Here is a 144,179-nt window from a genome sequence, read left to right on the forward strand (position 1 = left end):
TTGACAAGAAATGTACTCACTAAAAAAAGAAAAAGCCAGAAGTGACGCTGTGGCTCAAGTGGTAGAGCGCTAGCTGAAGAGCTGAGGGACAGCGCCCAGCCCAGAGTTCAGGCCCCACGACTGGACTAAAAAAAAAGAAAAAAGAAATGAACTCACTATCTTGCCCATGTAATTATAACCCCTCTGTATGGTATTTTCACAATAATAAAAATAAATAAATAAATATTTCAAAAAAATGCAAGACGGGGCTGGGAAGTTGGCTCAGTGGTAGAGCACTTTCCTTGCATGCCTGAGGCCCTGGGTTCGATTCCTCAGCACCACATAAGCAAAAAGAAAAAAGCCGGAAGTGGCGCTGTGGCTCAAGTGGTAGAGTGCTAGCCTTGAGCTGAGGAGCTGAGGGACAGCACCCAGGCCCAGAGTTCAGGCCCCACGACCGGACCAAAAAAAAAAAAAAAAAATGCAAGACACAATAAATAAAAAAAATTGTTGTTAGTATCCCAAGAGCGGAATATGCTGTGGACGGATTGATTCCCAGAAGGGGCTATCAAAGACCTGAAATTGCCTTTTTTTTTTTTTTTGTCGGTCGTGGGGCTTGAACTCTGGGCCTGGGCGCTGTCCCTCAGCTCTTCAGCTCAAGGCGAGCGCTCTACCACTTGAGCTACAGCGCCACTTCCGGTTTTCTGGTGGTTTATTGGAGATAGGAGTCTCACGGTCTCTCCTGCCCGGGCTGGCTTTGAACCTCAATCCTCAGATCTCAGCCTCCTGAGTAGCTAGGATTACAGGCGTGAGCCACCAGCGCCCGGCTGCCTTTTTTTTTTTCTTTTTCTATTTTTTTTTGTTGGTGGTGGGGCTTGAACTCTGGGCTTGGGCGCTGTCCCTGTGCTCTTCAGCTCAAGGCGAGGGCTCTACCACTTGAGCCACAGTGCCACTTCTGGTTTTCTAGTGGTTTATTGGAGATAAGAGTCTCACAGACTTTCCTGCCTGGGCTGACTTTGAACCGAGATCCTCAGATCTCAGCCTCCTGAGTAGCTAGGATTCCAGGCATGAGTGCCCAGCTTTGAAATTGCCTTTTCTGTCTGGGATTGGAGATATAGCATGGTACCTGACTCCCGGCATCCTGGAGGAAGGGGAGTAAGACTTTTCCTGCTTTACGATCGATCGATCACCGTAAGGAGGATGTAGCAGAGATATTTAAAGCTACCAAAGCCAACAATTGACTAACAATTACTTGCCAGAGGTTTTCTTTTGGTTGGTTGTGGGCTTGAACTCTGGGCCTGGGTGCTGTCCCTCAGTTCTTTAGTTCAAGGCTAGCGCTCTACCACTTGAGCCACCTTCTGGCTTTTTCTGCTTATGCGGTGCTGAGAAATCGAATCCGGGGCGGCATCCATGCAAAGCAAGTACTCTACCACTGAGCAACCTTGCTGGCCCCTGTAACATTTTTTTTTTATAAGTTTGAGTTTTGTATACTGCTCTAGCAAATTAGTCAAACTAAAGGTGTCTAGGAAACTCTGACTTATATAATTAGAAGCACAGGTGAAAAATAACCTGCATCAGAAGTGGCTGCAGTCAGAATCATCCTAGAAGATGCTCTCCAGACACCTGCAGCTGTGACACTGCTGGCTTGATATAGGGGGAGTGGACCATTCTGGGCTTCCCCCACTCCCTCACCCCCCATGCTTAGTGAGAATGTTTGTTGAGGGCAAGTATGGGAGAAGCAGTACTGTAGCTAGATAGTCAAATCCCGTAAAATGGCTTAAAACAAGTGGAAATGTCTACCTCAGACACCAGCCACAGGAATCTTTCCAGAACTGAGGCCTCTCATACTGTTCTGGCAACGTATAGCAAAGATCTGGCAGATACACATGGGTGTGAGCAAATCATTTCACGGGTGGTGTCCTTTCTGATTGAGCCCCCATCTGTTATCAGGCAGGCCCTTGCTGTAACTATTGAGATTTTTTTATCTGGCTCTACCCTACGGAGCAAGGCAGAGCTCCCTGACTCTCCCTCCCTCCTTCTTTCATTTCCTCCCTTCTTTTCTTTCTCTGTTCTTCCTTTTTTTCCATTTTGAACTGCTAAGAACGGAGCCCAGGGCTTTGTGCAAGTGCTCTATCACAGAGCTATACCTACAGCCCTTTGAAACAGTTCTCTTGGTTTCTTCTTTTTGGCACATGCATGTAAACTAGATCATCTTCTTCCCTGAAGTTATCTATTAAGACTCACATACAGCCGGGCACCATGTGGCTCACACTTGTAATCCTAGCTACTAAAAAGAGGATCTGAAGATTGAGATTCTAAGCCAAGCTGGGCAGGAAAGTCTATGAGGGTTCTTATCTCCAATGAACTACCAAAAAGCCAGAAGTGGAAATGTGCCAGCCTTGAGGAAAAACTAGGCAAAAGTACCAGGCCCTGAGTTCAAGCCCCAATACTGGCCAAAAAAAAAAGACTCAGGTAGAATTCTCTTACTTCATCTTTATAAATTTTATGTATTGCAAGTTTCCAAATATAGGCAACCCTTCTTTCACTCTTTTTAATTATCAGTGCCATACTTACATCATTACAAAGAGAGCTTTAAAAAAAGTTTACTGGAAGCAAGATCCTGGTTGCTCATACTGTAATTCTAGCTACTCAGGAAGCTGAGATTTGATAATCTTGATTCCAAGTTAGCTCAGACAGGAAAGTGTAAATGATCAAAAAAGCCAGAAATGGAGCTGTGGCTCAAGTAGTTGAGCACTGGCTTGAGCAAACAAAGCTCAGGGACAGTACGCAGGTCCTGAGTTGAAGCCCCAGGACTGATGTACGCACACAGGTGTACACATTTGTACACACGCTCATGTGCGCGCGCGCACACACACGCACACGCACACACACACACACACACACACACGCACACGCACTTTACTAGACAGCTGGGCTAATTAGGCCTTTTAGCAGAAAAGCATCCTGAAAAAGTAGTCTGCAGCCTGTCTTTCACGAAAGTCTTATTCTAAGCCTCCAAATAAGATTTGCTTTTATGGCTGGGAATGTGGCTTAGTGGTAGAGTACTTGCCTAGCTTGCATGAAGCCCTGGGTTTGATTCCTCAGTACCACATATACAGAAAAAGCAGGAAGTGGTGCTGTGGTTCAAGTGGTAGAGCGCTAGCCTTGAGCAAAAGAAGCTCAGGAACCATGCCCAGGCCCTGAGTTCAAGCCCCAGAACTGGAACAAAAAATGTTTTTCTAACAAATCTTAAAAGGCATTTTCAGTAGGGCACCAGTGGCCATGCCTGAAATCCTAGTTATTCAGGAGGCTGAGATCTGATGATTGTAGGTTGAAGCCAGTTCAGTCAGGGAAGTCCATGAGAATCTTAATTTCAGTTAACCACCAACAAAACTGTAAGTTGAGGTGTAATACAGGTAGTAGAGTGCCAGTCTTGAGCAGAACCTAAGGGAGTAAGCCTTGACTCTGAGTTCAGGCTCCAGTACTGGTACACACACATGCAAAGCCATTTAAAAAAAGTTGTACAAGCCATTCTAAGGAGTAGCTCGGTCCCCACAGCAGGTGAGGGTACAACTTTGCTGAATTATAATACCAAAATTTCTACCCAAGTAAGAGCTAAAGCCTCATTTCTAGAACACGGAAGTAAGGAGCATGCTGTGAGATTCCACAGGACCAACGATAACTTGCCTTCACAGTAGAGTCACAGGCCTGTTATTCTTGTGGTCTTCAGAACTTTTTGACATGGTTCCTTGTTTGCTGCAAATTTTTCTCTGTGTACTATTATTGTTGCTCTGTTTTGATTTAATTCCCACCAAGATATGGACCCATTGAATTAGATGATGCTCTAAGCTATCCATCAGAAGATGAGAAGTCACTGAAAATGAAGACTCAATAATGTGTGGGGGGGGGATGGGGGGGGGAAATCCTGACCCACATGGATGAGAGGACATTCTGGGCATTGGTGAACACAGCAATGAGAACAAAGAGAGTTTTGTAAAGTCAAAGTACTAGAATCTCAAAGTGACTGCTGTTTTATATGTAAGAGGAAGAATCGTCTGGAATGGAAGAAAGTTGTGAAAACTTGCTTTCTGTTGCTATGACAAATACCTGAGGGAAACCACTTAAAAGGAGGGTTTATTTTGGCTCTATTGCTTCTAGCTTTATGGTAAGGCAGAGAATCATGGAGGGGTGCATGTGCATGTGGTGGAATAAAACTGGCTCAACTCATGGTAGAAAGGAAGTAGAGACCAACAGAGAGAAAAGGACAGTAATAGGATACAATCCTTCAAAGGTCCACACCCAGTGTCTTACTTCCTCCAATCCTACTTTCCACCATCTCATAATAATGCCATCATAATATGAATCCATCAAGGGATGAATCCATTGGTGAGTTCAGAGTCTTCAGGATCAGCTCAATTCCCAACAGCCCAGCTAGCAGTCAAGACTCACCATATAAGCCTATAGGGGACATTTCATATTCAAACCAGAACAAAAGGTGAAGAATGTCCTCCTTCCTTTCATAAGTAGAATCAGCTGGGCGCTGGTGGCTCATATCTGTAATCCTAGCTACTCATGAAGCTAAGATCTGAGTTCAAAGTTAGCCTGGGCAGAAGAGTCTGTGAGACTCTAATCTCCAATAAACTACTCAGAAAAAGCTGGAAATGGGGCTGGGAAGGTAGCTCAGTGGTAGAGTGTTTACCTCGCATGCATGAGAGTGCTTGCTTCCCAAACCTGGGTTTGGTTCCTCAGCACTACATAAACAGAAAAAAAAGCCAGAAGTGGCACTGTGGCTCAGGTGGTGGAGTGCTAGCCTTAGCTAAAGAGCTAAGGGATAGCGCCCAGGCCCAGAGTTCAAGTTCCATAACTGACCAAAAAAAGAAAAAAGAAAAAGCTGCAAGTGATGCTGTGGTTCAAGTGACAGCACACTAGCCTTGAGTACAGAGTCTGATGGACAGTGCCCAGGCCCTGAGTTCAAGCCCCAGGACTGGCAAAAAAAAAACAAACAAACCACAAGTGGAGTTGTGGCTCAAATGGTAGAGTATCAGCCTTGAATGAAAAAGTTAAAGGAACAGTGCCCAGGCCTGAGTTGAGGCTACTGTGGCAGGCAAAAAAACCAAACCAAAACAACAAAACCAAAAAATAACCCCAAACCAAATTGTAACTCAAATTGATCATAAACCTAAAGGCACAATGCCAAACTAGAAAATGTCTAGAAGATAAAAAAAAATAGAAAAATGACATGGTCTTGGGTTTGGAGATTATTTCTTTCAGGATTTGATAAGAACGATCTGTGAAAGAATTACTTGGGACTTCGTTTCTCTAAGTAACAAGCATGCACTGAGAAATCAGTGGATGGAGGAGCCACACAAGGGAGCATGCACATCTAGTCCACAGTTTGGACACACAGGGCCATGGAAACAGGCCCAGGCCCCTGCCATGAACACCAGCCTACTCAGCAGACCAGCTTTCCACTGGACTCCAGGAAGGGAGAAGGAATGAGCCCCTGGGTCCATCTAGACATCTCTCATCAACTTAAGTCTAGAAATACAAATCTCCAATATTGTTATTTTCATTTTATTGCTGCTTGTTGGTTGAAATCAATTGGGTCTATTTTATTTGAAAGGTACTGATTGATATACTGAATAAAATCATAAAAGTCATAATTGTTATAGCTATTACTATTTGATTATATTTGACATGAGAGAGAAAAGTTGAACATACAATTTCATTGGATTCAGCCTTGATTATTCCGTAGAACTCTGCTAAGAGGAGAAGCGGTGACTAAGGGCTCAATTCCCAGGAGCTGCTTCGTGGCTGAGTCCCAGTCTTTACCTAGTTCAAGTCGTTGGCAGATAGATGGATACTGTCCTTCTGTTCTTCTAACCCATTCATTTGCTTTCTTTATTTTCTCAACAGCCCAGGGGATATTCCTAGATTAATTAAAAAAAAGTTTCCATGAGGTAAGCCAAGTTTAGGGAGACAAACAGCATATATTTTTCTCTCATATGCTGAAAATACATGGGGACATAATAAATTATACAGGACTCTAGGCATAAACACAAAGTGAGACCAAGGGAGGATACTCTTAGGAGTGGATCACAAAGGTACAATGCCTATGTTCATTATATAAAATAATATTTATCAAAATGAACTCCAGGAAATGGAAACAAGAAGTTGTTCTTCTTTGTTGCTGTTTTCATTTTCTTTTCCTTTTGTCATATTTGTTTGTTTATCTGTCTTTGGGGAGGTAAGGAGAGCACAGAATTAGAGGAACAATGGATGATCAAATGCAGCAGTAGCACTTACTAGATACTATGTTGAAAATTGAACTATAAAACTTATGGATGGGGATGGGAGGGAAGGAGTGACATTGTCCAAAAAGAAATGTACTCTTTACCTGACTCATGTACCTGTAACCCCTTTGTACAGCATCTTTATAATAACAATAAGAAAGTTTCAATTGATTTTTCAGGATGTAGTATTTTTGTACAGGACCTGGGCACTGTCCCTCAGCTTTTCCTGCTCAAGATTGGCAACCTACCGCTTGAGCCACAGTTCCACTTCCAGTTTTTTGTTGGTTACCCTAGCTTCAAACTGTCATCCTCAATTCTTAGCCTCCTGAGTAGCTAGGATATAGGCACAAGCCACAGGTGCTCAGCTTGAGTTTTATTTTACAAAATGAGGCCTGTTTCTCACTTTCTTCTACTGTACCTGGATTTCTCAACTTGGTTAGTTGCTTGCAGAACTCAGGGTCATCCATGAAACTTGCACATAGTAATTATGCCAAGTAAATCAGCACAACTTCTTAGGAAAATGTATACATTTACTAGTAAGTTTCTGCACAAAGCAGCATCAAAATTTTAAGACCCAGAAAAGACTGCAATCTGTCATTTAAGGTAGCTATTACCTCACCTGTTTTGTCATCTGCTGGATACTGTTAGTGAACAAGAGGCAGCATATACCAGAGGTTTTAGGAAAAATCCTATGGGCTGGGCCCTGGTGATTCATGCCTGGAATCCTAGCTACTCAGGAGGCTGACACCTGAAAGACTGTGGCTTAAAGCCTATCTGGGGGCTAGGAAGGTGGCTCAGCGGTAGACTGCTTGCCTCACATGCATGAGGCCCTGGGTTCGAGTCCTCAGCACCACATAAACAGAAAAAGCCAGAAGTAGCGCTGTGGCCCAAGTGGTAGAGTGCTAGCTTTGAGCTGAAGAGCTGAGAGACAGCGCCGAGGCCCAGTGTTCAAGCCCTACAACTGACCCAAAAAAAAAAAAAGCAGGAAAGTTTCTTAAACTCCATCTCTATTTAGCCAAAAGCCAAGTAGTAGAGAACCAGCTGTGTGCAAGCAAGGTAAACAAGCTTGACGTCCTGAATGTAAATATTGGCAAAAAAGGAAAAAGAAAAATCCTATGGGCAAAATTCTGAAAATCCTTTCTATCTTCTTGGTTGTTTTCCTTGAAAGGGGAATGGCCATCAGTCAGTGAGGTGACAGTTCAAATCCTCACATGCCTGTGTGACTTAGACTGGGTAGCATTCATTGCATACTGAAATGTTCCCTCAGTTACGGTCATAATATGAGGCCAGATTGGTTTGTTCTGGTGATTTACAAAACTCACTGATTAACATGATGAACAGTCCCTGGCATTTGGTAAATGTTAGCAAATATCATAAGGAGATGAATATACTAGATAAGGAGTGTGAGCTAAGCATAGTGGCTCATGCCTGTAATCTCAACTACTCAGGAGGTGAAGGCTATAGAAATCACCACTTCAAGGCCAGCTTAGGCAAACTTAGCAGCAAAATCTATCTTTAAACAAACAGAGGCTGGGAATGTGTCTCAGTGGTAGAGTGCTTGCCTAGCATGCATAAAGCCCTGGGTTCAAGTCCTCAGCACCACATAAGCAGAAAAAGCTGCAAGTGGCACTGTGGCTCAAGTGGTAGAGTGCTAGCCTTTGCCCAGGCCCTGAGTTCAAGCTCCAGGATTGGCAAAACAAAAAACAAAAAAAGCAAAAACAAACAAATGGGCAAATGCTATAGTGGTAGAGCACTTGCTTGGTTAGCATGCCTGAAGTCCTGAGTGACACAAATATTGTATGCCTAAAGTAGTTAGCAGTTGGATGTTTTCCAAAGATTATTAATTTACTTCTTAGAGTTACTAAAAGTTACAAAGCTAGTTTAAGTATTTTGATTATTCAGTGTGTCCACCTTTATTTTGGGTGACATCAACTTTTCTTTCTAGTTTTATAATATGTATTTTGTATATCATATATTTTGATATAACATTATACATATTTATACATATGTACATACACATATAGTGTGTGTGTGTGTGTGTGTGTGTGTGTGTGTGTGTGTGTGCTGGTACTGGGACTTAACCTCAGGGCCCAAGTGCTATCCCTTAACTTTTCTTGCTTGAGGCTATCATTCCACCACTTTGCCAGACAACGGTACTAAAAATTCACATAAGATGTATGGGGAGTATGGCTTATATTAGTGTATGTGCTTAGCATGCATAAGATCTTGTGTTTGATTCCCAGCATTAGTAAAAAATAAAAATAAAAACCACACAAAGCTATTAGGGAACATTTATTTTATTTTATTTTTTGTCGGTCGTAGGGCTTGAACTCTGGGCTTGGGTGCTGTCCCTGCACTCTTCAGCTCAAGGCCAGCACTCTACCGCTTGAGCCACAGTGCCACTTCTGGTTTTCTAGTGGTTTATTGGAGATAAGAGTCTCACAGACTTTCCTGCTTGGGCTGGCTTTAAACCATGATCCTCAGATCTCAGCCTCCTGAGTAGCTAGGATTACAGGCGTGAGCCACCGGTGCCCAGCTTTAGGGAACATTTAATTTCTCCAAATGTTCTAGGGTGTTTTGCTGCTGCTGTTGTTACATTCCATTTTCTAAGGGTGCACCTAAATGTTAAAATGGTAAAATGTGGGCATTATGTGTTATTTTATGATCTTTCACAAAGCTTCACATTTTTTTGTCTCCTCACAGTATTAACTATTGAACTTGACCTCTAAATGCTGATACTACGAGTGTAAACCACCATGTTTGGCCTGCTAGTTTTATTGATGAGTTTATATCGGTTGGGAACGTGGCTAACTGGTAGAGTGCTTTTCTAGCATGCACGAAGCTCTGGGTTTGATTCCTCAGTACCACATAAACAGATAAAGCTGGAAGTGGTGCTGTGACTCAAGTGATATAGAGCTAAAGAAGCCCAGGGACAATGCCCAGGCCTTCAGGTCAAGCCCTATGACTGGCAAAAAAAATATGTGTTTATGTGTACATGCGTGTGTATGCAGTGCTAGGTACTGAGCTCTAGGCTCTGCACATGTTAGACAAGTGCTTTACCGCTGAGTTCCAGACATCGAGTATGTGGGTTTCCACCAACATTCTTGTGCTAGGACCTGCAGTTGTTGGGAACAGGCCTGATATTCTAAAGGCATCTGGGATCAACCCCTTCTAGTAAAGAATACCAAACAGCAGTCCAGAGAGCAAGTATAAGCTGTACATAAATTCTCTGAGATGACTCCCATGAAGCCAGAGGCAAAAATCTCAGCTTACATACCAAGGTACAAAGATTTTTTTTGTACTTCAAAGTAGCAATACACATAAAACAATTCAATATAGATTCTTGTAAGGCTTATTTTAAGAAATAACTAAAAAGTTGGGCCCCCGTGGCTCATACCTGTAATCCTAGCTACTCAGGAGGCTGAAATCTGAGGATCATGGTTCAACGCCAGCTCGGGCAGGAAAGTCCGTGAGACTCTTATACCAATAAACCACTAGAAAACCGGAAGTGGCACTGTGGCTCAAGTGGTAGAGCCCTAGCCTTGGGCTGAAGAGCCCAGAGATAGCGCCCAAGCCCAGAGTTCAAGCACCACGACCGGAAAAAAAAAAAAAAAAAAAAAAGCTAAAAATATGAGTTGCTAATTACTATAGTTAAAGTCACCTGGAAATGGAAGCTTCATCCAGTTTCATCAATGATTTGAAGGCTATTTCCTTTTTTTCCAGTCTGGTTCGAATAAACTGTAGTACCAGCAATGTGGCAATCAGATGCAGGAGACATTCTCTTCCTTTTGTACCTAAAAATAAAAACCGCTTTTATTTCTGTTAGAAATTCCACATCTCAAATTGTGTCTATGTATAAAAGTCCCATTAAAGAATTATACAAATGTTGTCAGGTGCTGGTGGCTTATGCCTATAATCCTAGCTACTCAAGAGGCTGACATCTGAGTATTGAGGTTTAAAGCCAGCCTGGCAGGAAAGTCTGTAAGACTCTTATTTCAAATTAACCACCAAAAAGCTGGAAGCAGAAGTGTAGCACAAGTAGTAGAGTACCAGCCTTGAGTAAAAAAGCTAAGGAACAATGTCCAGTTCCTAAGATCAAGCCCCAGTATTGGCACACGTGTGTGTGTGCACATGTACACACGCACGCACACACACACACACACACACACACACACACACACACACAAATACAAAATCAGGTATAACACTATGTTGAAAAATGAACAATACAACTCGTGGCTGGGGCTGGGAGGGAAAAACTGAGAAAGCCAGGCCCTGGTGTTGTATGCCTATAATCCTAGCTCTTCAGGATGCCTAGATCTGAGGATCTTGTTTTGAAGCCAGCTTGGGCAGGAAAGTCCATGAGACTTATGTCTCCAATTAACCATGAGAAAGCTGAAAGTGGTGCTGTGGATTAAAGTAGTAGGGTGCTAGCCTTGAACAAAAAGTGCAGGGACAGTGTCCAGGCCCTGAGTTTAAGCCCGAAGACCAACAAAACGAAACTGGGGGGCAGGCACCATGGAGGCGCCATGCCCTTTGCCATGGAGGAGTCTGGGGGGCAGAGAGCCAGTACTAGATGCTAAGTCCAAAGCCACTAGCCAGCTTATAGATTTTCAATGGAAACTCGGTATGGCTGTGAGCTCGGACAGCTGTAGATCACTTAAGTATCCTTATGTTGTAGTAATGCTAAAAGTGGCAGATCATTCTGGCCAAGTAAAGAACAAGTCCTTTGAAATGACAATTCCTCAGTTTCAGAATTTTTACAGACAGTTCAAGGAAATTACTGCTGTTATTGAAACTGTGTGAAACTCAGTTGATACAGTCCTATCATCATTTGAAAATTATGGACTCAACTTTCTGCAAAAGAACTACCTAAGGACCAAATGATAGTTATCAATGAAAATATTACTTTCCACTTTTTAAATAATAAAAAATATGATAAACAGGAAAAAAAACAAAACTGGAAAAGAACAAGGGAAGGTATGACGTTGTCCAAAAAGAAGTATACTCATTTCCTGATTTATGGAACTGTAACCCCTCCATGTATCATCTTTAGAACAACAATAACAATAAAAAGCCAGCTGTAAGGATGCAAACCTGAAATCTCAGCATTTGGGAGAATAGGGAAAGAGGAGTCAGAGTTGCGGGCCTGTCTGGGATACATAGCAAGATTCTTTCTCAAAAAATGAACTAAATCAATAGGTAAATACATTCAAAAGAAGAAAGAACTAAAAATAAAACCCCCCAAAAAACCACAAGAAAAACAACAAAAACCCAGATAAAGACAGGTGGTACAAGACTAGGGTATGGCTCAGTGATAGAGTGCTTGCATAAAAATATAAAACAAGTCAATATACAAATGATCTGAATATACATTTCTCAGAGAAAGATCTAAAAAGGGTCATCAGATATATGAACAAGATGCTCAGTATCACTAATCATCAGGGAAATGCAAGTCTGGGAAGGAAGCAGAAATCTTACTTTCTATTGGTTGCGGATAGACATTGGTGGTACATCAATACAGAGAATAGTTTATACACTGTGTATAAACCAAAGAAAGGAAGTCAGTATAGTGGCTGGGAATGTGGCTTAGCGATAGAGAGCTTGCCAACCATGCATGAAACCCTGGGGTCGATTCCTCAGCACCACATAAAAAAGCCAGAAGTGGTGCTGTGGCTCAAGTGGTAGAATGCTAGCCTTGAGCAAAAGAAGCTCAAGGACAGTGCGCAGGCCTTTAGTTCAAGCCCCAGGACTGGCAAAAAAAGAAAAAAGAAAAAGAAAAAAAGAAAACGAAGAAGGAAGTCAGTATGCCAGAGATATCTGCACTTCTAATTTCACTTATAGCACTATTTGTCATGAGGATACTGAAACAATGCAAGCAAAATTTTAAATTGACAGTGTGCCCATTTCAAATTTCTCAAAATGCTCTCCTGTGTCCACCTGGGAGTTGTTGTTGCTTTTCGTTATTTGGTCGGTCATGGGGCTTGAACTCTGGGCCTGTGTACTGTCCCTCATCTCTTCAGCTCAAGGCGAACACTCTATCACTTGATCCACAGAGCCACTTCCAGTTTTCTGGTGGTAAATTGGAGATAAGAGTCTCACAGACTTTCCTGCCTGGGCTGGCTTTGAACTGTGATCCTCAGATCTCAGCTTCCTAAGTAGCTAGGATTACAGGCATGAGATATCAACATCCATCCTCCTGGAAGTTTTATAGTTTTAGGTTTAGATCTATGATCCATCTCAAATTAATTTTCTTTTTGCAATGCTGAGAATCAAACCTTGGGTACCACTAATTTTATGTGTGTGGTGCTAGGAATTCAAATTTCTTTCTTTCTGTCAGTACTGGGGCTTGAATTCCGGGTCTGGGCACTGTCCTTTAGTTGTTGTTTTTGTTCTTTTTCCAGTCCTGAGGCTTGAACTCTGGGCCTGGGCTCTGTCCCTGAGCCTCTCTGTGCTCAAGGCTAGTGCTCTACCACTTGAGCCACATTGCCACTTCTGGCTTTTTCTGTTTATATGGTACTAAGGAATCAGACCCAGGGCTTCATGCATGCTAGGGAAGCACTATACTACTAAGCTACACTCTCAGCCCCTTTAGCTTTTTTGCTCAAGGCTTGCACTCTACCACTTAAGGCACAGCTCCACTTCCAGCTCTTTGGTGATTAATTGGAGATGAGCATCTGGACTTTTCTCCCTGGGCTGACTTTGAACTGTGATCCTCAGCTTTCAGCCTCTTGAATGGATAGGATTATAGGCATGAGCCACCAGTGCTGGACTCAGTTTTTAAGTTTGGTATCAAGTAAGGATTGAGAATCATTTTTCTTCCATGTTGAAGTCCAATTGTATCAGCTATCAATTGCCAGTCTGCCTAATCTAGAATATGAAAACACTGATATTTAGAGGCACGGCTGGGAAGGTGGCTCAGTGGTAGAGTGCTTGCCCTGGGTTCGATTCCTCAGCACCACATATGCAGAAAAAGCCACAAGTGGCGCTGTGGCTCAAGTGGTAGAGCACTAGCCTTGAGCTGAAGAGCTGAGGGACAGCACCCAGGCCCAGAGTTCAGACCCCACAACTGGCAAAAAAAAAAAAAAAAAGAAAAAAGAAAAAAAATAGAGGCAATGGCAGGTAGATACTGCTGTTCTATGTATCTATAGAAACTGATGGCTTGTAGCTTTTAAAAAAAATTGTAATTGTAGGGCTGGGAGGTGGCTCAGTGGTAGAGTGCTTTGCCTTGCATACATGAGGCCCTGACTTTTATTCCTTAGCACCACATAAGCAGAAGAAGATGGGAGTGGTGCTATGGCTCAACTGGTAGAGTACTAGCCTTGAGCTGAAGAGCTGAGGGACAGTGCCCAGGCCGAGTTCAGGCGCCATGACCGACAAAAAAAAAAAAGTTAAAAAGCTATTGTAAAGTTGATGTACAGAGAGGTTACAGCTACATAAGGCAGGTAATGAGTATATTTCTTTTAGAACAAGTGTCATCTCTTCCCTCATTTTCTCCCAGTTTTTCCCTCCTGGTCCCCCTCCTCCATAATTTGTACAGTTCACTTTCAATATAGTGTCCAGTGAGTATCACTGCTGCATTTATTCACCCTTGTGGTTCTTTAAGAAAATCTCTAATTAGGTGCCGGTGGCTCACATCTATAAGCCGAGAGACTGAGATCTGGGGATTGAAGTTCAAAGCCATCTTTGGCAACTTAGTGAGACACTATCTCAAAATAAAGTAAAAAAGGATTGAGAGCATTAGCTTAGTATTAGAGTGCTTGCCCAGCATGTGTGACACCCTGGGTTAAATATGTAGTACTTAAAGTAGAGCCAGTCACTGGTGGCCCATATGTGTAATCCTAGCTACTCAAGAGGCTGAGATTTAGGGACTGAGGTTCAAAGCCACCTTGGGCAGGCAAATTCTTGAGACTCTTATCTCTAGCTAACTAGCACAAAGCCAGAAGTTTAATGCCACTGGTGCCTGGCCCATTTCTGGTCTTTTGCTTAATTGGAGATAAGAATCTTAAGGAGTTTCCTATGAGGGCTGATTTTGAACTGAGATCTTCAGATCTCAGACACCTGAGTAGGTAAGACTGCAGGTCTGAACTACCACCATCTGCTTGGGTTAAGGTTTAAAAGCCACACTGGAAGGTGACAGGCTCTATGCACAGTGTAACTTCCCTGATAACCATTATTATCTGTGATGTGGGTAGGGAAGTAATCTCTGGTTGTGTTCAGCTAAGATTTGGGGTTTCTTTTCTATAATAGTACCACATATACTAATAAATTTGTACTTTACCCTACCTAATAAATAAGATAACAAACAAGTCTCCTATTTTCTTCAATGTTCACAATATAATCCTATTTATATATAACTTCCACAAATATTAGATGAATATACTAGTTTTAAATAATTTATTAAAATTAAGGCCATACCTTTAAATGAAAACATTGACTTACCTAGAGATTGAATTCCTTTTTCTTCAAGATAGTTGTGTAATATATTTGTATTAAGATTTAATATAAGTCCTAGTTCTGGTGTGAGTTTCCAATAACCATCCTATGAAGTTAAGAAAACAAATTTCAGTCATTAAATAAGAATTTCACTCTAGAGAAGTAATGTGATGTTATATAATACAAAATATTAAGTTCAGATATATATATTACAATTCAGTTCATTAAGTTTCCGATTTTTGGTACTGGAATTTGATAGTAGAATGGAGGCATAGGCTCTATACTTGAGCCACATGACCAGGCCTAGATTTCTGAAATTTTTATTATGATAACATTAAAGCTCTTCATTTGTGGAAATTGGATTTTTTTTGTTTTTGTCGGTTGTGGGGCTTGAATTTGGCCTGGGCGCTGTCCCTCAGCTCTTCAGCTCCGGGCAAGCGTTCTACCATTTGAGCTTCAGTGCCACTTCCGGTTTTCTTGTGTTTAATTGGAGATAAGAGTCTCATGGACTTTCCTGCCTGGGCTGGCTTTGAACTGTGATCTTCAGCTCTCAGCCTCTTGAGTAGCTAGGATTACAAGTGTGAGCCACTCCCACCTGGCTGGAATTTTTTTAAAAAATTTGTTATTATTAAGGTGTTATACAGAGGGGTTACTGTTTTGGAATTTCTTAAATTCTATGGACCTTAGCTACCTGGCTCCATTTATAAAAAGTCTGGAGTGAGGTTCCCAAATAGCATTTTAAATATACACTATGAGCTTCTTCTTTCTTCTCTGTCTCCTTCTTGTTTTTGCCAGTCCTGAGGCTTGAATTTAGGGCCTGGGCACTGTCCCTGAGCTTCATTTGCTCAAGGCTAACACTACCACTTGAGCCATAGTGCTACTTCTGGCCTTTTCTGTTTATGTGGTATTGAGGAATCGAACTCAGGGCTTCATGCATGCTAGGCAAGCACTAAACCACTAAGGCACATTCCAAGCCCAACTATGAGCTTCTTTTAGTAGTGCTTTGAACCAATGTTTGTGCTGGTACTGGGGCTTGAACTCAGGACCTTACTTTAACTTTTTCTCTTAAGTCTGGCACTCCACTACTTGAATCACATCTCTATTTCTGGTTGTTGCTGGTTAACTGTTGCTGGTTTCTCAGATTTGTTTGCCCAGGCTGGTTTCAAACTGCAATCTTCAGTCTTTTAGCCTTATAGGCATGGTCCACTGGCATGCAACCATGATTCTGTTTCTTTTTTTTTTTTTTTTTTGTCAGTTGTGGGGCCTGGACTTTAGGCTGGGCTCTGTCCCTCAGCTCTTCAGTTCAAGGCTAGCATTCTACCACCTGAGCCACAGCGCCACTTCTGACTTTTTCTGCTTATGTGGTTCTGAGGAATGGAACCCAGGGCCTCATGTATGAAAAGCAAGCACTCTACCACTAAGCCACCTTCCCTGCCTGATTCTGTTTCTTAAAAATACTTTTTTGAAGTATGATAAACTTATTAAAAGCTACAGCATTTAATATAATATGATGAATTTGGGGTTCATACCCATGAAACTACCAATTTGGGAAATTGTTGCTATTGCTTTTTCTTTTTTTGTGTGTGTGCCAGTCCTGGGGCTTGAACTCAGGACCTGGGTACTGTTCCTGAGCTTTTGTGCTCAAGCACTCTACCATTTTGAGCTACAGCTCCATTTCCAGCTTTTTGGTAGCTAATTAGAGATAAGTCTCTCGCAGATTTTCCTGTTCCAGTTGGTTTTTAATTTTGATCTTCAGATCTCAAACTCTGAGTAGCTAGGATTACAGGTATGTGCCACTGGCACCTGGTTTGTTTTCTTTTATGGAAAGAGGTAATCCTATTTTAATACAAGAGGTATTCGTATTTTTATTTGGCTTTTTGGCTATGCTAGGGACAGAACCCAGAGCCTTGAATATGCTAGACATGTACTCAATCTATCTTAGCCTTCTCTTAGAAAAAAAATTTTTTTTTCTTTTTTTTTTTTTTGGGTCCGGTCATGGGGCCTGAACTCTGGGCCTGGGCGCTGTCCCTCAGCTCTTCAGCTCAAGGCTAGCGCTCTACCACTTGAGCCACAATGCCACTTCCAGCTTTTTTCTTTTTGCTTATGTGGTGCTGAGGAATCGAACCCAGGGCCTCATGCATGTAAGGCAAGCACTCTACCACTGAGCCACCTTCCCAGCCCCTCTTAGAAAAATTTTAAATGTAGCCAAATCCTAGCTACTCAGTGTAAGGTCCGCTCCTGGATGGCTAGTAGACCCCACCCTCCTCGCAGCAAAGTCTCCACCCATTACCTGCGTTACCTAGGCAACTGGGACACCTGGAAGAGGTCACATCTGCATCTGCTGAGGTCACATCTGAATTTGATGTGGCCACAACTTTCCCCGCCCATACCGTACATAAGGCCTAGCCCAGGCTCAGACGCTCTCTTGCTCTTCTTTTCTAGCTCTCTCTCTGCTCTAGCTCTTTCCTCTCTCTTTCCCAGCCACGTGGAGTGCCAACCTTGCCTGGTCCCAGCAGGTCTACTGGATAAACCTACCCCTTACCTGAATACCACGTGAGTGCTACTGTTCTTACCCCTCTCTCTGCTCTTTTTTAGCTCTTTCCTCTCTTTCCCAGCTCTCTCTCATTCCCAGGCCTTTCCCAGCCACGTGGAGTGCCAACCTTGCCTGGTCCCAGCAGGTCTACTGAATAAACCCACCCCTTACCTGAATACCACGTGCGTGCTGGTGCTGTTCTTACTCCGCTACCTCTTTTTAAAAACCTAACACTCAGGAGGCTGATATCTGAGGATTGTGGCTCAAAGCCAGCCTGGGCAGGAAAGTCTGAGAGACTCTTATCTCCAATTAACTACCACAAAACTGGAAGTGGCCCTGTGGCTCAAGTGGTAGAGTGCTAGCCTTGAGCTGAAGAGCCCAGGGACAGTACCCAAACCCAGAGTTCAAGTCCCACGACTAACAAAAAAAAAAAAAGAAGAAAAAAGAAAAAATTTAAACGTGAAACTATATTGCTAACCATAGTATCTGTGTCCTAGCATCTATCTCCTACAGTATTTCCCCAGCATGATTCCTGGGTTTATTTATTTATTTTGTTGTTGTTGTTGTGGGGGCTGGACGGGGCTGGGAAGGTGGCTCAGTGGTAGAGTGCTTGCCTTGCATGCATGAGGCCCTGGGTTCGATTCCTCAGCACCACATAAGCAAAAAGAAAAAAGCCGGAAGTGGCGCTGTGGCTCAAGTGGTAGAGCGCTAGCCTTGAGCTGAAGAGCTGAGGGACAGTGCCCAGGCCCAGCGTTCAGGCCCCATGACCGGACCCCCACCCCCCCCCAAAAAAAAAAAAAAAAGAGTACATGGACTTTGCTGCTCAGGCTGGCTTTGAACCACAATCCTTAGATCTCAGCCTCCTGGCTTTGAACCACAATCCTCAGATCTCAGCCTCCTGAGTAGTTAGGATTATAGGGTGAGCCATGAGTTCCTGGCTTCATGGTTCATTTTTTCTTCTTAAATTCTTTTTATTGTCTTTAAGTAGTTGGACAAAGAGATTTCAATTGAGCATGCTAGTTTATGAGTTTAATGCATCTTAATCAATGTCACCCCTTTCATAATTCTCCCCCATCTCTCTCCATCCCCTCCCGTTTTCCCCCCAACATTGAAGTACTTTATGTAGTTTTTTTTTTTTTTTTTTTTTGGTCGGTCGTGGGGCTTGAACTCTGGGCCTGGGCGCTGTCCCTCAGCTCTTCAGCTCAAGGTGAGCGCTCTACCACTTGAGCTACAGCACCACTTCCGGTTTCCTGGTGGTTTATTGGAGATAGGAGTCTCACGGTCTTTCCTGCCCGGGCTGGCTTTGAACCGCGATTCTCAGATCTCAGCCTCCTGAGTAGCTAGGATTACAGGCGTGAGCCACCAGCGCCCGGCTCTTTATGTAGTTTAAAATAGATTTTTTTTTCTAAATCAAAAACTGGTATGTTGAAGATACCCTTTATAATTACCTTCCTACCAGGCATGGTGGTACATGTTGTTAGGTTTTGTTTGTTTGTTTGTCTGTTTTCCCGGTCTGGTCGTGGGGCCTGAACTCTGGGCCTGGGCACTGTCCCTCAGCTCAAGGCTAGCACTCTACCACTTGAGCCATAGCGCCACTTCCGGCTTTTTTCTTTTTGCTTATGCGGTGCTGAGGAATCGAACCCAGGGCCTCAGGCATGCAAGGCAAGCCCTCTACCACTGAACCACCTTCCCAGTTCATGCTTTTAGGTTTTTAAAGAGGAAGCCAAGTAAAAACAATGCCAGGCACGTGGTATTCAGGTAAGGGGTAGGTTTATTCATCGATCTGGCTGGTACCAGGCCAGGATGGCACCCCATGTGGCTGGGAAGAGGGTGTCTGGCCCTGGGCTAGGCCTTATCTGGGGAGGGGAAGGTGTGGCCAAATAAAGGGAGTGGGGACCAGGTGGGAGAAAGGTATAGATGTGACCTCAGTGGATTCTGAGGTGTGCCAGGTAATGCAGGTACTGGGCGGAGACTTGGCTGCGAGGAGGGCGGAGTCTGCTCGCCATCTAGGAGTGGACCTTACACATGTCCAAGAGGATCACAGTTTGAAGTCAGCTTGTACTGTATAGTGAGTTCCAGGCCACCATGGAACACATGGCGAGGAAAAACAAGGAAGTAGAGCTATGGATAGCTCAAAGTGGCAAAGTGCTAGCCTTGAGCAAAAGAGCTCAGGGATAGCATCTAGGCCCTGAGCTCAAGCCCCACTACTGACAAAAAAAAGAGGAAAAACAAAAAAACTAATATCTTTGTGGTCTCAGTCCTCTATTCATTCCATAGCAGGCATATGAGAGTGTGGCAATCCTGAACAGAGGCATCCTAGCCATGAAGGACAAAGACTTCGTGCCTTAGGGTGACTAATGTAGGGAACAGCAAAGTGGGTACTGTCATAGTCAAGTAGGTAGCTTAAAGGATCTATGGTAAGGGCTGGGAATGTGGCCTAGTGGTACATGCCTGCCTAATATGCATGAAGCCCTGGGTTCGATTCCTCAGTACCACATAAACAGAAAAGGGCAGAAGTGGCACTGTGGCTCAAGTGGTAGTGTGCTAGCCTTGAGTAAAAGAAGCTCAAGGACAGTTTCCAAGCCCTAAGTTCAAGCCCCCAGAACTTGCAAAAAAGATTAAATAAATAAAATAAATAGGAAGAAATTTTAAAAAAGAATCTCTGGTAATAATTTGAAAAATAATAGCAGTGATATGTCAACCCATATAGAACCAGTGCCAGGTGCTGGGCTTTTATCTTTGTAGCTACTTCTTATGGAGGTAGCATTATTATACCCATTGCAGATGAAGTAACTGAGGCCCAGAAAGGTTAAAAACTTGTCCAGAGTCACACATCTAACACATAGTAGAGCTAGGACTGAAACCCCAGTAGTGTGGCTATAGCATCCACCCTCTCTCTGGACAACTATGGGCAGTGCCACTTCTTACAAGCTCTCATAGGTACTGTGTGAGTGGGAAGCAGAGTGGTTGTTTAGTGTGCTGTTTAAATCTCAAGACCATAGCTGGGCACCAGTTGCTCTCACCTGGAATCCTGTCTACTCAATAGGCTAAGACCTAAAGATTGCAGTTTGAAGCCAGCCTAGGCAGGAAAGTCTATGAGACTCTTATTTCCAATGAACTACCAAAAAGTTGAAGTGGCTCAAGTGGGAGAAGGCCAGCCTTGAGGGAGAGTGTCAGGTCCTGAGTTTAAGCCCTAGTACCAGCACACACACACACACACACACACACACACACACACACACACACGACCAATTGTGACATAAAGTAAGTACCTCTGTTTGTAGTTGGAAGAGGGCAGACCAGGGCCCACATCTTCGACGGCCACTTCCAGGCCCCAGGCTGGCCCTGCGTAAAGTCCTCGGTGCGTAGGACACTTCTGGTATTCCCTCCTGTCCTGCATTAAGCCCAGAGTCTTCCTGGGCAGAATGAGAGAATAAGGACGATTGCCCATGCAGATTTTTCAAGTCTGTGCTGTAGGCAGCATCAAGGACTAGGCGATTTTGAGCCTGAAAAGAAAAGCCACATTGGGCAGGACCAACAGAAAAAGCAGAGTAGGAAACAGGAATTCTGGGAGGAGAAGAAAGCATTGGCTGAGAAGCCAGCTTAGGGGCCATGAGTCTTTTCTTAAGGGTGTGATAAACTATCTTTTGTTCCAACTTCTTGGCATTAAACGAATCACCTGAAAACGTACTGACAGCAGTGCCCGATTCCAAACCTAGAGATGGGCTTGGAAGAGCTGACTGCAGGGCAATGCTGGTGTTGCCATATACAGTGGGGAGAGCCTGGCTGGGAGTAGGGGGGAAAGGAGAGAGAGAAGGGAGTGAAGCTTGGGTTTCAGAAGCCCAAAAGGAGGAAAGTGGTGTCCCTGACAGTGGTTCAGCTCTTGCTTGTTTCATGGAACCTATCTGGCTCAAATCCAATGAGTCGTCCTCCTCTTCCAGGCAAAGAGTCAATGAGCAAGGCTGGAATGCTGGCTGAGAATCTAAGCAAACTTCAACATCATCAGAAGCTTTCAGCATACATAACTTCTTTTTTCTTCCTTTCAATGAATGTGTAAGTTCCAGTTCTTTATTCCATTTGGAGGATGGGGAGTGAGGCTGCACAGAAAGAAAAACTGTGTAAAGGGGAAACAGAACAAGCTGAACAAGCAGATATTCTTCCCAGTTGTCAGTCACTGCCCAGTCACTGCCCAGTGTGGTGCTCTGTCACTGCACAGCGTGCTGCCCAGTCAGGAACACCATCAGTGGGAAGGTCAAGGGAGGGTGAGGAGGTCCCTCAGGAAGAAGCGAAAAATGGGGGTGCCCCTTAACTCAGTTCTTAGATTCCTGTCTCTGACTGCAGAATAAAAATTTTAAGCAGAGCATGTCTGTGGCTCACACCTATAATCCAAGCTACTCAAGGTTTGAAGCCAACTGCTGGCAGAAAAGCAACTGGCAGAAAGCTGGAGGTGGAGGTGTGGCTCAAGTGGTAGAATGCCAGTCTTGAGCAGAAAAGCCATGCAAGAGCACAAAGCTCTGAGTTCAAGTTCCAGTTTTAAGACAAACAACAAAAAAAAGAATTTCAGGACGAATAGTGGGTCAAGACACAAGTGGAGAAGTATTCGGCTGTGCTGTTTTGGCAAGGCATGCTCAACCAGCAAATGAGCTGTTCTGGTAAGGTGTGAATACTAGGGCAACTGAGTGGGATGGGCATGGGGTTCTGTTACAAATCCTTTAGCGTAAGCTTGGGACTTTTATTCTAGGCATTGTTATACATTCCATTACTTCAGATACAAGAGAGTTCTGAAGTCTAAGAAGATAATTCTTTTGACACTGATTTCTGCTTCTTAGGGTTTGTAAACAGCCAGGTGCTGGTGACTCATGTCTGTAATCCTAACTACTCAGAAGACTGAGATCTGAGGATCATGGTTGAAAGGCAGGCTGGAGACTTTAACCTACAATTAACCTTTAGAAAACTGGAAGTAGAGCTATGGCTCAAAGTGGTAGAGCAGTCTTGAGCAGAAAAGTAGTCTTGAGCAGAAAAGCTCAGAGACAGGTGCCCTCAAGCCCCCTGTCTAACAAAAATAAATAAATTTAAAAAAAGATTTGTAACAGTCACTCTTCACCTGAAAAGTAGACTTTTCTAAAGGCATATTGCTTGAACCTCAGGGCATAATGATTACCTGAATAAAGGACAAAGGTGGGGAAGAAGGTCTTCTTTATATGCCTGATTTTGTCTTTTTATTATTTTTTTTTTGTCGTCATGGGGCCTGAACTCTAGGCCTGGGTGCTGTCCCTGAGCGCTTCAGCTTAAGGCTAGCACTCTACCACTTAAGCCACAGCACCACTTCTGGCTTTTTCTGCTTATGTGGTGTTGAGGAATTGAACCTAGGGCCTCATGCATACAAGGCAAGCACTCTACCACGGAGCCACCTTTCCAGCCCAATCTATTGCCTGACTTTTTTTTTTTTTTTTGTGTCGGTCATGGGGCTTGAACTCTGGGCCTGGGCGCTGTCCCTCAGCTCTTCAGCTCAAGGCGAGCGCTCTACCACTTGAGCTACAGCGCCACTTCTGGTTTTCTGGTGGTTTATTGGAGATAGGAGTCTCACGGTCTCTCCTGCCAGGGCTGGCTTTGAACCGCGATCCTCAGATCTCAGCCTCCTGAGTAGCTAGGATTACAGGCATGAGCCACCAGTGCCCGGCTTTGACTTTTTTTTTTTTTTTGGTCCGTCATAGGGCTTGAACTCTGGGCTTGAGTGCTGTCCCTGTGCTCTTCAGCTCAAGGTCAGCGCTCTACCGCTTGAGCCACAGCGCCACTTCCAGTTTTCTAGTGGTTTATTGGAGATAAGAGTCTCACGGAGTTTCCTGCCCGGGCTGGCTTTGAACTGCAATCCTCAGATGTCAGCCTCCTGAGTAGCTAGGTGTGAGCCACTGGTTGAAGGAGGTACAGTTTCCATGAATGGTATTTGTGCATTTCTATTCAGGCCATGCATTAGTGCAATGTTTAGTTTTGTATTCCTGTGTCTCAAGTCCCTTGCTTTTTCCTGTTATACTGTCTCAGCACAGACTTCAAGGCTTGGGGCACACAGCTCAAATGTAGATGCTTGCCTAATAGTACCTAGTGGCAGGACCTGAGTTCACTAGTACTAGGGGTGGGGGGAAGCCGGGAACGGATATCTCACACCTGTAATCCTGAGAGCTGAGTATGGAGGTTCAAAACCAGCTCAAGGAGAAAAGTCTGTGAGCTCTTATCTCCAAATCACTAGCAGAAAGCCAGAAATAGAGGTGTGGCTCAAGAGGTAGAATGCTAGCCTAGAGCAAAACAGTCAAACCAGAGTGCAAGGCCCTGAGTTCTAGACATAGTACCAGTAAAGGAAGGAAGAAGGAGGGAAGAAGGGAAGGAAAGAAAGAAGGAAGGAAAACAATATCTGAAGTATTCGAAATCATTTAAGCAAAATACCTTCATTTTCTTCTTTCTTTCTTTGCAGTGCCAGGAAAGGAAAGAGTGACAATAAGAAAATAAGGGCCAGGTGCTGGTGGCTTACACCGGTAATTCTAACTACTTAGGGGAGTGAAATCTGAGTATCACAGTTCAAAGCCAACTGGGAAAAGTCCATGAGACTCTTATCCCCAATTAACCAGCAGTAGGAAATGGAGGTGTGGCTCAAGTGCTGGAGTCTTCGGTGAAAAAGCCAAGTAAGAGTGGAGGGCCTAAGTTCAAGCTCAAGTACTGACTCACACACATGTACACCACACACACTCACAAAGAAGAAAAGAAAATAAGAGCCATTGTGTGGTGTCAATTTTTTTGTCTCATAATATTTCAGCAAAAGATAAAATTAAAAAATAGGGTACCTGGAATCTTAGCTAATCTGGAGGCTGAGATCTAATAAGTTCGAGGTTTAATCTCGGAGATAACCGACAAAAAGCTAGAAGTAGAAGTATGGCTCAAGAGGTAGTATATCAGCCTTGAAAAAAAAAAAAAGCTAAACAAAGCTGGGTGCTAGTGGCTCATGCCTGTAATTCTAGATACTCTGAAAGGTGAGGTAAGAGGATCACAGTTTGAAGCCAGCCTGGCCTGGGCAGAAAAGCCCACGAGCCTCTTATCACCAATTAACTGCCAAAAAGCTTAAGTGGAACTGTGGCTCAAGTGGTACAGCATCAGCCTGGAACAAAAAAGCCCTGGGACAGCACTCAGGCCCAGTTTAACCTCTGGGACCAGTACCAAAACAAAAACAACAAAAATTAAGCAAGGAGTTAGATCTTGAGTTCAAACCCCCATACTAGTACAAAAAAGAAAGAGGGCTGGGAAGGTGGCTCAGTGGTAGAGCGCTTGTCTTGCATGCATGAGGCGTTGGGTTCGATTCTTCAGCACCACATAAGCAGAAAAAGCTGGAAGTGGCCTTGTGGCTCACGTGGTAGGGCTGAAGACTGCAGAGCTGAGGGACAGTACCCAGGGCCAGAGTTTAGGCCCCATGACCAGCAAAAAAAAAAAAAAAGAAAGAAAGAAAAAAAAAATTTGGCTAAGGTAGCCAAATAATAATAATATATGTACACATCTCGGTATGTACAAAGCTGCTTACATATGTAAGTCATTATGGTGAAACCCTTTGTATAATTAACATTTGTTTAAAAAAATCACAGGAAAGAACATATATGATGGAATGGGTAGCAGCAGGCGGCAGGAGGGCTAAGGGAGAGGGCAAAGAAGGCTGAATGTGTAAAGTACTCTATAGGCACATAATGAAACTGTTTTAAAAATGGAAGAAAGGGGACAAGAAAAAGAGAGAGGGATATTTCCATATACATACAATAATAAATTACATCTCCTTGTTCAAAAATAGTATATACTAATAAAAAAATCTTTTAGCTGGGTATTGGTACCTCATGCCTGTCATTGTACCTACTCAGGAGGCTGAGATCTAGAGGCTCATGGTTCAAGACTAGCTAGGCAGCAGTTTGTGAGATTCTTTCTCAAAAAAAGTAGCTAAAAGCCAGCCTGAAAGAATGGCTCAAGCCAGCTAAAAAAGTTCCAGGCCTTGAGTTAAAAAAAAAAAAAGTGCCCCACTGAGGATTGCTTTCAAAGCCAGCCGGGACAAGAAAATCCATGAGAGTCTTATCTCCAATAAACCCTCAGAAAACCGGAAGTGGCACTGTGACTCAAGTGGTAGAGCTCAGGGACAGCGCCCAGGCCCAGAGTTCAAGTCCCACGACGACGACCACCACCACCACCAACAACAACAACAAAGAAATTCATCTGGTCCTTTCTAAACTTAAATGTAATGCAGCTACTCATGCAGAAAAAAAAAAATAATCCAGAAATCCAAAGATTAAAAACTGTTGTAGGCACATTGAGCTCTCAAGATAGTTCCAGCTATTTGGGAGATTGAGGCTGGAGGATCACAATGCAGAAGTCTACATGACAAAAAAATCATCAACAAGGTTAACATATAAATGACAGTGCAGCATGAGGCCTGGTGACCTAAGTCTGTTATCTTAGCACTTGAGAGTGTACAGTAGGAGGATTGTCAGTCCCGTGATAGCTTGGACTATGTAGCAAGACTATGTCTCAAAAAAAAACAAAGAAAGGGCTGAGAAGGTGGCTCAGTGGTAGAGTGCTTGCCTTGCATGCATGAGGCCCTGGGTTCGATTCCTCAGCACCACATAAACAGAAAAAGCCAGAAGTGGCGCTGTGGCTCAAGCGGTAGAGCGCTTGCCTTGAGCTGAATTGCTAAGAGACAGCGCCTAGGCCCAGAGTTCAGGTCCACAACCGACAAACAAACAAACAAACAAACATCAAAACAACTAATGGAACGAATAGACAAAAACACAAACAGCAAACTGGCAAATACATATATTTTTCTTTCCCTTCAAGTTCATGATCTATTAGTGTGTTTAATGGTGGTATACCTGAAGTAAGCTGGTGCCATCCATGTCTCCATCTTGCTGTACTCCTAGTGAACAGGTAATCTGTGAAGGACAAATCAGGGAAAGTGAGGCATGGGAAAGAGCAACCAGGAATTTATAGAGCAGTATTGTACTTCAAAGCACATAAACTTAAGATGCATTGCAGTCATAATCTGACTTGTTGAATCAAAACCTCTCTGTACAATGACTTCAAAATAAAACTAAAAATGAAAAAACAAAAAGCACATAGGCACTACATCTTTTGCTTTAAGTCTTACACTCATTCAGTAAGCTTCAACATTGAAGGGTTTTTTATTTTTGTTTATTTAAAGGAGCCAGGTGCTTTGGCTCAAGCCTGTTATCCTAGCTATTTAGGAGGCAGAGATTGGGGGATTGTGGTTCACTACCAGCTTAGGAAAAAAATTGGGTTCATGAGACTTCATCTTAACTAATGGCTGGGTATGGTAGTGTATGCTCGTCATTTGTAATGTATTTATAAGATCTGTCTTTGGCCAGGCGCTGGTGGCTCACACTTGTAATCCTAGCTACTCAGGAGGCTGAGATCTGAGGATCACGGTTCAAAGCCAACCCGAACAGGAAACTCCATGAGACTCTTATCTCCAATAAACCACTAGAAAACCATCTCCAATAAACCACTAGAAAAACGGAAGTGGTGCTGTGGCTCAAGTGGTAGAGCACTCACCTTGATCTGAAGAGCTCAGGGACAACGCCCAAGCCCAGAATTCAAGCCCCACAACCGACAAAAAAAACCCCAAAACCTGTCTTTGTCTTCTGCTTGTTTGCTCAGTGAAGCTCTGTCTGGGTTTTGTTTTGTCTATTTTTTTTTAAATTGCAGCTTGTCTTTATTTATTTGCTTATTTATTTATTGGTACCTGTACTGGGGCTTAAACTCAAGGCTCCATACTCTTGCTTAGCATTTTCCACTCCAGGCTGGTATTCTATCATTTAAACAATTTCTCCACTTTTGGCATTTCACTGGTTTGTCGGAGACAAGAGTGTCACAAACTTTTCTACACAGGTTAGCTTTGAACCATGAATCTTAGATCTCAGCTTCTTGAATAACTAGGATTATAGGCATGAGCCATCAGTATCTATCTAGCATTATCCTGAAAATTTTACTCTGTGACTAAAGTCCAGGACCCAGGACAAACTCATGAGCAGAGCAATATCTAAAGAAAATCTTCACAAGCCCTTGCCATCCCAGTGACACAAAATTCAAAACATCCCAAGGAGAATATGGTCCTAGAACCACCACCCCTAAGCTCCTCACTTACTACCTACTCTAGAGGTAGTAAGTTCTTTCTAGAGGCTGGGCACTGTAACGTAGTAGTAGAGTACCGATCGTGTACAAGGCCCTGTGGGTCAATCCCCAGCACAATACACACACACACACACACACACACACACACATACACACACACACACACACACACACACACACACACACACACACACACACACACACGAACAGTAAAAATAAGGAAGTGAACCAATAAGCACATCTACATCCTCTCCCCTCCCATTTTTCTAGTCCTGGGGCTTGCACTCAGGGCCAGAGCACTGTCCCTGACTTTTTGTGCTCAAGGTTAGTGCTCTACCACTTAGACACAGCTTCACTTTTGGCTTGTTCTGTGATTCACTTGATCCTTAGAAGCTACAATTACAGGCATGAGCCACCACTGAGTGCCTGGCCATCCTCTTCTTTTTACACAGACAGGAGCATGTTAGTACCCTGCTCTCCTTGTTCACTTTGTCTTAGGGTGCCTTTCTATCTCCATGTATGCAAGCTGCCTCATTCTTGTTACTGGCTACACAGACACTAGGCTCCCATGCTACTGTTCTCTCTGCTTGGAATAGAAAGTACCATTTTAGAGAACAGCTGCCACAAGGCAAACACATGGGAATGGCTCCTGAGCTCTTTCAGCAACCTTGCAATAGGTTGAAGGTCTCTTACCTGAAATGCTTAGGACTGTGGATTTTACCCCTGATTTTGGAATATTTACACCTATAAAATAAGCTATCTTGGGTTGTGGCTGCAAGTGTAAACACAATTCATTTATGTTTCATATATACCTGGTATATATGGTATAAGGCAGATATGTTATTTTATTATTGTTTGTGTGTTGGTTCTGGGGATTGAACTCAAGGATTTATGCTATTACTTGGCTCATTTTGCTCAAGGCTGGTGCTTTACCACTTGAGCCACAGTTTCACTTCTGGCTTTTTTGGTAGTTAATTGAAGATAAAAGTCTCATGAGCTTTTTTGCCTGGGCTGGCTTCAAACCATGATCCTCAGATCTCAGCTTCTTGAGTAGCTAGGATTATGGGCATGAACCACCAGCTCCTGACAAATCTTTTTCTTTGCTGTACTGAAACTTGAACTCAGGACCTTGTGCTATTGCTTCGCTTATTTTGCTGACTCAAGGTGGTGTAAGGTATATATTTTAGAAAATGTTTTTAGTGTGTCTAATTTGTCACATGAGGTCAGTATGGAATTATCCATTTGTAGGCTTTGAAAAAAGATTTGTATAGCATTTCAGATTTCTGCTGCTTGACCTGTTATTGTGCCCATCTCAGGTCACACAGAGGCCAGTGGAGGCTAGAATTACGGGCTTAAGCACGGTCCCTGGCATTCAACTTGGGAGATTTTTTAATTCCCTAGTACCAGGGGTTTGAACTCAAGGCCTGAAGCTCTTGCTTGGCTTTTTCGTTCATGGCTGGTGTGCTACTAATGAGCCATACCTCCAGCCTCATTTTTTGCTGGTTATTTTAGGCCTGTTATTCATGGGATTTTCTTCCCAGGTTGTTTTTGAATGATCCTCTTGCTCTTAGCCTCCTGAGAAGCTAGAATTAAAGATATGAGCCACCTCAACCTGCAGCCAGATTCTTAAAAATGAATTTTTATGGTAGGTTAAAATTACATATCTATTAGTAACATGAGATATATTTAAGAACCCTCATATTTCCTTAAATATTATCCAAGTGTTTGACTGCTTTTCTTTTGTATTATTGGCCATTTTCTTAGTAACTCAGGGACAAAAATTATGTTTCTTTTGTGAATATATTTTTTTCCAAGTGCATCTTTTTGTTTCCAGATTTTGTTTCTCAGGTATCTAAATCTTTTTAGGTTTTTGGAAATGCCATTTAAAGATCACCTGGATATTAGCTTAGCTTTTCAGTATAGCTTTGGTTCATTTATATTTTGGCTCAGGACATGATAGCTGGATTTGTGGTGGTTGCTCCTCCAGCAGCTTTAACAACAGGAGGATGTGAACACAGTACAAGCATGGTTTTCCCAAGTTATCACCATCACCCAGGTTTTCATTCATCCACTCATTCATTCATTTGATTTTTGGTACTGGGGATTGAACCCAGTACCTCCCACATGTAAATCCCCTCTTGTTTGTTATTTCCTTCCTTCTTTCCTTCCTTCCCCTCCTTTCCTCCCTCCCTCCCTCTTGCCTGCCTGTCTTCCTTCCTTCCTTCTTTCCTTCTTTCCTTCCTTCCTTCCCTCCCTCCTTCCCTCCTTCCCTCCTTCCCTCCTTCCTTCCTTCCTTCCTTCCTTCTTTCCTTCTTTCCTTCCTTCCTTCCCTCCCTCCTTCCCTCCTTCCCTCCTTCCTTCCTTCCTTCCTTCCTTCCTTCCTTCCTTCCTTCCTTCCTTCCTTCCTTTTCTGTCTTTTCTTTTTTGGATGGGATTGCTCAATCTAGTTTTGAGTTTATAGGCTCAAATAAAACTCCTGCTTCACCCTCCCAAGTAGCTATGACTACAATACACGTGTTACCATCCCAAGGTCATTAATCCCTTTCTTTTTTTTTTTTGACAATCATGGTTCTCGAACTCGGGGCTTTGGTGTTGTCACTGAGCTTTTTGTTCAAGGCTAGCCCTCTACCATTTTGAGGCACAGCCACCACTTCTGGTTTTAGAGTGGCTAATTGAAGATAAGAATCTCACAGAGACTTTTCTGTCTGAGATGGCATCAAACTGCAATCCTCAGATCTCAGCCTCCTGAGTAGGTAGGGCATAAGTGACTAATGCCCAACTTTCATTAATCCCTTTTTTTCTGTCATTAATCCCTTTTATAGTCACTAATTTAAAAGCAAGTATAAATAAAACACAATTACAATGTGAAGGGTTAAGAAAATATATTTTCTTCCAGCTAGAAGTGGTGAATTTTGGTGGTGAATTGGGAATAAATCGCACAGATCTCTCTGCCTAGGCTGGCTTTGAAACTTGATCCTCAGATCTCAGCCTCCTTAGTACCTTGGGTTACAGGTTTGATTCACCAGGGCCTGGCTTGTTTCTTTTTGTTGTTATTTACTATCTCAAAACTCAGAAAATAGGATTTTATGAGTAAATCAAATGCTATCTAATATATTAAAATTGTGTGTGTGTGTGTGTGTGTGTGTGTGTGTGTGTGTGTGTGTGTGTGTGCTGGTACTGGGGCTTGAAATCATGGCCTAGGTACTGTCTCTTAGCTTTTTTGCTCAAGGAAAACACTCTAAATTGCTTTGCTACAGCTCTACTTCCACCTTTTCTTTTTCTTTTTCTTTTTGGAGTTAATGGGAGATAAGTGTCTCATGGACTTCCCTTCCTGAGTGGGCTTTGACTTCTAAGTAGCTAGGATTACAGGCATCCAGCTTATATTATAATATATATATATATATATATATATATATATATATAATTTTTTTTTGCCAGTCATGGGGCCTGAACTCTGGGCCTGGGCACTGTCCCTCAGCTCTTCAGCTCAAGGCTAGAGCTCTACCACTTGAGCCACAGCGCCACTTCCGGCTTTTTCTGCTTATGTGGTGCTGAGGAATCAAACCCAGGGCCTCATGCATGCAAGGCAAGCATTCTACCACTGAGCTACCTTCCCAGCCCTATTATAAAATATTTTAAGCTATCTTTCCTTATTTTTATTATTTCCCCTTTTTAAAAAATTTCCCCTTCCCCCTTTTAGGTACAAAGCATCGGCCCTAGAGCCTTGCCCATGCTACATGTTCACAGTAACTTTACAGTGAAGCTGGGAATGGTGGTACATTTTTGTAAGGCCCAGAAGTGGGAAGCCAAATTTGGGCTACATAGTAAGATTTTTTTTTTCTCCAAAAAGATCAAAGGAGGATGTAGAACTGTGGCTCAAAGTGGTAGAGCATGAGTCTTGAGCAGAGAGACTCAGGGACAGTGCCTAGGCCCTAGTTCAAGCCTTGTAACCACCAAAAACAAAACAAAACAAAAAAGATCAAAGAAAATAAGTAGGGCATATTTTATTTTCTCAAAATTTCTCTTCCTATGTTTTTTTTTTTTTTTGTCAGTCCTACAGCTTGAACTCAGAGCCTGGGTGCTGTCCCTGAACTTCTTTTGCTCAAGGCTAGTGCTCTACCACTTGAGCCATAGCTCCATTTCTGGCTTGTTTGGTATTGGAGATAAGAGTGTTGTGGACAGACTTTCCTGCCCTGGCTGTCTTCAAACACCAACCTTAGAACCCCCAGCCTTCTCAGTAGCTAGGATTATAGGTTTGAGCCATTGGTGTTTGGCTTCTTCCTACAATTATTTTCTCTTAGATTATAAATTCTTTACTTCTTTAAACTTTATACCTAGAGTCTTATTAGCACTGTTTTTGTTTCTTTGTTTTAGAATATTTATTCCAATATTAATTAATTTTTGTGGGGCTAGGTATTGAACTTAGGGCTTTATACAAGTACCTTATCAATGGCAAACTCTTAGTTGTTGTTGTTTTTTTAACCTTTAATGGAGTTTGAACTTAGAGCCTTGAGGTTGGCAGACTGATGCTTTATGACTTGAACCATACCTCACAGCCTGTTTTTGCTGTACCTTGCAATTTTTATTCAAGCAACATTTCTCAATTTTGTCATTTTTGGTTATAAAAGACACAGTAAAAAGCACTGTCAACATTAAGAAATTCATAGCATAATGGTGTACACGAAAAACTAAGCACCTTAGAGGCTGTGTGAAAGAGGCTCATGAGTTTCAGACTAGTCTGAGCCTGGGCCTTCATCTCAAAAAAAAAAAAGTAAAGTAAAGTAAAAAAGAAAGTAGTTAGATGCCCACGGCTCAGGCCTATAGTCTTACCTACTTAAGTGGCTGGGATTTCAGTATCATAGTTGGAAACAACATGACAGACAAAACTGAGATTCTTAATTCCAATTAACCAGCAAAAGGCTAGAATTGGAAGTGTAGTTCAAGTGGTAATCAGCCTTTAGTGAAAAAGCTAAATAAGAGTGTGAAGCCTTGAGTTCAAGCCCCAGTACCAACATACTGTGTGCACATGTGTACACAAACACACACACATACATAAAACCATACATTAAATAAATAGGAAACAACAGATATTAGTAGTAAGATGTAGTTCAGTGAGAGAACACTTGCCTAGTATGCTTGCCCTGGGCTTGATCTCCAGTAAAGTGCCCCCCCCCCAACATGTAGAGATACATATTTGATACTTTCATGGTGAACCTATATTAATGACTTTAGTTTTCTGTATTACCATTTAAAAATAACACACAACCACAGCTATTCTTTTTGCACTTTATAGCTAAATTATGTATTAGTAGCTGTGTCAGTTAATAGAATAGCATTTTCTGCACGTTCAAACAATAAGGGTAATGCTGGGTGCCGGTGGCTCATGCCTCTAATCCTAGCTACTCAGGAGGCTGAAATCGGAGGATCATGGTTCAAAGCCAGCCCGGGCAGGAAAGTCCGCGAAACTCTTATCTCCAATAAACCACCAGCGAACTGGAAGTGGCCTTTGGCTCAAGTGGTACAGTGTTAGCCTTGAGCTGAAGAGCTGAGGGACAGCGCCCAGGCCCAGAGTTTAAGCCTCCCCGCCAAAAAATTATAGAGTTGGAAAATTCCTAGATGCCCAGTGACATCATGGCCACTGTGATATCATAGAACAAGGAGTTACTCAGTATGGTGGTGATGCTCATATCAACAGACTTTCTGTGCTGCTGGTGATATAAGCATTGAATGCATGCTGTGTACAGAGAACTTAATGATAGACAGCTGTGTCATGGGTTTATATATTTTTCTATACTATAACTTTTATCATTTATCTCATTTGCAGTACTGGAGATAGAACCCAGGGCCTCATGCACAGTAGGTAAGAGCCTTTATTATATATAGATATTTATATATATTTTATCTATCTATCTATCTATATATAGATATTATATATAGGTATAATATAAATATATAGATATTTATATTATATATATATATTATTATATATAGATATTTTTTCAATGCTGGTAGTGGGGCTTAAACTCAAGTGCCTCATTCCCTTAGTTTTTTCACTCAGGGCTTGCCCTCTACTTGAGCAACAGATCTACTTCTGGCTTTTTGCTGGTTAACTGAAAATAAGAGTCTCTCAGATTTGCCTGCTTGAACTGGCTTTGAATAGTAATCCTAAGATCTTAGCCTCTTCAGTAGTTAGGATTACTGGTGTGAGCCACTTCGCATCTGCCTACAATAATGATTGTAGCCTAGGATGCTTAGTGCCTTTGATGCCAGCCTCGACAGGAAAGTCCATGAGATTCTTATTTCCATTTAATCATGAACAAAGGTCAAAAGTGGAACTGTGGTTCCAGTAGTAGAGTGCCAGCCTTGAGTGAAAAAGCTAAGGACAGTGACCACAGGCCCTCAGTACTGGCACCTTATAAACACAAAATCATCATTGTTATTATAGCTATTCAACTAAAAGGTTAAGAGCCAGGCATTGGTGGCTCATCCCTGTATACCTGGCTACTCAGGAGGCTGAGATCTAAGGGTTGCTGTTTGAAGCCAGCCCAGGCAGGAAATGTCTGTGAAACTCTTACCTTCAATTAACTACAAAAAGCTAGAAGTGGAATTGTGGATCAAGTGGTAGAATGCTAGCATTAAGTAAAAGAGCTCAGGGACAGTGCCCAGGTGTGGAGTTCAAGATCCGTTACCGGCATACACATACAAAAAGTTTACTATAGACAGTGTGTCAGCATCCTGCAGGAGGTATTCATATTGTGTCATGACTGTCCAGGGCCACATACAGTAACTGGTCTTGGTCATCACTAACTACATACTTCTAGAACATAGCCCCATTGTGAAACAAGAAATGACTATTTACCTGTGTGGTGTTGGCTGTCTCTGGTAAATCCTCCTGCCACATCATGTACGGCAGAAAGTCTATATCTTCTTTGGCAATTAGTTCGGAGATATTTGGACTACTAGGAAAGGGTGACTGCTTATCATCCTATAGTGAAAACACAATTGAGTTAAATTTAACACAGATGTGATCAAATTCAATGGTAATCACACATTCCAAAACCTTGTGGATACTAGGTTTGGAGTATTTGAATGCAACTCTAGATCATATGTCCCTGATTATTGGGGCCACATGAGCAGTCTTCCTTATTGGGTTCTCTGCTTTAGTTAGTGCTCCGCACAGCTTTTCCTATTCCATTCAGAAGGGAAAAGGTCCTTTAGGCATGAGAAACCCAAGTTTTTTTTCTAGTTTTTGAATATCTTAAATTAACAAAAGATGACAAATGCTAAAAACATTACAAAATTGCAGCGCATATTAAAAATATACATGACATTAAAAACGGTAACATATGTATCTCAATAAATCTTGATACCAAGGAAACCATTCCTAGAAGAGAGGAGTACTAGCCTCTACCACCATACCCACGTAACCTTGGATTTTGTTTAGATTGATTTTCTTTTTTTTTTGTCAGTCGTGGGGCTTGAACTCTGGGCCTGGGCGCTGTCCCTCAGCTCTTCAGCTCAAGGCGAGCGCTCTACCACTTGAGCTACAGCGCCACTTCCGGTTTTCTGGTGGTTTATTGGAGATAGGAGTCTCACGGTCTCTCCTGCCCGGGCTGGCTTTGAACCGCGATCCTCAGATCTCAGCCTCCTGAGTAGCTAGGATTACAGGCGTGAGCCACCAGCGCCCGGCTTAGATTGATTTTCTTGATATACCAACTTGGCTTAGAGTTCTCAGTCCTCCTGCTTCAGCTGAGATTACAGGTGTGTGTTACCACACCTGACTAACGAGTGACTAAACTTTCTTTCTGGTGGTAATGTGTTTGTAACTCAGGGCCTCATGTTGAGTAGGCAGGTGCCTACCACTTGAGCTATGCCTCCAGCCCATTTTTGCTTTATTTTTCAGGTATAGTCTCAAGTTGTTGCTTGAGGCTAACCTGACAAGGAATTTCCATCTTCCTACTTACTGCTTCAAGAGAAGTTGGGATCATAGGTACATACAACCATACCCAGCTACTGGTTGAAAAGGTGTCTTAGGAATTTTTTGCCTTGGCTGGCCTCAGATTACAATCCTCTCTATCTCTGCCTTTTGAGTAGCTGGGATTACAGATGTGAGCCACTGAGCCCCACCTCAGTGACTTTCTTTTCTTTTTTTTTTCTTCTGGTCCTGGGGCTTGAACTCAGGGCCTGGGCCCTGTACCCGAGCCTCTTTGTATTCAAGGCTAGCATACTACCACTTAAGCCACAGAGCTACTTTCAGCTTTTTTGAGTAGTTTATTGGGAACTTTTCTGCTGGGACTGGATTTGAACTGTGATTTTCAAATCTCAGCCTCCTGAGTTGCTAGGACTAGAGGTGTAAGCCACTGGCACCTGGCCAGAGTGACTTTCATATGTGAAAATATAAAATGAAAGAGTTTAGCCTTGAGCGAATAATACATACCCTTTTCTCAACTGCCACAAAACTTGTAAACTGTGTTATGAGAGAATTTTCTTTACTGAGTTGAATAATCAGAGATTTCATGATTTGTTTCTTCATCTAGAATAGAATAAAATAAAAGAAGGCGTATCTTGAATTAACATATGACTAATTAAGAGGGTAATAAATAATCTAAGGAGGTGTTTTCTCTGCCAAGGTAATCATTTTGTAATTAGCATTTCAAAGTGAACATGCAATTAGGCCCTATCAACATTCCCTGTGAAATGGAATCCACTGACTTCACTATTATAAAAGGTACAGCTCTTGGTAATTTACTAAGTGCTCTCACACATAGGACCTTGGTCATTCTCAGAGACTGGAAAGAGTGTGGCTACCATTGGGAAGCTGAGGAATTGCCTGGGCACTGTCTCTGAACTTTTTCGCTCAAGGCTTGCACTCTACCACTTTGAGCCACATTGCTACTTCTGGTAGAGTGCTAGCCTTAAGCGAAAAAGTTCAGGGACAGTGCCTAGGCCCTGAGTTCAAGTCCCACGACTGAAAAAAGAAAAAAAAAACAGAACAATTACTGTCACTTCTAACCTTGATCCTCAGATCTCAGCCTCCTGAGTAGCTAGGATTATAGGCATGAGCCACTGGTGCCTAGCACCAGTGTATGTGTATGACAGTGCTGTACTAGAGCATGAACTCAGAAAGACTTCGAACTAACCCTTAGCTTTTGCACTCAAGGCTGGTGCTTTTCTACTTGGGCCACAGTTTCACTTATGCTTTTTTGCTAGCTAAATGGAGATAAGAGGCTCATAGACTTTTCTGCTTGTGAGCAGATCCTTGATCTACCTTGATCTACTTGATCTACCTTGATCTACTCAGCCTCCTGAGTAGCTAGGATTACAGATGTGAGCCATCAGTACCCAGCCAACAGCAGTTCTTTTGCTTGTTCATTCAATAATAGACACTGAGCACTCACATGCTAGCGACGGCATCACAGTCCAGGGATGATGTCACAGAATAAGGGTGAATGTTACTGACACCAGTCTTCTCTATCTGTCCACCTTTACTTTTCCCTGGATCTGCCTATTTTAAAAGAATCTAGATCTAGGGCAACATATAATAAATTTCAGGAGGAAAAGAACAAACCTCGTGGCCGGTTTCATTGTCATGGAGAATGCCATCTTCATAATCTCTGATCAGAGCTTGTGCCGCCAGTTTGTGTATCATCTTTGTTTAGGCAGCAAGGAAAAAAATTCAAATTAAAGACCTGCATGGACCACCACTTGGCTCACTCCTGTTTTTATGTACCATTACTGGGACTTGAACTCAGGGCCTGGGTGCTGTCCCTGAGCTTTTTGGCTCAAGAGTAGCATTCTACCTCTTGAACTATACCTCTACTTTTGGCTTCTTGGTAGTTAATTGGAGATAAAAGTCACTTTTATCTGCCCAGGCTGAGATCCTCATATCTCAGATCTCAGCCTCCTGAGTAGTCAGGATTACAGGCATGAGACACTGACACTCCACATCTTGCCTGGATTTTTCACACAAGACTGGTGTTCTACCTCTTGAGCCACAGCTCCAGTTCCAGCTGTTTGCTGGTAAATGGGAGATAAGTCTCACAGACTTTTCTGCCACGGCTAGCTTCAAATTGAGATCCTCAGATCTCAGCCTTCTAAATAATTAGGACTATTGGTGTGAGCCACTGGTAACCAGCTTCACCCCAGCCCATAGTTTAAAAGTGTTTATTCTTACAGTTCCAGTTGTCTTCTGGAGCTCAGTAGTTGACACCATTGTACGAAATTCTTTCTCTTGAATTAATGCACACAGAGTTGCCTGAAACGGGAAAAAAACGCCTCCACAGTGTCACAGCCAGCATCACAGTAATTCTTTAGATGTCTTTTCCTCTACAGATGGAAATAAAAACCTTCCCCAACTTTTTTTTTTTTTCCCCAGAAGAGGGGATTTGCTAGCAAGGAGAAGAAAGACAAATGAAGCAGCCAAACACGTTGCTCTTCCCGTAATGCAACCAACTTCATCTTCTCACCTGTGTGCAATGAGGAATGAATCCGTAGACAAGGAGCCGGTCATTGTGGAACAAGGACGGAACATGGGCCGGGGCCTGAAGGGGCTCGGAGCTATCTGGACTGAATTGCTGCCATTTGATGGAAACAGAGTGGCAACTTGGGGACCGTAAGCGGATCATTTGGTCTGTTATCTGTAAGAAAAGAGGAATCAACTTCTCCTTCAATATTATACTTGAGTTAAGTGTACATTCTATCCCTTGGGGGATTTGGTGGCTCTTTGATTTTCTTATTTCTGGTACAGGGTACTTTTCTAAAGAGATTCCAAATGTGTATGCATTCATAAACAGATATACACTTACATATGTATAATCTAAATACACATGTCAATATGACTACATGTATGTATATATGTGCATGCGTGTGCATATACATATATGCAGCTATATATGCACACATATATGTATGTACATGTACACATATACACACACATATACTGATTCCTTTCCTATTCAGGCACTGGTGTCTCATGTCTGTGAACCTAACTACTCAGAGGCTGGGATCTGAGGATCTCAGTTTGAAGGCAGCCTGAAAAGTCCGTAAGAACTGTTTTGTTTTGTTTTTGTCGGTCATGGAGCTTGAACTGTGGATCTGGGTGCTGTCCCTTGGCTCTTCAGCTCAAGGCAAGTGCTCTACCACTTGAGCCACAGCACCACTTCTGGTTTTCTGGTCATTAATTGAAGATAAGAGACTCACAGACTTTCCTGAAAGCCCAGGCTGGCTTTGAACCGTGATCCTCAGATCTCAGCCTTCCGAATAGCTAGGATTATAGGTGTGAGACACCAGCACCCAGCTGGTAAGAACTCTTATCTCCAGTTAATCACCATAAAGCTGGAACTGGAAGTGTGCCTCCAGTGGTGCAATGATAGCTGTGAAAAGACAAGTGTAAACATGTTGCCCCAAGTTCAAGCTCTAGTATCAGAAAAAAAAGACGGGATCCTAAACTTACTGTGTAGTCCTGGCTGGCCTTGCTCCTTCCACCTTATTGTCTAGAATGCTAAGATTATGGGCATGTATTGCTACATCTGGCTTAAAAAATGTATATATTTTTGGTTATGGGGTTTGAACTTGGTCTTTCTGCTGCCCATGAGCTTTTCCACTCAAGGCTAGCTCTCTACCACTTTGAGGCGTCTATCATCTTGAGCCACAGTGCCACTTCCGTGTCCCACCATTAGTTAAAATTCAAGCTAAGTCCACTAGACAATTCTTGGATTCTTTTGGACCCACTATAAATACTTTAGATAGCAAGGAGTGAGAGTCTAGCTTTTTTTGTTTTTGTTTGTAGGGCTTGAACTTGCAGCCTGGGCACTGTCCCTGAGCTCTTTTGCTCAAGGCTAGTACTCTACCACTTTGAGCCATAGCTCCATTTCTGATTTTCTGGTGCTTATTTGGGGGCAGAAGTCCCATAAAGTCTGCATGGGCTGGCTTTGAACCATAATCCTCAGATCTCAGCCTCCTAAGTAGCTAGTATTACAGACATGAGCCACCAGTATCCAGTGAGTCTCTAGCTTTAACTGGGGGAGTGCAGATTTTTTTGTGTGTGTGTGTGGATATACTGTACAGAGGGGTTAACATTACATGGGCAAGATAATGAGTACATTTCTTATCAAGCATTGTAACTTCCTCCTTTGTTTCCCCTTCCCATCCCTTCCCATCCTCCCCTACCCCCCCAACCCTCCTCCCTGCCCCCACCAAAGTTGTAAAGTTCGATTTTGACATAATGACTTGTACATCTCATTGTTGCAATGGGTCTACCTGTATCCCTGTTTAAACGATTTGTTTTTTCCCTTCCCCTCCACAAATTATACCAACATCAAATACAGTGAAAGCAGGGGTTATACCATGGGGGAGGGACATACAAAGCAATAAAAAAATAATCTTAGAAACAATAGCATTAAAGAAAAAGACATTTGAATACATATCTTAGTATTCATTTCCCTAACATCAACTTACCTGACCTTTTCTGCTTGATTCAGACATATACTAGTTATTGCAAATAAGGGAAACCATGGGACCTGTGTTTCTTTGGGCCTGGCTTACTTCATTTAATATAATTTTTTCCAAGTCTTTCCATTTCCTAACAAATGGGCCAATGTCATTCTTTCTGATGGAGGCATAGAATTCCATTGTGTATATATACCACACTTTCTTGATCCATTCATCTAGTGAGGGGCATCTGGGTTGGTTCCATATCTTAGCTATGGTAAATAAGGCTGCAATAAACATAGTCGTGCTGGTAGCTTTAGTGTGGTATTGTTTGTGAACATTTGGGTAAATGCCCAAAAGTGGGATTGCTGGGTCATAGGGGAGCTCTATGTGGAGTCTTTTGAGGACCCTCCATACTGCCTTCCAAAGTGGTTGAACAAGTTTACACTCCCACCAACAATGCAGTAAGGTTCCCTTCTGTCCACATCCCCTCCAGCATCTGTTGTTATTAGAGTTCTTGATTATAGCCATTCTAACTGGGGTGAGGGGGTATCTCAATGTTGTTGTTGTTATTTTTGGGTCCAGTCGTGGGGCCTGAACTCTGGGCCTGGGTGCTGTCCCTCAGCTCTTCAGCTCAAGGCTAGCGGTCTACCACTTGAGCTACAGCGCCACTTCCGGCTTTTTTCTTTTTGCTTATGTGGTGCTGAGGAATTGAACCCAGGGCCTCATGCATGCAAGGCAAGTGCTCTACCACTGAGCCACCTTCCCAGCCCCTCAATGTTGTTTTGATTTGCATTTCTTTTATGGCTAGGGAGGTTGAGCATTTCTTCATGTGTCTATTGGCCATCCTTCTTTCCTCTTCAGAGAAGTTTCTCTTAAAGACCTATGCTGATGTTGAGCTATCTCTTTGCATACTCTTTCTCTCACATTTTTATTCTTTTTGAACCTAATAGAACTTTCGTATGTTTTCCTTTTTGATGACTTATAATAGCTAATGAAATGTGAATGCTATGCAAATAGTTGTTATACTGTGTTTCAGGAACTATTGCAAGAAAAAAAAATGGCAAGAAAAAAATGTTGATAGGGTTAGAGGTCTGGCACCAGCCAATGAGTGAAAACATCAGATACTGAGTTTGAATCTTGGTCTTATACAAAAAAACCCCATAAACATTCAGTCCAAAAAAATAAATAGCTGGATGCTAGTGGCTCACACTTGTAATCCTCACTACTCAGGAGGCTGAGATCTGAGGATCGTGGTTCAAAGCCAGCCCTGGCAGGAAAGTCCATGAGACTCTTATCTCCAATTAACGACCAGAAAACCAGAAGTGGTACTGTGGCTCAAGTGGTAGAGCTCTTGTTTTCTGCTGAAGAGCTCAGGGATAACACCCAGACCCAGAGTTCAAGCCCCATAACCAACAATAAATAAATTTTTAAAAAATTCAAGAAAATGTTTAGTCCATGTTCAGACGCAACTTTCCCTCTGAATATTTTCTGAGGTTGTCTGAATTCAAAGATATGGAACCATGGGTACATGGAGATATAATGGTTCACTAACTAGATATGTCTAATTAGAAATCAAAGTTTTAGTTATGAGAATGACCCAATTAAGCAATCACTGTGTGCTACCCAGGGGCAGGGGTTCACTCCCCCATTTGTTCATGAAAACACAAAAGTTATCATTAGACTTGTAAAAACATAACATTTCCACATATAAACATAAGACTAGAGATAAGATATTTTAAAAAACATACCTGCTTTTTCCAACAATGTTTGGATTTTGAGTTAAAATATTCAAATACTCCAGCACCACACTGGGACAAAGTCTTTAGGACATGGCGATTTGCTGTAGGACTGATCACATTGCACATATTTAGTTGTATGTATGAAGAACATGTTAATGTTAAGGATATGCAAAGCTTTCTAGGGGCTAGTGGCTCATACCTATAATCCTTGTTACTAAAGAGACTGAAATCTAAAGATCACAATTCAAAGTCAGCCCAGGAAAAAGTCCATAAGACTTTCATCTCCAATTAAACTAGCAAAAAAAGCCAGTAGTAGAGTTGTGGCTCAAATGGTACAGCAAGAATGAGAGACCCTGAGTTCAAGACTCAAGACTCAGTATGGATGAGACAGACAGACAGACAGACAGACACACACACACACACACACACACACAAATATGTGAAGCTATTTTTAAAGATTAAAGAGATAAAGTGGGGATGGCATGTAGCTGAGTAGTAAAGTACCTGCTTCGCATGTGAAAGTATCTGAGATCAAACTGAAGGGGTTAGAGAGGGGGAGGGAAAGAGGGGAAGAGGGAGAAGGGAAGATGAGGGGAGGAAAGGAAAAGGTAAAAGAGAGAGGGAGAGGAGGGGGAGAGAGTCAGAGGGGGAAGAGAGAGTTGGAGGGAGAGGGCGGAGAGAGAGGGAGGGGAAGAGAGAATAGAGAGGGAGGGAAGGGGCAAGGAGAGAGGTGGGGGAAGAAAAGAGACAAGACAGGAAAAATGAGAATGTGAATGGATGTGGACAGTAAGAAACATCTGAAGATTTGCTTAAATTCTCACATGCCGGAGGACTTCTTTATCTTTCACAGTAGAAAAACCAGAATGCTTAACTTCCAGTTTACTGATATAGATCATCCTTTTATATATATATATGTATTTTTTATTGTGACTGATTACATAAATTTCACAAGTTTCACAGTGTTGTGAGATAGTGATACTTAGTTAAAGTCACAAATACATTCTAGCCTTCATGAGGCAAATTATTACCATGGTCTATAACTTTTGTGAATTCTATGAGTTTTGACAATACAATTACTTCTTCCATATTGTCATATGTACGTTAGCTGTTCCCTCTTTCCCTCTCATTCCCTCCCTCCCATCGCTGCCCTTGAGTTACTTAGTTTTAACCAATGTCCAGTGCAGCTGATGGACCCCTCTGTTGTATGGTTTCCTTTGTTTCCTTCTGTTTCTGTGTCCTCCTAGCTTCCCTCAGATGTGAGCATATATATATATATATCTATATATATATACCATATATGTGGTTAAGAACATGCGGTCATTTAGTAATGATATAACAAAATGAGGGGAGGTCCTTTGTTTCTCGAGTCCTATTTACTTTGTCCTATCTCCTTAGGTTTTGGATTTGATATCCACATATCAGGGAGACCATGTGCTGTTTATCTCTTTGCTCTTGGCTTACCTCATGCAAAATGATTTTTTCTAATTCCATCCATTTCCCTGCAAATGCCATTATTTTGTCCTTTCTAATGGCTGTGTAACATTCCATTGTGTAGAGGTACCACAATTTTTGGATCCATTCATCTGTAGTGGGGCATTTGGGTTGTTTCCATATATTGGCTATGGTGAACAGTGCTGCAATGAACATGGAGGTGCATGTGTCCATGTATCCTGGTTCATGTTGCTCCAGGTAGATGATTAAGAGTGGTATGGTTGGGTCATAGGGGAGGTCTATATTAACTTTCTGAGGTACCTCCAGACTGCTTTCCAAAGTGGTTGTATTTGTACATTCCCACCAGCAATGCAACAGGGTTCCTCTTTCTCCACATGCCCGCCAGCATTTGTCATTGGCTGAATTTAGGATGTGGGGTTGTTTTTCAGGGTTGTTTTTATTTGCATTTCCTTTATTAGCAAGGATGATGAACATTTCCTCATATATTTATTTGCTATTTTTATTTCTTCTTCTGAGAAGTCTCTCTTTAGCTCCCTTGCCCATTTAGTAATTGGTTTGTTAAGTTTAGGAGGGATTAGTTTCTTGAGTTCCCTGTATATAATGGATATTAGACCCTTGTCTGATATATTGCTGGTAAATATTTTTTCCCAATTAGTTGGCTGTCTTTCTAATTTCGTTGTTATTTCTTTAGCTGTGCAGAAACTTTTTATTTTAAGGTAGTCCTTTTTTCGAGTGTCTCTCCAATTTGTTGTGACCCTGGGACTCTGTTCAGGAAGTTCCTGTCTGTGCCTACAAGTTCAAGTGTTTCTCCTACTCTGTCCTGCAGTAGTTTCAGAGTTTCAGGTTTGATGTTAAGGTCTTTAATTCATTTTGAGTTGATATTAGGGCATGGTGAGAGGCTAGGGTCCACTTTTAGTTTTCTGCAAGTGGTTGCCCAGTTTTCCCAGCACCAATAGTTGCAGAAGTTATGATTCTTCCACTGTATGTCTTTGGCTCCTTTATCAAGTATCAGCTGACTGTAAGTATGTGGTTTTATTTTTGGATTTTCTAATCCATTCCATTGGTTTTAGGTCTATTTTTGGGCCAATACCAAGCTGTTTTTGTTATTATGGCTCTCTGGTAGAGCTTGAAATCTGATATTGTGATACCTCCTGCATTGTTTCTTTTGCCTAGAATTGCTTTAGCTATTCTACGTGTTTTTGGAATAAATTTTTGGATTGTTTTCTCTATTTCAGTACGTCATTGGGATTTTAATGGGAATTGCATTAAATTTGTATATCAATTTTGTCAGTATGGACATTTTCATTATATTAATTCTGCCTATCCATGAACACATGGAAGGTCTTTCCATTTCCTGGTGTTCTCTATGATTTCTTAAGTTTTTATAGTTTTCATTAAATAATTCCTTTACATCTTTGGTTAGGTTAATTCCTAGGTCCTTTTTTTTTTGAGGTTATTGTGAATGGGGTTCTTTCCTTGATTTCCCTTTCTGCTTGTACATTGTTGATGTACAGAGAGGCAACTGACAGAGCTGGGAAGGTGGCTCAGTGGTAGAGCGCTTGCCTTGCATGCGTGAGGCCCTGGGTTCCATTCCTCAGCACCACATAAGCAAAAAGAAAAAAGCCGGAAGTGGCGCTATGACTCAAGTGGTAGAGCACTAGCCTTGAGCTGAATTGCTGAGGGACAGCGCCCAGGCCCAGAGTTCAGGCCCCACGACCGGACCCAAAAAAAAAAAATTAAAAAGGCAACTGATTTTCATAGGTTAATTTTGTATCTTGCTACTTTGCCAAAGTGGTTTATAAGCTCTAAGAATTTGGGAGTGAAAGGGGAAACAAAGGAGGAGGCAACAACGCTTGATAAGAAATGTACTCACTATCTTGCCCATGTAATTGTAACCCCTCTGTATGGTATTTTCACAATAAAATAAAATTAAAAAAGAAGAATTTGGGAGTGGAATTTTTGGGATCATTAGGGTATAATATCATGTCATCTGCAAAAAGGGATAGTTTAACTTCTTCCTTCCCTATGTGGATCCTTTTAATGTCTTTTTCTTGCCTTATTGCTCTAAGGATTCCCGAACTATATTGAAGAGGAGTGGAGAGAGTCGGCATCCTTCCTTGTTTCTGTTTTTAGGAGAACTGGTTATAGTTTTGCCCCATAAAGTATAATATTGGTGATTGCTCTGTCGTATATGGCTTTTATTGAATGTTCCTTCTATTCCTATTTTCTCCAGAGCTTTTAACATGAATGAATGCTGTATGTTATCTCACTGGAGATAATCATGTGATTCTTGACCTTGGATCTGTTGATGTTGTGGATTACATTTATTGATTTACATATGTTAAACCATCCCTGCATCTCTGGGATGAAGCCTACTTGATGATAATGTATGATTTTTTTGATATGTTTCTGGATTCTCTTGAGGAACTTTGCATCTGTTTTCATCAAGGAGATTGGTCTGTAATTCTCTTTTTTTGTTGGGTCTTAGCCTGGTTTGGGGATGAATGTGATATTGGCTTCATAGAATGAGTTTAGGATTGCTCTCTCTGTTTCTATTTCTCGAAAGAGCTTGAGGAGTATGGGTATTAGTTCCCCTTTAAGGTCTTATAGAATTGCATAGAATCCATCTGGTCCTGGGATTTTCCTTGTTGGAAGACTTCTGATTGCTTCTTCTATCTCATTGTAAGTTATTTAAAAAATTTATTTCTTCTTGGTTCAGTATGAGCAATTTGTATTTCTCTTAAAATTCATTCATTTTTGCTAGGTTTTCTTCCTTAGTGAGTATAGATTCTGGATATAGTTCTTTATCATTGTTTGGATGTCTTGGCTATTTGTTGTAATTTTTCCTGTGGCACCCCTGATCTTACTGATTTGGGTCTCCTCTCTTCTTTTTTTAGTTAACTTTACCAGAGTTCTGTCAATTTTATTTATTAAAAAAAAAACAGGTTTTTGTTTTACTATTTTTATAGTTTTCTTAGTCTCTATCTCATTAATTTCAGTTCTTACTTTATCTCACTCTGTCTAGTAACTTTAGGTTCAATTTTTTTCCTGCTTTTCTAACAGTTTTAGTTGTCTCATGAGATTATTTACTTGGTCTGTCTCTATTTTCTTAGTGTGTGCACTGAGAGCAATAAATTTTCCCCTCAGGACTGCTTTTGCTATGTCCCACAGGTTTCTTGATGATGTATATTCATTTTCATTGAATTGTAGGAACTTTTAATTTCTTCTTATTCTGTGACCCAGGTGTTGCTCAGAAGTGTGCTGTTTAATTTCTATGTGTTTGAGTACTTTTTAAAGTATGTTTTGTTATTGAGAACTAGCTTGATTCCACTGTGGTTGGATAGAATACATTGGATTATGTTTATCCTCTTGTATTTGCTTAAATTCCTTGTATGAACTATGATAAGATCTATTCTGGAGAAAGTTCCATGGGCTGCAGAGAAGAATGTGTATTGGGATTTTGTTGAGTAGAAAACTCTGTAGATGTCTGTTAAGTCCATTTGGGATATCGTATCATTGAGTTCAGAGGCTTCTTTGCTAATCTTCTGTTTAGTAGACCTGTCCTTTGGTGACAGTGGAGTATTAAAGTCTCCTAGTATTATTGTGTTTGGATTTATTTTATTCTGTAAGTCTGAGAGTATTTGCTCAAGATATTTGGGTGCACCAATGTTTGGAGAGTATAAATTGATAATAGTGATATACTCTTCTTGGATTGTTCCCTGTATTGATATGTAGTGTACTTCTTTGTCTTTTTGTATTGATTTTAATGAAAAGTTTATTTTGCCAGGATGACAACTCCTGATTTGTTGCTGGGAACATTTATATGATAGATCTTCCTCCATCCCTTCACTCAGAGTTTGTTTTGAGTCTTTGGCTGTGAGATGGGTCTCCTGAAGACAACAAATAGATGGATCTTGCTTTCTGATCCAATCTGCAGTTTTCTTTTGATTAGTGAATTGAGCCCATTAATACTTATGGCTATTATAGAGAGGTGCATTGTGTTTCCTGTCATTTTCCTGCTTTCCTAAGTTTTTCTTCTTTCCTTTCCTCCTCTAATTACTAAGTTTGACTTCTAGTGATATCTGTCTGATGTGGATCACTGATCTTGAGTATTTTCTTCAGACTGTATTCCCCCTCTTAATAAATCTTTGTAGTGCTGGCTTATTGTTTATGAATTCATTTAGTTTTTCTGTATTATTTGATTTAGATGATTCTAACATCCTCAAAAAGGATTGTGAGTGTGTAGCTTAGCTTTACAGAATATGGTAGGCCAGTAAAACCTTGCATTCCACCCCAGCATCAAAAATAAACAGATAGACAAAATAGAAAAGATTTAGTAGATTTAAAAATAAGCAAACAACCATCCAGGATATCAAAATAATATTAGATAAAGGTATCAGTCTAGCTGGGTGCCGGTGGCTCATGCTGGTAACCCTAGCTTCTCAGGAGGCTGAGATCTGAGGATTGCAGTTCAAAGCCAGCCTAGGCAGGAAAGTGTGAAACTGTCTCATCTCCAATAAACCACCAGAAAACCACAAGCGGTGATGTGGCTCAAGTGGGAGAGTGCTCACCTTGAGCAGAAGAGCTGAAGGACAGTTACCAGGTCCAAAGTTCAAGCCCCACGACCAACACACACACACACACACACACACACACACACACACACACACACACACACACACACACACACACAAGGTATGAATCTAGCTGAGATCTGAGGATGGCAGTTTGAAGCCAGTCCAGGCAGGAAAGACCATGGACTATCTCCAATTAACCACCAAAATGCTGAAAGTGGAGCAGTGGCGCAAGTGGTAGAATGCCAGCTTTGAGTGAGAAAGCTAAGGGACAGTAGTCAGGCCCTGACTTTAAGTCTCAATACTGATGTATGCGTGTATACATGTGTATGTGTGCATGCACGCGCGCGCGCGCGCGCGCGCGCGCGCGCGCGCACACACACACACACACACACACACACACACAAACATACCCCCTTTTGTACAGACTAATGGGAAAACCTGTCAGATGGCTTTTTTTAACACAGTGACCAAATCTCTGAGACTTACTCAACGCCACAGGTGAACAGCCTGGTGTGGTGGACATTTCTTTTCACGAGCTGCACTGTCATACTCTCATTCTGCAGGTGCCCATCAGACAGGAGGAGCACGTTCCTCAGCCCTTGAGAAGGGCGCAGTAAACTTAAGTATCGGAGCGTTTTGTAGAGGTCAGTGTTGCCCATGGTAGGTGTAGCAGACTGCAGGAGGTGAAGCACGAAATAATTTCTCCTTTCTGTACACAACACTGACTGCAATCATCTCCCAGAGATACACTGGCATCGATAATATTTTTTCCAGCTGAGTATGACTCATGTCTATAATCCTAGCTACTCAAAAGGCTGAGATCTGAGGATCATGATTTGAAACCAGCCTGAGCAGAAAAGTCTGTGAGACTACTATCTCCAATTAACTACCAAAAACCCAGAAGTAGAGCTATGACTCAAGTGGTAGAGCTCTGGGCATAAAAGGTCAGGGACAGAGCCTCAGCCTTGAGTTCAAGCCCCAGTGGAACACATACAGAAGTAGACTTTTTCCCTTAATTAATCATTTGTGGAGTAATTTTACTTACATGCTTTTAGTTTATTTCATCACCTATAGTAACTATAATATGAGCACTCAGCATTTGTTTTATTCATTTACTTATTTGTATTTTCTTTAGTTGTACAAAGGGGTTTCAATATAACATCTTACTTTATTAAACTGAGTGCAATGAATCTTAATCAATGTTACTCCTCCCATTATTCCCAGCCCATGTATTCACCCATTAAAAAAATAGTTTTCAAAGAACTATTACATCTAAGCAAATAAACAGTCCATTAAAGTATTCCTGGTATGGCCGTCCTGGACTGAGGTTGCTACTGCTCATACTCAGCTTGTTTTATATATACATATACATATATATATGTATATGTATATATATGTATATGTGTATACACACATATATACATTTATATATATTTATATGTATTTATTTATATAATATATATATTATATATCTATACTTTTTTTGGTCAGTTGTGGGGATTGAACTCTGGGCCTGGGCACTGTCTCGCAGCTCCGCAGCTCAAGGCGAGCACTCTACCACTTAGCCACAGCGCCACTTCCAGTCTTCTGGTGGTTAACTGGAGATGTGTTTCATGGACTTTCCTGCCCAGGCTGGCTTTGAACCGTGATCCTCAGATCTCAGCCTCCTGAGTAGCTAGGATTCCAGGTATGAGCCACCAGTGCCTGGCAGCTTCTTATATTTTAAAATAAAGCAATCCAGGAACAGAAAAACAGCTCACAAATGCTAATTTCATAGAGTGCTGAGACAATTTTTCTCTCTTTTTTTTTTTGTTGGTCATGGAGCTTGAACTCTGGGCTGGAATGCTGTCCCTCAGCTCTTCAGCTCAAGGCAAACACTCTACCACTTGAGCCACTGTGCCACTTCCAGTTTTCTGAGTGGTTTATTGGAGATAAGTGTTTCACAGACTTTTCTGCCTGGGCTGGCTTTGAACCTTGATCCTCAGATCTCAGCCTCCTGAGTAGCTAGGATTACAGGTATGAGCCACCAGCGACTTGCTCTTTTTTTTTAATTTCCATTTTTTTTTTTTTTTTTGTCGGTCGTGGGGCTTGAACTCTGGGCCTGGGCGCTGTCCCTCAGCTCTTCAGCTCAAGGCGAGTGCTCTACCACTTGAGCTACAGCGCCACTTCTGGTTTTCTGGTGGTTTATTGGAGATAGGAGTCTCACGGTCTCTCCTGCCAGGGCTGGCTTTGAACTTAGATCCTCAGATCTCAGCCTCTTTGAGTAGCTAGGATTATAGGCGTGAGCCACCAGCGCCCGGCTTAATTTCCAATTTTTTAAATGACTTCATATTATGCTTTTTATTATTATTATGAGTCTACTACAATGGTTTGGATAACTGACTCTTGTGTCAAAGGTTTGGGTCACTATCCTTGGTGCTACTGGGAGGTGGTAGATCCTTTAGAATCTGTGACCTACTGTGACCTTAATGCTATTTGTGCTCTGGTTCTTTTCTTTCTCTCTCTGCTTCATAGACATGAGGTGAACAGGCTTCTTCTCCTTATGCTCCCACCATGATGTACTATGTTGTGGCAGGCCCAAAGCAATAAGACCAAGTCAGAATGGACTGAAACCTCTGCAACTATGACCTGAAACCTCTGCAACTGTGATCTAATAAATTGATATAACTTAGGTATATGTCACAGCAATGGAAGGTGATAAACAACTCCACCAACATACAAAAGTCTAGTCCTGGACAATGCTAACTGAAGCTTCATAGATGCAGGCTCAGGTGATGGAAGAAGCATTTTACTTACCATAATGAACTTTGTTGGCACCTCATTGTTTGTGATGAATTTAGGATATGAAAATAATTCTTTGTAACCTGTGCAATGAGATTGGCATAAGGAAATACCATTAACTATTTACCAAACTGACCTCTAACAAACAATAATGCTACTTTCCACTATTCAGCATGCTATGATCATGAATATTTTGTAGATGGCACTAGTGGCTCATTCCTGTAATCCTAGCTATTCAGGAGAGATTGAGATATCAGGATCATGATTTAAAGTCATCTTGTTTAGAAAAATCTGAGAGACTGCAATTAACTGGCAAAATGCAAGACTGGAGAGATGACTCAACAGGCAGAGTACCAGCCATGAGCAAGAAAGCTGAATCAAGAATGCTAGGTCCCTGAGTTCAAACCTAAGTGCCAACATTTAAAAAAGTATATTTTATGAATACTGTTCTTTTTAGAAAACAATGAGTGCCGAGCACCAGTGTCTCTCACCTATACTAGGCTACTCAGGATGCTGAGATCTCTTGCCTCCAATTAGTCACCAAAAAGCCAGAAGTAGAGCTATAATCAAGTGACAGATTGCTAGCCTTGAGCAAAAAAACTCAAGGACAATGTCCAGGTACTGAGTTCAAGCCCCAGGAGTGGCACCAAAAAAGAAAATAAAACAATGTATAATCATATTTACATAACAAAAGCTCAGCACAGATGGTGGAGTTACTCAAATAACAGAGTGTCAGCCTCGCAAGTAGGAGGCCTGAGCCAAACCCAGTTACCATAAACAACTCAGCACAGCATCCCTGCAATAAGTACAGAGAATTCCAACAATACACTATACTATGCAAAATATCTGATACAAATTTTGTTTATAGGTCTCTTACATCTTCCATGCAAACAGAGGTGTAGGGACAGGAGAGGGGTTACCATCATCATCTTGGTCCCTGGCAGAGCACAGTCTCCATGTAGCCTCATCCTTATTTCATCTCTGCCCTGAACAGAACCGACCTAATTCTGTTGGGAAAGGGTTTCATCCCCTGAGCTCTGCCCCTTCTGTTGTCCCTGAAGAGTCCTATTCATGCCACCTAGAAGGTAGCATTGCCTTCTAACAGTGCTAACCTGATGCTCCCTGAGTCTACTGGATAACAGATCCTCCTTCTCTTGTTTCTCCTCCTCTTCCTCCTCCTCCTTTATTCCAGGACCCTCACACTTAGTGTGAGAGCTCTCATACTAAGCTGCCTCAGGCTTCCTTATAGATGTTTGTTTGATTTGATTTTGGGTAATGCCAAGGTTTATTTATTTATTGCCAGGGCCTGGGTACTGTCTCAGCACTTTACCACTTGATCCACAGAACCATTTCTGGCTTTTTTTCTGTTTATATAGGTCTGAGGAATTGAACCCAGGGCTTTATGCATGCTAGGCAAGCACTCTACCACTAAGCCACATTCCCAGCCTGTCTTATTTATTTATTTTTAACCCTTTTTGTGATTAGAAGGAAGAAAGTTTGAGTCAAAGTAAAATTAAATTGACTACCACCACCACAACAGCTTTTTGTGCTGGTATTAGGGATTGTACTCATAGCTTCTAGTTCTTGCTTGGCTTTTTTTGCTCCAGGCTGGCATTCTACCACTTGAATCACACTCACTTCTAGCATTTTGCTTGTTAACTGGAAAAAAGGGTCTCATAAACTTTTCTACCTAAGCTGGCTTCAAACTGTGTTCCTTAGATTTCAGCTTCCTGAATAGTTAAGATTACAGGCATGAGGGGCTGGGAAGGTGGTTCAGTGGTAGAGCGCTTGCCTTGCATGCCTGAGGCCCTGGGTTCGATTCCTCAGCACCACATAAGCAAAAAGAAAAAAGCCAGAAGTGGCACTGTGGCTCAAGTGGTAGAGCACTAGCCTTGAGCTGAAGAGCTGAGGGACAGCGCCCAGGCCCAGAGTTCAGGCCCCACGACCAGACCCCCCCCCAAAAAAAAAAAAAAAAAGATTACAGGCATGAGCCACCAGTGCTCAGCTTTTCCAGTGCCAGAGTTTAAACTCAGGGCCTCACACTCAGAGTGCTGGGCTGTAAACTCTCTATACTTCCAGTCCAGCTTTTTGCTGATTATTTTGGAAATGGAGAGTCTTATGGACTTTTCTGACTGGGCTGTTTCTGAACCATGATCCTCTAGATCTCAGTTTCCTAAATAGGTAGGATTACAGGTGTGAGCAACTGGCACCTGGCTAATTATAGATTTTCAATGACTATATTGATTGCAAATGCCTTTACCCTTAGATCCTCATACTCAGCAAGCTTAAGTTCTTGTGTTTGGTTCTGATAAGAACAGAAACAGTAGTATTTACTTTTTACCTGTTATGGACTAAGCTCTATTTTAAATCTTTTGCATCCGTCAGCTCTGTCCTCACAGGACTATAAAGTAGGGCCTATTACCCCTCAAATTGCAGGTAAGAAAACTGGGGCTCCAAAAGTTCAGAGAGCTTACTCAAGGTTGACACATAGAGCTTGTGAATTGTATAGTTGGGCTCTGGACTCAGGGAACCTAGTCCACAGTTCTATGTTTAAGCTGCATGTAAAACAGCCTCCCACTCTGAAAAGGCCAGGCCCCACAGTCATGGGCATGCTCATGTTCAGGAAGAACCATAAGGGACTGGGGTCAAAGGGCACTCACCTGTGCCAAACTGGATGATGTTTACTTTTTGCTTCTTATCCACCAAGGACAGTGCATGCAAGGCAATCTGTTTGGCTTGCACGAATGCCACACCTCTCATGGAATTGGAGCAGTCGAGACAAATAATCACTTCATTCTTGTCAGGTAGGCCTGGGAGGGTGGCGTCAAGATCAGGTTGAAAAACAAGCATGCAAGCCTGAAAGGAGAAAAATGTGCTGCAATGGAGTTTTCATTTTGTTTTATTGACAGTGCCTGCACTTGAGTCATGTCTCTAGCTTTTTTTGCTCTGGTTATTTTAATAAGTTCTCACTTTTTGTCCAGGCCGGCTTGGACTATGATCCTCCTGTTTTATGCTTCCTTCCATAGCTGGGAAGGTAGATAGCTACCACCACACACAGCTATTGGTTGAGAATGTCTCTTGAAATTTTCTGCTCAGGTTGGCCTTGAGCTGTGATTCTCCCAACAAATATTTCCTAAGTAAGAGTATAGGTGTGGGCATCTGGTACCCACCTGGGATTGGAGTTTCTTACAAGCTGAACTAGAAAACATCTACTTGTAAAGTTCTGAACTACCCAAACAAAAAGAAGTCAGATGTGCTGGCACATTCCTGTAATTTCAGTTCTAGAAAGGAAGAGGCAAGAGGATTTATTCTTCCACAGTTGGAGATGAGCCTGGACTACATAACTAGATCTTGTATCAAATAAAAGAAAAACAGGGTTGGAGTGTGGCTCAAAGGGAACTGTGCCCTGCTTAGCAGTGCAAGGCTTGAGTTCAAAATGCCAGTATTGCCAAAAGAAAACAAAATATGAGTAAGATTTCCTTCACAACAAAAAAATGGCCTACTAGGAGTAAAAATAAACAGTAAAATGTTATGCCTGGGAATTCAAGTATATGGGACAAAAACTCCTGAGAGGTCACAAATTTAAAATTAATATCTGACAAAAATCATAGGTCACTACAAGACACTATGTTGAAAATGAACTTTACAACTTCAGGAGGTGGGGAGCGAGAAGTTGGAGAGGTGGGGAGGAAAGGGATGGTAGGGGAAAAACAAAGGAGGAGGTAACAATGCTCGATAGGAAATGTACTTATTACCATACTCATGTAACTGTAATTACTCTGTACTGTATTTTTACAATAAAAATATATACAAAAAAATCATAGGTCACCAATGTTATCTGTAAAACAATGTCTTACACTATTCCAAAAGGAATATAGATGCTGTTATAATCACCAAAATACACATATGACTCTTATTAATTAAGAAATACTTAAAGTACAATTACTGTCTCAAAAGTTTCCGTTTTTTGTTTTGTTTTTGTGCCATACTGGGGCTTATACTCAGGGCTTGGCACTGTCCCTCAGCTGTTTTGTTCAAGGCATTTCAGCCCTACTTCTGGCTTTTTAGTGGTTAACTGGGGATAAGAATCTCATGGACTTTCATGCCCAGGGTGGCTTTGAAGCTTGATTCTCAGATCTCAGCCTCCAGAGTAGCTAGGATTATAGGCATGAGCCACCAGCCCAGCTTGTTTTTGTTTTTGTTTTTGTGCCAGTACTGGAGCTTGAACTTAGCTACTTGTATTCTTCCTTATCTTTTTCATTCAAGGCTGTCATTCTACCAATTGAGTCATACCTCTATTTCAGGCTTTTTTTTTTGTCGGTCATGGGACTTGAACTCTGGGCTTGGGTGCTGTCCCTGCGCTCTTCAGCTCAAGGCGAGCACTCTACCGCTTGAGCCACAGTGCCACTTCCGGTTTTCTAGTGGTTTATTGGAGATAAGAGTCTCACAGACTTTCCTCCCCGAGCTGGCTTTGAACTGAGATCCTAGATCTCAGCCTCCTGAGTAGCTAGGATTACAGGCATGAGCCACCGGCGCCTGACGTTTAAGCTTTTTGCTCGTAAATTGGAGATACATCTCAGCCTCCTAAGTAGCTAAGATTGCAAGTGTGACCTACCACTGCCTGGCTTACCTTTCAATATTTATTTATTTGTTTATCTGTGTGCCAGTCCTGAGGCTTGACCTCAGGGCCTGTGCCCTGTTCCTGAGTTTTTTACTCAAAGTTAGCACTCTATCACTTCACTGCTCCACTTCTGGCTTTTTGGTGGTTAATTGGAGATAAGAGACTCATGGACTTTCCCGCTGGGTCTAGTTTTGAACCACAGTCTTCAATATCTCAGCCTCTCTGAATAGGATTACAGGCATAAGCCACTGGCACCCGGTGATGGCTCAGTTTTTATTTTAAATTAAGAAGCAAGTCTTTGTTACAATCACACAAAATGGTCAATTACAATCTGTATTGGGGAATAGATCACAGGGAGGTTTTTACTGAAACGCAGAAGTCGGTGGTGCTTGATAGAAACATAATTACTGTAGAATATTGGGACTGTGAGAGTTTAGTTTGTAAACTAGTTTTTTCAACACTGTCAATCATCTCAAAAATGAAGGAGCTATTTATCGTGGAATATTTTTCCAATTGTATTTCCTACTATTAAGTGAGAAGACTGATACCTCACTTTCTTTTTCTGGATGTTTTTCAACCCACATTCGGGGGAGATACGCATCACACAAACCAATGTGGAGAGAAAATCCATCGTTGCCTAAGGAGCTGCCTTCCACAGTGCGAATTACAGCCTTACAGTCAGTGCTCTGCAAACAAACAGATGACAAAGTAAATCATGCAATAATACATAGGTCAATTTGCACTTACCTGTCAAATAATAAAACAAAACCCTTGTATAATTTATGTAGTTCTGTAAAAAAGCAATAGCATAATAACAACTCTCTAAGTTATGAAATATTGGTTTAGGTCTATAATCATATCGGTCACCATCAAATTCTAAAGTTAATTTAAACATCCAAACTTAAGACTATTGTGTGTATGTGTGTGTGTGTGTGTGTGTGTGTATGTGTGTGTGTGTGTACAAGCTTGAACTCAGGGGCTTGTGATTTCTCTTGGCTTTTTCACTCAAAGCTGGTACTCTACCATTTGAGCCACAGCTCTACTTCCAGCTTTTTTTCTGGTTAATTGAAGAGAAGAGTCACCTGGGTTTGTCTGCTTATGCTGGCTTTGTTTTGTTTTGTTTTGTTTTTGCCAGTTGTGGGCCCTGAACTCTGGCCTGGGTGCTGTCCCTCAGCTCTTCAGCTCAAGGCTAGCACTCTACCACTTGAGCCACAGTGCCACTTCCAGCTTTTTCTGCTTATGTGGTGCTGAGGAATTGAACCCAGAGCCTCATGCATGCAAGGCAAGCACTCTACCACTGAGCCACCTTCCCAGCCCCTTATGCTGGCTTTGAACCGCAATCCTCAGATCTCAGCCTCCTGAGTAGCTAAGATTATAGTAGTGAGTCCCAGTGTCTGCCCAGTTTAAGACAATCTTAATTCTGGATCCAAAGATGACAGATTTTTTTTTGTTAAGCCTTCTGGATATGGCAGAAAACACACCAGATAACTAGAACCTATAATAATAAATAGAACATGAAGTAAAAATCATAGGATACTTTATTTGTAAGTAACATAGATAAATAGATATGTTCATAAATATAAAACAACTTTTGAGAACGTTGATGGTAAGCTTTAAAACAATAAAGGCAAGAGCGTAGATTGCAAAATGGCCACTCTCCACTCCTATATGCTCTTGTTATACTTGGAAGCTCCTCCTACCTGGAGATGGCCTCTATTTCTCCTTGTTTGAATTGGCCAATGGGGCTGACTATGGAATTTGCATTGGCCAATAAGATATTGGCAGATATGCAAAAGGAGTCTGAAAAGTATTTGTGCAATGGAGTGTGCACTGTCTCTTTGGTACTAGGTCTGTTTCATCAGTTTGTGAATGACCCTGAGTCAATCTGCAGAAGGTAGGTGGACATAGGCACCACTCAAGCTGACAGCCTAGTATTGTATGTGAGTGAGGTTCTCCTTAGCCATCATGTCCTGGCCAAGCCACAAAACTATGAGAATAACAAATGTTTGCCCTATTTTTTAGTGCTAGTTCTGGGGGCTTGAACGTAGTGCCTTATGATCTCACTTGGCTTTTTTTGTTCAAGGACAGTACTCAACCACTTGAGCCATAGCTCCATTTCTGCCATTTTACTGGTTAACTGGAGATAAAAATATCACAGAGCCGGGCACTGGTGGCTCACACCTGTAATCCTAGTTACTCAGGAGGCTGAGAGTTGAGGATCACGGTTCAAATCCAGCCCGGGCAGGAAAGACTGTGAGACTCATCTCCAATAAACCACCAGAAAACCGGAAGTGGCGCTGTGGCTCAAGTGGTAGAGTGCTAGCCTTGAGCTGAAGAGTTCAGGGACACACCCAGGCCCAGAGTTCAAGTCCCACTACCATCAACAACAACAACAACCAGACTTTTCTTCCTGGGCTGGCTTTGGAATGTGATCCTCAGCTCTCAGCCTCCGGAGTAACTGTGATTACAGGCATCAGTCATTAACACCTGGCTAAATGCTTGCTGCAGTTTGTGATATGGACAAAGCTAACTAACGTCTAGGACATCTGAATGGGTTAAAGCTGTGTTTATCTCTACTCCCTAGCAGAATGCTAAGACTTCCAACAATATAAGGGAGACAATAAAAAGGACGTGAGCTCATAAAGATATTGAGTCCAGGAATAAAGAGATGAGTGGGTGGTTCAGACAGTGGTTCAGCCAGAATGGAGGAAACTGGTGCCTAGTGAGTGACTGGAGAGAATGGTTACCTGCGATGGTGGCATTAGCCTGCAGCAGCCACGGGAGAGAGCTCACACCCTGGAGGTACCAGTTACTGTAAAAATATGGTCCAAGTGAGCAGGGTAGGGACTATGTAGTATAGAGGACCCACGTGCCTCCACACCCAAGGAGCCAACTAACCATTTGTTACTTCAGGAAACAAGAGCTTAGACTGAGGAGTGTCAGACATAATGGAACATTAAAAGACATGGTTGTCAGGTGCCTGTGTTTACCTTCCACTAACACTCAGAGCTGTTAATTGAGTTTCTCAAGTCTCAGTTTGAATTACAAGGGAAAGAGACAGGGTCACCACACACTGGGAAAAGCCTCCAACTTGAAAGATGGACACATCAAACAAAAAAAATATTTTTTAAGCTGGGAACTGATGGCTCATGCCTAGCTAGACAGGAGGCTGAGATCTGAGAATCACAGTTCAAAAGAAGCTCAGGCAGACAAATCCAAGAGGCTTTGTGTGTGTGTGTGTGTGTGTGTGTGTGTGTGTGCGTGTGCGTGCGTGCTCTTGCAGATGCACGCATGCCAGTACTAAGGTTTAAGCTCAGAGGAGGCTGAGTGCTGTCCTTTAGCTTTCTTGTTCAAGGCTAGCACTCTACCACATGAGCCATAGCTCCACATCTGGCATTTTAGTGGTTCACTGGAGATAAGAGTCTCATAGACTTTCCTGCCCAAGCTGGCTTCAAACCATGATCTTCAGATCTCAGCCTCTTGAATATCTAGGATTAAAGTATAAGCCACTAGTATCCAGATTCCTATTGTTAAATTAACCAGCAAAAAGTCCAAAGTGGTTAAGCCAAGTGCCAGAGCCTCACATTTTTATCCCCAATTAACTACCAAAGAAAGCTGAAGAACAGCTGTAGCTCAAGTGGTATAGCACTGGCCTTGAACAAAAAAGCTCAAAGACAGTGTTCAGGCTCTGAGTTCTAGCCCCAGAACTCACTCTCTCTCTCTCTCTCTTACACACACACAGACACACACACGCTGGAAGTGGAATGGTGGTTCAAGTGGTAGAGTGCTATCTGTAAACAAAAAAAAGGAGTGAAAATGTGGTGCCATGAAGCCCCAATACCAACAAACAAATATATAAATACAAAAAAAAAAAAGGCAAAACTGGCACCAGTGGCTTAATCTGTACCTTTTGTTAATTGAGGAGGCTGATATTTGAGGATTGCAATTCAAAGCCAACCCAAGCACAAAAGTCCATGAGGCTTTTTTTTTTTTTTTTGGTCGGTTGTGGGGCTTGAAGTCTGGGCTTGGGCACCATTCCTCGGCTCTTCAGCTCAAGGCAAGTGCTCTACCACTTGAGCCACAGCACCACTTCCGGTTTTCTGGTAGTTAATTGGAGATAAGAGTCTCATGGACTTTCCTGCCGGGGCTGGGTTTGAACCCTCAGATCTCAGCCTCCTTCGTAGTTAGGATTACAGGTGTGGTCTCCAGCACCTGGCCCCCATGAGACTCTTATTTCCAATTAAGTACCACACCAAAAAAAAAAAAAAAAGAAAGAAAAGAAAAAGGAAAAGAAAAAAAGCCAATGGGAGGTAATATGACAAAAGAAACAAGAGAAAACATTTTCAGAGACAAGGATAATACCTACCATTCATAAGGTACACAAAGGTGCTTTTTTGCTTCAGAAAACAGATTCACTGACCTTTTGTTTCAGTTTATGTGTATCACTGGAAATGAACTGTATCACATATGGCATTTCAATGGACAGGGTCAAGGAGAAGCTACCAGAAATGAAGAGAAGACTGTCTTAGTATATCTTAAAATGCTTTTTGAAGTTGTTTTAAATAATTGTTTTGTTTTGTGGTGTTGAGTTTAAACCCAGGGCTTCATACATACTAGACAAGCACTCTCCCAGAATTAACCACCCAACCCTTCAGATTATTTTATTCTAGTTCATTTATTTAAATATTTATTTACTGTCATTTATTTATTTATGTTGTGCTGGTACTGTGGCTTGATCTCAAAGCCTTGTACTCTTCCTTGTCTTTTTCCCTCAAGACTGGCACTCTACAACTAAGCCATGCTTCCTTCCAGCTTGTTGCTGGTTTATTGGAAATATGTTTTATGCCTAGATCGGCTTTGAACCATGATGCTCATATCTCAGCCTACTGAGAAACTAGGACTGCAGGTGTGATTTACCAGCATCTTGCTTCCTTATATCCATTGAATGACCTGGCAAGTTTAATATTTTAGATACTGACCTTTGCTTTGCTCCTATTTCCTTTATATTGACCTTTTCTACTGTATCCTGTTAAGAGAAAAATACGTATATAACTGCATTTCCATTAAGCTTCACAATGGGGACTGACCTGAAGGTGACCTTGGCAAGAACCCTGGGACAGCAGCAATACAACTGTCCATACAGTGCAACCCAGAGCTTTTGTTCATGAAATGACAATAACTGTGCAATGCAACGGATGTCAGGGATTACTTCTGACCATTTTGATAGATTTTTCATTGCTATATAGGGGTCTCTCTGTGTATATACAAGTCTCAGCACACACAACTGGCATATATAAATATAAGGTAAGAAGTCTGGAAATAAATATATATATATGTATATGTACATATACATATATACATATACATACATACATACATATATATATATATATATTAAAGTTTAACTAGAAGTTATCTCCAGGTGACAGAACTGAAAATTGTTATTAAATGTTCTTGTCTTTTCAAGGTCTTGTTATGTAGCCCAGGGGGGCCTTGAAGTTTTGGTCTTCCTACCCGAATGCTTGGATTATAGATGTGTCTTACTGTACCTAGCTTAAGGATAGTTTTAATTGTCTTCTTTTGACTAATGTAGCACAATCATGTTTCTCTAAATTCTGTGTGTGTGTGTGCCAGTACTGGGGCTTGACCTCCTGATTTCACATTCTTACACAGCTTTTTGTTCATGGCTGACATTACCACTTAATCCATGCCTCCAGTGCTGGCTTTTGGCTGATTAGTTGGAAATAAGAGTCTTGAAGATTTGTTTGTCCAGGCCTGCTTTGAATCATGATCCTTAGATCTCAGCCTCCTGAGTAGCCAGGATCATGGTCATAGTTCTGGTGCCTGGCCTGTATCTTTATTCTTTTCCTTTTGTAAACATTAAATAAAATGCATAAATGTGAGAGATATTTTCATTTGTCCAAAAAGCATTCATTTGGCACTCTACACCAAAAAGATTTAGATCTCTGTCTGTCTAATGCTGGACATTGAACTCACAGTTTTCCACATGCTAGGTCAATCTCTACCTCCCCCTACCCCCACCACCAAATGACCCTTCAAATGTTATGTTAAGCCACTGACCTGAAGGTTTTCATTCAAAGCCTTGTCCCGTTGCCAGGGTGCTACTGTGGCTGGCATGAAGAAGACAGCAACAGGGCCTTGGATGCTGAGTTCTGTGATGTAGGTAATTTTGATGAGGACTTTAGCCTTAGGAGGTAAGTTTCCAACACTAACAGTAAAAACATCCTGAAACAGAAACATATGACTTAATTTGCTACTCAAAAGCATTGGCACTCTACAACTCAAAGGTATAGCCATTTTATGGAAACTATTCTCTCATATTAAAGGACTTGAATTTCTTTTTAAAAAAAAACAACTTGAATTTCAATCTGCCAAATTCTTCTCCAGAAAATGGTAATTACAGAGCCTAGAAGATACATTGGTGGTTCAAAAATCCTTGGGACTATTCACCAGTGGTGGGGACAAGGAGACATTTCTGGAAGCCAGAGAAGAAGAGGTCCCTTGGGACTATGATCCAATTGACTCCAGAGCTAAAGCAACTTTCTTTTCTCTCTCCCTTTCTCTCTCTCTCTCTCTCTCTCTCTCTCTCTCTCTCTCTCTCTCTTTGTCATTGGGCTGAACTCTGGGCCTGGGCGCTGTCTCTCAGCTCTTCAGCTCAAGACTAACGCTCTACCACTTGAACCATAGCTCCACTTCTGGCTTTTTCTGCTTATGTGGTGCTGAGGAATTGAACCCAGGGCCTCATGCATGCAAGGCAAGCACTCAACCACTGAGCCACCTTCCCAGCTCCAGCAACTTTTTTTTTTTTTTTTTTGGTCTGGTCGTGGGGCCTGAACTCTGGGCCTGGGCGCTGTCCCTTAGCTCTTCAGCTCAAGGCTAGCGCTCTACCACTTGAGCCACAGTGCCACTTCCGGCTTTTTTCTTTTTGCTTATGTGGTGCTGAGGAATTGAACCCAGGGCCTCAGGCATGCAAGGCAAGCGCTCTACCACTGAGCCACTTTCCCAGCCCCTCCAGCAACTTATTTCTAAGCATGGCTTTTACTTAGTCTTCTCATCCTGTGGTAATTATTTTATTAGAAAAATATATATTTTTGTGCCAGTCTTGGGCTTGAACTCAGGGCCTGGACATTGTTTCTGAGCTTCTTTTGCTCAAGGCTAGCACTCTACCATTTGAGCCACAGCTCCACTTCTGGATTTTTTAGTAGTCAATTGGAAGTATGAGTCTCACAGACTTTCCTGCCTGGGCTGGCTTTGAGCTTTATTCAACAGATCTCAACCTCCTGAGTAGCTAGGATTACATATGTGGGCCACCATTGACTAGATGGAGACATACACACACACACACACACACACACACACACACACACACACACACACACACACACACACACACACACACACACACACACACAGATATTCCTAAGTTGTTAAGTAATTTATTTCTAAATACATAAAACAATTACAAAATATAATTGTTTTCTTAGAAAAATATTTCATTTTCCCCAGTCATGGTGGCTCATGCCTATTATCCAAGCTACTCAGGAGACTGAGATTGAGGATTGTAGTTAAAGCCCGTCCAGGTATAAAAGTCTGTGAAACTCTTATCTCCAATTAACTAGCAAAAAAGCTTGAAGTGGAGGTGTGGCTCAAGTCCTACAGTTGTCAACCTTGAGTGGAAAAGCCATGCAAGAGTAGGAGACCTAAGTTCAAGCCCCAGAACTGGCATACACATAGAACATTTAATTTTTTTATTGTGAAAATACTGTACAGAGGGATTACAATTACATGGGCATTGTAGCCTCCTCCTTTGTTTATACTTCCCATCCCTTCCCATCCTCCTTTCCTCCCCACCCAATTCTCCCCCCCCACCAAGTTGTAAAGTTCGTTTTCGACTTGACAACTTGTACTTCAGAACATTTAATTTTATTTGAGTAGGATATTGATAATCACCATAGAGATGGCTACTTTATATCTAGCTAGGGCAGGACAAAAGAAACATTAGATGTATTTTTTTTCTAATACCATCAGAGAGATCCTTTTAACATCTCCAACTCCATTTACACTTCCAGTTGAGCATGTACTATAAAAATTCAGTATATTTAGATGGGCATATGGAAGATTAATGATTAATGTAGGAGTAAGAGTTAAGTCATTACTTTTAAAATTCCAGTACTGCTGCTTGAACTCAGGCCTCACATTCTCCCTCAGCTTTTTTTTTTGCTCACAACTTGTATTCTACCACCTGAGCACACCTCCACCTCTAGCTTTTTGCTGGTTATTTCAAAATAAGAGTCTTCAGATTTGTCTACCTGGGTGGGCATTGAACCTTGATTTTCAGATCCCAGCCTCCTGAGTAGCTAGGATTATAGGTGTGGGCCATGGTGCCCCTCTAAATCATCACTTTTGACATCAAGGGGGTCAATCTGTCAATAAAGGAGCCCTGCATTTCAGAGTTAACAATACCAACTATAAAGAAAATGTATGCATAAAAGCCCAGGAGCCATTTAAGAGGCTGCCACTTAAATAGTAAGCTATCATTCTGATTACAGGTTGGATAAAGGTACTTGCAAGATGATGTCATTTTCATGATAGAATATAATCTACAAAATTGTAACTTATCTTGAACTAATCAAGTGAACTGAATTCTAAAGACTAGCAAGCCCCTCTGAGGACAGCTGGGACACACAAACCACGTGAATTCTGACAGGCTTATTCATATAGAATAACTGGGAGCTCCTGACCCAAGTGGAGTTGACATATTCTCACAGATTTCTATCCTGTTTTCTACTGGATCCATTAAAAAGACCAGAACAAGCCAGGAGACTAAAGAAAGCCACAGGGCTAGGGGCTGGTTACTGCTAGGGACAGGTTTGAACCCACCCTCTTCTCTGGGTCCTTTCTCCACATGAAGCAAAAGCCTGAAAATCCCTTTGCTTCCATGGCTACTGGGGAAGAGGCAGTAGAATGAGAAAAACCTTCTTTAATACCTGTGACCACTGCTTGAGAGAACAGAAACAAAAGTGGTCTCCCCCATGGGGGACTAGGCTGAACCCTCCTAGGCCCCAGACCCTATATTAGTACGGTGTAGGAAAGGCAGAAAGCTATCTGTTTTCTACACTCTCAACAGACACAAGGCAGAATTTGGCTGCTGCCAAGGGAAGAGAAAGGAGGAGTTTTCTAGGCTGGAAAAATATCAAAATTCCAAATCTGAAGTATACTTACCACTAAATATATTGTTTTTACACTGAGAACTTGGAAAATTCAGCCTAAAGTCAGGGATTATTTGTTGAAGTATATATTTATGTGTATGTGTTTATAGATTATATTTTACTTGAGAATGTTGTATGTTTAATATATAACATTGCTATATTAAATACTACATAATGTATAATATGCATATATGCTATATATTGTATATGTAATGTTCTCAACATTTAGATAATTTTATTAGTCTGCAATTTAATAAAATAGACATTTGTCTTTTCACTCCTTTTGAGAAGAGACATTTCAAAATTACAATAAAATTCAATTAAAAAAACGGGGGTTGAGGGGCAGGGAATGTGGCTTAATGGTAGAGTGCTTGCCTAGCATGCATGAATTCTGGGTTTGATTCCTCAGAATCACATAAACAGAAAAGGCCAGGAGTGGTGTGGTGGCTCAAGAGGTAGAGTGCTAGCCTTGAGCAAAAGAAGCTCAAGGACAGTGCCCAGGCCCTGAGTTCAAGCCCTAGGACTGGCAAAAAAAAAAAAAAAAGGTGTTGAGGATTTAGCTTGGCTGAGGAGCACTTGTCTGACAAGTACCCTGAGTTTGGTCCTCAGCCTTGCAAAAACAAAAAGTGTTCCCAGTAATCAGAAGTGAACAAATAACAATTTGAATTTATTTAATATAAATGTGATAATATTGTGTGTGTATGTGTGCGTGCGTGTGTGTGTGTGTGTGTGTGTGTGTGTGTGTGTGTGTGTGTGTAAGTCTTTCAGATTTGCCTGCCTAGGCTAGCTTTAAATTAGGATCCTCAGATCTCAGCCTCATGAGTAGCTAGGATTACAGGTGTAAGCCACTAGTGCCTGGCCAATCCCAGGTTTTGTACATACACTTTAGCTAGGCACTAATATTACTAACTATTTTATAGGGAAATATATTAATGCATGTATCAGAAGATAAAGTGTACCCCAAAGGTTTTCCTTATCACTTCTGGGAAATCTGTTCCTATAATGACAACTGGTCTTCCTTTTTACTGTGTAATACCAACCTCATTTCTTCCTTTATTTAGAAAACTAAAATGGATGTAGCTTGGCTTCCCCTACTTACAAGGGAACTTGTAAGCCCCTAATTGTAAATTCTCTCTGTTTCTATATGACTTTCATAGCCTTCCTATAAGCATGCCTACTACTGGATGAGTGTCCACCCATACCGGAGCATCTTGGTCCATCAGGTAAGCACCATGGCCTTGGCGGATGGCTTCTCGGTATTCTCGTTGGGCTTCTTCCTTTTCTTTGATCTGAAAATGATTATTAAGATGATTATAAGATGATTAACTTCAGACTTTCATATAAAAAATGTCATAAGTGTTTATTGATTTTTAAAAGAACTTTTTTGTGTGCCAGTATTGGGGCTTAACTCAGGACCTTACACTCTATTCCTTTAGCTTTTTCTTCTTAAGGCTGGCGCTCTACCACTTGAGCCACACCTCTACTTCTGGCTCTTTGCTGGCTACCTGGAGATAAGAGTCTCACAAACTTAAAAAAAAAAAAAAAAGAGTCTCACAAACTTTTCTGCCTAGCCTGGCTTTGAACTGTGAACCTCAAATCTCAGCTTCATAAGTAGCTAGGATTATAGACATGAGCCATCAGAGGTTGGCTCTGGAAGCCTCTTGTGAGTTGGTTCCTCAAAGAATATTTTTGTTCTTTAATAAGGTTGTTTCTCATGTGATAGCCACAATAAGTAAGATAATGAAGATCTGGGTAAATGTCAGTCTCAGAGCAGTCTCAGGCATTTTGTTTGCTCACCTCTCCTACTACGTGCTTGTCATTAATGAATGCCTCAAAGCCACACACAGCTGCTTTGTCATCCAAAGGGAAGATATATTTTGCCTCAATGGGCATTTGGCTTTGATTTGTGTATGTCTGAAAAACAATAACCTGAAGAAAGAAAAAAAAAGCCATACACTTGATTAAACCACACAGAACATTTACAGGGACATTTACAACTACTGGAAATAATTACGTAAATTCAGTTTATATTCACTGAACTTTTATCATATCTTATCCCTGGCCTTAGGGGTTTTCCTTTTTGCATTAAGGGTCTGAGTGCTGCTCCTTAGCTTTTTTACTCAAGCCTGGTACTCTACCACTTGAGCCACACTTCTGCTTCCAGCTTTTTAGAGGTTAATTGAAGATACTTTCCTACCCAGGCTGACTTTAAACCACGATCCTCAGATCTCAGCCTCCAGAGAAGTTAGGATTACAGGAATGAGACGCCAGAGAGTCCAGAGCACATGATACAATGCCCGGCTATGGAGTCAGGCAGCTCACTGGGCCCTGACTGAGGTAGAGGTCATGGAAGTCCTGGGAATGAGCAAAGAGAAGACTTTTCATGCCAAAGATACTGCAGTTTCCTAAATGGTCTGGACATCCCCAGAGTTCTTACTCTTATGATGGGTCCATGCCCTAATAAACCGATGGCAAACTGAAAATATCCTAAGCACAACATGTGCTCAGTGAAGGAACTGTAGAAATAAAGTTACAGTTAGTGCTCTTCCTTATCTGTGACTGTGGAGTCCACATGTGTGATTTCAACCAATTGTGGATGGAAAATACTCTGAGAAAATAGTGTCTGTCCAGAGATTTACAGACTAATTTCCCCATGGTTACTATTCCCCAAACATTCTAACCTTTAAATTTCATTTAGTTGATGCAACTGTAATTTAATTCTCACTTATGATTTATATCCACCTAGTTAAGATCATAAAATTACAGAGCACGCACCTGGGCTACAAAGTCTATCACTCTTCCCTTGATGTGAACCTCCTCAAGAGGAACCGGATACCCAGCAGTGTCCTGAAGGCCAGCCTTGCCATCGCTGGGATGTTTGCTGTCTGGCAACTGGTAATCTGCATATTACAAATAAAAAATCAGCTTTTAAAACAGTGTTCTATATGATTTTATCTCAATTCCTTGTCCATCCCTTCATATATTTTAGAAAAATATGAATAAATAGCAGTGGTATTTCTTATTTTGTTTTTCTGATACTGGGTTTGAATTTAGGATCTCAACTTCTTGCTTGGCTTTTTTGCTCAAGGCTAGCATTCTACCATCTGAGCCATAGATCCATTTTTTGATTACTTGGAGATAAGAGCCTTTCAGATTTGTCTGATTGGGCTGGCTTCAAATCAGAATCCTCAGATCTCAGCCTCCTGAGGAGCTAGAATTACAGGTGCAATCTGGCACCTGATGCAAAGGTTTGTTTGCTTGCTTGCTTGTTTTGATATGAGCTCTCACTATGTAGCTCAGGCTGACCTCAAACTCAGAATCCTCCTATCTCAGACTCCCAAGTGCTGTGATTATAGATATGTTACCACATCTTGATGACATTTTATGTTTTGGAAGTACCAATTCTGAAAAGAGAGCCCACACAAGGCAAATGGGGGCAATGTTCTCAGAGACACTTTAAACTCTTAGTTCTACTTTTAAACCATTTGTATATATGCAGTGATAAGGATTAAACCCAGGGTCTCGCAAATGCTCTACCATTGAGCTACATCCCTAGACTTTTGCCTTTGAAAATCAGAGGCTTAGAGGGACCATCTTGTGTGTGTGTGTGTGTGTGTGTGTGTGTGTGTGTGTGTGTGTGTGTGTGCATGTGTGTACCAGTACTAGGCTTGAACTCAGGTCTTTTTTTTTTTGGTTGTGGGGCTTGAACTCTAGTCCTGGGCGCTGTCCCTCAGCTCTTCAGCTCAAGGCTAGCACTCTACCATTTGAGCCACAGTGTCACCTCCAGTTTTCTGGTGGTTTATTGGAGATAAGAACAACACAGGTGTTGTTCTTATTCCCATTTGAGAGAAATGGAGTACAGACAGATTATGTGATTTGTTCAAGGATTGCATTGCCTACTAAGAGTTCGCATGCAAAGCCAAGCTTCCTCAGTCTAAAGCTACCTACACCTATTATATTATGATATCTTAAAATGGTTCTATGGACTGGGTTTGACCCCAAAAGGTTCATGTGTTAGGAGCTGACTCCACAGAATGATGATGTTTAGACCTTTAAGATATAGGACCTGCTCACCAGCCCTGCCTTTCTCTGGTTTTGTCTCCTGGTGTGATCTTTCCTTCTATTATCCATTCCTGCTGTAATTCCATCTTCCAGGAGGTCATCATCAGAGCATAATTGATGCTACTGTCTTAGCCCTTGAACCTCCAAAATTGTGAGCTAAAGAAACTTCTTGGGCTGGGAAGTTGGCTCAGTGGTAGAGCGCTTGCCTTGCATGACTGAGGCCCTGGGTTTGATTCCTCAGCACCACATAAGCAAAAAGAAAAAAAGCCGGAAGTGGCGCTGTGGCTCAAGTGGTAGAGCACTAGCCTTGAGCTGAAGAGCTGAGGGACAGCACTCAGGCCCAGAGTTCAGGCCCCATGACCGGACCCAAAAAAAAAAAAAAAAGAAACTTCTTTTGCTGTGTGCCAGTGGCTTATACCTGTAATTCTAGGTACTCAGGAGGCTGAGATCTGAGCATTATGACAGTTTGAAGCCAGCTGTGGCAGAAGAGTCTGTAAGACTCTTATCTCCAATTAACCATAAAAAGCCAGAAGTGAAGCTGTGGTTCAAGTGGTAGAGCACTAGTGTTGAGCACCCAAGCCTAGAGTTCAAGCCCCAGGACCAGCAGCAAAAAAAAAAAAAAAAAAGCCTTTAAAAAAAATTTCCCCTTGCATGCATGAGGCCCTGGGTTCGATTCCTCAGCACCACATAAGCAAAAACAAAAAAGCCAGAAGTGGCGCTGTGGCTCAAGTGGTAGAGCGCTAGCCTTGAGCTGAAGAGCTGAGGGACAGCGCCCAGGCCCAGAGTTCAGGCCCCACAACTGGACCCCCCCAAAAAAAAATTTCCCCTCCCATCCCTACATACAACTTACACAGTTCATGTTAACATACTGTATACTGAAAGCAACTGCATTTGCTCACCCTTTCCTCCATTCTTGTGCCTCTTCTTCCCTCCCACCCCCAAAAATGCTTCCACTGCTTGGCTTTTTTTCTGATAAACCATACTTTAGTAGCTCAGAGGACTTACCCCTATAGATGCCTCCCATAAGTATACTGTCCTTTAGTCAGTTTGTGTGTAAATGTATTGCCTGCATTTTTATGTGTATTTAGATCTAGCTCCCACATATGAGAGAAAACACCCACTGTTTGTCTCTCTGAGCCTGGCTTACCTCACATAACATGATTTGTACTAGGTCTATCCATTTCCTTGCAAATGATGTAACATTTTATATATATATACATATATATATATATATATATATATATATATATATATATATATATATATATATATTAGGTAAGTAAAATTCCACTGTATATATGTACCAAGTTTTCTTGATCCATTCAATCTGTTGAAGGGTTTCTGGGCTGTTTCCATAACGTGGCTATATTAACAATAAACATGGATGTGCAAGTGTCTTCATTCTGACTTGTAATGATCTGAGTAGATGTCCAAAAGTGAAACTTCTTTTCTTTATAACATATCTAGATCCAGGTATTTTGTTTTCAGTAATAAATAATGGATCAATACAATAGATTTTAGTATTGGCTATGCCTGAAGAGTAAGCTGCTCATTGGCATGCAAATGTGCAAATGACATGACATAGAATTTTTACCAAATATCTTGTTGGTTTTTGTTTTGTTTTGTTTTTGCCAGTAGTGGGGCTTGAACCCAGGGCTTGGGCACTGTCCCTGAGCTTCTTTCACTCAAGGCTAGAACCACAGTGCCACCTCTAGCTTTTTCTATTTATGTGGTACTGAGGAATCGAACCCAGGGCTTCATGCATGCTAGGCAAGCACTCTACCACTAAGCCACATTCCCAACGTATCTTTTGTGTGTATAAAAAAAAAATGAAATATTTATATATAAGGTCCAAGATATTACCAAATGTGAATATAAATTCCACTAAAAATATGTTACAGTTCTATAAACATTGCCACATAAAATCATCAACAAAATTCTTACCTTCAACATCTGAAAAAATTAAAAGCTCAGGTTTAATTTTCTCTAAGTTTGCAACAGTATGTGGATGAAAGTCTTTTATTTGGTCCCCGGGCATGCGAAATTTAATAAGATATTTCATTTTAATCTGGTTGGTTTTGTATACAACAAATTCATCATCCTAGAACACAAAGAAATTGATAGGCGGTAAAAGAATAGCTACAACAATAAGAACAACAGGTCTTTATGGGTCGTGTTCTCACAGAAACTCTTGCACACATATCAAATGAAGGCTGAAGAAATACACTCATTATTATTGTGTACCAGTACTGATGCTTAAATGCAGGGCTTCAAGCTCTTGTTTGGCTTTTTTGTTCAAGGTGAAAAAAAAAAAGTGGAGCCATATTTTGACTTCCAGATTTTTAATTTGGAAATAAGAATCTCTCAAATTTGTCTGTCTAAAGCTGGCTTTGAACCCCAATCTTTAGATTTTAGCCTCTTGAGTGGATAGGATTAACAGTCATGAGCCACCAGTACCCTGGTAGGAAAACAGTTTTTAAATGAAAGTAGATTTAATAAAAACAGAAGCAAAGCTTGAGTCTGTTCTTTGGGCACTCAAGCCCCTTCTTGCCTGTTTTGGCAGTTTTTTGTTTTGTTTTTTTGCCAGTCTGGGACTTAAACTCAGGGTCTGGGCCCTGTCCCTGAGCTTCTTTTGGCTCAAGGCTAACATTCTACCACTTGAGCCAGAGATCTACTTTGGGCTTTTGGGGGGCAGTTTTATTGGAGATAAAAATCTCAGGGACTTTCTTGCTGAGCTGGCTTTGAATCACAATCCTCAGATCTCAGCCTCTTGAGTAGCTAGGATTGTAGAAGTATAGAAGTGAGCCACTAGGGCTGGGAAGGTGGCTCAGTGGTAGAGCACTTGCCTTGCATGCATGAGGCCCTGGATTCGATTCCTCAGCACCACATAAGTAAAAAGAAAAAAGCCGGAAGTGGTGCTGTGGCTCAAGTAGTAGAGCGCTAGCCTTGAGCTGAAGAGCTGAGGGACAGTGCCCAGACCCAGAGTTCAGGCCCCATGACCGGACCCCCCCCCAAAAAAAAAAAAGAAAGAAAAAGAAGTGAGCCACTAGTACCCAGGCCTATCTGTTTTGTTTGTTTGTTTTTAAATATTAAAAATACCTCAAAGTCTGTGGGAACAGAGGCTGTTTTTGACACTCCATGCACACTGTCATAGCCTGGTGGTGCTTCAGTTAAGGAAAAGTTCTTCATGAGTAAGTCCACACACTTTCCGAGGGCTACATCACAGATGAGCAGGAATCTGGAGCCATCTGTATTTCCTGGGTGTGAATATTTACTGCTTGTACTGTACATGTATGGAAATAAGTACATTTATGTTATTTATAGCTACATCCAACGTCACTGCATAATTAGGAAACACAGGCCAAGACTCCCTAATCCTAAAATATGGACCCAAAATCTGAAATGCTCTCAAATTCAAAACTTTTTGAGCACTGATAGGTCACAAATGAAAAATTCAACATCTGATCTCATGTGATGAAACACAGTCAAGATATAAGTGCACTTCTCTGGGTATAGATTACAACCGTAGTTTACACCTGTAATCCTGGCCACTCAGTAGGCTGAGATTTGAGGATTATGGTTCAAAGGTAGCTGGGGCAGGAAGGTCTATGAGACTCTTTTCTCCGGTTAACCACCAAAAGCCAGAATTGGAGCTGCAGCACAAATGATAGAGTACTAGCCTTAAGCAACAAAATCTCAGGGACAGAGCCCAGGCAAAACCAAAACAAAAAACAAACACATACACAAAAAAACCCTTGGACAGCGTGGGGCCTACTTGTCATTCCAATTATGCAGAAAGTATATTTACTGCAACCCCTCTGTACATCACCTTTATAATAACAATAAAAAATAAAATAAATTGTACAGGAAAGAAAGACATTGTATTCTTATTCTTGAAATCCAAATGGAGTAATAAACATTTCAAATGTTGCCCAATGGAGAAACTGATTCAGTTTCCTTCTTTGGGAATCTGCACATTCAATAAGGTGAATCTAGCTGTGAGGAGGACAGGCCGGGATATGCTTTTGGAGACAACAGTTTTGAGACACACTTCTGTATTAAAAACAAACATACAAACAAACAAAAACAATCAAGCCCAAAACAGCAGTGTTGCTGAAGGAGCCCAGATTCATTTCACTCTGTAGGAGATGAACTTTTTGTTTTTAAAGAAGCTGAGGACTTTTTACTTGTGGTGCTGGGGATGTAATCTAGGGTATTGCAAATGGTAGACAAGTGCTGGACTACTAAGCTGCATCCCTAGCTCTGAGACTTGCCCTAAAAAAACACACAAAAAAAACCCAAAAACAAATGTCAACTGGCAGGTGCTGATGACTCACATCTGTACTGCTAGTTACTCTGGAGGCTGAGATCTGATGATCCAGATTCAACAATAACCTGGGCAGGAAAGTCCATGAGACTCTTATTTCTAATTAACAAGCAAGTGCCAGAAGTAGAGGTGGCTCAAGTGGTAGAGTGTCAGCCTTGAGCAAGAAAGCCAAAGGTGAGCACAAAGTCTTGAATTCAAGCCCTGGTAGTAGTTAAAAATAATATATATTTTTTTGGCAAAAATCATTTGGTAGGGGCTAGGAAGGTGGCTCAGTGGTAGAATGCTTGCCTTGCATGCTTGAGGCCCTGGGTTTGATTCCTCAGCACCACATAAGCAAAAAGCTGGAAGTGGTGCTGTGGCTCAAGTGGTAGAGCGCTAGCCTTGAGCTGAAGAGCTGAGGGACAGTGCCCAGGCCGAGTTCAGGCCCCATGACCGACAAAAAAAAAAAATCATTTGGTAAAATTTTGATCACAGAAATGTTTACAATAAAAAACAAAAGACAAAAAGCCCCCCCATTTATCTTTGTCACAATGACCCAGGTTTAACAAAACCACAGTGTGTGTGTGTGTGTGTGTGTGTGTGTGTGTGTGTGTGTGTGTGTGTGTGTGTGTGTGTGTGTGTGTGTGTGTGTGTGTACATGATGCTAGGGCTTGAACTCAGGGCCTGGGGCCTATCCTTTAGATTTTTTCACTCAGAGCTTTTGCTCTGCAACTTGAGTCACACCTCCATTTCCAGCTTTCTAGCAATTAACTGGAGATCAGAGTCTCATGGACATTCCTAACAAGTCTGGCTTTGAACCACAATCCTCAGATCTCAGCCTTCTGAGTAGCTAGGATTACAGGTGTGAGTACTAACACAATGTTATTCTTTTGTGCTGTATATATTTAAATAAAAACAAGCCAACAAAGTTCTGTCTAGCTCAAGAACAAGAGGAGGTCTGGGCTGCAGATGTGACGGCAGAGGCCTAGAGAAGGCTGACTAGAAAGGCCTAGGCCCCCTGGTACTGAGTTTTAGCTGCATATACTCAGGCAAAGTTCCTGGCTTTCCTTAGTGCCCCTGTCTGTGGTATATGACTAATAATGATTTACCTTTGAGTGTTCTGGAGCTTCAGTAAGAGAAACACACACAGACTCAAGTGAATAAAATCATGGAGATGATTTCAAACAGTTTCTCCAAACATTTACTATAAAAGACAAGCTTCTACAGTACTCTGCTTCTGTGGGTGAAAGACTCCTTCAGCAAGGATCATGAGGGGGGAAACCCCAGAAAGTGCTCAGTAGTGAGTGCTGGTGACTTAGGATGGAGTGCACTGACCTGAGTGAATTACTGAAATAAATTCCACTCCCGAGATTTCCAATGTCTGTTCTTTGCACGCCATGATCTTCAACTACTTTGGGTAAAAGCAACCCGCTGAAAAGAAAAGAGCATTACAATGATGTACTAGATAAAGTATTTATTAGAGCCTTGAAATCCTAGCAGAAATGGGTACTAATAAGCAAAGTGTAGTTGGCCTCTATTTATGGGTTACACATTCTCATATTCAACCAACCACAGATTGAATATATTTGGCAAAAAAATTCTGTCTGTACTGAACATGGCCAGATTATTTTTTGTTATCATTTTCTCTAAACAACCCAGCACAGCAATTAGTTCCCATTGTGTGAGATATTACAAAGTTATCTAGAAGGCAGGCATCAGTGGCTCATACCTGTAACGCTAGCTATTTAGGAGGTTGAGATTTGTGAATGGAGGTTCAAAGCCATTGTGGGGCAGACAAATCTGTGAGATTCTTTTTTTTTTTTTTTTTTGGTCATGGGGCTTGAACTCTGGGCTTGGGCACTATCCCTCAGCTCTTCAACTCAAGGTGAGTGCTCTACCACTTGAGCCACAGCTCCACAAAGCCACTTCCAGTTTTCTGGTGGTTTATTAGAGATGAGACCGGGAGTCAGTGGCTCATGCCTGTAATCCTAGCTACTCAGGAGACTGAGATCTAAGGAGACTGGGCAGGAAAGTCTGTGAGAATCATCTCCAATTAACCATCAGAAAACTGGAAGTAGGGGCTGGGAAGGTGGCTCAATGGTAGAGCGCTTGCCTTGCATGCATGAGGCCCTGGGTTCGATTCCTCAGCACCACATAAGCAAAAAGAAAAAAATCCAGAAGTGGCGCTGTGGCTCAAGTGGTAGAGCTAGCCTTGAGCTGAAGAGCTGAGGGACAGCACCCAGGCCCAGAGTTCAGGCCCCACGACTGGACCCTTACCCCACCCCCAATAAAAAAGAAAACTGCAAATAGTGCTGTGGCTCAAGTGGTAGAATGCTTGCCTTGAGCTGAAGAGCTGAGGGATAGTGTCCAGGCCCAGATTTCAAGACCCATGACCGACAAAAAAAAAAAAAGGTCTTATGGACTTTCCTGCCCTGGCTGGCTTTGAACTGAGATCCTCAGATCTCAGCCTCCTGAGTAGCTAGGATTACAAGCATGAGCCACTGGTGCCAAATTAACCAGAAGAAAGCCAGAAGTGGAGGTATGGCTCAAGTTGTAGAACACCAGCCTTGAGTAAGAGCCAGGCAAGACTTCCAGGCCATGAGTTCAAGTGCCAGTATAGGCACAAAACAAACAAAAGCAAGTTATCTACTAAAGACATATAGACTTCTCAGAAGAATGACCAATAGACACATGAAGAAATGTTCAATATCACTGGCCAGGAAAGAAATGCAAATCAAAATAACACTGAAATTCCACGTCACCCCAATTAAATGGTCATTATCAAGAAAACTAACAATCACAAATACTGGCAGAGATGTGGCCAAAAGGGAACTCTACTACACTGTTGGTGAAAGGTAAACTTGTTCAATCATACTGGAAAGCAGTATAGTTTCTTCAAAAGATTAAACATAGAGCTTCTTTAGGACCCAGCAATTCCATTCCTGTGCATTTACACAATAGAACATAAGCAATGCCACACTAAGGATACCAGCACAATCATGTTTATTGCAGCATTGTTTACCATAGCCAAGATGTGGAATCAACCCAGATGCCCCTCGGTGGATGAATGGGTCAAGAAAATGAAACTCTATGTTTCCATCAGAAAGAATGATAGTGTACCATTCATAAGGAAATGGAAAGAGTTGTAAAAAAACTACATTAAGTGAATTAAGCCAGACCCAGAGAAGCATAGATTGCATGGTTTTCCTCATCTGTGGTAACTAGAATGTGCCTATAAGTCTACAAATGGATACGCTGGATGGTTAAAGACACACACACACACACACACACACACACACACACACACAATACTCCAGGACAGGTAAACTCTACATGTCTCTAGGCATTCATATTTTTCCAACTGGTTTCCTATTTATCCCTATAGGTGATACTAAAGCACTTTGTACCACAGACATAAAAGCTATTTTTTTTTTTTTAAATCACATTCTTCAGCTTCTAAGTTTTCAGTGGCATTGAGGCTTGAACTCAGGTCCTTGCACTCTCACTTGGATTTTTCACTTAAGGCTGTTGCTCTACAACTTGAGCCACAGTTCCACTTCTATCTTTTTGATCATTAATCAGAGATAAAAAGTCTCACAGACTTTCCTGGTCTTGATGGCTTGAAACCACGATCCTCAGATCTTAAACTCCTGAGTAGCTAGGATTATAGGTGTGAACTACCAAGCACTTAGCTCTAGACCATTCTTCTCAAGTTTTGTTCTATCCAAGACCAGATCTACATGGAAGGGTCATGAAATATGGAATCACTTTCTTCATATGACAAGGCCATTCTTCAAAGAACAATTCATACCTAGGAAACACACTTTAAAATATATAATTTAAATTATGAACTGAATTTAATCATGAACTGTGCACTTTTCTTTAGGATGATACAAGCTAGTGACTTGTATGGAAAACACCAATGTTTGTTGTTTACTTTGATGTTGCAGGGATTAGAGTTTTCTGTAGTTCAAAAAAAAGAGTGGAAAAGAAAGTAAAAATTTTTACATTTTTTAAGTTGGAAAATTTTGGAAAATAGATGGCATAGCCTTACCGAGACAAAATTCCAACGAAGTTTTGTACAGGAGATCCATGCAACAGGGGTTTCACGTTGCCAAGTTTGCTCAAAAACTCTGTGGCTTCATTCACCCTGCCAACTCTGAATATCTGCAAGATTTCTCCAAGGCTTTCACTGTAAGAATGAAAAAGATAAATCTAAGATTACATAATTGGAAGCAAAAGAAAATATAATTATTCATAGAAGAATTCCCAAAACAACTCAAATGTCCATTGTTAGGGAACTGATTTCATGAATTATAACATACCTTGCACATAGGCATAGGCAGAAACTTTTTGAAAAGAGTCCCAGGGGCACTGCAGATGGAGAGAGACTTGACAACTGGTATTATATCAAACTAAAATATTTCTACATGGCAAAGGACATAGTTACTAAACTAGAAAAATAGACAAGATCTTTGTCAGCAATAGATCTTTATCAGGCCCACAATAGATGAGTGGATCAAAAAATGTGGTACTTTATGCAATGGAATTTTACATAGCCATTAGCAAGAATAAAATAATGTCATTTGCAGGGAAATGGATGGACCTAAAACAAATGATGTTAAGTGAGGTAAGCCAAGATCAGAGAAATAAATGGCATATATTCTCTCTGATACTTAGAACTTAGTTCTAAAATGCATTGGAATATGACAAATTACACAGGAGTCTATATTCTCATATATAGGGAGACCAAAACAGGATAGTCTTAGGAGAGAATCACAAAGGTACAATTCCTAAGCAGCTCTCCATATTTATATAAAATAATATACATACTGAAATGAGCTCCAAAGATATGTAAACAAAAGATTTTTTAAAATTTGTTTTTTCTTTTTCTGATGATTCTGTATTCTTTAGTCATAGATGGTGTTTTCATGTGTATATCTGCTGAAGGGTGGCGGGGAGGGCACAGAATCTGAGGAAAAAGGTGAAAAGTACAGCAGTGGAGCTCACTGCACATTAATGAAAGTGAAGTATACAACTGGTAGGTGGAGATGGGAGGGAAAAAGGGAGCAGATGACACTGTATGAAAGGAATGTACTCAGTACCTGACACATGTAAATATAACCCTTTTCTATATCACCTCTATACTAACAATAAAGTAAATTTTTTAAAAACAGTGCTGGGGGTATGTGTCAAGTGGTGGAGTGTCTAGTAAGCACACAAACCCCTTAGTTCCAACCCAGTACTACAAAAAATACGAGAATGAAAACAATCCCATTCTTCGATAATAAAGACATAATGTGAAGTAACGTATTTTTGCTGAAAAACAAGAATTATTGTAAGGATTCATTGTAATGCTAGCCAGAAAAAAAAAAGAATGGGCTGGTTTTAGGATCAAATTCCCATAATTACCACCAAGGCTAGGTAGTAGCTGGAAAATGTAATTTTTTTTCTTGGTCATGGGTCTTGAACTCTGGGCCTGGGTGCTGTCCCTCAGCTCTTCAGCTCAAGGCTAGCACTCTACCACTTGAGCCACAGTACCACGTCCAGTTTTCTGGTGGTTAATGGGAGATAAGAGTCTCATAAATGTTCCTGCCTGGGCTGGCTTTGAACTGTGATCCTCAGATCTCAGTATCCTCAGTAGCTAGGATTATAGGCATGAACCACCAGTGCCTGGCTATATATATATATATATATATATATATATATATATATATATATATATATATATATATATATATATATATTATCACAAAGCTTTATGCATGGAATACCCCCAATCTTGTCAATGACACAATACATGAAAATATAAGAAAAAAGTTCCATTCATTCATATATGAATAAACTGTCTTTTTTATATAATATATCACTTAATATGTATGCATTCATAAAATATATATAATGAAACTGCATATATATGAAAACAAACTAAATGAGTCCATTTATTCATGCATTCTTTCAATAAACGTAATTTGTGGGGAATATTCTTCTAGGCATTGGAAACAGATTATGGCTTCATGGACCTTACATTAAAAAAAGAGAGACATAAATTAGTAAGCCATGGCTCTTGCTGTAATTCTAGCATCTCAGGAGATGAAACAGGGAAATTTTGGTTTGAGGTCAGCATAGCCAGAATTCTCAACACATCCTCATCTTGATTTAAAAAGCTGGACATGTACAAAGGAAATGAAAATCAAAACAACTCTGAGAATATATCTCATCTCAGTTAGATTGGCCAACATTTTGAATTTGAACAAATGTTGGTGGGAATGTGGGGAAAAAGGTACACTGTGAACGTCTAGTGCATTGGGGTCCCTGGGTAAGGGTCACGAAATCACCAGGACACAGGGGATGCAGCATGCAAACAGCAATTGCCACTGCATGCTGTGCTTTATTGTTAGTGGGTATTTAAAGACAAGCAAGCATAATCTTTGCCAAGATTTGGTCAGAAGACATTCACACAAAAATTTCAACAAATACATTTTTACTTGACCTATGAGACAATGTCTAGGTATATTATTATCTAAACTATTTTAGAGCAAGCTCAAACCACTTCTCCAATCTCAGGAAAATGCTTGACCAGTTGTTCATCTATGTTTAAGCAAGCAGAAGAGCTACTTCCTCAGCTCCCAGGAGTCTGTGACATGTGTTTTGAGATAGGGAGAGAGAACATTTTCCCTCTCTAGCCCGGCGTTCCAAGAGCTTTCCTAATCCCAAACACAGCCCTCAGATAATCCTGAGGCTGGAGCCTGCATCATTCTGCCCCCTCAACATAGACCCTGAGTCTTCACAGTACCCTACTGCACTGCTGGTGGGAATGCAAACTAGTGCAACCACTCTGAACAGCAGTCTAGAGGTTCTTCAAAAAACAAACTACACATAGACCTTCCCTACAACCCAGCCATACCACTCCTGGACATCTACACTGAACATCATGAGCCAGGATATGATAAAGACACCTACACATGCTTGTTCACTGCTACACTATTCACAATAGACAAAATATGGAAACAACCCAGATGCCCCACAATAGATGAGTGGATCCAAAAAATATGGTACCTATACACAGTGGAATTTTACACAGCCATTAGAAAGAGTAAAATAATATAATTTGCAGGGAAATGGATGGAACTGGAACAAATCATGCTGTGAGGTAAGCCAAGTTCAGAGAGACAAAAGCGCATGTTCTCTCTGATATGCAGAAACTGGATTTAAAAGACACTGGGATATGATCAATTATACAGGATTCTAGATATGCATACACCATGAGGTCACAAGAGGATATTCTTAGGAGAGAAACATAAAGGCACAATGCCTAAGCACCTCATCATACTTATATAAAATAATACACATACTGAAATGAACTCCAAGATATGGAAACAGGAGACCTCTCTTTTTAATAGTTTTAGTTTTTCTTTTCCTTATGTATGGTATATTCAAGTGTATATCTTTGGAAGAGTTGGGAGGAAGGTATAGAACTTGAGGAAAAAAGGGTGAAAAAGTGCAGCAGTAAAACTCATGTGACACTAGTGAAAGTGAACTATACAACTCATGGGTGCAGACAGGAGGGAGGGACTGGGAGAGAATGAGGGCCAGAAGACACCAGGTGAAAGAAAATGTACTCATTTTTTGAAATCATAATTGTAATCCTTCTGTATATCACTTCTATAATAATAAAGTAAATTAATAAAAAAGGGGGCATGATAGTTAACTGTCATCCCAGCTATATCAGGCATTGTTAATGGGAGGATCATGGTCCAGGTAAGCCTGGACAAAAATTCTAGGTACTATCTCAAAAAAAAAAAAAAATCAGGTGGCATGACTCAAGCATTTTCTAGGCAGATTCCAGAAAATACAAAACTTTGAACTCAACCCCCAGTACCATCATCAATAAGTAAGTCACCAAATACATTATTTTCTGTACTAAGAAACCTAATGAGGTTCAGAGTAATGGCGGTTAGGACATACATTCTTTGACAGCGAGGGCTGGTGGCTCACACCTGTAATCCTAGCTGTTCAGGAGGCTGAGATCTGAGGATTACAGTTTAAAGTCAGTCTGGCCAGATAAATATGAGAGTTTTATTTTTATTTTTTTTTGCCAGACCTGAGACTTGATCTCAAGAGCTGGCCACTGTCCCTAAGATTCTTTTGCTCAAGGCTAGCACTCTACCACTTGAGCCACAGTGCCACTTCTAGCTTTTTCTGTTTATGTGGTACTGAGGAATTGAACCCAGGGCTTCATACATGCTAGGCAAGCACTCTACCACTAAGTCATATTCCCAGCCCTCTGAGAGATTCTTATCTCCAATTAACTAGCAAAAAAAGCTGGAAGTAGAGCTGTGGTTCAAATGGTAAAACACCAGCCTCAAGAGAAAATGCTAAGAGACAGGGCCCAGGCCCTGAGTTTAAGCCTCATTATTGGCACGCATGAAAGAAAAGGGAAGGAAGGGAGGGAAGGAGGAAGGAAGAGAGGAAGAAAGAAAGAAAAAAGAAGGAAGAAAAAAAAGGAGAAAGGAAGAAAAGAAGAAAGAAAGGTAGGCATGAAAGAAAATTCTTTTTTGTTGTTGTTGTTGGTTTTTTTTTTGTTTTGTTTTGTTTTTTTGGGTCCAGTCGTGGGGCCTGAACTCTGGGCCTGGGCGCTGTCCCTCAGCTCTTCAGCTCAAGGCTAGCGCTCTACTACTTGAGCCACAGCGCCACTTCTGACTTTTTTCTTTTTTCTTATGTGGTGCTAAGGAATCGAACCCAGGGCCTCATGCATGCAAGGCAAGCGCTCTACCACTGAGCCACCTTCCCAGCCCGAAAGAAAATTCTTTGACGTTGGATGCTATCAGCATGTCTATAATCATACCTATTCATGAGGCTGAGATATGAATATCACAATTCAAAGCCAGCCGGGGCAGGAAAACCTATGAGACTGGTTATCTTCAATTAACCAGCAAAAAGCTAGAGGTGGAGCTGTGGTCAAGTGGTAGAGAGGAGCCTCAAACGAATAAGCCAACCAGCAAGAGTTCAAGGCCCAGTGTTAAATCCCTGTGCACACACACACACACACACACACAAACACACACACAATCACATAACATAAAATTAACCACTCTCAGTGTACAACTTAGTAGTGTTCAATACATCCAAAATGTTCCACAACCACCACCTCTGTGTAGTCCCAAACCATTTCATTACTCCAAAAGAAGCTCCATACCCACCTAGTGGTTATCTCCATTCCCCAGAGCACCAGAAAATTTGCTTCTGTTTCCACAGATTAATTTATTCCTGATATTTCATAAAAATGGGAACATACAGCTGGGCGCCAATGGCTCATGCCTCTAATCCTAGCTGCAAGCTCTAGTACAAACCCCAGTAGTGTCACAACAAACAAACAACAGCAAAAACAACTAGGAATGGAATTGCTGGTTACACAGTAATTCTGTTTAATTTACAACACTCACCAAACATGGCTGCTCCATTTTCATAGCCAACTGGGTGAGGGCTTCAATATCCCCACATCTTTACCAACACTTAACAATTTTCCAGTAAAAAATTAGAACCATCTTAGTTTATACAAAGTGGAATTGAGAATAGATTTATTATTTTACATATGTAAATGTATTTATTTATTTTTAATTTTTTGCTGGTAGTGGAGCTTGAACTTAGGGCCTAGGTGTTGTCCCTGAGCTTTTCCATTCAAGGTTTAGTGCTCCACCACTTTGAGCCACAATGCTACTTCTGGTTTTCTGGTGGTTAATTGGAGATGACTCTCACGAACTTTCCTGCCAGGCTGGCTTTGAACTCTGATCCTCAGCTTTCTGAGTAGCTAGGATTAGAGGCATGAGTCACCAGTACCCAGCTTTATTTACTTATTGGTTTTGAGGTTTGAGCTCAGGGCATTGCACTTGCTAGGAAGGTGCACTACCATTTGAGTATGGCTCCAGCTCCATTCATTTAATTTTTCAGATAATGATATTCAGGTCAGCTCAAGAGTGTTCTGTTTTGTTTCATTATCCAGTGCTGAGGACACAGCTCAAGAGCTTGTACTTGCTAGGCAAGCACTCTTCCACTGAGCTAACTCCCCAGCCTCATTACCAGAGCAAAATCTCAAAGAGTATTATTACATCAGAATAGCTCCCAAGGTATTGTTTTTATGCTTACCTGCAATGATTCTGTAATACCTCTTTTTCAACTCTGGAAAACTCTTCTGTGTTACATTCAACATGCTCAATTTTACATCTCAAAGCTTGGTATTTGGCGAGAGATGGCAGGTTGGGTTTGGACAGATGAGTTTCACAGACATTAACCATGTCTCTTATTAGCTGTGGGTAGAAATAATACACAAATGTTACATATCAGAATTAATATTTCTATTATATTAGAAGTTTCTTAAAGAGTTTGGAAAAAGTCAGTTTCCCCCCAAAGCTCCCAGTATTTCTGCTAGTAGTATATTAAAGTTAATGAAAGCTGGTTGGGAGTTCCAGCTACTTGGGAAGCTGAGGCAGGTGGATCACATTTCAGTCTATGAGTTCAAGGCCAGCATTAGTGAAATCTTGTCTCAAAAAAACTAATAAAATAAAGAAAATTCTGTTTGGGGATACTTCTACATAAATCCCAAAGGAAATACTTCAGATAGGACGATGTGAACTGTAGTTGAAAGTGCAAGGTACTATCCATTTGTGCGTGTGCACGTGCGCGTGTGTGCATGCTTGTGTGTGTGTGTGTGTGTGTGTGTGTGTGTGTGTGTGTGTGTGCTGGTACTAGGGCTTAAACCCAGGGCCTAAGCACTGTCCTTTAGCAGTTTTTAATTTTAAAATTTTAAATTGTTATAATAAAGGTACAGGGGTTACAACTACATAAGTCAGGTAAAAAGTACATTTCCTTCCTTCCTTCCTTCCTTCCTTCCTTCCTTCCTTCCTTCCTTCCTTTCTTTAGGAGCTAAACATGAGGTTTACAGTGAGTCTGGATGTTACATTTCTTTTTGGACAATATTACCCCTTTCCTTCAATATTACCTCTTTCCTTGCACTCTCCCAGTTTTTCTTCCAATCTCACCCGCAAGTTGTATAGTTCATTTTCAACAATGAGCACCACTGTTGGATTTGTTCACCCTTTGTCCCTCCATTTCTGTGCCTCATTTACCCTCCCAAAGACAGATAAATGAACAAACAACACAAAAAGAAAACAACAACAACAAAGAAAAAAATCTCATGTTTCCATTTCCTGGAGTTCATTTCGATAAATCTTATTTTAAATGATCAGTGCACATAGGCATTGCACCTTTGTGCTCCCCCCTTCAAGAATATCCTCCTTGGGCTGGGAAGGTGGCTCAGTGGGAGAGCGCTTGCCTTGCAAGCCGGAGGCCCTGGGTTCGATTCCTCAGCACCACATAAGCAAAAAGAAAAAAAAAGCCGGAAGTGGCGCTGTGTCTTGAGTGGTAGAGTGCTAGCCTTGAGCTGAAGAGCTGAGGGACAGTGCCCAGGCCCAGAGTTCAAGCCCCACGACCGGACCCAAAAAAAAAAAAAAAAAGAATATCCTCCTTTGGTCTCACTGTGTATCAGTGTCTAGAATACTGCATCGTGTCCTTACATATTTCAGATCTAGCTTCTGCATATGAAAGAAAACATGCATCGTTTGTCTTTCTGGATCTTCTCCCAGTTGGTTGGCTGTCTTTCTAGTTTAGTAACTGTCTTTTGTTGTACAGAAACTTTTTAGTTTGACATAGTACCATTTGTCAAGTGTCTCTCCATCTACTGTGCCCCAAGGACTCTTTTCAAAAAGTTTCTGCCTATGTCCATGTGTTCTAGTGCTTCTCCTATTCCCTCTTGCAGTAATTTCAGTTTCAGGTCTGACATTGGGGTCTTTCATCCACTTTGAGTTGATATTTGTGCATGGTGACAAACAGGGATCCACTTTTATTTTTCTGCATATAGAGCTGGTGCTCTACCACTTGAGCCACAACTCCATTTCTGGCTTTTTGGCAGTTAATTGGAGATAAAAGTTGCTGGGATTTGCCTGTCCATAATACTCAGATCTAAGCCTCCTCAGTAGCTAGGCATGAAACACTGGTGCTTATCTTGGCATTGTCAATTTACAATGAATATACAGACACGTAAAGAAGATGGACCCCAGGCCAGCACTAGATGCTCATGCTTATAACCTTAAATAATCAGAAAGCTGGGATCTGAGAATCATGGCTTGAAGCCAGCCCAGGCAGACAATCTGAGTGACCCTTTTCTCCAATTAGCCAGCTAAAGAAGAAAAAAATAAAACAAAACAAAACAAAATCAGAATTTTTTTCTGGAGGTATATCTGAAGTGGTAGAATATCAGCCATTACCAAGAAAAACTAAGCAACAGTGTGAAGCTTTGAGTTCAGGCCTGTATTAAAGATAGATAGACAGATAGACAGATAGACAGACAGACAGACAGACAGGTAGATAGATAGATAGATAGATAGATAGATAGATAGATAGATAGATAGATAGATAGATAGATGGATAGATGCTGGCCTTTGATGATAATATTAACAAACTGTGTCATAGAATAGACTAGGCCAACAGCTACCGCACATCTAGATTTCATAAACGTCATTTAATAAGTAAAATTTATATTCTATACTGACTTCTACTTGTCTTGCACCCCTAAGTTACAAAGCATATTCAAATAATCTTGTAAAGTGTGAAATGTTACTTTTGGAGTCAATTGCAGTTTCTTATTTCTGCTGAACTAAGAATCCTAATTCAGAATTGGGGAAATAATTTTCATAGTGCAGAAATTCTGAAACATTTCTGTATTTGTATCACTATGCAATATATTCACAACTTGTGAAAAGGTCCAGAGCATTCCAGAACATTCAACCAACTTCTTTCCTTCTCTCCCTTCTTTCTTCCCTTCTTCCTTCCCTCCCTCCCTCCCTCCCTTCCTCCCTCCCTCCCTACCTCCTTCCTTCCTTCCTTCCTTCCTTCCTTCCTTCCTTCTTTCCTTCCTGTCTTTTTTTCTTTTTTGCCTTGCGCTTGCTAGGTGCTTTAGTGATGGAGTCATTCTTCCAGACTATTTTTGTTTAGGTCATTTTTTTAGGATCTCATTTTTTTTTTTCTGTTCAGTACCAGCCTGGATCATAATCCTCCTATTTATGGCCTCCAATATACCTGGGATCACAAGCATGAACCACCACACTTGATTTGTTCATTAAATGGTTGTCCCACCTACTTTTTGCCTAGCTGGGCTTCAACTGTTATCCTCCTAATTTCTGTCTCCTGAGTAGGTGGAGATTATAGGCATAAACCGATAACTCAACAATTTATTTTCAGTTTAATTAATCATATTATTATTTATTATTATTATTTATTATTATTTTTTGTTGGTCATGGAGCTTGAACTCTTGGCTTGGGCACTGTCCCTCAGCTCTTCAGCTAAAGGTGAGTACTCTGCCACTTGAGCCACAACACCGCTTCCAGTTTTCCGGAGGTTTATTGGAAATGAGTCTCATGGACTTTCCTACCTGGGACGGCTTTGAACCATGATCCTTAGATCTCATCCTCCTGAGTAGCTGAGATTACAGGTGTGAGCCAATGGCGCTTGGCTCATCACCATATTTTTTTTTTTTAAATTTAATTTTATTTGTGAACATACTGTACAGAGGGGTTACAGTTACATGGGCAGGATAATGCGTACATTTCTTACCAAGCATTGCAGCCTCCTCCTTTGTTTACCCTTCACATCCCTTCCCAGCCTCCCCCCTCCCCCCCTAATCCTAATCCCAATCCTTCTCCTCCCCCCCCCCTCCCCCCCCCCCCCCCCCCCGCACCAACGTTGTAAGGCTCGTTTTGGACATGACAACTTGTACTTCTCATTGTTGCAACAGGTCCACCTGTATCCTTAAACAACTGTCATCACCATATTTTTAAAGACAAACCCTCCCAATGTATTTTAAGCTGTTTTTATCTGACAGGTTTACCTGGCAGAGATCTTCTTTCTTAGCTAACAGTCTTAGGTTCACTTCAGTTTCTGGCTGTCTGTGTGGGATCAATCTGTAGAACTCAGCCATCATCTTTTGTAGCTCTTCGGCTGTTTCGCCTTTCTTCAGGGCTGTTCTTATGAGAAGGAGTATCCCCTCTGCTTTGCTTACCTTCAAACAGAAAGTCAATATGCTTATTAATATCAACTCTTGATAATTACCAAAAAGTATCAAAGAAGCCAGGCACTGTGGCTCATGATTGTAATCCTAGCTATTCTGGAGGCCAGGATCTGAGGATCATGTTTCAAAGCCAGCCTGGGCAGAAAGTACAAGAGACTCATATCCAATTAACTAGCAAAACGCTAGAAGAACTGTGTGTGTGTGACTCAAATGACAGAGCAACTAATTTTGAGCAAAAAAGCTCAGGGATAGAGCCCAACCCCTGAGTTCAAGTCCAAAGACTGGCACAAAAAAATGTACTCAGGGCCTCTTAATCTTAGTTAGCCTTTTCACTCAAGGTTGGCATTCCACCAATGAACCACAGTTCCACTTCTGGCTTTTTGCTAATTAACTGAACATAAGAATCGCATGGACTTTTCTGTCTGGGCTGGCTGTGAACATCGATCCTCAGATCTCAGCCTTCTGAGTAGCTAGGACTACAGGAGTGACCCACCAGTGCCTGGCTTAGTTTACAATTAGATATATAGTCCAGAAGAACATTTTTCTGGTAAGCTGGGAGCATGTCTTCCTTTTGTAAGAGAAGTGAAAGGCTATTAGAAAGTAGATCAGGGTCTGGGCAAGTAAGTGGGGACCAAGATTGTCCCTCAGGCCTGCGAACTAGCCCTAAGGCTATTCAGACAGAAACATCTAGTTTCCTGGGACACCCACACAATCTTTTAAAATAAAATGAACAAAAATGTAGTGATACTTGGATTGGAGAATGACAGTAAGTCAACTTTATTTTGTAGAAAATCTAGTGATTATCTTCACTTGCTTTTGATTAAGTTAAACATGCATTTTTTTCCTCTTTATTGAGATTAAGTGATAACGTAGATAGTGATACTTAAAGTAACAAACACATTTTAACTTTCACGAGCCATATTGTCATTGTCATGGTATATAAACCTTATGTTACACTATAGCTATTTTTTCCAAATTGGGTGATATGTACATTTTTTCCTTTTGCTCTCATTCCCTCCCTCCCATTGCTGCCCTAGAGTTGCTTAGTTTACTTTCACCAATGTCCAGTGCAGCTGATGGGCCCCTCTGTTGCATTTTTTTTACCTGTTTTCCTCCGATTCTGTACCCTCCTCTAGCTTCCCTCAGATGTGCACATGTATATACCATATGTGAGGTCAAGAACATGGAGTCATCTAAAAATGATGTGACAAATTAAGAGGTCCTTTGTTTCTTGAGTCTTGATTGTCCAATCTCCTTGCATTTTGAATTTAACATCTGCCATGTGCCATTTGTCTCTCTGATCTTACTTACCTTGCTCAACAGATTTGATATACTTCCATCCATTTCCCTGCAAATGCCTTTATTTTGACCTTTCTAATAAGTGCATAATATTCCATTGTACACAGGTACCATGATTTATGGATCCATTCATTTGTAGTGGGGAATCTGGGTTGTTTCCATATCTTGGCTATTGTGAACAGTATAGCAATGAACATGAAGGCACATGTGTCCTTGTATCCTGGTTCCTGTTGCTCAGGGTAGATGCATAGGAGTGGTATGGCTGAGTTGTAGGGAATGTCTATACTTAGTTTTCTGAGGAACCTCCAGACTGCTGTCCAGAGTGGTTGTTTTAGTGTAAATTCCCACCAGCAGTGCAGTGGAGTTCCTCTTTCTCCACATCTCCACCAGCATTTGTCATCTGAATTCAGAATATAGGCTACTCTGACAGGGGTAGGGTATCTCAGGGTTGTTTTTATTTGCTTTTCCTTTATGGCTAAGGATGATGGACATTTCCTCATTTGCTTCTTTGCCATTTTTATCTTTTTCTGAGAAGTCTCTCTTTAGCTCCCTTGCCCATTTAGTAATTGGTTTGTTAGATTTGGGGAGTGATTAGTTTTTAAGCTCCCTGTATATAATGGATAGTAGGCCTTTGGATATTGCTGGTAAATATCTTCACTTTCTAGCTTGGTAGCTATGTCCTTAGTGGTGCAGAAACTTTTTATCTTAAGGTAATCCCATTTGTTGAGTCTCTCTACTCTGTTATGACCCTGGGACTCTGGTCAGGAAGTTCCTGCCTATGCCTGTAAGTTCTAGTGTCTCTCCTACTCTGTCCTACAGTAGTTTCAGAGTTTCAGGTTTAATGTTGAGGTCTTTAATCTATTTTGAGTTGATGTTAGTGCATGGTGACAAGCTGAGGTCTGCTTTTAGTTCTCTGCATGGGCATTCCCAGTTTTTTGAGCACCAACAGTTGAAGAGGCTATGTTTTTTCCACTGTATGTCTTTGGCTCCTTTGTCAAATATCAGCTGACTATGTGATTTTATTTCTGGATCTTCTATTCCATTGGTCTTTGGGTCTATTTTTATGCCAATACCAAGCTGTTTTGTTATTATAGTTCTATAGTAGAGCTTGAAATCTGGTATTGTGATACCGCCTGCATTGTTTCTTTTGCCTAGAATTGCTTTGACTACTCTAGGTCTTTTATTGCTCCATATGAATTTTTGGATTTGTTTGCTCTATTTCAGTAAGGAACATCATTGGGGTTTTGATGGTAATTGTGTTGAATTTGTATATCATTTTTGGCAATATGGCCATTTTCACAATATTGATTCCACCTTTCCATGAACATGGAAGGTCTTTCCATTTCCTGGTGTCCTCTTTGGTTTCTTTCTTTAGGCTTTTATAGTTTTCACTAACTAGGTCCTTTACATCTTTGGTTAGGTTAATCCCTAGATGTTTTATTCTTTCTGAGATTATTGCAAATGGGATTGTTTCCCTAATTTCCCTTTCTGCTTGTACAATCTTGGTCTATAGAAAGGCAATTAACTGATTTTGTGGGTTAATTTTATATCCTACTACATTGGCAAAGTGATTAATAAGTTCTAGGAGTTTGGGAGTGGAGTTTTTGGGGTCATTTGGGTATGAGATCATGTCATCTGCAAATAGGGATAGTTTAATTGCTTCCTTGCCTGTCCTTTTCTTGCCTTATTGCTCTGGCTAAGGATTCCAGAACTATATTGAAGAGGAGTGGAGAGAGTGGGCATTCTTGCAGGGTTCCTGATTTTAGGGGAATTGGTTTTAGTTTTTCCCCATCACAGTGATATTGGCTGTTGGTCTGTTGTGTATAGCTTTTATTGTTTTAAAGAATGTTCCTTCTATTCCAATTTTTTTCCAGAACTTTTAACATGAATGGGTGTAGTATTTTGTCAAAAGCCTATTCTGCATCAATAGAGATAACCATGTGGTTCTTGACCTTGGCTCTGTTGATGTGATGGATTATATTTATTGATTTATATATGTTAAATCAGCCCTGCATCTTTGACATGACGCCTACTTGATCATAATATATGATTTTTAAAAATATGTTTCTAGATTTTGTTGGCTAAAATTTTATTGAGAAGCATTGTGTCAGTGTTCATCAGAGATTGGTCTGTAGTTCTCTTATTTTGTTGGATTCTTGCTTGGTTTTGGGATGAGTGTGATATTGGCTTCATAGAGTGAGTTTGGGATCTCTCTCTCTCTGCTTCTATTTTATGGAAGAGCTTGAGGAGTAGGGGTATTTATTCTTCTTTAAAAGTCTTATAGAATTCTGTGGTGAATCTGTCTGGGCCTGGGCTTTTCTTTATTGGAAGACTTCTGATTGCTTCCTCTATCTTGATGTATGTTATTGGCTTATTTAATTGATTTACATCTTCTTGGTTCAGTTTGAGCAATTTGTATTTCTCTAGCAATGCATCCATTTCCTTCTTCATTGAGTATAGATTCTGGAAATAGTTCTTTATGATCATTTGGATGTGTTGGATGCTTGTTGTAATTTTTCCTGTGGCATTGGGTCTCCTCTCTTCCTTTTTAATCTTGCAAAAGGCCTTTCAATTTTATTTTTCAAAAACCCAGCTTTTTCTTTTTTTTTTTTGGGTCCGGTAGTGGGGCCTGGGCGCTGTCCCTCAGCTCTTCAGCTCAAGCCACAGCGCCACTTCCGGCTTTTTTCTTTTTGCTTATGTGGTGCTGAGGAATCGAACCCAGGGCCTCAAGCATGCAAGGCAAGCGCTCTACCACTGAGCCACCTTCCCAGCCCCGAAACCCAGCTTTTTCTTTTGTTAATTTTACTTATAGTTTTCTTAATCTCTATCTCATTAATTTCAGCTATTTTGGTTATCTTGCTCCATCTAGTAATTTTGGGTTCAACTTTTGCTTTTTTAAGTTTTAGTTGCATCATGAGATTATTTACATGAGCTGCCTGTTTTCTTGATGTGTTCACTGAGACTAAATCTGGCTCTCAGGACTCCTATCACTGTGTCCCATAGTTTTCATTATGATGTGTATTTGTTTTCATTGAATTGTTGAAACTTTTTGATTTTTTCTTTCATTTTTTCCTGTAACCCAGGTGTTATTCAGAAGTGTGCTGTTCAATTTCCATGTATTTGAGTAATTTCTACAGTATGCTTTGTTTTGAGAACTAGCTTGATTCAACTATGGTTGGAGAGAATACAAGGGATTGTGTTCATCCTCGTATTTGCTTAAATTCTTTTATGTGAACTATGATGGAGAACTATTTTGGAGAAAGTTCCATGGGCTTCAGAGTAGAATGTGTATTGAGTTTTTGTAGAGTAGAAAACTCTGTAGGTGTCTGTTAAATCAATTTGGGATATTGTATCATTGAGTTCAGAGGCTTCTTTGCTAATCTTCAGGTTGATAGACTTATCCTTTGGTGAGAGCGGAGAATTAAAGTCTCCTATTATTATTGTATTTGGGTGTATTTTTTTTTCTGTAAGTCTGAGCGTATTTACTTAACATATTTGGGTGCACCAATGTTTGGTGAGTATAAATTCATGATGGTGATATCCTCTTCTTGGATTGTTCCCTGTATTAAAATGTAATAACCTTCTTTGTCTTTTTGTACTGATTGCAATGAGAAGCTTATTTTGTCAGATATCAAGATGGCAACCCCTGCCTTCTTCCTGGGTGCATCCACATGGAAGGTCTTCATCCCTTCACTCAGAGTTTGTTTTTAATCTTTGGCTTTAAGATGAGTCTCTTCGAGACAATAAATGGATGGATCTTTTTTTCCGATCCAATCTGTTCTTTTTCTTTGATTGGTGGATTGAGCCCATTAATGTTTATTGTTGCATTGTATTGCCTACCATTTTATTGCTTTCCAAAGTTTTTCTTCTTTTCTTTCCTCCTGTGCTTACTAAATTGATCTCTTAGTGATATCTGTCTGATATGGTTCCCCAATCTCAATTTTTTTTTGGACTGTATTCCTTCTCTTAATATTTTTTGTAGTGCTAGCTTATTGTTTATGAATTCATTTAGTTTTTCTTTACTATTAAAAAGTTTAGTGTCTTCATTGAATGTCGCTGGATATACCAGTTTAGGTTGGCAGTTCTTTGTTGTCAGGGCTTGGATGGTACTTTTCCAGACTCTCCTTGCATTGAGAGTTTGTGTGGAGAGATCTGCAGTGATTCTGATTTTCTTTCCATTGTAGTATAGCTCCTTCTTTGATTTTGCCACATGTAAGATCATCTCTTTGTTACTAAGTCTAATGTTTTTACTATGATGTGCCTAGAAGTGGGATCCTGTTTGGTAGGTGTTCTGCATGCTTCTGATATAGGTAAGATTTTCTCTTTTTAAGATTGGGGAAAATGCCGGGTGATGGTGGCTCATGCCTGTAATCCTAGCTAGTCAGGAGGCTGAGATCTGAGGATCGCGGTTCAAAGCCAGCCTGGGCAGGAAAGTCTGTGAGACTCTTATCTCCAATAAACCACTAGAAAACTGGAAGTGGTGCTATGGCTCAAGCGGTAGAGCGCTTGCTTTGAGCTGAAGAGCTGAGGGACAGCGCCCAGGCCCCGAGTTCAAGCCCCATGACTGACAAAAAAAAAAGATTGGGGAAATTTTCTGTAATAATCTTACTGAATAAGTGTTGCATCCCTCTATTCTGGTATTCCTCTCCTTCATCGATCCCAATTACATGAAGATTAAATTTCTTGGCATTGTCTGTATGTTCTTGGATTTTGGTAAATTCTGAGTGTTTTTTCCCCAAATCTGTGACTTTTTTTCTCCAGCTGCTGCATTTTGTCTTTGGTTCCTGATATTCTATTTTCCATCTCATTTATTCTGTTAACTATGGCTTCCATTGTGGTTTGTGTTGTGGAAATTGAACCATTGATGGTTTCTATATCAGTTCTCAAAGTGTTAGTTTCATCTTTTAATGAGCTATGTACCATGTCTACTCTTGACTGCATCTGTTTTTTTAGGTCTTGAATTTCTTTTGCTATTTCCTCTTTGTGTTCTTTAAATTGCTGGTCTGTTTCTCACCTTATTTTGTTGGCCCATTCCTTCATCACCTCTTTAATGGATTGTTTGTCCTCCATTTCTTCTTCACTCATGCTAGAGTTTGTTCCTGAGTTGCCCCTGGCTTTTGGGATAGGTTTGCTGTCTTGTCTGTTGATGAATCTTGTAATTTTTCACTGTGATTTTCACATGAGGATTCAGGGATTATCAGAGTCGAATCCTGAGCTCTGGCTGTTTTTGGTTAATAGGTGGCAGCCTTTGCTTGGTTCTGGGTTGGTTCCCCGGTCAGTTATTGATGTATGCTCTCAGCCCTAGGCTGGCTGAGAGGAACTTTGCCCAGTCTCGGTTCCCTGGCTTGGCAAGTTCTGTCAGGGGGAGGGGCTGTCCTCCAGCTGCTAGCCTCTGCTGGACCCCACACCCCTCTGTCTCCAGCTTGGCAAGTTCTGTTGTAGGGAAGGGTTTGTCCTCCGGATGCTAGCCATCACTAGACCTGTGCACTTTGGTTTCCCAGCAGGAGAGCCTTACACCCACTGCTGCCCTGTATGCAAAGTCCCGGTAGCCAGAACTGTAGGCAGGACAGGATCCTAGTGGCTGTCAAATGGGTCCCTGTGGCCTCCCACTGTATGTTAGTAGGTGGAGATGGGGGTGGGGGATGGTTCTGTCCTCTTTTCCCCCTTAAAGTGTAGTGTTCCTTCTTGGGTTAGGGGAGTGATGGGTCCAGTTCAAGTCCCGTGGGTCATCACCAGTGTTGGCCTTTCATGGGGTGGTCCTTGGTGGGGTACTCACTGATTCTGGGACTGGTTGTGGGCTGTCCAGTGGTGCTGTGGGAGCTCTCCAGATCTGGGTACTGCTGTGATGTGTCTCTGGTCTCAGCCTGTTTGCGCTGTCCAGGTTCTGAACTGTGGAAGTTTTCTGTGTCTGGGTTCTGCAGTCTGCTGCTGGTCCTGAGATCCTGGGCCCCTGCAGGGCTACTTTTGTGGCTTGGCTCAGCTGGGCCTCACTCTGGCGAGGGGGGAGGGGTCTTTGCAATTTTCCTTCTTGTGTGTGCAGTCTACGAGCATTTTTTTCTTTTCTCCTTCGGTTCCTATGGTTCTCTCTTGTTCAGTTTTTCATTGTCGGTCTCTTGAGGGTTTTGCATGTTGGGATTCTCCTTTCTTCCCAGTTGGAATGAGTTAGGATGATACCCTATTGTTTCAGCACCATCTTGGAGTCTCCCAAAGAGGCATTTATTTTTTTTTTTGGTTGGTTGTGGGGCCTGAACTCTGAGCCTAGGCGCTGTCCCTGAGCGCTTCAGCTCACGGTAGCGCTCTACCACTTGAGCCATACCACCATTTCTGGCTTTTTCTGCATATGAGGTGCTGAGGAATTGAACCCAGGGCCTCATGCACCAAACATGCATGTTTTGTTTTGTTTTTTTGGTCGTTCGTGGGGCTTGAACTCTGGGCTTGCAAACATGAATGTTTTTTAAACAAACATATTTTTATTTCTTCCTACTCTTCCTCTTTCTTTTTTCTGGTATTGGGGCTTGAACTGATTACTTCACTGCTGTCCTTTAACTTTTTGCTCAAAGCTCATGCTCTACCACTTGAGCTGCAGCTCTACTTCTGGCTTTTTGGTGGTTAATTGGAGATGAGAATCTCACAGACTTTTCTACTTGGGCTGGTTTCAAACCTTGATCCTCATATCTCAGTCTCCTGAGTAACTGGGATTACAGGTGTGAGCCATCAGTGATCAGTTTGTTAATTTTTGTTTCTACAGTTAAACAATTCCTCAAGTCAGGTAACATTCAGTTTTCACCTAAACCCCACAAGCACATTGTACTCATGTTCTTGATTACTACCGTAGATTAAGATGACTGTATTATTTTTTTAAAAACAATCCTTTCATCAAGGGATGAGGTCTACCTCTCTTCCCTATAATCTTGTTGTCCTGCTTTGGAAAATGACTTCTGGGATAGTGATATGAATAATTCTATATTTTTGATGCCAGTCATGAGGCTTGAACTCAGGTCCCTGAGCTTTTTTGCTCAAAGCTAGCACTCTACCACTTCAGCTACAGCTCCACTTCTGGTTTCTTGGTGCTTAATTGAAGATAAGAGTCTCATAGTCTTTCCTGCCAGGGGTGCTTCAAACTGCATCCCTCAGCTGGGCGCTGATGGCTCATGCCTATAATCCTAGCTACTCAGGAGGCTGAGATCTGAGGATCATGGTTCAAAGCCAGCCTGGGCAGAAAAGTCCATGAGACTCTGATCTCCAATAAACCACTAAAAAACCGGAAGTGGCGCTGTGGCTTAAGAGGTAGGGCACTTGCCTTGAGCTGAAGAGCTGAAGAGCACAGGAACAGGGCCCAGGCCCAGAGTTCAAGCCCCACAACCAATTAAAAAAAACAAAAACAAAAAACAACTACAACCCTCATATCTCAGCCTCCTGCGTAACCTAGGATTACAGGCTACTGGATCCTAGCTATTTTTGAAGCAGATTATAAAAGTCTTGCAGTTTCTGCCTGGGCCACATGAGTCTCTGGGAAATGGGGCTGCCATGAGAGATATCACCATGAGACCACTATGCTTCAGAGACTGCTTGTTTCACAGTCCTCACCTCAACCTTACACATGACAGCCCTAGACAGAAAGCTTGCACTCTATGGATCAGTTTACCTGTAAGCCAAGTCAGCCTGTGTAACTTTGGTTCTCTCAATATTCTTCGGCAGGAACTACAGACAGTCCAAGCAGCACCTAAGTGTGAGTGTTAGTACTTAACACAGCAGAGGATCAGGTTTCAACCAACACATAACTTACATCATTGAGGCTGATCATGTTCACTGGCCTGAGAATTGTGTGCTCCAAGTGGCCCAGAGTTTCTGCCCAAAGTACCTCCACCAAGTCGCTCACCTCCTGGCTCAGGGTGTTTGAACTGATGACTTCCTCCAAAAGCAACTATAGTAGCAAAATACAAAGAATCACCAACTGAAAGTTTCATCATGATCCACTTTGCTTAAAAGTATCACAGAGAGGCTTCATAGTAGAGTGCTTGCCTAGTATTATATGAGGCCCTGAGCTCCAAATAAGCCAACCAACCTAATACATGCCCACAAAGAGAAAATAGGAGAAGAAATCATTTTTTTGTTTATGTGGCGGTCCTAGAACTTGAACTCAGGGCTGGAACATCATCCCTTAGTTTTTGTTGCTCAAGACTAGCACTCTACCACTTGAGCTGCACCTCTACTTCCAGATTTTTGTTTAGAGATTAAGTCTCATGAACTTTCCTGCTCAGGCTGGCTTCAAATTGCAATTCTCAGATCTTAGCCTCCTGACTACCTTGGATTGAAGGCGTGAGCTACTACCTCTAGACTAAGAAACAATTTGTCATCTAGGAGCGCCACCCTCAGCCCGGAACTATGAAGTAGTAGTGGCTTTCATGTTCTGGAAGTGTGAACCTGAGTGTGGCAATGTTGAAATGGTGGAATCTTGAACAGACGCTTTTCTTCAGGGAGGGACTGTTTTCTCCCTTCCACCCCTTCCTTCCTTCCTTCAACCAGTCCTGGGGCTTGAACTCACTCTTTTTTTTTGTAGTTTATTGAAAATAAGAGTCTGAGGGACTTTCCAGCCATGGACGGCTTTGAACCGCAATCTTCAGGTCTCAGCCTCCGGAGCAGTTAGGATTACAAGCAAGAGCCCCTGGTAAACAACTGTTTTACAAAAATGTGGTACAACCAAGAAGGCCTTGCTAGGATTCCATTGTCATCCAGACATCAGGATCATGAGCTAAATCAACTTCTTTTTTTCACCTACAAAGTATTCAGACTCAAGTACCTTGTGATGGCAACACAAAAGGACTCAAATTTGAGGTAATTTACAATCAAGTCCCCTCTCCGCCAGGCTTCTCTTTCCTCCTGACACTTTGTTTTGTCCCCACCCCAATCTTTTTTTTTTTTTTTTTTTTTTTCGGTCGTGGGGCTTGAACTCTGGGCCTGGGGGCTGTCCCTCAGCTCTTCAGCTCAAGGCGAGCGCTCTACCACTTGAGCTACAGCGCCACTTCCGGTTTTCTGGTGGTTTATTGGAGATAAGAGTCTCACGGTCTCTCCTGCCCGGGCTGGCTTTGAACCACGATCCTCAGATCTCAGCCTCCTGAGTAGCTAGGATTACAGGCGTGAGCCACCAGCGCCCGGCTCCCACCCCAATCTTGTTCCTCCTATTAATTTTCCTCTGTCTTTTCCTTCACCCTGTAGGTCTTTGGCCTATTAATGGCATTTGTGTGTGTGTGTGTGTGTGTGTGTGCGTGCGCGCGTGTGTGTATGCCTGTACTGAGGCTTGAACTCAGGACCTGGTTGCTATCCCTTAGCTTTTTTGCTCAAGGTTGATGTTCTTGAGCCACAGCTCCATTTCCAACTTTTTGCTGGTTAGTTGGAGAAAAAAGTCTCTCCTGCTCAAGCTGGCTTTGAACCTTGGTCCTCAAATCCCAGGTTACTGAGAGGCTAGTATTATAAACATGACTCACCAGCACTTGGCCTGTCACTGGCATTAAACATGAGCAGACAGGGTGAGGGATCCTTGATATTTGTCCCAGAGTTTAAAGATGACATAAGCAATAGATCTGTGGTTTGTCCTATGCCAACCATCTCACTCTGTTCTAAACTTTAACTCAGAGATTTATTCATAATAAAGAAACATTCCAGCCAGGTGCTGGTGGCTTATGCCTGTAATCCTAGCTACTCAGGAGGCTGAGATCTGAGGATCATGGTTCAAAGTCAGCCAGGGCAGGAAAGTCTGTGAAACTCGTCTCCAGTAAACTACCAGAAAACCGGAAATGGTCCTGTGGCTCAAGTGATAGAGCGCTGACACTGAGCTGAAGGGCTGGTCAGGCCCAGAGTTTAAGCCCCATGACTGACAAAAAAAAAAAAAGAACAAGGAAAGAAACATTCCAAGTACAAATATTCAGTCAATAACACAAAGTAACATATGTCAATCAGTCTTACTGCTTGCACTTTTTCAGATGCTAATTGGATGGCCTCTGGGGTAAAATGTTCTCTGAGCAGAAATCCTTGTTTCTTCAGGTCTTCAATGTAACTTTCATAATACTCACTTGCCTCCTCAGAGGTTTCCTTTACAGTGCACTGTCTTCTAGTCTGTGGATTACAGAATACAGAAAAGCTGAAGAAACTTAACATACCTTTCCTTCCTTCCTTCCTTCCTTCCTTCCTTCCTTCCTTCCTTCCTTCCTTCCTTCCCTCTTTTTTGTGCATGTGTCAGTACTGGGGCCTCTACTCAGGGCCTTTTGTGCTCTTCAGCTTTTCCCCTCAATGTTGTCTCTCTACAACTTGAGCCTGAGCTCCACTTCCTCCCTCATTCAAGACTGCCTTCACAGGTTGCATTTTCTATTCTTAGAAATCCTTGCCCCAGTGATGGCCAATAATCCTAACACACAATATAGAAAAGACAGGAACCTATTCCCTGGTTAGGGGTGCTGGTATCCTTTTGGCTGTAGCCCAGGTCCAAAACTGGAGTGCTCAGTATTATGGAAAGTCACACTACAAATGACAGTGATAAGTCACTCTCCCCTCAGACTGGTGGCCTCGAAGTGCCTCTGGAACTTGCAAAAATAAAATGTACTTGATAATATAGGCAGGAATTTATTTTGGTGCTGGTCCTAGAGTTTGAACTCAGGGCCTTGTGCTCTCTTAGTTTTTCACTTCAAGCTGGTGTTTTACCACTTGAGTCATACCTCTACTTCTGGATAATTGGAAATAAGAATCTCACAGACTCTTCTGTCTCAGTTGGCTTCAAACTGTATGCAATCCTCAGCTCTCAGCCTCCTGAGCAGCTAGGATTACAAGGTGTGAGCCACCAGTGCCCTATACTGTGAGCAGTTTTAAGGCCACTGGTTATAAGCGGGGTGGACAAATCCATGGGAATCAATGCACAAAGCCTCACCTGCAGGCCACCTGCCAGGAGGAAGTGTGCAACAATCATAAAAGGACTGTGCTCTGAATCCTGAGAGCAGCACAGCTCCACCACCACGACTTCCTGGCCTCCATCAGGCTCCACCTGAAAAAAGAGTGTGCTCTCAGAAGCTGCAACAAGCCACATAACACACCCTAGATGCTGACTCAAATTCAAACGTAATTCATAAAACATTTCTGATTGGTAGAAACCAACACATGGGATATTTAGGATATGAGTCACTTTTCAAAACAATCACAAAATGATTATTCAGGAAAAGCACTCATGAGTCACTTTAACACCTAGGTGTGGTAGAGTATACCTGTAATCCCAGCAGTAAGGCAGAGTGTAGAGGATCATTAGGTCAAGACTATACCTGTAATCCCAGCAGTAAGGCAGAGTGTAGAGGATCATAAGATCAAGGCCAGCCTGGGTTACATAGTTAAGACCTCTCAAAAGGGAAGTCTTCAGACAGTCTCAGTAAATTGGCCTGGAACTCATTATATAGTCTAGTCTGATCTTGGGATCCTCTTCCTTCAGCCTCCCCTGAACTAGGATTACAGGCCTATGCCACCACAATCCATCCTCCCTCCCCTCCATTCCTTTCTTTCTTCCTTTTTTTTTTTTTTTTTTAAATGCCTGGGTTCTGTCCCTGAAAATAGAGGACCTAGTGCTCTAACACTTGAGCCACAGATCCACTTCTGGCTTTTCTGGTGCTTAACTGATCATAAGACACTTATAGACTTTCCTTTCCAGTATGGCTTCAAACCGTGATCCTCAGATCTTAGCCTCCTGAGTAGCTAGGATTACAGGTGTAACTCACAAGCACTCAGCCTTTCTTTTCGTTTCTTCCTTTACCTCTCTTCTTTTTCAGTATTAGAGTTTAAAGTCGGTGCCTCTCACTTGCTAGGCAAATGTTCTACTATCTGAGTCACACTGAGTAATTTTGCTTCTTTAGTTCTTTTTCAAAAGCATAACTTTGCCTGGGTCTACCCTGAGACCTTGCTCTTCCTACCTATACCTCCTGGGATTACAGACATACACACTACCTTGCCTGACTTGTGGTTGAGATGAGCCTCATCAACTTTTTTCTGGGATTGGCTTGGAACCTCGATCCTTTCCATCTCTGCCTCCTAAGTATTTTTTTTTTTAAATACAAATAGGATTCTTACTTTGTCTAAGGTGTTATACTTTGCAACTTCAAAGTCTTGAGGAAAATGAGGAATTGCAATATTCTCTTCATAAAACCTGAAATTTATATGATTAAAATAGTAACATTAAAATACATTTTAGGCCAAACAGAACTTTATAATAGATCTCCTAATTTCTTGCAAAATACATAGAAGCTCCAACCCAGAAGACCATGCTGATACCAAATCACATAGAGCAGTTTAATGTCAGCAAGCTGACAGGCTGACCCTCCCAGTAGCTTGTCTGTGTGTAGGGAAGTGTTATATGAGGCCAGGGGCCGGGGATAAGAAATCCTCTAGGGGCAGGGAGTACTCTGGGTTACAGTTGGAGGCTAAAGACAACAGGTAACTCCAAGTCACTTGATTTCAGGGAAAGAATAGAAGACCTACAACTGGGGATGTAAAACTAAAATGGAGGGAGATAGGCTGACACCTAATACCTCCTTAGCTCTTTGAGAAATGATTAAAAGATGATATAAATGAGTTAGACTCCAGTACGAGGAACAGCACCCAAGGTCTCTCTACCATTTGAACTATGTCCCTGGCTCTTTTGTTTTTATTTTGTTTTTGAGATAGAATATTGCTAACTTTCCCTGGGCTGGCAAGATGACCCTTCTGCCTCAAACTCTGGAGTGCTAGGATTACAGACATACCACCCTTTCTAGCCTGGTACTTGTTTATAGGTACTGGGAATTAAAATCAGGGCCAGTCTTTTTGTTGTTTTTCCAGATAGGGTCTCACCCTTCTGCCGTATTTTGTGTGTGACTCTTTTACTTCTGCCTTTCATATAGTTGGGATCAAAGGCATAAGCCTCTGTACTCAGCACTGTTTGTAATTATATATATCTAAGAAGTAGAGTGTAATCATTTGATACATGCATATAATGCATGATGATCAAACAAGAGTAATCAGCATTTTTAACTCCTCTGCATAATTTTTGTTGTTGTTGTTGGTACTCAGAGTCTGAGTGCTGCCCCTTAGCTTTTTCTTTCAAGGCTGGTGCTGTACCACTTGAACAACAGCTCCACGTCCAGCTTTGTGGTGGTTAATTGAAGCTAAGTCTCAGACTTTCCTGCTCAGGCTAGCTTCAAACCACAATAACCAGATCTCAGCCTCTTGAGAATCTAGGATTATAGGTATAAGCCACCTGCACCAAGCTATCACCTGCATAATTCTTGAGCATGAATGCTGAGGATTTTGCACCTGTACTGGGAGGGGGTGCATGCTCAGGAGAGGTAGAGATAGGTTGCCACCTGCCCTAGGCTCTGATCCTTAGCAGTAGAGTCATTCCTCTCTGGGCCATTGTCTCGTGTGTGTGTGTGTGTGTGTGTGTGTGTGTGTGTGTGTGTGTGTGTGTGTGTGTGTGTGTGTCTGCTGTCTGTCTGTCTGTGTCTGTGTACTGTCTATGCTGGTACTGGGGCCTGAACTCTGGGCCTGGGCACTGTTCCTTAGCTTTTTCACTCAAGGCTAGCACTCTATCACCTGCACAGCTCCACTTCTGGCTTTTTGCTGGATAATTGGAGATAAGTCTCTGAGATTTGCCTGCTTTTGGCCAATATTAAATTTGATAAATAATCTATATTTCTTACAAGTTCTTCACATGTTATTTTTCCTTTATTTAACACACTGAAGTTATTTTGCAGCATTTCATAAACATTTGTATAAAAGTGAAATTCCAGGGGCTGGGAGGGTGGCTCAGTGGTAGAGTGCTTGCTTTGCATGTATGAGGTCCTCGGTTCGATTCCCTCAGCACCACATAAGCAGAAAAAGCCAGAAGTGGCACTGTGGCTGAAGTGGTAGAGCACTAGCCTTAAACTGAAGAGCTGAGGGACAGTGCCCAGGCCCAGAGTTCAGGCCCCACAACCAGCAAAAAAAAAAAAAAGGTGAAATTATAATAGTTGGGCAGGATAATTTCATGAGGTGATGTGTTAAAATGATATGGTTAAATGAAGCATATTAACTAAATAGTAACAAAAGCATAATTTTAGTAGTTGATACACAACTTGTCACATGATTGAAGTATTCAATTGAACAGAATTGTATTATAGTTAAAAATCTGTATATTCATAATTAGAGAAAAAGCAAATTTTGTGAAAGGATACAGTTATGTCATAAATATAGCTAAATAGAGATAAATGTGATTTTAGACCATTCTACCTAACATCATGAGAAATCTGCCCTGTAGTTATACTATAGTTACTCATATGTGTGTGTGTGTGTGTGTGTGTGTGCACACGCGCGCACACACACACACACACACACACACACGTGCATGCTGGTCTTGATGCTTGAACTCAGAGCTTCTTACTCTTTCTTGGCTTTTTTCACTCAAGGACAGTGCCCTATCACTTGAGCCACATTTATACTTCCAGCTTTTTGCTGATTAACTGGAGATAAGAGTAGCTCAGATTTGTCTTCCTGGGCTGGTTTAGAAATTCAGTCTTCAGATCTTAGCCTCCAGAGTAGCTAGGATTACAGGTGAGAACCACTAGCACACATCTTTTTTATTTATTTATTTTTTTTGAGACTAGGTCTGGAAGTGGCATTGTGGCTCAAGTGGTAGAGTGCTCGCCTTGAGCTGAAGAGTTGAGGGATAACGCCCAGGCCCAGAGTTCAACCCCCACAACTGGAGGAAAAAAAAACAAAAAGGGAGACTGGATCATTCAGAATGGCCCAGGTTGTCATGGAACTGCGGATGTAGTAGCATATGCTTATATAATCCCCACAATGCAGAGGCTGAGACTCCCAAATTTGAGGCCAATCTGAGCCATACAGAAAGAATACTGGGAATATGCACTGCTATGCTCATTTTAATACTGTGTTTAAAGTTTACAAAGTATTTAGATTACTCAGTGACTTCTGTGTTTTTCTTCTCAGGGTCACTGTCCAGTGATACAGCATCTGTTTTCAGTTCTAGAATGAAAACAAACAAAAATTATTTGTTTACTGTGCAAAGCTATATTATAATTAATTGTAAACCTAACTACTGAACTTGTAAAGATCCTTACACATGGAAAACATCTGCCATGCAAATCTATGTGTGTGCAAATGTGAGTGTGTAATTGTGTCTGTGGAGTGGAGGCAATGAGGATCGAATCCAGAGACTCAGGCCTGTTGAGAACTGCTCTACCACTGAACCATAGCCCCAACCCCAATTGTGTGTGTGTGTGTGTGTGTGTGTGTGTGTGCGTTTATTCCAGTGCTGGGACTTCAACTCAGGGCCTTGAGCTCTTATTTAGCATATCCATTTGAGCCATAGCTCCACTTGTGGCTTTTTTTTGGTGGTTAGTTAGAGATAAGAGTCTCATGGACTTTTCTGCTTAAGGTGGCTTCTAACTGAGATCCTCAGAACTCAACCTCCTGAATAACTAAGGTGTGAGCTACCAGTGCCTGGCCATCCTATTATACCTGTTTGGAGATACAATTTCACAATGTTGCTCAAGATGGCCTCCAATATTTTATCTTCTTGCCTCTACCTCCTAAATGCTAGGGTAACAAGAGGGTATGTCATCATACCCATATCTAAATGTCATATAAAATGGCATTTTTCTTTTCTAGAGGGTCTGGGAATGTTCTAGTTTAGAGAAGGGAAATTAAAGGAGTCTGTGAACTTTTGCATCTTATTTTTCTTTCTTCTTCTTCTTCCTTTTTTTTTTGGGGGGGGGGGGGGTTAGTCGTGAGTCTTTAACTCTGGGCCTAGGCATTGTCCTTGAGCCCTTCAGCTCAAGACAAGTGCTCTGCCACTTGAGCCACAGTGCCACCACTTTGGGGTTTTGGGTGGTTAATTGAAGATAAGAATCTCATGGACATTCCTGCCAGGCTGGCTTTGAACCAAGATCCTCAGATCTCAGCCTCCTGAGTAGCTAGGATTACAGGCATGAGCCCCCAGCACCCAGCCCTAATTTTCTTATAGAGAAATCGTAACGTTATCTACAAAATTATAGTATTTCTAGGATACATCTATGTCTGTAGTATTTTCAATAAGCCCAAATGTCTACTCTAGCACCTATAATACATTAATCCCTTGCTAGAAAGTACTTACCAGAACTGCTGGAGTTTTGATGAGGAGGTGGAGTGATGGGCAGTGGCTTTTTCAGATTGTTAGTCTTTATATCCAAGAGTTTCCTCTCTTTGATGGATTCCCATATAAAATCTGGGCCAGCGATGTGGATGTTATTCTTTTGGATAGAATCCAATTGATATTGACTCAGAGTATCAACATTGTCTACGATGACATGTGTGCACTAAGAAAAAGGAGCCAATCTATTACGTCTTAGTAAAAACAAAATTTAAGTAGGTGTTATTTATATCTTGCTTTGAATTAGGCCTTGGTGGCTCACACGTGTGGTCTCAGCTGCTTGGGAGAATTGTGGTTCCAGGCCAGCCTAGGCAGAGGAATCTGAGAGACTCAGTCTCATCAGAGGAAAGCTGAATGGGGTTGTGCATGCCTGTCATCCCAGAAACCACAGGAGGCCTCCAACAGGCAGCTCACAGTTCAGACATGTACCCAAGCAGCAAGCAAGACCAGATCTCAAAAACAAACAACCAGACAAAGTAGGCTAAGACATGTTCAGCAATAGAGTGTCTAGCTGGCAAGCACAAGGCTTTTTTTTAAAAAAAAAAAGTGTTTAAGGTAACCTGCTGTGATTTTTCTTTACGTTTTTGAAAACTTTTGCAAATTACATCAATTAAAAAAAATAAGTTATTGAGATCCTAGGGATCACACTCAGGGCCTTGATCATGCTAAGTAAGAGGTCTTCTACTGAGCTGAACCTTAGTCCCAAAATGGGACTTTTATTTTGAGCCATTCCTGAGGCTTGAACTCAGCGTCTGGGTGCTATATCTCAACTTTTTTACTTAGGTTGGCACTCTACCACCTGAGCTACAGTTCCATTTTTGGCTTTTTTGCTGGCTAACTGGACAGAAGAGTCTCTGGGACTTTTCTTTTCTTTTTTCTTTTTTTGGGTCCGGTCATGGGGCCTGACCTCTGGGCCTGGGCGCTGTCCTTCAGCTCTTCAGCTCAAGGCTAGCATTCTACCACTTGAGCCACAGTGCCACTTCCGGCTTTATTCTTTTTGCTTATGTGGTGCTGAGGAATCGAACCCAGGGCCTCATGCATGCAAGGCAAGCGCTCTACCACTGAGCCACCTTCCCAGCCCTCTCCGGGACTTTTCTGCCTGGGCTTTTCTGCCAGGATCCTCAGATCTCAGCCTTCTGAGTTAGCTGGGATTACAGGTATATGCCACCAGTGCCTAGCTACAATCTATTTCTGAGTCTTCACTGTATACAATGCTGTAAACTGTCATGTACATATCTTCAATTATTTCCTGGAAGAGGAAAGGTAGAGCCAAATGGTATTCATCATTCATTTACATATTTTGTTAATCTGTAATTTTATTTAGTTTTGAATAAATAGTATATGCCTCCTACACAATATCTAAAAAGCAAGATAATGATAGGCTAACTTGTTCCTCACTATTGTTCGCAGTTTGTTGCCCAGAAGTAGCAGCTGTGATTAGATCTTCCATCTGTGTTTCAAGATCTATTGTAAGGAGTATGACACACAAATGAACAGATGGCAACACATTATCCACAGGCTTGGCTTACTCCTGAATGTTGAGTGTCTCCCTCCCTCACTCCCTCCTTCTGTTCCTTCTTCCCTCTTTCCTCCCTCTCTTCCTTCCCTTCCCTCTCTCCTTCCCTTCCCTCTCTCCTTCCTCTTATATTCTTTTGGGGCAGAGTCCCAAAAGAGGTCTCAACTGGCCTCAAATTCACAATCCTTCTGCCTCCACTTCCTAAATACTGGGATTACAGGCATGTACTGTACCATGCATGCTGTCTCCTTTATAATAGATGGTATATACATTTCAAACATTTATATACACAAAAAAGCAAAACGTAAAACATATCTAAAAGGCTGTATACACACACTGTGTGTGGATGAACCAAGAAGGAAGAACGGGTTAGGTGTACATCCATGCACAGATGTGGTGAGGCAGGCTTGTGAGGAAAGCCATGTGATAGAAGCAAATGCGCTTATGCTTAGGAGCATTTCATTATAGCATACTGCTTCCCAGGACAGATATGGCTCAGTGTGGCTAGTCCCAGGAATGTATCCAAGGAGGGGCGAGCAGAGCTGGCCTTCACATACATCCATACAGGGGAGAGCAAAGGACAGGGTGGATAGGCCTGGGATTGTGCAGAAATCTTTTTTTTCTTTTTATGTCGGTCGTGGGGCTTGAACTCTGGACCTGACACTGTCCCTCAGCTCTTCAGCTCAAAGCTAGTGCTCTACCACTTGAGCTACAGCGCCACTTCTGGTTTTCTGGTGGTTTATTGGAGATAAGAGTTTCACGGACTTTCCTGGCTTTGAACCACAATTCTCAGATCTCGGCCTCCTGAGTAGCTAGGATTACAGGTGTGAGCCACCGGTGCCCAGCTTGTGCAGAAATCTTTAGACTTCAACATTTAGATTTGTTTCTAAGATGAGTCCAGCTAGCCAGGTGCCGGTGGCTCATGTCTATAATCCTAGCTATTCAGGAGGCCGAGATCTGAGGATCATGGTTCAAAGCCAGCCTGGGCAGGAAAGTCCATGACATGAGACTCTCATCTCCAATAAACCACTAGAAAACTGGAAGTGGTGCTGTGGCTTAAAGGTTAGAGCGCTCGCCTTGAGATGAAGAGCTGAGGGACAACACAGCCCAGAGTTCAAGCCCCACAACTGACCAAAAAAAAAAAAGATGCATCCAGCTGTGAAGTTCTATAACTAAACACTTTGGCCTATAGTTAATTTCAACAGATAAAGGTAGCAAGCTAAGTGCTAGCGGAAGTCAGTCCAGGAAATTCTTATCTCCAATTAACCAGCAAAAAGCTGAAAGCAGAGCTGTGGCTCAAGTGGTAGAGTGCCAGCCTTGAGCCAAAAAGCTAAGGGACATCACTGAAGCCCTGCGTTCAAGCCCCAGTACTGATACCTCCTCCTCCACCATGAAGACCAGAAAGAGCTGGGCACTGGGGACTCATGCCTGTAATCCTAGCTATTCAGGAGGCTGAGATATAAGGATTGCTATCTGAGGCCAGCTCTAGCAGGAAAGCTGCTGAGGCATTTTTGTGTGTGTGCCAGTCCTGGAGCTTGAACTCAAGGCCTGGGAGCTGTCCTAAGCTTTTGTCTTCAAGGCTAGTGCTCTACCTCTTGGACCATATGTCCACTGCTGGCTTTTTTGGTAGTTAATTTGGTGATGAGTCACAGAATTTTCTGCCCAGGCTGGCTTTGAATAGTGATTCTAGGATGTCGGTCTCCTGGGTAGCTAGGATTACAGGTGTGAGTCACCAGCACCCAGCTGAGACCCTTTATCTCCAGTTGACTAAAAAAGCCAGAAGTAGAGCTGTGGCTCAAGAAGTAGAGTATTAACTTAAGCAAAAAGCTCAGGGACAGGGCCCAGACCCTGAGTTCAAGCCCCAGGACTGGCACCAACAAAACAAATCAAAACAGAGAGGAAACATTTCCCAACTCTTAAAGAAACAGGACAGGTTACACAAAAAGTTAAATTTATACTGTAAGTTTTCTCTCTGATCTCAGGAGCCACACTGGTACCTGTCACTCCAGGAATGACTACTGGTAAATGATCACAGTGCACCCTACAAATGCTCTTCACTGTGACTTTTCCCCCTTCTGGAATAGATTTGCCAATATGAAATTCTGTCTATTTAAATCTGTGGCAGCCAGATGTTGGTGGCACCTGTAATCCTAGCTACTCAGAAGGTTGAGATTTGAGAATTGCTATTCAAAGCCAGTCCAGGCAGGAAAATCCATGAGACTCTTACCTTTAATTAACCAGCAAAAAGCCAGAAATAGGGTGACATTATCCAAAAGGAAATGTACGTTTTACCTGACTTATATAACTGTAACTGCTATACACATCACCTTTATAATAACAATTTTAAAAAACCAGACAGAAATGGAGCTAGTAGTAGAATACCAGCCTTGAGTGAAAAAGCTAAGGGACAGTACCTAGGCCTTCAGTTCAAGCCCCAGTACTAGCACCAAAATAAAATAAAAAATAAATCTATGGCTGTGCTGCAAAAATATCAGTCACAAGGCATGTGTGATCATCCTGCAGCTGCCAGATGGGAAAATGCCAAGCTGGACTGCCTGGCCTCATATGCCTTTCCTGCCCGTCTTCCAGTGGGTGTTGCCAATCTTTTCTGCTTACTTACTTGTGTAACCATGACCCCCATAACCATGAACCAATACCCCATAAGGTATTACATTAATCATAAGGTAATTTATGAAATTTGGAAATACCTGAGGACTCAATAAAAAGGAAAACTTTCCGCCATTTTCCTTAATGTCAGTTTGTAGTTTTTTCTTCTGTTGACGAGGTAAGTATTTGATTTTCAAACAAAAAACACAATTTGCAAAGATTCCCACGGCCATCCTGAAAAAAAAAAGTTTCAAGTTATGGGTTAAAAATTTGTTACTATAAAGATGATGTAGCATTTCGTAAGTCAGGTAATGAGTATGTTTTGGCGTGGGGCAATGTCACTCCTTCTTTTGCTCTCTCCCAGTTTTTCCCTCTCATCTCTGCCCATGAGGTATATAGTTCATTTTTCAAACTATGGATTTTAGGGAATCTCTTTTCAGTGAATAACTGACAATAAATTTAGAATTATACATGTAAATTGTGGGAAGATTTGACTTATACAATTATATATAATATATAATAGTAATAATTATAATCACAATATACAATTATATAATTGTAATCACAAAATATATGTTATATACTATATTACATATAGTATAAACTATATCTATAGTATATATACTATATATATTATGTGTATAGTATATCTATCTATACACTATATTGCAAAAACAATGCACTTGTTATGGTTGAAATTTTATTTGTGTGTGTGTGTGTGTGTGTGTGTGTGTGTGTGTGCCAGTATTAGTGGCTGAACTTGGGACCTAGGCACTGTCCCTTTCCACATAAGCCTCATTCATATTACACAGAAAGCCACACCTCTAAGTTTGGCTTTTTGTTAGTTAATTGGAGATAGGAATCCCTTAGATTTATCTTCTGGGGCTGGCTTTGAACTGCAATCCTCGGATCTCAGTATCCTGCTAGGATTACAGGAATAAGCTTGATGGTTCAGGTCTCAAATGTCCCCCAAAGGCCCAAAAGCTGAAGGCTTGGTTGCTAACTGGCACTTCTGGGCTGTAGAACCTTTCAGATGTGAGGCCAAATGACAGGAATGTAGGTAACTGGGGGTGGGTTCTTACAGGGGATCTGGAACAGGCATCCTCTGCCCTATGCTGTAGTCATGATGTACTAGGCCACCAAAGGCCAAGGAACTATGAACTGAAACACTGGAAACCATCAACTAAAATCCACCTTTCTCCCTGAAGCTGACATATCTCAAATGTCCATCACAGACAGAAAGCTAACTAACAAAATTATCCTAGATTCTAGAATATGTGTAGGCTTTAGGATTATTATTTGCTTTTATGGCTGGTAGTATGACAACAAAAATCCTTTGTATAGAACTTGACAGGTATCAGTTACAGATTAAGTGTATGGCTCAACAAAGAAATCTTTCCTCCTTGCCTTCCTTTTTCCTTTCTCCTTCCCCTCTCCTATCCTTTTCCTCTTTCTTCTCTTCTCTCTCCTTTTCTTCCTTCTCTCCCATCTTCCTTTTCTTTCTTTCAGGGGTGGAGATCAACCAAAGACCTTTGTACCATTGAGCTATACCCCAGCTCTGAAGCATTAATTCTGAATTAAAAAGAAACCTTATTTAATTGTGAAACGAGTGGCTGTTTTACAGTTGATTACTTAAAGAGACTTATCGCTGGGCACTGTGGCTTACGCCTATAATCCTTGCTATTCAAGAGACTGAGATCAGAGGATCATGCATGGTTCAAAGCCAGCCAGGGAAGGAAAGTCTGTGAGACTCATCTCCAATTTACCACCAGAAAACCAGAAGTGGCACTGTGGCTCAAGTGGTAGAGCTCTAGCCTTGAGCTGAAGAGCTCAAGGACACAGCCCAGGCCCAGAGTTCAAGCCCCATGACCAACAAAACAACAACAACAACAACAAAAAGCAGGAAGAGAAGCCTTGAGCAAAAAAGCTCAGAACAGCGTCCAGGCCCTTAATTTCAAGCTGAGATCGGAGGATCAAGGTTTGAAGCTGCTCAGGTGGGAAAGTCTGTGAGACTCTTATTTCCAAATAACCACAAAAACACGGAAGTGGAGCTGCTGCTCAAATGGTAGAGTGCTATCCTTGAGCAAAAGCACACAGGCCCAGAGTACAAGCCCCATGACTGGAAAACAAACACACAAAACGAACATCAAAAAACCAAACAATTTGTGTTTAAATGGTAAAATGCATAATTGTGTATTAGAACACATAACTTAAAATCAACTTATTTTACTGTCCCACACACTTATTCTCACAATATAGAAAAGAGTTATTTGTAAGAGAAGTATGCAGGGCTGGAGATGTAGCTGCCTTGTGTTCTATACCCAGCAAGACAGGGTGTGGAGAGCATAAATGAATTGAAATGTGCAGCTAACAATACAGTAACAAATGGTAAGAGGCTAGTTTGAATTCCTCCTAGTTGTTGGTCAGTTTCTGAAAAGTGAAGTTGTTCATATCAAGGTCCCTAAAGTAAGCAGCTTTGGTCAAGGTGGTTCCTAGCCAGATGTCTCATAGAAAGGCTGGGTTGGTTGTGGATGCCGCTTCTTGATGCTCTAGCAGCTGATAGTGATTTGTCTGTCTCAGACACCCAGTGAAGCAGACAGGGCCTTTGTTTTACTGGCCTTTGTGCATGCTACTCCCCAAGCCACAGTCTTCACCTTTCACCAGTCATAGCCTTATAGTGATGGGAGGTGGCCACCACCATTTCCTGGCGTTGTCAGGTTAGCTACAGGAAAAAAACCCATTTAAACCAATCCTTCTTCTAGTCACACCCTGAGAAGCACCCTGGAGCTCTATCTCCTCCAGAATACTACAGGTAGCCACACCTCCATGGGGGTAATTATTGGTCAATTCCTAGTCAGAACTTCTCCCCAGAGGCAGAAAAAAAATCCAGGACAGTTCTAACTACACTGAGGCACACAGGTAGTGGAAACATGTGTCCTTAGCCTGACCTTTCAGAACAACCCTCTAAGTCAGGCTTCGTGCATATGGGTTGCCTAGCATGTGCGTACTTAAAATTATAGGATGACAAACCTTGCGCATGCACACATCCCTTTTTAAAAACCTGCCAAGTCACTATCCTTCATTTCCTAAGTTAAGTCCACTATTATTACTGAGTTCTCTAACTCTCCATCCCTAGAAAGCTGAAACTTTTAACTACCTGTTTGCTCTTATAGAGCTGATGCTTAGCTCTAGCCTGCTGTTTCTTCTAACGATGGATTTTTCCTTTGTTAAACAATTTGCTTTACCACTTTACTTTTGTCTGTGTCTTGGTTCAATTCTTTGTTCTTGATGCCAAAGATCTGGGATCTTCATCTCTCAGGCTACCCATAGACAAATCCTTCCATAATGATCAACTAGGCCAGGCAGTCCAGGATTGCTTATGCATACCTTTCTCCTCTTACCCTGGGGGGGGGAGGGGGTGTTTCTGGGGTTTGAGCTCAGGATCTGGGCTCTGTCCTTGGGTATTTGTGTTCAAGGCTGGCGCTCTAACACTTCAGCCACAGCTCCACTTCCAGCTTTTTGATGGTTAAAATGTAGATAAGAGTCTCATGGACTTTACTGCCTGGGCTGGCTTCCAACCATGATCCTCAGATCTCAACCTCCTCAGTAGCTAGGATTACATGCCTGAGCCACCGGTGGCCCACATCCCAGTTCTTTCCATAGTTCTACCTAAAACTCATGTTTGTACCTGTAAGGTAGATTGAAGTGCATATTTTGCCTTTACCTGAATATTATCTCTTGGACTGGGGTGAAAGGCAAGACTTGACATGTGGATCCCTGGAGAGAACCAGGCTGAGCCAAAAACCTAGGCCCTGAGTACTGGCCCAATAAAAGAAAACAAAAACTGAAACACCCCAAAATCCCACCTCTTTCAGTTATGGATTAAAGTCTGAGACTATAGAAAAGCCTTCTGACACTATTTGCACAGTACAACTCAAATAGCACCATTTATGCCCTCCTCTAATGGAATTACAAAAGCAAAGCATTACTTTGGTGATGTGCGGGGAGGGGGGGGAGGTGTTTCAGACTCAAAGTCTCTCCCTTAGTAGGCAGCTGCTATATGTCTGAGCCAGTCCTCCATCCCATAAGGTACTACTTTGGTTCCATACCTGGCATCTTGCACCTCAGAACATAGAACCTAAGAAATGCTTACTGAGTAAAAAGATGGAGTTGGAAGTGGAGGTGTGTGTAGAGCATCAGGCTTAAGCAAAAAAGCCAAGCAAGAGGGGGAGGCCCTGAGTTCAAGCCCTCATACCAGCACATGAATAAATAAATAAATAAACAAACAAATAGGTAATAAAGATGGAGTCAACTGTAATGAAAGTATCTGCAACTTTCTCCCTTAATAATACAGCTTCTAGCACACTGTCACTTAGCAGCCCAGAAGAGAAAAGGAAGGGGAGTTTACCCATATGATTTTGGGTTGAAACATTCAGTATTCTCTGTAGTAATTATTTTATTGAACTGTGGGTTCTGATTTGGGAGCCCTAAATATTCAGATTCCTTCAAGAAATAGCTGCTGGGAAATGGAAATGACCACCCTGACATTCCAAGCTAGGAGAGTCTCAAGTTCAAAGCAAATACATGCATTAAAGCCGAGCACCAGGTGGCGGCTCACCCCCTGAAATCTGACTATATAAGTTCGAAACCAGCTCCAGCAGAAACATCTGTTAAGATTCTTATCTCCAATTAACCAGCAAAAAGCCAGAAGTGGGGGGGGGGGGGAGAGGGTATGGCTCAACTGGTAGCAGAGCTAGTCCTGAGCAAAAAAGCTAAGAGACAGGGCTCAGGTCCTGAGTTCTTGCAACTACACAAAAATTAAACGACAACACCCTCCCCTTTCCCGTCCCTCCTCCTTCCCCTCTTCCCCCCCATCCCAGTCCCTCAAGTAAAGATTCATCACAGTTCCCTAAAGTGAGCCCTCAACCAAGTCTAAATCTACCTATTTCCTGGCTTTTGTTCCCCCGCCCCACTGTCACACTGCTATGAGCAAGGCAGAGACAAACTTTAAAACTCTGTCTTCCCGGTTCCAGCCCACACTGTAAACAAGTTACTCTTCCACTTTTATGCTCGTGTCTTGTCTCTGGTCGCGGAGCACGGGCACTCTAGCCAAGGTTGCGTGTGGCCAGCGGTTCCTGGACAGGGTCCATTCGGGGCCTCACGCCTGCAGCACCTTGTTCCCACTCAGGAAGTCCTGATCACTTAGCAAACCCGCGTACTCTCTGCACAGATCTGGCCCGTTCTGCACACACACACGCACACACACACACACGACGCGACGCCCCGATCGCGGCTCCAGTGAGCGCTCCTTTCCCAGCCTCCAGGGTCCGTCTGGTCACCAGGCCCAGACGCACGCACCGCGGCCACCGCCCGCCGCGACGACCCGGAGGACAGCCGGGCGCCTCCGCCCCGCCCCGCGGCCTCAGAGCGCCACCACCGCGGCCAACCACATCCCAGCCTGGACCACCCGACCCTTGCCCGGACTGGGCTGGGACCCGCCGGCCACCCTCCGCGCCCACACACCTGCCGGAAGACCTCGCCAGGCGCTCGGGAGCCCCGCTGGCCAAGCGTCTCCGCTCCCCGGCCTCGCAGCTCCAAGTGCCTCAGGATTCCAAGTTCTAGGAAGCCGGGGTCCCTGACCTCGGGCGTGGCCGGCAGCGCCTGCGCAGCCACCCGCTTCCCGCCCCGTCCCCGAGCGCCACCTAGTGGCAGGGTCAGGCCCGAGGCGGGCCTGCCGGGCTTTCAGTTTCACCTTGCAAACTTTACCATAGGAATACAAGTTCATTTAGAGTTGTTAAATGGTACTGATATCTAAGTGAGAAATGGGGGTGGAAACGGGTAGGGGGAGAGAATTTCCAAGGACGGGAAGTAGTGAGACAGGGCATCAGGAGGAAATTAATTTAGGGCTAGTGAGGCAATCCGGTGCCTGGCATGCCAGGGGCTTGAGTTCAATCCCGAGCACTGCCAAAAGAAAGAAAATGAAGATCAAGTTTAATGCTTCCAGAGTTTGAAATTCATATCATTGTAAATACTTGGAGAAATTCAAAAGTTAGGTGCTGGAGGTCAGGAATGGATGGTTGCTCAGCTTGTAATCCTAATTACTCAAGAAGCCAGCCCAGGCAGGAAAGTTCATGAGATTTTATTGTCAATTAACCACCAAAAAGCTGGAAGTGGAGGTGTGGCTCAAATATTAGAGTGCCACCTTGAGCAAAAGAGCTAAGGAACAGTGCCCATGCTCTGAGTTCAGTCCCCAGCACACACACACACACACACACACACACACACACACACACAAATTAATAGCTGGGAATGAGGCTTAGTGATAGAGTGCTTGCCTAGCATGCATCAAGTCCTGGGTTCTATTCCTCAGTACCACATAAACAGAAAAAGCTGGAAGAGGTGCTGTGGCTTGAGTGATAGAGTGCTAGTCTTGAGCAAAAGAAGCTCAGGGTCAGTGACCAGGCCCTGAGTTCAAGCCCCAGGACTGGCAAAAGAAAAAAAAGAAAAAAGATAAGGACTGGAGTTACAGATCTGAGTTACAGATGGAAAGATGAATAACAATGGTCCAGTTTCCAGGAATGCAGGAATCAGTTGCCTAAAATGCATGTAGAAGGGATAGAATAGAGAGTAAAAGGTAGGGGATGGAATCCTGGTGTCATCATTTATTACCTGAGTGCCAATTTTGCCATACAACCTTTTGGACAAGGTTATATAAGTGTTTTGGCACAATAAGAAAGTCTGAGTCTATTACTCTCCAGAAATCCTAATTAAGGGAGTGAGAAAGGGAGGGAGACAGAGAGGGGTGGGGAAAAAGGGAAGGAAAGGAAGGGGAGTGAAGAGAGGCAAAAACAAAATTATCCTCCAAACATAATGGAGAAATTAAGACATCCCCATGTAAACAAGTTGAGCTAGCAGAACTTTCCTACAGGGCATGCTGAAGGGAGTTGTACTTTAACACACACACACACACACACACACACACACACACACACACACACACACACACACACACTAGAAGGCATAGTGATATACAAAGTGGTCTGGGATTTGATTCTTTTTTTTGGTCAGCTGTGGGGCTTGAACTCTGGGCCTGGGCGCTGTCCCTCAGCTCTTCAGCTCAAGGCTAGCCCTCTACCACTTGAGCCACAGCACCACTTCCAGTTTTGTAAGTGATTTATTGGAGATGAGAGTCTCACTGACTATGCCTGGGCTGGCTTTGAACCATGGTCCTCAGATCTCAGCCTCCTGAGTAGCTAGGTGTTTACAGGTGTGAGCCACCGGCACCCGCCTGACTCATCCCAATTCTTAAGAAAATTGGGGGCTGGGAAGGTGGCTCAGTGGTAGAGCGCTTGCCTTGCATGCTCAAGACCCTGGGTTCGATTCCTCAGCACTGCATAAGTAAAAAGAAAAAAGCTGGAAGTGGCGCTGTGGCTCAAGTGGTAGAGCGCTAGCCTTGAGCTGAAGAGCTGAGGGACAGCGCCCAGGCCCAGAGTTCAGGCCCCACGACTGGACCCAAAAAAAAAGAAAAGAAAAGAAAATTGGTAAAGGGGGCTGGGAAGGTGGCTCAGTGGTAGAGCGCTTGCCTCGCTATGCCTGAGGCCCTGGGTTCGATTCCTCAGCACCACATAAGCAAAAAAAAAGAAAAAAAAAAGAAAAGAAAATTGGTAAAATAGGCTAGGTTAAGAGAAATGATTTTTTTCATCGATCTGTTTAAATCCTCTTTATTCCTTATCTGGTAATTTTAGCTTATGTTTTACATTCATATATTGTCAATGTCTAGTGCGTTGGAGTCCCTGGGTAAGGGTCACAAAATCACCAGGACACAGGGGATGCAGAGTGCAAACAGCAATTGCCACTGCATGCTGTGCTTTATTGTTAGTGGGTATTTAAAGACAAGCAAGCATAATCTTTGCCAAGATTTGGTCAGAAGACATTTACACAAAAATTTCAACAAATACATTTTTACTTGACCTATAAGACAATGTCTAGGTATATTATTATCTAAACTATTTTAGAGCAAGCTCAAACCACTTCTCCAATCTCAGGAAAATGCTTGACCACTTGTTCATCTATGTTTAAGCAAGCAGAAGAGCTACTTCCTCAGCTCCCAGGAGTCTGTGACATGTGTTTTGAGATAGGGAGAGAGAACATTTTCCCTCTCTAGCCTGGCGCTCCAAGAGCTTTCCTAATCCTAAACACAGTCCTCAGATAATCCTGAGGCTGGAGCCTGCATCATTCTGCACCCTCATCATAGACCTGGAGTCTTCACAATTTCCTTCTTTTTTCTTTTGTTTTAAAAGTAAAGCTTTTTACAGGGTTATCATAGAAGCTTGCATTGGTTTCATAAAAATCAAATATAACAGCACAAGTGCAAACAGAATAATAACAATCATAATTCCCATACCACTAGCAGTATGTGAAATGTTTTGTAGTATTTCTTTCAGATCCAACCCTTCCAATTGTTTAATAAATGCATCAGCAATATTTAGAAGCATTATTTGTAAATTGTTTACCAAAAATATCATGTACTTTAAATTGTAACTGAGCAATCAATTGAGCAGCAGTAGAATTTCCAGATAAATACTGCTGTATTACATTCCAATCATGTATAGATTTATTATATTTTACATTAGTAATGCAAAAGGTAGTAAAATTTTAATCACATTTTAACAATAACTGTTTTTCCACAACCAATAACTTTTTTCCTAACCATCCCACTGTCTGTTTAAGAATATTAATCTATGTTTGTAATTGAGCATCAGTTTCTACCTGTGAGACCCACAATTCATGTGAATCCCGGTACCATTCTTCCACAAAGTATTTAGTTTGTAAGGAAGTGTGTAGGGCAATTCCAGACACCGCAGCAACAGTGGTAATGGCAATTAAGCTTAAAAATCACAGCTACAATGGCTCCAATCATGCGTTTTGTACATTTTAGTAGTTTGGTAAAAAATTTAATAACCACACTATCCAAAGGATTTTGGGACCATTCTCTTTCTAATTTAACAGGTAGCCAAATATGAATTCTTTGTTGTAAAATCATAATACTATCACTGTCATTAAAATTAAGAGAGGAATTAACACAAGAATACAGGTGACAATTGAAACAAGAAATAGTAGGAGAAAATGTACAATTTTCCACCAAAAATACATAAGGCAGAGGTACACAAGCAGTTACATTATAAGATTTATACAAAGTAAAATTATAAGTTGACGCAGAATTCGCCGTCCCTGAAAACGATCCATTTGATAGCATCACGGGTTTCAGCGCCGCTGCGACCTTCCAAAGATGAATCTGAACAGCAGTGGGTGTAGCCAATAAAGCCCATCGAGCATCTGCAATGCCTACATCTCCCCAGGCCATCAATCAAGCTCCAATAAGTGATCCATTAATGGCATCTGGCATCCTAGTAACATTTGATAAATCACATCTGGTAATATTCCATTCTGAACATGTGTTAATAAACTGTCCAAAAGGTCCCCAATTAATAAAATTATTGAACATTTTTCCAAATGTTCCTCTACACTCTTGCCACACAAAAGGCTGATATTTTAAATCAATATAAGTAAAATCAGGGCACATAGGTAAGGATAACTCGCCATCAAAGGTGACGTTTTCCCAGCTACTATTAATGGACCAAGTAGTTAATCGCTGCAGCTGTGTTCTAGAATTGGAAGTGCGTTTCCCAGGTGAAACCCAATGTTGCCAATTCATAACTAAACATGGAGGAGGCTGCAGACAAACAGGCAAGGAATGGGTATAGTAAGTAAAGTTAAAAAAGCCACCATCATCCATATTGTAAAATGTCAAATTATTCCAAGTAGGAGATAAAATAGCAGGAACAGTATAGACGGTTATATCCATGTCTCCCCAAACAACAGGTTCCAGTAAAGGAGGGTTAGGAACAAAGGCCCAATAACTTACATTAGCATTAGCATGGACAGAGTTTACAGTAAGCAGGGCACACATGGCCAGGAACAAGTTCTCAGCCGTGACAGGTTTACCAGTGTATTGTAACATCTTTTGTCCTTCTCCAGTCAATTTTTTAACCTGCCCCAAGGTGGGCAGCGGGGCTTTCTTCTTCCTCAACTGGTGGCTGATTCCTTGCAGGATACCCGGCTGTCCTCTCTGGGCCGAGTCTGTATCCATCGTGCAGGAAGTCAGCATTGTTTGCCATCCTGTGTAGACACAAAACCATACCCTCACCCCTTATGTAATAATGTTCCTGGTTGTCATTCTGCATCCAATGCAATCTTAATCCATATGGGAGCATTTAAATAAGGTTTTTCTGATATTTGTTCAAAATGGCGCTCAGCTCTAGTTAAAATATCTCCTTGTGGTAAGTTTAAAAAATTAAGAACAAAAAGAGCTTGATGTAAAATTATTTTAGGATTTTGCATGGAAAACCACAAAATATCCATACCTTCATCCAACCTTTTCCTCCTTTCTAATTTTTTAATTTGTTGTTTTAGTGTGCCATGAACTCGTCTTTTAAATTTGATACTTTTATAGGCTGATCCATTATCAGTCTTTATTTTGGCAGGCACTCCCATAATGGCAAAAGCTTCCAATAAGCGTTCTATTACATGGTTAACAGTTTCTCCCGTAAGGGCAGAAGCCCAAACAAATTTGGAATGAGTATCTATTGTAACATGTACAAAGGAAAAATGGCCAAAGGCTTGTACATGGGTTATATCCATTTACCAGAGCTCCTTAGGTTATAATCCTCGAGGATTTACTCCAGCAGGTACAACTCTCACATGCATTGGTCTGCAGATAGGACACCTTTTTATAATTTGTTTAGCTTGAGAATAAGGTATTCTGTAATGCATATGTAAATGGCCAGCATTTGTATGTAAATAAGCATGATCCTGTTCAGCAGAAGCAAAACTAACTAATTTATCAACCTGATTATTGCCATATACAAGGTACCTAGGTAACGAAGAGTGAGCCCTAATGTGAGTTACAAACACTTTGGCATTACATTGTTGTAGTAATGCTTGTAATTGTTCAAATAATTGGTTTAGCTGGGGTTTAGATGAATAAGTAACAGCAGTGACTATATTAGTCACAACTCCTACAGCATAGGCAGAATCAGTAACAATATTAATATTTCCCACAAAATCTTGTAACACTTTAATAATAGCAAAAAGTTCATTTTGTTGAACTGATGCTAAAGTAGTTGTTTGTACCCAATATTTATTTGTTGTCGAATAAGCACTTTTTGTTTTGGAGCCATCTGTAAAGAGCAGTGGGAATAGGGGTCTTGGTAATTATATCATTAATGACAAACTGTTGTTTACGCAAGCAATCCCACAATCTACCTTTGGGAAAATGATAGGAAAATTGCCCAGTAAAATTTACTAATGCTATTTATAGCATTTCAGACATGTTTAACAAATATTTTACTTGGTCTTTTGGCAAAGGAAAAATAATTTCAAATAAATCATACCCCGATAGGGTAAATACCCGTTGTCTGGCCTGTTGAATAATAATTGTCAACTGTTGTTCATAAGGCATAATATTTTTTGTAAATCTATGCCATGTATAAATCCATTCTAATGTTAGCTCATTTTGTCCTATAATTTCTGCTGGGTATTTTCATGTATCCAAAATATATAAATTTATGGGTTAATTTATTGTTACTCGATGTAAAAATATTTTTTTAATTTTTTGCTCTACAAATTGTAATTTTTTTTGCCTCCTTAGTTAAAGGGAAGGGCTTGGGTTGGGAGGGAGGATGAAAGGAGTCATATTGATCAAGATGCATTGTATTAATAAACTGATTTGTGGAATTGTAACCCCTTTGTACAACTACTTAAAAATAATAAAAATTAAAGAAAAGGAAACTGGAGTTTGATGTGTGTGTGTAAGTACTGAGGCTTGAACTCTCATTCTTGTTTAGCTTTTTACTCAAGGCTGGTGCCCTATCACTTGAGCTCCAGCTCTACTCTCAGCTTTTTTCTGGTTAAGCAGAGCTAAAAGTATTTCATATTTGTCTGCCTACCCTGGCTTTGAAACTTGATCTTCAAATCTTAGTTATTTTAGTAGCTGGGATTATAGGTGTAAGCTACCAGCACCTGTCTCCTCCTCCACCACCTACCCCAGTTCCCTGCTTGAATCCAGGACCTGAATGCTGTCTATGAGGTTTTTTTTTTGATCGGTAGTGGGGCTTGAACTCTGGGCCTGGGCGTTATCCCTCAGCTCTTCAGCTCAAGGCAAGCACTGTACCACTTGAGTTACAACACCACTTCCGGTTTTCTGGTGGTTTATTGGAGATAGGAGTCTCACGGTCTTTCCTGCCCGGGCTGGCTTTGAACCACCGCGATCCTCAGATCTCAGCCTCATGAGTAGCTAGGATTACAGGCATGAGCCACCAGTGCCTGACTCATAAGGTTTTTTTAGCTCAAGCTAGAGCTCTGCCAGTATAGCTGCAGTGCCACTTCCAGCATTTTGGTGGTTAATTGGAGATAAGAGTCTCAGGGACTTTCCTGCCTGGGCTGGCTTTGAACCTTGGTCCTCAGATTTCAGCCTCCTATAGGTATGACCTACTGGCATCTTGCCTGCCCCCCCATCCCATCCCTACCTCTCTCTGTCTCCTTCTCTCTTTTACTTTTTTTCCCCTTCATTCTTCCCCTCTACCTCTTTCCTTTCTGCCAGTACTGAAGCTTGAATTCAGGACTTGCTTATAAATGGCATTCTACCACTTGGGCAATGCCTCCAGCCCAGCATTTTGCCAATTAATTGGAAATATAGTCTCTCAGACTTTTCTGCCGAATCTGGCTTTGAAATTCAATCCTCCAGGTTTCAGCCTGCTCAGTAGCTATGAGTACAGAGGCAGACACCTGTGTCCTACTGTGAATCCTCTTTGCTCCCATCTGATTTAATAGACAAATACAGATTGGTAAAATGATAATTACAAAACTGTGTTAATGGACACACAAGGTTTCAAACTGTAATCTTCAATAACCTATGAAAGAGAAAGTGTGGAGCTGTATAAGGAGCATAGTTTTTGTATGTTTCTATATGAATAAACCATTTGTTAGGGCCTAGAACAATTCTCAGTAAATTTAAAATAACCATAATCATAGAAAATACTTAGTCGGGCATCAGTGGCTCATGCCTATAATCCTAGATATTCAAGAGACAGTATGAGAATCACAGTTTGAAGCCAATGCAGGCAGACAAATCCAAGACTCTTATCTCCAGTAAACTAGTAAAAAGCAGTAAATAGAGCAGTGGTTTAAGTGGCAGAGTACCAGCTTTGAGTGCTAAGGGAAAGCGTGAAGCCCTGAGTTCAAGTCCCAGTACTAGCAGCAACAACAACAATAAAAAGTAGTAGCTCTGACAACATGGAATGAAGTTAGAAAAAAGTAACAGAAAATTGGAAATGTTAAAAAGTTCTTGCCTAGCAAGCAAGACCCTAAATTCAAACCCCAGTATGGACAAACAAAAAACAAAGACAGATTTTAAATGACAATCTAACCTTATACTTAAGGAGTTAAGGAAGAAACAATGCCAACTACATCCAAAATAGCAGTAGCAGGAAAGAATAACAAGTAGAGCAGAGGCAAAGAAAACTGAGAGAGGTAGAGGCAGAATGTTTTCCAAATTTGAGGTCAGTTTGGGTTATGTGGCCTTGTCTAACAAAATAAAAATAAATAAATAAAAAGTAAAACAGCATATAAAAACAATATAAAGATCAGGCACAGTAGCACAGACCCAGTTACTCAGGAGGCTGAGGCAGGAGGATGTCTTAAACCTACACTGACTAGCCTGGACTATAAGAACATAATGAGATCCTGTCTAAGAAAAAGAAGTTGGGCATGGTGAGTCATCTCTGCAATCCCAGCACTGAGGAGGCAGAGGACCTTACTTACGTTCAAGGCTGGTCTGAACTATATGATGAGAGCTTGTATCAAAAAAGAATGTATAATTACATAGGTAAGATATTCTATTTATATGGGCTGGGAAGGTGGCTCAGTGGTAGAGCCCTTGCCTTGAATGCCTGAAGCCCTGGGTTCGATTCCTCAGCACCACATAAGCAAAAAGAAAAAAGCCGGAAGTGGCGCTGTGGCTCAAGGGGTAGAGCGCTAGCCTTGAGCTGAAGAGCTGAGGTACAGCGCCCAGGCCCAGAGTTCAGGACCCACGACCAGACCCAAAAAAAAAAAAAAAAAAGATATTCTATTTATATAATAGACCACCAAAGATCTAAATTAGCGGGGCTCAGTGATAGTACACTTGCTTAGCAGGAACAATGTTCCAGATTCAATTCCTCCCCCACTAAAAAAAAATACATGTGTGTCAAAGGTCACGCTATTGCTCTACTGTTACCACAGCAAAGATTCAAGCACACAGTTCTCCTTTGTATACTAAACATGAGTCAGACATTCTCAAATGTACTTCTTGTCATCATTCTCTTGCCATGTAGTCTAGTTGCTATAATTTTTTTTTTCAGAATTGGAGTTTGAACTCAAGGCCTATTGCTTGTAACCTGGCCCTACTTTTTGGTTAGTTATTTTTGAGATATATCCATATATCTGTATATCTGTATCGACTTCTTCCTTATTGGCACTAGGGCTTGAATTCAGGACCTCTCACAAGTGTTCTACCACTCAAACCATCCTTCCTCAGCCAATTTTTCTTTTTCTTTCTTTTCCTTTTTTTAGATAGGGTCACCAGCTTTTGTCTGGGTTGAGAGTCTCCTATTTTTTTTTTTAAACCAGTACTCCTTTCCCCTCACTAATGTTGGGTATTTTGAGATAGTATCTTCTTATATGGCCTAGAACTAAAGATCCTTCTGCCTGAACCTTCCTACTGATGTAATTAAAGGTATATGCCACCATGCTCAGCCTGTATATTCTTTAGAAGGTCTGGGGCTGGGCATAGCTCAAGTGGTAAGCACTTACCTAGCAAGCACAAGGCACTGAGATCAAACTCTAGTATCTCCAAAAGCAGAAAGAAAAAAGTTAAGCCAAGTGAGAGCCTAAGGCTCTGAGTTCAAGGCCCAGTACTAGCACAAAAAACAAACACACAAAATCTCTAGCACACAACATTGTGTGTGTGTATGTGTGTGTGTGTACAGGTGTGCATGCATGTGTGTGCCAGTACTGGGGTGTGAAGTTAGGGGTTGTGTGCTGTCCCTTAGCTTTTTCACTCAAGGCTGGCACTCTACTGTTTGAGCCTGTAAGGTCTGCACTGGGACACCTCCCTCCCTTTTGGCTAAGTTTCTGCCCAGTATATGGTACCTAGGTAACTGGCAGACCTGGAAGCAGTCACCTTCCCCTCCTGCTAGGTCACATCCTGGGCCACCTCTGGTCAATGCCTCCCTTCTGACCCTAGGAGGGTCCCAGACCCTGAGGTCACATCCAGATCCAGTGTGGACACACCTCTTCCTGTCCCTGGTCTAGATAAGTCCTGGCCCAGGGGTGGGTCAGCCTCTTCCTCCCCCTCCCCTTTTCCTTTTCAGCCATGCTTCTCCACCATGCATGGCGGGGGCAGCAGTTCGGTAAATAAACTTCTTTTCTGCCTGAATAGCACATGGTGTTCTCTTCATCGGCTACCTAATGAAACCTACCTAGTTAATATACCTTACAGAGCCAATACTCCACTTGTGGATTTTTGGTAGTTAAAGATAAGAGTCTCAAGAACTTTCCTGTCTGGGGTGGTTTTGAATCTCAATCTTCATATCTCAGCTTTCTGAGTAGCTAGGTTTACAGGTGTGAGCTGCCAGTATCCAATGCATCCAACATTTTTGTTTATAAAAGACTTCTGATTAGTCGGAGGAAGATGGCGGAGAAGCTGGAGGCTAAAAAAGCTCTCGCATAGAAAGCAGTTTTAGTGTTCCAGTGAACAGTCCTAGGCCAGAGAATTACACCAAGTGTGGCATCACAGTACAGAGAGTTTGGCCAGAGGGGGAAAATCCAGGCAAGGAGACAGATCTGAGCATTTGCCGGTAGCCACGGCTGCAGACCAGAGACTCCACCAAGAGACTGGTTACGGACGCAAGGGAAATACAGGATCTTCCCATCCACATCCCCCCCCCCCCCCCCCCCCCCCCCCCCCCGTCCCCACAGCCCCCGGAAAAAAAAAAAATCAAAGAACTTTTTTTTCTATCAATCTTTTTTTCCTCTCATAATTTTTATTTTAGGTGTATGTGTGTGTGTGTGCTTTTTTTTTTTTTTTATCTCTACTGACCTTTTAAAAATTTTTTTCTTTTTTATTCTTTTCATTTTTCTTCTCTTTCGTTCTTTTTTGCATGACTTAATTGCTGTTCTGCTCATCCTGATATATACCCATCGTCAATTATTAGACCTTATCCCCCATTGTGTACATACTTAATCCAGATATTTATTATTCAATTCAAAACCTCTTAGGCTTAAATTCTTTAGTAGCAGTATTATATCTCTTTATACTTATATAATTTTTAAAGAATTTTTATTTTTTAGTTTTTCATGTCTCCTTTCTCTCCCTCCTCCCCTCTCATCCTATCCCTTTCTTCTCTCAATATCACCTTTAAATTTAGATAATTTTTGTTTCACCTTTTAAATTTAAATTTTTGTTTTTCCATTTTTTTCTTGTCTTTTTTTTTTCTCTCTCTCTCTCTCTCCTATCATTCTGTCCAATCTATTTCCCTCTTTGCGATTAGGACTTGGTTAATTTCACTCTCTTTTTACCTCTCCACATCCCTCTAATCCTATTTTTCCTCCACATTTCTCCCAAAACCTAATAATTTCTGTTTGCCAAATTCTTCTTTGCTGTTCTTAGCCCATTAATCCGTAGTTGTTTGATGTTGAATAGATTGTATCTGTTTCTTTTTTTTGGGGGGGTCCGGTCATGGGCCTGAACTCTGGGCCTGGGCGCTGTCTCTCAGCTCTTCAGCTCAAGGCCAGCACTCTACCACTTGAGCCACAGCACCATTTCTGGCTTTTTTTTTGTTGTGCTTATGCGGTGCTGAGGAATCGAACCTAGGGCCTCATGCATGCAAGGCAAACGCTCTACCACTGAGCCACCTTCCCAGCCTGATTATATCTGTTGAACTAGATTGTATCTGCAGCCTTTTGACTGTGCAACTACAGGACTTTGGTTGGTGCTTGCCTTAAAATAGTGTACTAGCACAAAATTGGTGTTACTTTCATCTCAATGGGCAGAACAAGCCAGAAAAACACAAGAAAAATGGCAAGTCCGGGTATCTTAATTCCACTCATGATAATCAAATGACAGAAGAGATAATGAATAATCCAGAGGAGAGCTCCCAAAAAGCTCTACAAACACTACTGGTAAACATGGTGAATGAAAATATTGAAGACCTGCAAAGGATTCAGTGTGAGCGTGATAGAGAGAGAGGAGGCAAACCAAAGATCAATACAGGAATCTCGTGAGCGTGAGGAAGCTACTCAAAGATTGATACAGGAATTGCATGAGCAGGTTGAGAACAGACAAAGAGAAAGTCAGAAATTACTTGAGCAGGCTGAGAACAGTCAAAGAGAACTACAGGAATTTCATGAACGTGAGGAAGCTAATCAAAGAGTAATACAGGAACTGTGAGAGCGGGATGAGAATAGACAAAAATCAATAGAGGCATTCATGGAATCCATAAACAAACAGCTGAAAGAATTCAGGGAGACCACAAAGGGAATGCTGAATGGAAGCCAACAGAAGGAATGGGAGTCCAAGGAAACCATAACCAATCAACTAAGTGATTTGAGAATAAACACAGAACACCAAATTAAGGAAGTAAAGAAGTTCATACAAGATCTAAAACAAAGCCCCAACAAAGAATTTGAAGCCATTAAAGCTGACCAATTAGAAGGAAAAGAAATAAAAAAAAAAAAAAAAAGTAGAAAGTCTTGACAGTAGGTTAGACCATGAAGAAGATCGAATCTCGGGGATTGAAGATAGCCTAGATATTATAAAGAACATACAACTATCCAAGACAAATCCAAGAAATATGATAGATCTATTCAACATTTGGAAGACACCATCAGAAGGCCTAATCTGAGGATAATGGGTGTAGAGGAGCACCTAGAGACAGAAATTAATGGTCTAGGAAATTTGTTTAACAGGATCCTAGCAAAGGACTTCCCAAACATGTAAAAAGATAGGCCTATTCAGATACAAGAAGCTTTTAGAACCCCAGAACAGGACATCCCACTGTCACATTATAATCCACACAGGATCAATTCAGACCAAGGAAAAGATCCTTAAAGCTGTCAAGGAGAAAAGATCAATCACCTATAAGGGAAACCAATTAGATCACCTCAGATTTCTCAGCAGAGACAATTAAAGCAAGAAGAGCCTGGAATGATGTATGCCATTCTCTAAAGACAAACAACTATCAACCAATAATACTGTACCTAGCTAAACTCTCCTTCATAACCGAGGTCAAATAAAAACCTTCCATAGCAAAGAAAAACTGAAACAATATATCTCCACCAAACCAGCCCTACAAAAGATGTCCTACACATAGAAAACCAACAAGACCACAATAAAGGCCAAGAAACCACACCCAAACTGAGAATCCAAGAACCATAGGAAGAACCCAGTTGCTGCAGCCCCCAAGAAGGTGGATAAAATGGCAGGAAATCCTAAATACCTCTCAGTCCTATCTCTCAACATTAACGGCCTTAACTCTCCAATTAAGCAACAGAGACTATCTAGTTGGATTAAAAAGCAAGATCCTTCTATCTGCTGCCTTACACCTTGCCCATAAAAAAAACAACAACAACAACAAAACACACACACACATTTTGAAAGTGAAAGGCTGGAACAAAATCTACCAAGCAGGAGCTGGGAAGGTGGCTCAGTGGTAGAGTGATTGCCTTGCACGCATGAAGCCCTGGATTCGATTCCCCAGCACCACATAAGCGAAAAGAAAGTTGGAAGTGGCGTTGTAGCTCAAGTGGTAGAGCGCTAGCCTTGAGCTGAAGAGCTGAGGGACAGCGCCCAGGCCCAGAGTTCAGGCCCCACGACCGGACCCAAAAAAAAAAAAAAAAAAAAAATCTACCGAGCAAATGGCCCCCATAAACAGGCAGGAGTCGCAATCCTAATATCAGATAAAATAGACTTCAAATTAAAATTAGTGAGAAGAGATAAAGAAGGTTGCTACATACTAATTAAGGGATCTCTCCTTCAGGAGGATATTACAATTCTAAATATCTATTTGCCAAACAATGGAGCATCCAAATTTTTTCAAGAAACATTACTTTCCCTCAAATCTCACATAGATCCAAAGACATTAATTGTTGGGGACTTTAACACACCACTATCCCCACTAGATAGATCAACTCGGCAAAAACTCTACAGAGAAACCACAGATCTAAACAACTGAATAGATCAACTAGATTTAACAAACATCTACTGAATATTTCACCCAGCAGCATCAGAATACACGTTCTTCTCAGCAGCACATGGAACATTTTCCAAAATAGATCACATTTTAGGTCACAAAGCAAACATCCAAATTCAGAAACATTGAAGTTATACCTTGCATTCTCTCAGACCACAAGGGAATAAAATTAGAACTCAACACCAAAAGCCACCAAAGAAAGTTCTGTAACACATGGAGGCTGAACAACAACTGCTGAATCATGAGTGGGTCATGGAAGAGATTAGAAAGGAAATTCAAATGTTCATGATATTCAACCAAAATGAACACACAAATTACCAGTTTCCTGGGACACAGCAAAGGCAGTACTCAGAGGCAAGTTTATAGCTGAGTTCCTACATCAACAAATTGGAGAGATCTGAAACCAACAATTTAATGAGACATCTGAGCCTCCTTGAAAAAGAGCAGCAAGATAAACCCCAATCCAGTAAATGGAGAGAAATAATTAAAATTAAATCAGAATCAAACGAATTAACCCCCCAAAAAAACATAGAAAGAATCAACAAAACAGAGTTGGTTCTTCGAAAAAATTAACAAAATTGGCAGACGCTTAGCAAATCTTATCAGAAAAAGAAGAGAACACACCCAAATAAATAAACTCAGAGATGAGAATAGAAACATCACCACAGAAACAACCAAGATTCAGAACATTATAAGAGAATACTTCTCAAACCTTTATGCTAATAAGTTTGAGAATGTGGCAGAAATGGACCTTTTCCTAGCAAATATCGACATTCAAACCTTTATGCTAATAAGTTTGAGAATGTGGCAGAAATGGACCTTTTCCTAGCAAATATCGACATGCCGAAACTAAACCAAGATGAGTTAAACCATCTTAACAGGCCCATATCAAGCATTGAAATAGAAACAGCAATAAGAGACCTCCCATCTAAGAAAAGCCCAGGACCAGATGGTTTTACAGCAGAATTCTACAAGGCCTTCAAAGCAGAGCTCACACCAATACTCCTCCAACTCTTCAATGAAATTGAAAGAGAAAGTTCACTACCAAGCTCATTCTATGAAGCCATCATAACCCTCATCCCAAAACCAGGGACTCATCAAAGAAAGAGAACTATAGACCCACTTTTTTGATGAACACTGATGCAAAATTCTCAACAAAATTTTGGCCAATTGACTTCAACAATTCATCCAAAAAAATCATACACCACAATCAAACAGGATTCATTTCAGGGATGCAAAGCTGGTTCAATATACGCAAATCAATTAATATAATTCATCACATCAACAAGAGCAAGGATAAGAACCACATGGTTATCTCAACAGATGCAGAAAAAGCATTTGACAAGATCCAACACCCCTTTATGATGAAGGTTCTGGAAAAATTAGGAATCCATGGAACATTCCTCAATACAATAAAGGTTGTATATGACAAACCTACAGCCAGCATTATACTTAATGGTGAAAAACTAAAGCCATTTCCTCTTAACTCAGGAATGAGACAAGGATGTCCACTCTCCACTTCCCTTCAATCTAGTATTAGAATGCTTAGATACAGCAATAAGACAAGATGCAAACATAAAAGGGATCCAAATAGGGAAAGATGAAGTAAAACTCCCTCTTTGCAGATGACCTGATTTTGTATTTAAAGAATCCCACGGACTGGGCTGGGAAGGTGGCTCAGGGGTAGAGCCTTGCCTTGCATGTCTGAGGCCCTGGGTTCAATTCCTCAGCACCACATAAGCAAAAAGAAAAAAGCCAGAAGTGGTGCTGTGGCTCAAGTGGTAGAGCGCTAGCCTTGAGCTGAAGAGCTGAGGGACAGCGCCCAGGCCCAGAGTTCAGGTCCCATGACCGGACCCAAAAAAGAAAAAAAAAAAGAATCCCACGGACTCCACTCCCAAATTACTCAAGCTGATTTAAAACTTTGGCAAAGTAGCAGGGTATAAAATTAACCCTCAAAAATCAATGGCTTTTCTGTATGCCAACAACGAGAAAAGCATGGCTGAAATCAGGAAAGCAACTCCATTCGTAATAGCCCCACAAAAAATAAAATACCTAGGAATTAACTTATCCAAAGAAATGAAGGACCCCTTTGATGAAAACTTTAAAAACCTGAAAAAGGAAATCAAAACAGAACTTAGAAAGTGGCAAAACCTCCCATGCTACTGGATTGGAAGGATCAACATTGTGAAAATGGCAATACTTCCCAAGGCTATCTACAAATTCAATGCGATATCTATCAATATTCCAATCTCATTCTTCAAGGAAATAGAAGAGGCAATCCAAAAATTCATATGGAACAATAAAAGACCCCAAATAGCAAAAATGATCCTTAATAAAAAGAACAGTCCTGGAGGAATATCAATACCAAATTTCAAACTCTACTACAAAGCCATTGTAATCAAAACAGTTTGGTACTGGCACAAGAACAGACCTCAGGACCAATGGAATAGAATTGAAAACCCAGAAATGAATCTACAGACCTATAGCCATCTAATCTTCAATAAGGGAGCTAAAAAAATAGAATGGAAAAAAGACAGCCTCTTCAGTAAATTGTGCTGCTAAAATTGGTTAACCACTTGTAGAAAACTAAAGCTAGATCCTTTTATATTACCCTGCAACAGAATCAACTCCAATGGATCAAAGACTTTGGAGTCAAAGCAGACACTGAAAACATTACAGGATGGAATAGGAGAAACCCTAGGTCTCTTTGGCACAGGCCGAAATTTTCTTAATAGAGACCCAGAAACACAACAAATCAAAGAAAGGTTGGACAAATGGGATTGCATGAAATTGTAGAGCTTCTCCATGGCAAAGGACATAGCTAGCAAGATCAATAGAAAGCCCACGATTGGGAGAAGATCTTCACTAGCCATACAACGGACAAGGGTCTCATATCTAAAATATACCTGGAACTCAAAAATTAAATCCCCCAACAACAAATCCTCAAAGAAACAACTGCCCAATAAATAAGTAGGCTAAAGACTTAAAGAGAAACTTCTCTGAAGAGGAAAGAAGGATGGCCAATAGACACATGAAGAAATGCTCAACCTCTCTAATCATAAAAGAAATGCAAACCAAAACAACATTGAGATACCACATCACCCCAGTTAGAATGGCTATAATGAAAAACTCTAATAACAACAGATGCTGGAGGGGATGTGGACAGAAGGAAACCTAACTGCATTGTTGGTGGGAGTGTAAACTTGTTCAACCACTTTGGAAAGTAGTATGGAGGTTCCTCAAAAGACTCCACATAGAGCTCCCCTATGACCCAGCAATCCCACTTTTGGGCATTCACCCAAATGATCACAAACAAGACCACACTAAAGCTATCAGCATGACTATGTTTATTGCAGCATTATTTACCATAGCTAAGATATGGAACCAACCCAGATGCCCCTCAGTAGATGAATGGATCAAGAAAGTGTGGTATATATACACAATGGAATTCTATGCCTCCATCAGAAAGAATGACATTGCCCCATTTGTTAGGAAATGGAAAGACTTGGAAAAAATTATATTAAGTGAAGTAAGCCAGGCCCAAAGAAACACAGGTCCCATGGTTTCCCTTATTTGCAATTACTAGTATATGTCTGAGTTAAGCAGAAAAGGTCAGATAAGTTGATGTTAGGTAAAATGAATCCCAAGATAAGGATTCAAATGTTTTTTTCTTTCTTGTGATTGTTTCTAACATATTTATAAGATGATTTTTTTTGTTGCTTTGTATGTCCCTCCCCTACGGTATAACCCCTGCTTTCACTGTATTTGATGTCAGTATAATTTGTGGAGGGGAAGGGAAAAAACAAATCGTTTAAATAGGGACACAGGTGGACCCATTGCAACAATGAGATGTACAAGTTATGTCGAAAAACAAACTTTACAACTTTGGCTGGGGTTGGGGTGGGGGTGGGGGTGGGAGTGGGTAGTAGGTGGGAGATGGGAAGGGGAAACAAAGGAGGAGGCAACAATGCTTGATAAGAAATGTACTCATTACCTTGCCCATGTAATTGTAACCCCTCTGTATGGTATTTTCACAATAATAATAAAAAAAGACTTCTGATGTACAATCTGGAAATCTGAAGTTTGTGATCTTGGAGAGGATTTCCCTCTTCTCATATGTGGGGTAGGCTGTGGGTTTTCTCACCTCTGCCTAGGGACCAAGTGCATGCATCTCCCTAACCCGTTGAAGAGGTGGGATTTTAAGTGTGAATGACTTTCCAGCCTTTTTTTTTTAAGTTATTGAACTCAGGGAGACACTGTCCCTGGACTTTTGTGTTCAAGGCTAGCATTTGGCCACTTAAGCTACAGCTCTACTTCCCAGCTTTCTGGTGGTTAATTGAAGATTAGAGTTTCATGCCTTTTTCTTGCCTGATAGGCATCGAACTGAGATCCTCAGCCTCCTGTGTCACTAGGATAACAGGCATTGAGCCACCAGTGCTGATTGTACTGCTTATTTTGAAGGTATGTTCTTGCTTCCTGTCTGGGTACCAAATTTTCACTTCCTGCCATAAGTAGGATGATGAGCATATATGACCACATCCTCGCTTTTTTCATTATGCTGGAGTCTGGAAGACTTTTCTGCCCAGGCTAGCCTGGAACCTCAATCCTCCTACTTTCAGCCTCACATGCAGCTAGAATGACAGGCATATAGCACTATGCCTAGCTTTTGATTAAGAAGGGATCTTGCATGCCTGGGCTGGCCTCTAATCATGATCCTCTCATTCCCAACCTTCCAAGTAGCTACGAATATAGACATGTGTTACCAGCACCCTGCTCCTTTGGTCATTTCTTGATAGGGAAGCCTCTGCTATCACTAGTCCAAAAAGGAAGAGTTCTCAATTCTTCAAGCATCTTTCATATCCAGGCCAATTGTGTTAAAATTGGGGAAAAGGATGATAAAAGATGATTAGTAGGTACAGAGATACAGTTGGATAGGAGAAATATCTTCTAATGTTCTACAGAACACAGAATAATTATAGTTGAGGGCAATTAATTAAATATTTCAAAAGAACTGAGAGGATTTTTGAATATTCTCAATATGAAGAACAAAGAAACCAACCTTGTCCTGTAATCCTAGCTACTCAGGAGGCTGAGTTCTGAGAATTAGTTTGAATCCTGGGTAGGAAAGCCCTAGAGACTATTTCCAATTACCCAATAAAAAAAAGCCAGCAGTGGAACTCTGACTCAAGTGGTAGAGCTTCAGCCTTGAGCAAAACACTCAAATGACAGAGAGAGGCCCTAGATTCAAGCCTCAGTACCAGCATGCATACATAGTTATAAAACCTCCTTCTCATATGGCTCCATGAGCAGGTACCACCATAAAAAATATTTTGAGTTAGTATATACTTTTGCTCTTTTAAAATAAATCCTTTGAGTACTTATGGCCAAGAGGGAAGTAGGGGACAGAACATGACCTGCTCTTGGAGTTCTCAGTGCCCTGTGACCCCAGGCTGAAGGGTGAGCTGGGGGGGGGGGGGGCGGGCCCGATGACCAGCTTACAGCCTTTGTCCCCACTCACAAGAAAATTTCAGCTTATCCCTTACCCTGTATGTTAAATACATTTTATTTAACTTTGCTCTACTGTATATATTATGCATAGACTAGACAAATGAGTCTTGTTTATATGTAGTCTCTAGATATTAAGGAGATTGCCAATGTATGACAAGAGTTAGTAAACAAACACATTTAGTGTTAAAATTCTTCTGAAAAGGACTTTAGAAGCAAATTTGTAACATCTGTGACTGTATACTGTGTCAATGGAATACTGGAGAGGAGTTGGAAGGAATGAAAGACTAGAATGCTCCCAACTTAGAATATACTCTCAGACAGAACCATTGTTACACATGTGTGGTTTATTCAACTCTACTGTGTACATAATGGACAATTAAGACTTTATCTGAAACATCTGGTCTCTCTAGATATTTAGAAGTGAGTGCACAGGGTATGTTAAAAGTAGAAGTCATAAATAATTCATTTGTAGATATTGTTTTGTTAACATTTATAATGAATATTTTTTGGGGAAACAGAATGAAACCACTTCTCTGAGCAGTACATCATGTGTTTGTACTGGATGAGGGGAGGAGCAGAGGTGCTGAGGGCTTTCTACCAGAGGATTTATGGTGAAGTGAGATTGACCATTGTCTCTTGGATCTTTGTAATTAAATTTTGTTCTGTATATATGTATATGTTACTATGTATATATATGTTACATATATATGTATATGTTAGTAAACTAACACATTAAGTACATTTTCTGTTAAAATTTATAGGAAAAACTTTAAACGTTGACAAAGTAAATTAAGAGCTGGGTGCTGGGTGGCTCATGCCTGTAATCCTAGCTACTCAGGAGGCTGAGATCAGAGGACTGAGGTTCAAAGACAGCCTGAGCAAGAAAATCCTTATCTTCAATTAACTACTAAAATGCCAGAAGTGGAGCTATGGCTTTATTGGTAGAGTGCTAGCCTTGAGTAAAATAAAAAAGAAAAGCTCAGGGACATTGCCCAGGCTCTGGATTTAAACCCCAGGACTGGCACACACACACACAAGTAAAATTATTAAAAATCTTTTTTGTTTTTTTTTTGAGCCACAGCGCCACTTCTGGTTTTCTGGTGGTTTATTGGAGATAAAAGTCTCACGGACTTTCCTGCCCGAGCTGGCTTTGAACCACCATCCTCAATCTCAGCCTCCTGAGTAGCTGGGATTACAGGCGTGAGCCACCGGCGCCCTTTTAAAAATCTTCTTAGCCGGGCGCTGGTAGCTGTAGCTGGCACTGTGGCTCAAGTGGTAGAGCGCTCGCCTTGAGCTGAAGAGCTGAGGGACAGCGCCCAGGCCCAGAGTTCAAGTCCCACGACTGACAAAAAAAAAAAAGAAAAATCTTCTTGAGGCACTCCGAGGATCCGCGATGGCGACCACACAGGAGGGAAACCTAGCTCTCCCCAGCCATACAGAGAGGTGGGGTTCCAGCACGCAGTTCCCCCAGGAGATCGACAACAGCGAAAAGGTGAACAACCAGAGAAACACAGGAAAACCTCAGAACCTGCACAAAGAAGGAAAAGCACCAAGACCGCCCCCCGCCCCCCCCCAGCACGGCTGGTCACCGCCAAGCCACGTGGTCCACGGCTGCCTGGGGCCTCAGAACCACAAGTGGACCAGAGAACCCAAACGCAGAAAACTCCCCCAGCTCAGGACCCGGACAGTGGAGAGAGAGAGACAGGGACCGGAGGCAAGGTACCGTGAAACCCAGACCTGGAGCCCCACCGCCACACTGCTCAGCCCACGAGCATCACAGTGGAGCGTGCGGTGACCTGGCAACCAGCGAGCTGCGGCGCATGGTTACAGAGCCGTGCCACAGCACCACTGGACAGCCCTCAACCAGTCCCAGGGGCAGTGAGTACCCCACTGGGGACACTCTCCCCCCTCCCCACCACGGGAGACCAGCCCTGGAGGTGACCTACAGAGATGGACTCGGATCCCTGCTCCTCTCTCTCCTGCCCAAGAAGGAATACCACGCTTGAAGAGGACAAACAGGCCAGAGTCCTTCCTCATCCCCTCTCCCCCAGCTCCTGCGAGTGCGCCCTATTCGGGAACTCAAGCCTCCTGGGCCACTAGCCCTTCTGAAGCAGAGAATCGCCCTCCAGCCCCAGCAGCCTGTGGAGCCTTCGCCACCGGTGGGGAATTGCCAAGCAAGTGCACCCTAGGTGGGAACTCCAGTTGCCTGGGCCACTGGCCCCTGACTTGATCCAGTAATTGTGCTAGAGGTTTGGCAACTGGGCATGCCCCACCCCTCGGGATCTGCCCAGCTAGTGTGCTCGAGGTGGAAACTCGAGCTGCCTGGGTCACTGGTCCCTAATTGGAGCCATGAATCCCGCACAAGCTGCAGCAACTGGAGGTGTGTCTGCAGCCCACTGGGAACTGACAAGTGAGTGTGCCCTAACCAGGAACTCAAGCTGCCCATGCCACTGGTCCCTGACCAGAATCACGAAGCATGAGTGTGCTCCGGCTGCTGATGGACCAAACATCACCATCAGGAGCTGCCAAACCAGTACTCACATCAGCCCTAAGGTTAAACGACCCACTGGGAACCAGCCCAGGGCCAAGCAAAGGTTGCCACTTGTTGGAAACCAACAGGCAGAGCTTGGGCCACAGACCTTAAAATTCTTGAACCCAGGGCTGGAAGTTGGCTCAGTGGTAGAGTGCTTGCCTCACATGCATGAAGCCCTGGGTAGGATTACTCAGCACCACATAAGCAGAAAAAGCCAGAAGTGGTGCTGTGGCTCATGTAGTACAGCACTAGCCTTGAGCTGAAGAGCTGAGGGACAGTGCCCAGGCCCAGAGTTCAGGCCCCACGGCCGATAAAAGAAAAAAAATTCCTGAACCCAAATGCATAAATCACAACAAAAGATTACATGAGTCCTGAAAAATCAAGACAACAAACCAAACCCAAAAGCCAGCAGCAACCCAAGAAAGAGAGTGAAGAAGAACTAGAGGAAAAACAATCAAAGAGGTGATGGCAGAATTAGCCAAAGTAATAAAAAGAGAGTTACAACAGCAATTTCAAGAGCACAAAGAAAAAATATCAAAGGAATTCCAAGACAAAAAAGATGCAGGAAGTGGCACTGTGGCACAAGTGGTAGAGTGCTTGCCTTGAGCTGAAGACCTGAGGGACAGCGCCCAGGCCTAGAGTTCAAGCCCCACGACAGACACACACGTACACATACACAAGAGAAATAGTCAAAAATAGACATAGTATATAACTTGATAAAGATGATATCAACCATTTGAGAACTGATATAGGAACCATAAATGGTTCAATTTTCACAATGCAAACCAAAATGGAAGCTATAGGTAACAAAATAACTGAGATAGAAAATACAATATCAGGAGTTGAAGATAAAACAGAGGAGCTGGAGAAGAAAAGTCATAGATATGGAAAAAACACTCAGAAATTACCAAGGGGAAGTCCAAGAATAGGCAGAAAATGCCCCAAATAGAATTTTCATATATAGTTGGGATTGATGAAGGTGAGGAATACCAGAATAGAGGGATGCAACACTTAGTCAATAAGATTATATAGAAAATGTCCCCAATCTTAAAAAAAATCTTACTCACATAACTGAAGCATAAAGAACAACTAGTAGACAGGATCCTAGAAGAAACACTTGTAGACATATCATAGCCAAAACACTAGACTTGAGTAGCAAAGAGCTGATTTTAAATGCTGAAAATGCAAAGGAGTTATACTACAATGGAAAGAAAATCAGAATCACTGCAGACCTCTCCACACAAACCCTCAATGCAAGGAGAGCCTGGAAAAGTAGCATCCAAGCCTTGAAAACCAACAACTGCCAACTCAGACGTATATCCAGCAAAGCTAGCATTCACATTTGATGGAGAAACTAATTTTTTTTTGTCTGTCATGGGGATTGAACTCTGAACCCTGGGCACTGTCCCTCAGCTCTTCAGCTCTACCACTTGAGCCAGCACCACTTCCAGCTTTTTATGCTTATGTGGTGCTGAGGAATTGAACTTAGGGCCTCATGCATGCAAAGCAAGCACTCTACCACTAAGACACCTTTCCCAGCCCAGAAACTAAAATTTTTAATAACAAAAATTAAAGGAATTCATGAACAATAAGCAGTACCACAAAAAATATTAAAAAGAGGAATACAATCCAAAGAAAACAAGATCAAGGAACCACATCACAAGGAGATAGAAATCACAAGGAGACCAATTTAGTAAGCACAAGAAAAGGAAAGAAGCAAAATACAGGAAAGCAAGAAAATGACAGGAAACACAATGCATCTCTCTATAGTAACCATAAACATTAATGGGCTCAATTCACCAATCAAAATAAAAAGAACTGCAGAGTGGTTCAGAAAACAAGATCCATCCATTTCTTGACTCCAAGAGACCCATCTCACAGCCAAAGATAAAAACAAATTCCAGCAAAGAAATGGAGGAAGATCTTCCATGCAAATACACCCAGCAAGAAGGCAGGGCTTGCCATTTTGATATCTGGCAGAATAGACATTAAAATTGGTACAAAAATTCAAAGAAGGTCACTACATATTAATACAGGGAACAATCCAAGAGGAGGATATCACAATCATCAATTTATATTCACCAAACAATGGAGCACCTAAATATGTTAAACATATAGTCTCAGACTTACAGAATAACATAGACCCAAGTACAATAGTAGTGGGAGACTTTAATACACCACTGTCACCAAAGGACAGGTCAACCAACCAGAGGATAGGCAAAGAAGCCTTTCAACTGAATGACACCATATCCCAAATGGACCTAACAAGACATCTACAGAGTTTTCTACCCAAGAATAGCTAATACACATGGTTCTCCACAGCCCATGGGACTTTCTCCAAAATAGAGCATATCCTAGTTCACACAATACAAGAGGATTGACATAATCCCTGTGTTCTATCCAACTAGAGTGGAATCAAACAAGTTCTAAACAACAACACATACTGCAGAAATTACTCAAATACATGGAGGCTGAATAGCAGCACACTAATGGATAAGACATGGGTAATAGAACAAATTAAAGCATTGAAGTTCCTACAATTCAACGAAAATACATCACAATGGAACTTCTGGGACACAGCAAAAGCAGTCCCGATGGCAAGTTCATTGCTCTGAGTGCACACATCCAGAAAAGATGCATGTAGGTTGCTGGTGGCTCATGCCTGTAATCCTATCTACTCAGGAGGCTGAGATCTGAGGATTGCAGTTCAAAGCCAGACCAGGCAGGAAAATCCATGAGACACTTATGTCAGATTAATCACCAGAAAACTGGAAGTGGTTCTGTGGCTCAAGTTGTAGAGCACTAGCCTTGAGCTGAAGAGCACAGGGACAGCAGCCAGGCCCAGAGTTCAAACCTCATGACTGACCAAAAAAAAAAAAAAGAAAAAGAAAAACAGAAGCAGATCAAGTAAATAATCTTATGATGCAACTAAAACTGTTAGAAAACAAGAAAACCCAAGCCCAAAGTTCAAGCCCCATGACCAACCCAAAAAAAAAAAAAAAAGAAAGAAATCAAGAAATCAAGAAAAAAATTGAACCTAAAGTTACTAGGTGGAGCAAGATAACCAAGGGAAGAAATTAATGATAGAGATTTTAAAAACTATAAAGTTAATAAAATTAATGAAACAAAAAGCTGGGTTTTTAAAAAATCAATAAAATTTACAGACCTCTTGCACGATTAACAAAAATGAAGAGAGGAAACCTAAATCAAGATCAGGGATGCCACAGAAAAAATTACAACAAACATCCAAGACATCCAAATGATCATAAAGAACTATTCCCAGAATCAATACTCACTGAATAAGGAAAATCTAGCAGAAATGGATAAATTGCTAGAGAAAAATTGTCCAAACTGAACCAAGAAGATGTAAATCAATAAGCCAATAACATACATCAAGATAGAGGAAGCAATCAGAAGTCTTCTAATAAGGAAAAGCCCAGGCCCAGACAGATTCACCACAGAATTCTATAAGCTCTTCCATGAAATAGAAGCAGAGAGAACAATCCCAAACTCACTCTATGAAGCCAATATCACACTCATACCAAAACCAAGCAAGAATCCAACAAAAAAGAGAACTATAGACCAATCTCTGACGAACACCAATGCAAAGCTTCTCAATAAAATTTTAGCCAACAGAATCCAGAAACATATTTAGAAAAATCATACATTATGACCAAATAGGCTTCATCTCAAAGATGCAGGGCTGATTTAACATACATAAATTAATAAATATAATCCAACACGTCAACAGAGCCAAGAACAGGTCAAGAACCACATGGTTATCTCTATTGATGCAGAAAAGGCTTTTGACAAAATACAACACCCATTCATGTTAAAAGTTCTGGAAAAAATTGGAATAGAAGGAACATTCTTTAAAACACTAAAGGCTATACACAGCAGACCAACATCCAATATCATACTAATGGGGAAAAACTAAAACCAATTGCCCTAAAATCAGGAACCCTGCAAGGATGCCCACTCTCTCCACTCCTCTTCAATATAGTTCTAGAACCCTTAGCCAGAGCAATAAGGCAAGAAAAGGACATTAAAGGGATCCACACAGGTAAGGAAGAAAGTAAACTATCCCTATTTGCAGATGACATGATCTCATACCCAAATGACCCCAAAAACTCCACTCCCAAACTACTAGAACTTATTAACCACTTTGACAATGTAGCAGGATATAACATTAACCCACAAAATCAGTTAGTTGCCTTTCTGTAGACCAAGATTGTACAAGCAGAAAGGGAAATTAGGAAAACAACCCCATTTGCAATAATCTCAAAAAGAATAAAACATCTAGGGATTAACCTAACCAAAGCTGTAAAGGACCTAGTTAGTGAAAACTATAAAAGCCTAAAGAAAGAAACCAAAGAGGACACCAGGAAATGGAAAGACCTTCCATGTTCATGGATAGTTAGAATCAATATTGTGAAAATGGCCATACTGCCAAAAATGATATACAAATTCAACACAATTACCATCAAAACCCCAATGATGTTCTTTTCTGAAATAGAGCAAGCAAATCCAAAAATTTATACGGAGCAACAAAAGACCTAGAATAGCCAAAGCAATTCTAGGCAAAGGAAACAATGCAGGAGGTATCATGATACCAGATTTCAAACTCTACTATAGAACCATAATAACAAAAGAGCTTGGTATTGGCACAAAAATAGACCCAAAGACCAATGGAATAGACTAGAAGATCCAGAAATAAAATCACAGTCAGCTGATATTTGGCAAAGGAGCCAAAGACATACAGTGGAAAAAACATAGCCTCTTCAACTGTTGGTGCTGAGAAAACTGGGAATGCCCATGCAGAGAACTAAAAGCAGACCCCAGCTTGTCACCATGCACTAACATCAACTCAAAATAGATTAAAGACCTCAACATCAAACCTGAAACTCTGAAACTACTGTAGGACAGAGTAGGAGAGACACTAGAACTTACAGGCACAGGCAGGAACTTCCTGACTAGAGTCCAATCTCATAATAGTTTGGAGACACTTGACAAATGGGATTACCTTAAAATAAAAAGTTTTTGCTCCACTAAAGACATAGCTACCAAACTAGAAAGACAACGAACCAATTGGGAAAAGATATTTACCAGCAATATACCAGACAAAGGCCTAATATACATTATATACAAGGAACTCAAGAAACAAATCCCTTCCAAATCTAACAAATCAATCAGTACATGGGCAAGAGTGCTAAAGAGAGACTTCTCAGGAGAAGAGGTAAAAATGGCAAAGAAACACAAGAGGAAATGTTCATCATCCCTGGCTGTAAAGGAAATGCAAATAAAATCCCTGATACCACCTTACCCCAATCAGAATGGCCTATATTCTGAATTCAGATGACAAATGCTGGTGGGGATGTGGAGAAAGAGGAACCCCACTGCATTGCTGGTGGGAATGTAAACTAATACAACCCCTCTGGAAAGCAGTCTTGAGATTCCTCAGAAAATTAAACATAGACACACCTTACCACCTAGCCATACCACTTCTAAGTATCTATCCTGAGCAATAGGATATGAGAAGGACACATGCACTTCCGTGTTCATTGATGCACCATCCACAATAGCCATCCCAGATACTGCATTACAGAGGGATCCAAAAATTGTACCTATATACAATTGAATTTTACACAGCCATTAGAAAGGATAAAATAAAGGCATTTGGAGGGAAATGGATCAAATTAGAATAAGTCATGTTGAGCCAGATAAGCCAAGATCAGAGAGACAAATGATTCATGGTCTTCCTTATATGTGGATGTTAGATTCAAAACTCAATTATGACAAAATAGACAGGACTCAAGGTACCCATATACAGTGAAACCAAAAGAGGTCAGTCTTGATAGAATAACACCAAATTGTAATACCCAAGCACCTCTTCATATGTGCATAAAATATACAGAATGAAGAGAATCCCAACGACAAGGAAACAAAAGACCTTAATTTGTCTTGTTTTTTATGTGACTGTATTCTTTACCTCATAAATGGTGTATACATGTGCACATCTGAGAGAAGCTGTGAGGAGGGCACAGAATCTGTGGAAAGTGAGTGCAAATATACAGCAGAGGGGCCCATCATCTGCTCTGGACATTGATGAAAGTCAACTAAACTACTCAAGGGCGGGGATGGGAGGGAGGGAATGAGAAAGAGGGAACAGCTGATACTAAGCAAAAGGAAAGAAATGTACTTATCACCCGATTTGTAAGAAATAGTTTTATTGTTAAGGTTCATAGAGTTCATAAGCTTTGTAGATTAAGATGATGATTATCATTGTGAAGGTTAAAATGTATTTGGGACTTTACTTAAGTATAACTATGCCACAGCATTGTGAAATTTATGTACTCACAATCTCAATAAAGAAATATTTGGGGCTGGGAAGGTGGCTCAGTGGTAGAGCACTTGCCTTGCATGCCTGAGGCCCTGGGTTCGATTCCTCAGCACCACATAAGCAAAAAGAAAAAAGTCAGAAGTGGCGCTGTGGCTCAGGTGGTAGAGCGCTAGCCTTGAGCTGAAGAGCTGAGGGACAGTGCGCAGGCCCAGAGTTCAGGTCCCACGACCAGATCCCCCCCCAAAAATATTTGGAGACAAAAAAATCTTGAAACATTACAGGTGCATACATAACCCTGAACACTGGGTTTATGGAGAAGGAAAGGGTTCTAGGCCAGAATCTTCCTGTCAAATTAGAGCTTTTATTAAGTGTGTGGGGTTTATCCAGTGCTACTTATATGTATGCTGGGAAGCTTACGTCCTTATTAGATACATCTACTCTAGTCTTTTCAGATATCTAAATGTGTATAACCTTGTAAATGTAGAGGGATAACATAGTGTTGTTGTTGCTGTATTTGTGGAATAAATTGTTAATGTTTGGAGACTGCTATAATGGCAGGGGTAGGTTGGGAAGGAAGTGGGGAAAAAAGCAGGCCCTCTGTGCCCATTCTGTTGGTTTAGATTATCTTGACTATGTTCTATATATCTATTTTAATATTGCTAAGTGTTTAGGGGTAACTCCTAATGCCCCAAATAAGAAGTAGAAAATAATCCCTACATAAATGTCCTTTTGTTGATTTTTTTTTTGAAAAACTGTCTTCTGAGAGTCAATAATATGTCTTTATCTTGGCGTTAGTATCAGGAGTGACAAAGAGAAGGTGGTCAGAGAAGGTTCTTTGCTAGTTTTTTCCTGTCTAGAAGACAGATTTGTTAGAATTAAAAGTCAGTGGAGACAGTGGAGACAGGACTTCTTTAGGGGCTGGAAGCCAGTGAAGAAGTCTGCAGGGAGAGATGTATGCAGGTGTGCTCAGATTTACACTATGATTAGAGCCATTGATGCATGTGTTTTTGTCTGGCATATAGTGGATTCTGGGATATATTTAGTGGAAATATATTTTCTTGCTAATATTTCAATAGTATATAATAGACCTATTAATGAGTTTACTTAGTATATCTTGCTTTATATCTCATTTTAAATTGAGCATAAAGAAAATAAAGTATTTTAATTGTAACTCAGTCAAAAAACCTTTCTTTTTGCTTCAGTCAAAATTTTGTCCCAAGGCAGGATTTTAATTCCACCCCCGCCCCCAGATTGAGTTCATGTAGTTTATTCTTGGTTATCAAAATATTCCTGTAGTTTTGGGATTTTTTTCGCCAGCCCTAGGCCTTGAACTCAGGGTCTGGTCACTGTTCCTGAGCTGCTTTTGTTCAAGGCTAGCACTCTAACACTTGAGCCACAGTGCCATTTCTGGGTTTTTCTGTTTATGTGGTACTGAGGTAAGCACTCTACCACTAAGCCACATTCTCAGCAGTGCTAGTATTTTGAATTGGTGAATTCATAAAGCATGACACATAACATGTGATCTGAGTTCCCTAAAAGAGATTGGTGTGTGAACATGGAGGATCTGGACAGTCATGTGCAATTGAACTGCTTGTGGCTGCAAGGACTTTGTTCTTTGCTTCTTATGTTTCCTGTAATGCACACATTAAATAAAGATTATAATAAAAATCCTGAAGCCGGGCGCTAATGGCTCATGCCTGTAATCCTAGCTACTCAGTAGCCTGAGATCTAGGAAATCCTCCTGGCCAGGAAAGTCCATGAGACTCATGTCCAATTAATCACAGAAAATGCTAGAAATATCACTGTGGCTAAGTGGTAGAGTGCTAGCCTTGAGGAAAGAGCAGCTCAGGGACAGTGCCCAGGCCCAGAGTTCAAGCCCCAGGGCCAGCAAAAAACAAAACAATAACAACAAAAATACTAACCTGAAAAAAGAAAACCTTTTGTGACATGTAGTGCTCTATCTAGTAAAGGAAGTCAGGTTAGGTTTTGGGGTAGAAGTCCTTGTGGGCAAGGCTACTGCCTCTATTATTACTGTCTAAGACTACAGTATATACAGCTGGTCATTGTCCATTGTCCACAAACTGTTGATGAATCTCTCTAGTTC

The 144,179-nt window shown here is 41.6% G+C and overlaps 2 protein-coding genes across 2 annotated transcripts; one reads left to right on the plus strand and one right to left on the minus strand.

Annotated features, from left to right (window-relative positions):
* Positions 1–5,534: 5,534 nt before the first annotated feature.
* On the minus strand, positions 5,535–113,990 carry Parp4 (poly(ADP-ribose) polymerase family member 4). Its single transcript, XM_042685458.1, has 35 exons — positions 113,869–113,990; positions 108,447–108,579; positions 104,187–104,388; positions 102,994–103,057; positions 100,127–100,202; positions 98,946–99,059; positions 97,991–98,140; positions 95,814–95,951; positions 86,549–86,719; positions 82,752–82,912; positions 76,660–76,797; positions 73,941–74,036; positions 71,399–71,582; positions 70,244–70,400; positions 67,013–67,137; positions 66,035–66,166; positions 65,440–65,526; positions 61,089–61,253; positions 59,987–60,033; positions 59,428–59,506; positions 55,556–55,693; positions 53,047–53,242; positions 50,402–50,469; positions 48,092–48,279; positions 41,586–41,685; positions 37,872–38,042; positions 37,580–37,660; positions 36,974–37,054; positions 35,843–35,938; positions 34,265–34,390; positions 26,127–26,186; positions 20,511–21,335; positions 14,712–14,811; positions 9,931–10,063; positions 5,535–5,906 (listed from the first exon to the last, which is right to left on the minus strand). Exons 2-35 carry the CDS (start codon positions 108,576–108,578, stop codon positions 5,711–5,713), a joined length of 4,977 nt encoding a protein of 1,658 aa, XP_042541392.1. The 5' UTR covers position 108,579; positions 113,869–113,990; the 3' UTR covers positions 5,535–5,710.
* On the plus strand, positions 10,788–11,210 carry LOC122112593 (COMM domain-containing protein 6-like). Its single transcript, XM_042685452.1, has one exon. It carries the CDS (start codon positions 10,788–10,790, stop codon positions 11,073–11,075), a length of 288 nt encoding a protein of 95 aa, XP_042541386.1. The 3' UTR covers positions 11,076–11,210.
* Positions 113,991–144,179: the final 30,189 nt, after the last annotated feature.

Source organism: Dipodomys spectabilis, unplaced genomic scaffold (assembly GCF_019054845.1).
Source record: "Dipodomys spectabilis isolate Male_0828 unplaced genomic scaffold, ASM1905484v1 ptg000095l, whole genome shotgun sequence".
Classification (NCBI taxonomy): Eukaryota; Metazoa; Chordata; class Mammalia; order Rodentia; family Heteromyidae; genus Dipodomys; species Dipodomys spectabilis.

Coding starts and splice junctions, on each gene's coding strand:
- LOC122112593 (XM_042685452.1), top strand. CDS start 10,788: ATGGAGGCGCCATGCCCTTTGCCATGGAGGAGTCTGGGGGGCAGAGAG.
- Parp4 (XM_042685458.1), bottom strand. CDS start 108,578: ATGGCCGTGGGAATCTTTGCAAATTGTGTTTTTTGTTTGAAAATCAAA. Junction 34,391..35,842: donor TTGTGGCAGTTGAGAAAAGG/GTATGTATTATT, acceptor TTTTCACTATAG/GATGATAAGCAGTCACCCTT. Junction 5,907..9,930: donor GATGAAGCTTCCATTTCCAG/GTGACTTTAACT, acceptor TAATTAATCTAG/GAATATCCCCTGGGCTGTTG.